At 44.9% G+C, this 144,179-nt stretch overlaps 2 protein-coding genes across 3 annotated transcripts; both read right to left on the reverse strand.

Annotated features, from left to right (window-relative positions):
* Positions 1-33,133: 33,133 nt before the first annotated feature.
* Positions 33,134-67,814, reverse strand: LOC117002484 (monocarboxylate transporter 2-like). Of its 2 annotated transcripts, none has more exons than XM_033071646.1 (5): positions 67,435-67,814; positions 66,956-67,213; positions 43,532-43,675; positions 37,028-37,876; positions 33,134-34,589 (listed from the first exon to the last, which is right to left on the reverse strand). In XM_033071646.1, exons 2-5 carry the CDS (start codon positions 67,170-67,172, stop codon positions 34,297-34,299), a joined length of 1,503 nt encoding a protein of 500 aa, XP_032927537.1. In that variant the 5' UTR covers positions 67,173-67,213; positions 67,435-67,814; the 3' UTR covers positions 33,134-34,296. The 2 variants fall into 2 exon arrangements, with proteins under 2 accessions (XP_032927537.1, XP_032927538.1); XM_033071647.1 differs by lacking the exons at positions 66,956-67,213; positions 67,435-67,814 and adding exons at positions 56,409-56,647; positions 57,987-58,053.
* Positions 67,815-75,680: 7,866 nt separating this feature from the next.
* KBTBD8 (kelch repeat and BTB domain containing 8) lies at positions 75,681-84,797 on the reverse strand. Its single transcript, XM_033071964.1, has 4 exons — positions 84,716-84,797; positions 83,255-83,465; positions 81,527-82,641; positions 75,681-79,330 (listed from the first exon to the last, which is right to left on the reverse strand). The coding sequence occupies exons 1-4, from the start codon at positions 84,729-84,731 to the stop codon at positions 78,867-78,869; spliced, it is 1,806 nt and encodes a 601-aa protein (XP_032927855.1). The 5' UTR covers positions 84,732-84,797; the 3' UTR covers positions 75,681-78,866.
* Positions 84,798-144,179: the final 59,382 nt, after the last annotated feature.

The following is a 144,179-nucleotide window of genomic DNA, read 5'->3' on the forward strand; positions in this document are numbered from 1 at the left end:
AATAGTGGCTGACCTGAATGAAATTATTTTTACCAGGTGAGAATTCTTTAGATGAAGGAGAAATCTGTACTTGAAATAGTCTTCCCACCAGACTTCATTTATTCCTCTCAGGGTGCACCACACCCATTTTTAGATGCATTGAGCTGATTCTTTTTTTTTTTTTTTAATTGCATCAGTAATATTTTATTAAATAATTTTAATAATTTAAAATTTAAATTATTTCAACAAGCTAGTAATTTATTTTCTACCTGGCAGACAGACAGTCTCTCATGCATAAGAGTAGACAGAAGAGTGAGAGATGCTGTGCTGGATGTACTTTGAGACTAAAGCACCTTCTGCAGTCCTGGAGGGTGAAGAACAGACACTTCGATGTAGTCATTGTGGTTTATTGATCCTATTAACATTATCTTGTGGTAAAATCAATGCTGGAGTTTGTCTTGCAGGAGACATGTAAATGAGAAGATGAAAAAACATGCCAAGGCAAATGGTTTCCTGATGGAAGAAGAGATATGAAAAGAAATGATGGGAGGAAAGGGTGTGTTAAGCAAAGATAGGACTTGGGGACAGGGGAGTGACAGGACCTTGTCCTCAGGGATGGGATGTGCACCCTGCAACTGAAATGTGCTGTGCCTCCCTGTGCTGTGTCTGGTGAATCCCTCAGTCACACAGAGCGTTGAGAAAAGCCAAAGATCTTGGAAAGGAGAGACAAAAACGTGACAGGAAAATGTTGCCAATACCTTGCACTCCTTTTGAAGGGTTTTAAAGGATTTTTAGAATCAGATTTTCAAGTAACTGAAATCACAGCATTAACTTGCACTGAAATAATTTTTTTTCTCCCCATGGCAATTATTGAATCTTTCTTAATGTGACAACTCTTTGCAATCACCATAAATTCGTGCAGCCATTTAGCTGCAGGATGCTGCATTTTTAAAGGGAGCTTTAAGAACTTTGAAGGAACACAGGATGTACCCAGGAAATGAGATCTGGAGCAGCTCTAACAGCATCTTTACCTCTGTGTGTGGCTGCAGTGGGGCAGCATCACTCACAGGCAGCACTGAGGGCTCAGGGATGCACCCAAGCTGACAGGGCCAAAATAAATCTGTGTTCTGTGATGAGACTGAGCACAGTGAAACATCAATGTCCTCTGCATTCATTTGGAGTGAATGGTGGCTTCTTTCTTTCAGAAGTTTGGGAGTTTTGTTCTTCACACACTGAGAATCCCACCTCTATAACAATGTGTTCTTAATGGCCAATTAGTGAGTTTCCAAGCCACAATCCATATTACAGAATGACAAATTAGAAGTTTGGTGTGAGATCATTTTCCTTCTGCAGTACATTTAAATTAGTGTGGCTTCATTTGCTGGGCAGCTTGGTCAGATGAGCTGTCTTTGCATGAGTGAATGTATAACTATGTTGCTTTTTTTAAAGTTCATTTGATCTGTAAAATATGAACTTATCCAATTCTCTGCTCTACCGGTTCAGGTTATTAATGAAAGGTAAAATAATATTTCTGGTAGAAATTTCAGTGATGACACACAAGCTATACATGAAATCCTCACCCCTCCAAGCTCCTCTCATCAATATGTACCAAACCATCACCTAAAAAAGAATAAAACAGCTGTACTGTGTGAAAAGTGCCCTGTCCCTGACAGCAACCACAAGCAAATGGTTAAGAACACAAGGATGGACGGGTCCAGGTGTTCTCTGATGTCTTTGGGCCTTATCTTTGTTACGGCTTCACCAAACTGGAATTTCTTTAGGAGAAAACCTGCCTATTAGTTAGTTCCTTCTTCCCCTTTTGAATTCAATTTAATTTAAAATCTATTTTTGTCAGAACCTTTTGTTTCTTGGGGTTATATTTCTTTTGGTTATTTTCATACCTTCTCCCTGGTACATCCATCAGGTTCTCTAGAGCTCCTGCTTCTGTGGGAAACAGGGAATAAACTTTCCTGCCTATCTTTGATTCACCATTCCCTGTAGAATTATATTGTGTCCTCACCTGGTTATTTTATGTTTAATTTTAGCACATAAAGGGCCATTTAAGTACAAGGGAACCCTTGTGCAGACGTGCTGATGGTGTCCAGGGTGTGCATTTAGGACCTGGAGCTGCAATCAGTTGATCCTGGAGCAAACCCTGCTCTCCCCTGCTCTGAACCTGAACCCAGGCAGGATGAGACATGAGCACATCTGTGTTGCAGCACCTTTCCAATAAAAGACCCACAAAACCCCATAGTTCAAACACCCCACAATGACTAAACAAATAGATCAAGACTCATTAGTAAGCACAGACTCCATTGCCAGTTTAACATGAGGAGCAATTTAATTGGGACCTAGACTGCTTTGTGTAGCTTTGTTAATGTAATTGAGTAATGCATATTGATTTTTCATGGGGCCCAAATCTTCTTTTCTTCATCTTGTCTAAGAAAGCCTGTTAAGGAATTATTAATCACATTATAATTGCTTTAAGATCTATGCTCTAATTAAAACCATAAATTCTTTATTACATCTTTATTTTAATTAGACATCCAGAAAGACAATAATTTTTACAAGAAAACTCATGCAATCAAATTACCCCACTTAGCAATGCTTCAAAGGGCCTGTGCTTAGGACACACAGACTCCAATAGGACTTTGTAAATGAAGACATGCATGATTCCAGTCATAATCAGAGTTAGATGTCCCCTGAATATAATTAAGTAACTTTACAAAAAGATCTTCTCTATGCAACAAAGCTGAGTTCATCCACAGGAGTCAGACTTTACTTTTTCTTCTTGTTTTTCTTTTTGTCTTTCAAAAATGTAGGCTCCAAGAAGCATGTTCTGAAATTTTAAGAGCCTAATGAAAGGTTTAAAATATAATCCTACTGTAATGAAAATTAGCTTATTATCGTAACCTCCTTCTGGTATTTTCTTTTGGGTGTCTTTGTTCCAGCTGTGATAGGTATTCTTTAGTTGCCAGAAGGAATTTAAAATAAGCATATTTCCTCATCTGCGTGGAAGGACTTGGTATTTCTGTAATTTATGTTGGGAAACTAAATCCTGGAGATGAGAATTGCTGTGGTTGATGGTTCAGTTTTTGAACTGCAGATCCAAGTGTCTTTTTACTAAAATTTGAAGATTCTTTAAAAGCACACTTTTTAACTTTTTTTTTTCAATTTTTTAATCTTTAAAGTTATCTCTGTAATGTGAAATAGTATTGTGGTTTGAAATACTTGCTAGCCCACAATTTACTTGGTTTGGAGTACAAAACTATCAGAAAGGTTAAAGACACAGACTGAAACATTTCTTACTATCCAAGCATGACTGGGAGTTCACCTTATCCCAACCAGGGATAAAATGCATCAGAGTGTTCAAAAGATTCACAGAGAAAATCTTTTGGATCCCCTGCTTGAAGGTGAGCTTTGTGCCAGAAATCTTTATCACAATTTTTCAATCTCTACCTGCCATGGGTGATTTGGTCATGTCCAAATTCTCACTGCAGCCAGAAGAGCCTGCATCAAACAAAACATGCTTTTATCCATATTTGTGGAGAAATGTGCAGGTTCATTCCTTATTTCAAGGCAGGTTTTAAACTGTGGCTGTGAGCAAAGCAGCAGGTGTAAACTGCAGTGATGTGCTTGTAACAGCAAGGAATGGCCTTAACCCATTTCCTTGAAGGATCTGGAGTGTCTCCTTTCAAATCCCAGAGCAGCACTTGAGAGTGTGTTGCTATTTAGGCTGACAAGACCTGACTGAAAAGCCAGCTCACAGCCTAGCAGTTGGTAAATGGTAAAAAGATAGTTTTATTTGCCACTAACTCCCCCACTCATCACCAGAGGAAGTCGAAGTGCACAGACAGTGCACTTTAAAACACAGACACATCACTTGTCTGCTGAGCTCTTAATGGTCACTCCAGGCTCCTTCAGAATAGATGCAGAAAGGTGTTGCTGCAGGTTTTGTGACAGTGGAAATTCGATGTGCAGCTCTGGCTCAGCTCTGCCCCTCAGCTGTGCTGGCACTGCCCATCTCAGTGTGCCACACACAAATTTGAGGGCTGCAGCCCCAAGCTGCTCTGATGTCAGACACAGAAAGAGGGGCTTGCAAATGTTCTGGTACTGCCTCTCCTCCTTTCTGCTTTCCTTTTTGAACACCTATCACAGTTTCCCAGCAATTTTATGGTTCTCTGTGGTTACAGCTTTAATTTAACCTCTGCTTATTTGTGGACTAAGCTGCTGATGGCTTTCTCATCTCTAAGGCATGGCAGATGCTGACAGGGTAAATGAGCTCAGGCTTTAGGTGCCTCATCCTCAAAGCATTGCTCCACCTGGAACCTGGCACCAAAGCCACTGTCATGGGGACCTTTCCCTTTGTTTTAGTGCATTTTGAATCAGGAAAGCTTGATACAGTGCAGGAAAAAAAATGTGAATAGAAATATTTGAAAAATGTGTATATATTCCTTAGAAACAGCTGAGCTGGCAATGCAGAGCAGTCCCTCAGAAGGATGATAGTACCAGCTTCCAAGTGAGTGAAAATGAAATGATGGGGGTGGGAGGATGCAGGAAAGGCTCTGTTGAGATGCAGAGGGCTGTCTGGCACAGGAAAATTAGCAAATAGATCTAACAACCTTTCCAGGAGAGTGCTCCTCTGCCTCAAACCTTTGCTGTGAAGTTTGCAGGATGGATCTGCCCTGGCTCCTGATTTAGAGAGTGGGAACTTGATGGGATTTCTTTTTTTAGACTTGAATTCTGAGGCTTTGCTTTCCTGATCTGTCTTTTCTTAGGCTGAAAACAGCTCAGCAAGTGTTCAGTGGGAACTAAGCAGGCTGACTGCAAGGCTGGGAGGATGTTTTAAATACTTGAGTTGGGCTGCTGTAATAGGGAATGAAGGGATGTGCTTTACCCAGAACCCAATTTCAGCTCCATGTCCTCTGTGAGGGAAGGTTTGCTGAATAATTGTTTTTATTGTGGCTCCAGAGAATAGAATATGCCATTGTCTGTAGGATGTATTCCCCTCAAACATCCTCTAGCTTCAGTTATACAAGTTGGGGTATTGTAATTTATGAACTTAGGTTTAATGAGATTTCCCCCCTAAAAAAGGACTAAGAAAGACAAGGTTTATCTTAGAGGCTGCTAACAAGCAGAGCCAAAAGGCTGAGGATGGAAAGTATTAAATATCCTTAATTTATGAATAAATTAAAAGTTATTAAATTAATAGTAGTTAATTTTTAGCGACCAAAACACAGTGTGAGACACTTTGGATTTAATGTGGCCAGTGTCTCTAAAAAGCATCCTTAAATATTGCCACTGTAGATGCCTCTATCATGAGAGCAGATCCTTTTTTTATCACATGCTGCCCAAACAGAAATCAAAGCAATAAATAGGCTTCCTGTCATGTAGGAAATTATTTAGCCTGTAAATACATTTCAGCAATGAATCAAAAGAGGTTTTTGACATGTCTGGATTTTGAGCTCCACTTAATGCTAAAGAGTGCTTCTAATTTCCTGGGAGTCCCTGGGTGGATATCCCTCTCAGAGATTCAATATCTGTTCCTTTAACAATCAAAGAACATACATTAAGCATCTCTTTATTCAGATCATTTGTATGTATTCAGTATCCCTGAGTCACTGATCTTGTGAGTGAAATGTTTCTCCTCTTTGAGAAGCAAATAGCCTTTTTTACTACTACAAATGTCAGGGAACTTTATTCTCAGTTTTTCATGAATGTGACAAAGGGAAGGAGATACCACATGACACTAATGAGCAGAAATGTAAAAAAAGGAAATGCCTAAAGAAATTGTGGAACTCATGGCTGCAAGATGCTGCAGGATCAAGAGAATAAAAAAAAAAAATGAGATATTAATTGACAAAAAAAAGTGCACTGAAGGCCATTTAATAGATCTCTAGGTTCTAGATTTCTAGGAACTGGGGGCACTGATAGCTCAAGACCATGTCATTGTTGTAAGAAATAGGGCATCAGATATTGGACATTTTGAAAGAGGACATTAGGCTAGAAATTCCTGTAAATGATCAACAAAGCAAGAAATGTCCAGAAAAATAACTTATTTAAGCATGACTAGCAGACTGGGACCATCAAACCTGGCCAAGTGTCTGTGTCCTGTTCAGACTGATGAAGAACATGTTTTTTTTCTCCTTCCTCTCCTGGCTCTGCACGTGTGATGGGAGTAGAGATTTTTTTAAGAAAATGGATGATCTTGAGGTCATTTTGTAGTTCTATTCATTTGTAATTGTTCATAACCCCAAATTCCTTGTTCTTAAGTAGTTTCTCTGCTCTGGATCCATGTGTCCCAGATCTACCCTGGTTGCACCCAGCCTTGTGGGATCTGTAGAAATAATCTTTGTGCAGCTGCATCCACCTGTCCTCCTTCAAAGTGGTGACTTCAGACACTCCTCCCCAGCCTTGGGGGCAGATTTTAGAGAGATATAAAATGCACATTTCCACTCCCACAGGGTTACACTGGCTTCCAGACTCCTGGTCTGGAGAAACAGCCAAAACATCTCCTGTTCCCTCCAGTTTGCTTCAACAGGAGCCAAATTCCTTTCCCATTAGGGCTGGGTGAGCCTGCAGGGCCACGAGGCTGTTTCTGTATTTCTTGGGAACTGTGACAGGGCTGCAGAAGAAATGGACTGGGACATTTTCCCCCCATTATCACAGTTCCTGGCTGCACTATGGATCTTTATTGCACAGTCCCTGCTTGTTCTGTATGCAGAATGTCTCCATGGATGTGGATGCAAATCCCACACATTAGAGCCCTGACAGGTATTTAACAAGAACAGAGAAAGCCAAGTGAAGATTGAAATCTTGAGTCCTTCAGGCACCCATTCCAGCAGTGAAACTGCTGCCTGTTGAGAGTGCAGCTGAATTCCTGGTTTATTCCAGTAAAGAAGCAGGAATTTTATTGCTTCTATGGTCTGAGAACACCCCAAAGGTTGTTTGTGGTGGCATAACTTGATTAATATGGATCAGAAAAAAAAACTGAGAAGCCTGTGCTCCACCCAGCAGTTGGCAGCTTTGGCTCAGGCTCACTGCTCTGGGTTTGGGGGGCACAGAGATCGTGGTGCCAACTGCTCACACAAGGTCATTTTTCCTGCCCACTGGTTGTCCTCAGCACTGACAGTGGGACAGTCAGTGTGGCACTCAGGGATTAATTATGTTCTATGGGAAGTTGTTTTAAGTTGTTGTGTGTTTCTTACCTCCATGCAAATAGGAGCCACATTTATGCCAGGGAGCTTTGCCCACGCCCTCCTCACCACTGACATCTCTCCTCCCTTCCCAAACTCTGCCTGGCTGTGTGATTTTCTCCTGACCTGCCCCCTGGTCAGAGACAGAATCTGTCCCTTCCTTTCTGAGTTTGGCCCTTGTGAGACAGCAGAGGAGATGGAGAATGTTGCCCTGGTGGTGCCTGAGGCTGCCCAGGCTCTCAGCCCCAGCCCAGGAGCTGCTGTGCTGATGCTCAGGGCACTCAGCTCTGCAGGGAAAGCTGTTTGCCAGTGGGACAGTCTGTGCAGCCTGCTGCCTCCTGCTCTGGAAGAGCTGTGAAACCCCAGAACTGAGAGCTGTGTGTGAGAACAAACCCTCAGCTGTCAGTTTTGGGGTGCTTGAGATCCACAACTACCCTAGAACTTTATCACCACTGCTGAGGATGTGTGGAGGCTGTGCTGCAGCTGAATGAATAACACCCAGCAAAGGCAATGAGAGGAAGAGGCAGCTAGAGTGCAGCGTTTTGCCCATCAATTACCCCCAATTCTTCATCCAGAAAGATTAAAGGCTGTTTGTTTGCAGTTATGTGTAATGTCATGCTCTGTTTGTCATCTTATCAGCTCTCCTGGGATCACAAGACAGGCCTAAATGCTACAGTGCCACCTTTCAGAGAACAGCCCACTAAAACTAATTAATAGTGCACCCTAGTTAACACATGCAAACTTGGCATTATTAGTCTAATTAAAAGGATTTTAACAATCCAAGTTTCCTTCTCTCTCCCCCTCATAAATTCCAACATATGCAAGTCAAGTAAATTAAACCCATTAATCACCATTGGTGCAAATGATATAGGTGCTTGTAATGCAGGCTCCTCTCTGAAGAGAGGCACTAACAGACCTCGTTATGTTTAATTTCACTCCTCAGCAAAGGATAATAAATACAAATTGTAACATCACAATAAAATATTTAATTATTCACGAGTTTGGTAAGGAACATAATTAGCTCACTGGTATGTGTCTTCATTTGGGTGATAATGGATCCAATTTAGGAGTTAACCATTTCTAGGTAAAGGCTGGAAATGCGAGGTATGCCTGGACATTATTGCTTAAACACAGAGAGAACAAGCCCATTTCCACAATCTCCATTACCTGAGAGAGCTGGGATATCCCAGCTCAGAGGTCTGGAAATATGCCCCAGGAACCTGGAACTCTCCTGCCAGCAGGTTTGGGTTGATCTCTTCAGCCTTGTACAGATAAGGAAAACTGAGGGCTAATAGTGTTTCCACAGATGACACTGGACTAATCCCAAAGAATAATATGTCAATATTTTAGGTTTATCATGGTGTAGTTTTAATGTGCTGCAGGAAGACTCTGTGTTTTGCAGCTGGTTTGAAATGTGGGTGTTTTCATTCAGCTGCTTGAAAGGTGAGGCACAGCTGTCACAAGGGGTTTAGGTCATGCCCTGTTTGAAAGGGGAATGGGCTGGATGGAGAGCGTGCTTGTCCTTCCCACCTCCACCCCTGGACACAAGCCTGGCCATGATGAAAATACCCCAGGAGCTGCCGTGCATGGCCTGTGGCTTGCAGGGCTGCTGCAGTTGGGGTGCAGGAGTTAATGTAGGAGGCACCAAGCTGGCAATTCAGCTGCTGCTGTTTGCTTTTATGGCATCCTAATTTTATTTATTTTATGTTCTCCTTATTGCACACATTTAGGTGACAGATGTGTGCGTTCCTTAATCTCTTTCTCATTACCCTATGAAATTGTAGCAGCGTTTTGACAGCTTTCAGACAAAGATAAAAGAGGAGAGGAGAACTTCAAACATATGGAAATTTGCAGATACCCTGGACTGACTCCTGGTGAGGAGAGCACTGAGCACAGTGAGAGGAATTAGTTGAGAGTGGTGGTCCTTGGGTTGCTGTGCCTGCCTGCAGATGTGAGGGGCAGAATTGCCCCAGCAGCCACGATTGTGATTTTGATTGTGTATCCTGCAGGAGCAAAGGGAGCTTAGGAGTGGATTAGTGCTCTGAACAGATTAGTTCAAAATTGTGTTTTCAGTGCATTTGCCGCACACCCCCGCGCTGTAACCTTTGCTTAAGAAAAGCAAAAACCACCAGGAAGCCCAGGGTGTCTGAGCACCTGTGTGATGCAGCCAGTGGCATTCAGATTTCCTTTGCAAGGTAATTAACAGTGGATTGCTGGGTTTGGCAGAATATAGTGTCTTACCACAAAGGGTTTGGGAGCTTTACACCAAAATAAATAGGAACCAGGCTCTGTATTTTTGCTTCATCTGAATTATTTTGCATTATTTGCCATATCCATTTACCCTATCACCTTTACCCTATCTTTACCCCTTCACCATTTCCAATCTAAACAGATTTTCAAAGAAACCCTTAAACCATAAATTTTATTATCTCTCTAAAGAAGACATTCAAATTAGTGCAAGAGAGTGTGAATATAATCTTGCAAGCAATGTAATAAATGTGGTGTGTTATTTCTTTCTCCACTAATTCTTCTGAGCAAGATTTACTACCTTGGCGAGGTTTTTTTAAATAAATTAAATATAACATGAACTAGATAGTTGTTCACATGGAGCTGGAGAGGCTCATTAATCACTGGTTTAAATCCCAGAGTATCCAGTCATCCTAATTAATGATTCAGTGCTGAACTTTACTCTGGCAGTGGCAGCAGCACCAGGCTGTTACCCAGCTCAGCTGAGAGGGGCTGAGTGAGCCAGAGGAAATGGAGAGGCTGAGCTGTACCTGGGCAGCTCTGCACCCCGTACCAGGCAGTGCTGGCCACTGGTGGTGCCAAAATCAGCTGTCCCTGTCACCAAATAGCAGCTGGCTGGTGCAGGTTTGAGGTTTGGGGCTGAGCTCTCACCTGCACACTCCTGTCCCCAAACAGGATATGTAGTAGGGAGGATCCTGCAGTCTAAGTGGGGATATCTGTCCCCAGCAGGTGCTCCAGGGATTATTGAAGTGGAATGGGGCATAATTATTTATTTATTTATTTATTTATTTATTTATTTATTTATTTATTTATTTATTTATTTATCCAGGGTTTCCAGCCCCCTGGATTGCTGGGAAGCTGCTGGCCATGCATCCATGGTGCCTGAGGTGTCCCTGGATCCTGTCTGGTCCTGGTGCTCCATGCAGGGGAGCAGAGCAGCTTTTGTGCAACCAGAGCATCATTAAAGGCTGTGCAATTGAAGCTCGCTCCTGCAATAGGAAAATCATAAATCATAATCCCATTATTCAAATGAATTTACCTGCTCTTTAGGGTTCCATTTGTTCTGTATTTCATTTATCTGTGTTTCTAAGATGAATAACTCTCACTGTTCCAGTGCCTTTTTTTTTTTAATGAAATGTTTTAGCATGTAAATTTTTTGCATTCCACACAAATTCCAGGGAAAAGACATTGTCTTTTGGTTTTGTTGTAGGAGTTTATTATATATTAGCAAGAAACTCCACTAGGAAAGTGTTTCATCCTGCCTTGGAGAATGAGGGACCCACTCAGGCCCTAGATTAGCAAAGCAACAAATTACCAACTCCTTTGCTTTTCTGCAGCCTTGCTGTCTGGAAGTTAATTAATTAGGTGGTCTTGAAGGGCTGAACTTTGCTGACTTTGGGGATAGCAGAGGTTTTGTTCCTCTTTTGTTTTGTTACAGGCAAATTCTTCCAGGAGAAAGTGAGCCTGAATTTAGCCTCAGTACATGGAAAATCTGCATAAAATGAGTTTTGCAGTTGCATCATTGTTTTAGACTTTAAGTTTTTCTCAACTGTAACTGTTATTATAATTAATTTAACCACAAGAGCTCTTAAGACTCTACTTACCTAATTCTTAACATAGAATCAGCAGTTTGCAGCAGCAAATAATTTTTATTCTTGTTGATTTTTAGCCTGGCTAGTGGGAGCTGGGAAATTTTAGCATATGTAATTTGAATTATTTCATGAAACATTTAACAAGAGGCTATTTCATTCTTCACTAAGGCAAGTTGATATAAGAAGGATGATGTTATGGTTAATGTAAATCATAATTATTACCAGGTGCATCACTGAACTGGGAAATTGTGCTAAAAATGTAAGTTTTGCTCCATTTCATATTGAAAAATTACTTTGCAGCCTGACAGCCATTAATCTTTGTTACAGGAATATTATTCTTTATTTTGGTAAATTACAGAGCTAAAGCATAACAAGGCATAAATTACCAGGCCACCAGAGTCCACTTTGCTGAGCTGAGCTGGGCTCAAGCAGCCCCTGGTGATGAGAAGAACCAAACCAGCCAGAGCCCATGGCCCAGCCCAGTGCTGCCCACCCTGGGGCACCTCAGCCCCACACAGAGCCCAGCCTCCAGCAGCTCTGCTCCCCAAAACTTTGCTGTTGGATGTACTAAAATGCTTTGCCAGACCAGCATTCCATCTTCATAGCCCCCTGGAGAGATTTGTGCACTGGGTGCTCTTCTTCTGTTTGCTAAATCCTCGCTAAAAATATAATTTTGTTGTAAAAGAGGGCTCCAGGAAGGATTTAATCCAACACTCTAGAGCAGGATGGGATGTCTGTGTTTGGTACTGAGCTCTGAAGGGGGGATGCAAAACTCTGCTGCTTTATTTCTTCCCAGGGGGTGAATTTGCTATTCCATGGTAGAAGTTTGAGGTACAGCCTAACTTGTAATAAAGATGCTTTTCCAGAGGTAATTATCTCTCTGTTGGGCTTGGTGGATGGGGAGGCAGCATGGGAAGTAGGGCTGGCTCTAATAGTACTGAGTGTAGTGAGATCTGTTCCACTCACAGGGAGAGTGCTTGTACAAAGGAATTTTTATCAGAAAATACCTAAACTTCCTCAGAGCAAAGTGCTGCTCACCTCAGTTTATGCCATAACATCAGAAATATAGAGCCCTAGTATTCTGTGCTTTATAAGCAGAAGAAACAACTGAACATGAGTTTCCAAGCACTGAATTATTCAATAGGTGTGTGCAGGTTTTTGAGATGATTCTCCACAAGGCTTTTCATCTGCCTGCACTGAAGTAGTTTGGGTTGACCCTGCTCTATTTACTGTGAGGTAAGATTCCAGGCTACTGATTCCATGAATGGTATGAAATTCAGAATACCCTTCACTTTTTGATAGCTATGTCTTTCTGCATACAATGGTAACTCTTCCTCTCACTTTTGGCAGCCATTGCAAATCAGTGTAATCATTGTCACTCTCACAGCAGTGTTTTAAAAAACAGCACAGGACTGTCCATCAGCACATCATCACCTGCCACACAACACTTAAAACCTGAGGTGAATCTCAGTGCCCCATCTGAAGTGCCTGTACTCCCATTTGGTTGAAGCTCCTTATATCCAAATCACTGCCCAAAGCCCTGAGAGTCCCTCCAAAGCTTTGTATTGATTGTGCAAACAATATTTCTCAGAAGAATCTTTATTAAATCCACCCTCACATTTGTTCTGCATACTTCATCTTTGACAACTTCCCAGGACAGGATGAGCAGTTTTGATAACATAACTGAGGGACAGACCAGAGCAAAGCCTGGTGACCATTTGTAATTTTGGTTGTCATCCTCAGGCTGCCAGGGAAAGGAGCTGGGCTGGACACATCAGCATCTCTGGTCTCCTCACTTGCAGAATGCAATATTGAAAGTGTTAGAAGTGCACAGCAAAGCTGAAGTGCAGCCTGTGAAAATGATGATAGCAGCAAATGGGAAACCATTTAATACAAGAGGTGTTGGTCAGGTTGACAGCACTGTGAGAGTCTTGGCAAGCCTGAAATGTGTGCCCTGACAGCACAGAGTCAGCAGGAAAGTCCTGAGGCAGCTGATGATTCTGTTCAAAGAAATGGCTCAACAGATGCAACTCCTGTTGCATTCAGGGTTTGCTGCAAGCAGGTGACAGCAATGTGGAGCTGCCCTTTACCTCAACAAGGCAGGAAATGGAATTCAATATGCTTCCCTAAAATTGGTGCTCAGCCCAAGTAGTGCTCACAGGCTCATTAGGAACCAACCTGATGAAATTTGGTTTGCCTAGGAATGTAATCCTGGGCAGCTAGCTGCAAATGATTGCTGAAAAAATGTTGGCATTTTCCATGCCTTAGCATCTGGTATGTTGTTCTATAGAAAGGTTATTTCTCCTGGAAAATATTGAAGTGAAAGTGGTTTTAGTAGGACCATTGCCTGCACCACAAACATTTCTCTATGTGCCATTTTCTGGGCTCTTAAAAGAAATGTAGTGTCTCAGCCAGAAAGAACAGATGTGAGGAAATTGCAAAATGGATGCCAAGCATCATGAATTAACTCTGCTGGTCAGATGTTCAACACCCCTGGATGATTGTGTGCTAATCTAAGAGTAGAGTAAATCAATCATTATCCAGGCTTGGGATAGCTAGGTAGACCATGGGAAGCCTCTTGATTGATATGCACATCCTCACCTAGATGATGGTTAGCTCTGCAATTCATGGTTAAACTGAAGGCAGAAAGAATTGCTTTTTAATAACCTTGATAATAACCCTTCTGATAGCTCCATTTAGGCATCATTATTGAATAATAGCCTGTGCATGTCATCGAGTCACTCTGACATTAGAACAGAAAATACACAAATATCCTGGTCATGCCACTGATCAAAACAAGAGACAAATCCTCTTCTGGGGCAAATTAACATAGTTCCCCTGGTATTAACAGAATGGAGTAGAATTTCTAAACAGACACTGAGGCAAAATGATGCTTAAAATTTTGATGCAGTATGTAAAAATTTTTATGGGTTCTTAAAAAAACCCTGATTGCTTCTCTGCTGTTGTTCTGGTGCTGCAGCATTAAAACTTGTGCTCAGTGGGTTTGGGATAGACTCAAAGGTCCAGATGGATGGGCACCAGAGCTGGGGGAAGCTGAGCCACTGCAGACCATAGGCTGTGAGGAGATAATCAGGGATATTACAGGGTGGTGAACCAAAGTTGCACTCATGAGTCCCCAGATTCACTTATCACAGCTGCTCTTGTGGCAAAGGCAAGCAAGTCTGGGGAGATGTGGTGTAAACACACAGAGCAAAACAGAAGTTGGGATATTCCTGCACCACTTGGAACACCTCACAGAGGAGATGTGCTCATTACTGGAATGTGCTGCCATCAGCTCACAAGTGCCAGCATCAGTGAATTACAGCAACTGCTCGTTATCTGCTCCATGACATCCTGCATCTGAGCCTGCTCCACCCTGCACATCCCTGCTGACTGCACTGGGAACAAGGCTGTGTCCAGCACAAAGCACTGGCACTCTGCACAGTTAGCACAACTTCAGCCATGCATGGCATGTGAAATGCTCATTTCATTGAGGCTTTTGGTTTTTTCTTCCATTAAACCAATTACTAGCTAATCATTTTTGTGTAAAATAACACAGTTTGACACTAAAAGATCTGATCCATGCAAGCTCTTCATGTATAACAGCTTTAGTTTAATTTCATTTGTAGGATTAACAAACAAACAAACCAACCTAACAGCAAAACCGGGATTAATGAAATTACAAATGAAGGCAAATCATTGTCACCCACATTCAAGAAGTGTTAAATTATGTAAGTTTTGTTTAAATTTTCAGCTCTGGTGGCATGAGCCCAAGAGGAAGCTTCATGTCAGATAGACAGCAAAGAGAACTAAAATGATACAATCATATTATTGGCTGTTTCTGTCAAGCTAACACTCCATGATCCCTGTCAAGCTCCTTTCCCTTTTTTTTTTTTTTCTGGTATAATACATTTGTTATGGTACCAGCCCTCTGTGTGTGCACCCTTTCCCCTGAATGGCTCCAGCTTGAAGCATTTATTGGCTGGGCAGAGAGGTGAGACCTGGGTGAACAGTAAAAATCAGGAGAACAAAAAGTGGATGTGACTCTAGAGGTACAGGGATGTGACAGCATCCCCACTGCCTTATAATTTGTGGACCCTAAATATTACTGCCAAGGAGCTTGTAAACCACATTTCACTGCTTTGAAATTCGTGTCAGCCACTCATAGCAGCTCTCCAAGGAGATCAGGATTGTCCTCCAGCTCCAAATGGGCAAGATGAGGGAGGAGAGGAGAGTCAGTGTGTTGAGGTTGCTCAGCCTCTGCTCAGCATCCCTTCTTTTGGATTTCTTGTGCACCAAGGGGCTGCCCTGTCCTGCTGCAAACAGTGAGCAAGAGGTGGCAAACAAAGCCAAGGAGTGGTGATGGAAAGGAGCAATCTTCAAATCACTTGACCTCTTCCAGATGTATTAATCAGGAAGACAAATGAGATACTTTTCCTGATTTAGGAAATGAAGGACATAGCTCAAGGTTCTGTCCTGAGTGCCTCCTTACAGGCTCAGATGGCAAAGAAAGGCTGCAGAAAAACCAGGTTTTTTTGAAGGAGGGTTTGAAAGAGCTTTTGCAGGGTAAACATTTCTTACTGCCCTTGTTCAGAGCACTCTGGCTCTGTGAGGTACAGCAACTATTGCTCCTGAGCTGCCAAGTCTTTCATGACTTGCTGTGGTCTGGTGCTTTGCAAATGCCACTGCAAAACTCCCTAAGGAAGCAAATCCCACTCAAAGTAAATCAAAGATGTAAACTGAAAGGTGACATAAATCACAGCACACCTTCATAACTCCACTCATATGTGAACAATATCTGAGGGCCCCTATATTGACAAGCTGAGGTGAACAGCTCTGTGGACAAATCTGTATTAGCTGCCAAGAAAATATGATTTATCCAAAAACTCTGCAACACAGGAAACTGATGCTCTCTCCCAAGTGGCTTTTTTCCTCCATCCCTACTACTTATGGCAGAAAGGAATATTTAGAACTGCCTGACAAGCCAATTAACTGTCAATTAACTGGTTGATGTGGCCAGCACTGAGCACTGTGCAGCTGGACAGACTGTCACAGCCTGGAACCAGGGGCTCACTGGAGCAGGTGCCTTCCTGCCCTGCTGCCTTCTGAGTGGGTGTCAGGCTTCATCCAGGAGTAGAAACAAATTTTAGTGAAGAAGGAAGGTCCCCCCCTGGGTTTTGCACTTGCACTGCCCCCTCAGCCTTGAGTTTGGGTGGATTTAGAAGGATTTTTGTTTCTCTAAGTTTTACTTTGCCAGACTTCAGAACCCATGGTAGCAAGAGTGAGGAGGATCTCAGCATGAACCCATCACTGCTTCCTGGGTTGGGGGATTTTGTTCTATTACCTCTAGTAATGCTCAGTTACATTTATTCCCAGCAGTGCTGAGGCAAAATAGCACAGTGTGCTGTGAAAAAACCCCAAGAATTTGGATGTTTTAAAATAGAGTACCTCCAGTTCTTTGTTTTTCTTCTCCCATTGGTTATGCATTACAGATTTCTTATTCCCTATATCAGTGGCTGTTTATTCAGTTACCCTGAAGAAGGAAAAGGGATACAAACCTGCTAATATTAGCATCACAGGACCTAAATATACTCCTTTCTTGCTCTCTCTCTCTCTCTATGGAGACTGACTTGTAATTTCTGAGCTTCATGCCTTCAAAAAGCCAGATGATACCCATTTGTCTGCATGTTGGCATTGTTCAATAGCTAAAATAATTTTTCTCCTTCTCTAGGACTTGTTCCCTTTATATAACGAACTTTAAAATTTTCCAGCAGTTTAAACCAGTATTTGCTGCATTAATTTTTTCCCCCATCTCCTAAAGCTTCTCTTTAAAGATGAAGATAAAAATGAATCCTTCTCAACAGTGAATGGGTCTTTTCTCACTTATCAGTGTGATGATTTTGAGGTGCTGACAGAGGGCAGTTAATCCTTATGGAATAGGAGAGGGAGGTTCCCTCTGCATGTGCCTGGGTCTAGCTGAGTTTCCCCTCCCTTTCTGCAGTGTCTGATGGGGCTGTTCTGCAAAGCAGTTGTGTAGTGCCCACTGTAACTGCAAAATGCAGCTAAGTCAACACTTGAAGCTGTGTCTGGGCATCGTTTTGAGAGCAATATTGGATTTTAAACTCTTATCTCCAGATGTTAATCCTTAATGGGAGCAAAGATGGAGCTTGGCTTCCACAACTCAATTTGCAAAATAGCAGCCACGTGTTCCCTTCATCCCCTCATTGCTTTTATTAAATAAAATGCAAAATTTCAATTCCTCTGCTTATTTTTTTCTCCTATACAGTCTTCCCATTTAAGAGCTCTCATCCAAAAACCCATTAAACTTACATAAAGTTTTACTGCAAAGGGTTACAGCTTTCAGAGGGTTGAGTTGAGGTTCATTACAAGTTTAAATTTTTGGTTCATTTTGACTTCTAAAGACCAGATTCTTACCTAGCAGGGACTGGACAACCTTTCAGTACACCCTGAGGCTGCTGTGGAATGTGCTGACCATCCACACCTTCTGCCCTGCTGGTTTGGGCAACTTGTACTCCTTCTTGTAGTCATTACATTCTGTGTGATTTTGCACATAGCTGCAGAAAGACAAAATCCCTTTTTATTTCCATGCTTTCATTTTAGAGGATTTTCACATTTCAATTAGTCTGTGCAGTGAGAAATGAGCACCAGTGAATATGCAGGTGTCTAGTTTAGCCCTACAAAGAGGAGCACCTGAAGTTCAGCCCCTCATTTGTTTGTGTGTACCTGGGAAAAAAACTGCTTTTCTGCCACAGTGGAAGCTGTTGAATTGGAGAGAAAAAAACTTTTATTAAAGGTGGTAAGCAAGAAATTTGGAGAGGATGGAGAAAACTACACAGCACTCAATGGGAAATGATTCATCAATCCAGTCTGCAGCTTTTGGGGTTACAGGGAAGAGCAGCTGGATGAAGATGGTGGATGTTTAATCCATTTTCCCTCTGTGGGGCTGACAGTCCCCGTGCCAGGGTGACAGCAGTGACAGGAGCAGCTCAGCACACCCCTCACCATGTGCCAGGCAGGACATCTGCTCTGGCTGGACAGGAGGCAGAAACCTCTCACTGCCATTCTTCCTGCACTGGTTTCCTTTAGGTGAGATCTGAATTTCCCCCAGTTTCTCCAGGGCCTGGGGAAACTACAGGGAAGGCAGAATGAGGCACATCTGGAGTGGTGCAGCAGCTGGGAAGTGCCTGATGCTGGTATCATGTGAATGGCTGTGACCTTTTCAGTATTCCACATTTTGATTGAGTGGCCATTTCCCCTCTTTCCCATGCTGTAAACAGGGGACCTGTGAAATAGGTGGCCAAAATAAACACAGACTTACATAGGCTAAGACAAATTTGTATTGAATTTATGAGAGAGAAAATTTTGCTAACTCATTCTACCCATACAAATTATAAAGAGGAAAGAAAGTGACATAAAATCAATCCATTTCCATGACAAAGCTCATTATCAGAAGAGAAAATATAGTCCCATACTAACTTGTTCTCATTGCTGTTCTAAGATTTATCATGTCAGGTGCAATGTGCAAGGGATGAAAGGAAAACCTTCCTTGCCCTCACCTTAAAAAAAATTAAAAATAAACCAAACTATCCTCATCATGTCCAGTGAGCATGTATTTTGTCAATCCTCACAAGGAGCATGATTAACTCAAAGGTGTGACTTTGAGGAGCCCTTCCAGGCTGGATGTCCAGGGCAGGGCAGGTCACCCTGACCTGGCTGTCACTACCAAACCAGTTCTTCCCTTGGTGTCAGACAAAACTGGCACTCTGGAAAGAAAATGCTGCTTGAGGGCTTGACCAGATGAAGGAAACCCCAGTTAACACCCCCTTAGCTGGTGGGAACAGGATTTGGAGTGAGAAAGAGCTGATGGAAAAAAAAAAAAAAAAAAAAAAAAAAAAAAACAACCAGACCTGAGTTGCTCAAGGCTGGGATGGGGAATTTCCATGTTCAGGCCAACCCAAGGTCAGTCTGAGTGCTGCATTTTACCTGCAGTTCTCATCTCAGCTTAAGCACAGCAACAAGTCTAGGACAGAAGCCCAAAGCTGCCTTTGCAGATGGACTCATTGCTGCATTTACCATGCAAGCCCACAGCCCTGGCTCTGAGGGGCCATTCCAGAGTCTGCTCTCATCCTCTCATGCATTGCTCCTTGTGTACTGCTGAACAGATGCAGCTCATTTTGGAGCTGACATCTGGTGCTGTCAGAGTACATAACTGGTGCTGATTTGCAATGCCAGCTGAATACTCTGACCTTTTTGGTGCATTCATAAGAGATGATGGGCTGTGTGTGCTCTGTGGATGCACCAGCAGTGTGTGGTGTGTGTGTTTGTTTGCAGGGATGACAAGGAAAAAGCAAGTACACAAAACAATGCCAGATCTGGCCAGAGTAAAATCTCACTGGTCAGCTGGAGAAGGGAAGAGATGACAGATGAGTGGAGGGTGTAATGCCCTGATAAACACAGGCATCTCCTCAAGTCAGGATTACAAATGTTGCTTCTCAATTCAATCAGTCTTCTCCTTATCCATGCAAGTAACATTCCCAGCCATCTCCTCTTACCTGTGGAAGATGGCACAGAAATACTGTGATGCTTTAATAGGATGTTGCCTTCATTATCCCAAAATCTGGGAGAACACTGTGAGGTATCACTGAGGCTGGAAAAAAAATTGAGGGATAACCATACTTCACATCATGAAATGAATCCTGAGCTATCCTTGAAACCTAACCTAGCATGACTTGAGTGGGAATTTTATTGGGGCAATGCTGCACCTTGTAGCAAGAACAGCTCCAGTCTGGAAGCAGGGGCTCTCAGGACAGGTTAGGCTTGCTTTCCTATACATTTTTCTGGGATTTATACTGTTGTATGGCTGTAGTTGATTAAGGTTTTTGGTTTGCTTATTTTGTCTCAGTTTTGTGGTGTGGCCAGATTGGGACCTGGGGAATGGAGACAGAGGCTCTTTAGGGATGTGTGGATGTGTTACTTTACCTGGCTGTTAACATCCAACTCTCACCCACCCCAAAGCCTGTTGGCACAGGGAAATGTAGAATCTAACAGTGCAGACCCTCAGCTCTCAGCTGAGAGGGACTCCTGGTGTGCTTGTGAAATGTGAAATGAAGAGGCAGAGGGATGGGGGAGAGGCCAGGACCTCTCCTCTTCAAATCCTCAGTGTCACACCGTGCTGGGAAGGAGCTGTGCATCCTCAGCTCTGCTTTGAACTCACCCTGTGTGTTGAATTGCATCAAGTGGAGGAAAGCTGAGTGATCACAGGGCTGGGGTGGAACAGCAGAGCTTCCACAGTGTCAGTGCAGATAGGAGTGAGGTGCAAATGTTAACTGCCAAGGGGTGTGAGCACCAAGAGATGGTTAAGGGAGAATTGTCCAAAGCCACAAGTTGGAGCATCCTTCCTCCATAAAGAATCAGGGTCTCATACCTGTCTAAAAACCAGCACATGCCCACTGAGGGGCAAAACTTTATTCTTGGGTCCTTCAGATGCTTGGATCCTTGGGCCTAAAAGAGACACAGTGTGTTTCTTGCATTGGCCTAGAGATCTGTGTCCAAAAGTCAGAAGTAAAAAGCTCTCTCCTTACAAAACTTGCTCAGAAAAGTTGAATTTTAAATGAGGCATTTCTTCAGCACTGGGACTCATAGAAGCTGATTTCTTCCAGTTGTAGTCTGCAGTTTGATTTTCTGGTGCCAGGAAGGAGCAGGCTCCAGGTGAACATTTTCCTGGGTTTGGGTGCTGATAACATCTTTTCTTGTGTGGATTCCTCCATATCTGAGTAAGGATGAGGTCTGGCTGCAGCCGTTCCATCAGTGGGAATATCAGTGCCTGTTTTCATGACAGCCAGGGGATCTCAGTTGCCTTTAAAACTCTTGTTCTCTTTCAAACTTTGTGCAGAAGGCCCCATGGATTAAAAAATTACCCATGAGGAACAGACATGGAGGCATAGAGGTATGTGGAGTACAAGTGTGTGAACCTCCTTTGCTTTGGAAAATAGGCTAAAAAATAATAAAATGCAGAAGCCTTGTTATTACCCAGTTGAAAGTCCTCCCTGGCATATTCTATTAAGTCACTTCTGGTTTTTCACTTAGGTTTTGCATTACTGGCTCTCCTTTCCACAAATGACCAGTTTCATACCAGCCTCTGTAAAACTCTTGCCATTCTTCATTTAGAAATTCACTAAAGTGTGTTTGCTGAAGCCCTAGACTCTTTTTCTGATGAATCTTCCCTTTTTGGGAAAAGGAGTAAAAAATTATGTTACTGACCTTTTTTTAGATTTAACAGGATCTTTTTGCAAGTTGAATATCATGCCATCAACTCTAGATAGGAATAAGCCTTCCTGTCCTGTGTCAGTGTTTATTCAGCCATTTCTCAGGCACATCTGTAATGGTATTTATAGCACATGTTTTGTGGGAAAACCTCACTTTATCATTCCACATAAAACATAACTGAGAAAATGAAAGAATATTATTAAAGCATTTAAGAGGACAAGGATAAGTTAATAGAGTGAAGCCCTTGGTGTCCTATATTTTAATGAGAGAGAGTAAAATCCATCCTTTATTCAGCTATATTGCAGTTGTGATGAATTAATTGTCTCACTGTTCTACACCACCATGGCCATAGGAAGAAAAAAGGATTTAGCTTGACCACTCTGGTTTTATAAAATGTGGGTTTAATGTACACAAAACACTTGCTATGTGCAGTTGTTATTCCCTGCCCCAGTAGTGTTGCCTATTAGGTCATAAGGACTTTTTGGTGTAGGATTTTAACTGCAAGGAGTTCATCCAGCACCTTCTGTTCAACCTTCTTTGTGCCTGTCAATTCTGCAAGAGAAAAGCTATAGCTGATGATTTCCATCTTTCTGAGGTGGCACATTATAGACTTAGGAGCTCATGTCCAATTTCAACTTGCTTCCTTCTATTAAAACCTGGAAGTCAGCCCAGTTACATCTTGTGCTGGGATCATGCCAGACATCTCGTGGGTTCCCTGCTCCCCATGGCTGTGCAGAGTTTGGAAACACTGCTGGTTGTCCCCATAAATCACCGTTGAGTGTGTCCATAGTGGGACTTTGTTCTCTCAGCATCTGGCTGGTGCCCCACAGCACTGAGCACACACCTGAGCCAGGGGACCCTGAGGCACCACATGCAGCTATTCCATCTAATGCTCCACTGCTGCATGTGGGTAAAACCTCTCAAAAGGAAGGTCTTGCCAAACCTTGGCTCAGGCCTGCTACTTTGGCTACGTAGAAGAGGACTATGGGAAAGGGACTCACTGAATCAGAGGTAGAAAAACAAGTTCTATAACCATCATGTGTTCACATCATGGTGGTTGGTGGAATTGTGTTTATTATGATTTAAAGCTATGTAACTCATAATAGGCTAACTGCTTAAAAGGCCTGGTTTTTGCAATAAAGCAGCTCTCCTTTGGCCCTGCCTGGGGACCCTCACCTCAAATATGTCCAGGCAAGAAAACCTCATGCTGCAACCCTTTCCCATGCCACAATTCCCACCCAGGGCTGACTTCCAAAGCTGCCACTGTTGGTGCTGAAGCTGAGGAGCCCAGCCCAGGAGCAGGGAGGTGGCACCAAGAAGCCCTGCTCAGTTCAGCAACACGTGGGTGTGCAGAAGGACCGGTTCAGCCTGGGCTGCCAAAAGCCACAGCTGACTCAAATCTCTTTCATTCTCCCTCCTTGCTTCATGCAGTAAATAAAAATAAATCCTCCAAGGAGCAGAGCATTTAGGCTTAGCATGTTCCTGTTTGCTCAGAGCATATCAGTCTGTTGTTCTTCCTGGCTAATCAGATAGAGCGGAAACTAAAACAATCGAAAATTGTTGTTCCGTTTTATTCCATACATAATCACTGCTTCTAAATAGCTGCATAAATACACATTAAATGCAGTGACATCTCTTTTGGGACTCAGTCCAGTGTTTCCTGGTTATTTTCTCACTTTGAAAGAGATTGGGTTCTCAGATATTGTCACATTTCTTGTAAAATCCTCTGTACTGTGTACAATGGATATTATAATGCTGGGCTCATTCTTGTCCTCTGCAGGCACAAGGGAGTTGGTGACACTAAATGAATGTGGAGGAGTAGCATGGGCCCACATACCATGTGTGACAGCAGAAAAGAGCTCTCACTCTGGGCAGACATGAAGGTTATTTGGGACTGACACTCCTTGCAGTGCTCCCCCTTCACCCAGCCCTCATCCCTTTGACTCTCAAGCTCCCACCCCAGTTTGCAGAGATCACTTTGGGTTAGTGGTTCATGGCTCCTGCAGAACTGCTGGCTCCTCTTTTGGTCTGGTTTCCATCACCCAGGACAGGTGCTGTCACTTCTGGCTTTCCAAAGAGCCTTCCTGCACAGCACAAGCCCAATGGCACTTCAGGCTTTCAAGATGAGGTAGATACAGGTCTCAGAATCTGAATTTTTGTCTGGCCAATAACTCTCCCTTCAGTTCAAAAAGAGATATTTGATGCTGTATACACTGACTGCCACCTCTAGAAAACTAAGCACTGCAATCTCTGCAGAATTCATAAACTAGTTTTGTCCACCTTCCATGCTTTCTGAGTTTGTTTCCCAGAGGTGGGCATGAGGAGGAATATTCTCAGCCCCTGAGGACTTTGGCTTTCAAATTCACCCATTCAGGCAGTTGCACAATTCCCAGAGCAGCAGTGACCTCAGGCAGGCACATCCCCGTGGGGATGACACATCTGGCCAGCTCAGAGCTGGAGGAGACTGAGCCCACATCTGTCCTCAGTCTGCCACTCAGTCACATTCGTTTTTTAACTATTTTTTTCATTTTAGTGAAGAATCACAAGAGCAGTCTCATCAGTTTAAGCAAACCCACGGGTAGGTTTTTGAAGCATGGCACAATGAAAATTAATGTACATAATCCCAGAAAAGGCTGTTAATAGTGAAAAATACTCATTTCAGTTTAACCGTTTCAGTTTAACATAATAGTGAGGCATGCATCCAAAATACATGCACATCCTGTGAGATGCACATACGAACATAAACAGTGATCTGGTGAAGAACTGGGACAAACCCTGAGGGTGAACACAGCTCTGCCTGACACAAACACACCACTGAGGTGCTGTTTCACAGATGAAGCTGAAGCCCAGGCCATGGCATTTCACATCCTTTGGTATGCCAGGTGCTCCTCACATCTCTCCCACAATTTGTCACAGCTGGTTACATCCGCACATCATGTTCAATACATTTCCCAGGCGCAAAATGAAAGATGATCAGAGGAGTTCTGAAATGCCTGACACGGGGAAAGTGGGAGATTAATTGCAGCATTAAGGCTGAGTGTGGCACAGAGTGGGAGCTGGAAGAGCTCTGCTCCAGGGGGAAACATCTGCAGAGCTGCTCCTGGTGGAGGACCACGGAGCACCACTTTGACATTTTGATTATTGAGCAGTGCAATATCACTGTCCCCAGCATCCCCAGTGTAAAAATGAACTGGGCTGGGCATGGGATGGAGGATGGACGCCCACCAGCCCTGCCCTGAGCCCACACAGAAATGCTGGGCTTGTCCTGCTGCCTCCAATCTCAGAGACCATGTAGCAGTTTGGGATGGGAGAACCCTTGTAGAAAAGCAAAATATCCTTCTCCTTTGTCTGTTCTTATCCCCCCCACCTCCCAGATCCTTGTGTATCTTAGGATGGAAAATGTCAGGCATAGCATTAAGACATCCATCCCTCAGCAGATGGGAGTCGTGGGGCAAACAAAACTCTAAAAGTTTATGGCAGAGGATAGTATAAAAAAGCAGCTAAACCAAAGCAAACGGCCTCGGGGACAGAGGGAACTTGGCAGCTCTGCTGCAGAGAGATGCACACGCTCTCCCCGCAGGAAAACGAACCTCTCGTGGGGACAAAGTTTGGGACAGCCAAAGTTTAGGAGGAAAGCACGTGGGGATGTGGAAAGGCACGGGGAAGAGCAGGCACACTGCAAAGCGAAACCAGCGGGACGTGCGGGCATCCTGAAGGACCTGCGGGCATCCTGCGGGATATGAGAGCATCCTGTGGGACCTGCGGGCATCCTGCGGGATGTGAGAGCATCCTGCGGGACCTGCGGGCATCCTGCGGGACCTGCGGGCATCCTGCGGGATGTGAGAGCATCCTGTGGGACCTGCGAGCATCCTGCGGGATGTGAGAGCATCCTGTGGGACCTGTGGGCATCCTGCGGGACCTGCGGGCATCCTGCGGGATGTGCGGGCATCCTGCGGGATGTGAGAGCATCCTGCGGGACCTGCGGGCATCCTGCGGGACCTGTGAGCATCCTGCTGGACCTGCGAGATGTGCGGGCATCCTGCAGGACCTGCGAGGATCCTGCGGGACGTGCGAGCATCCTGCGGGACCTGCGGGCATCCTGCGGGATGTGCGGACATCCTGTGGGACCTGCAGGACCTGCGAGCACCCTGCGGGACGTGCGAATATCCTGCGGGAGCAGCGCACCGAGCGCCGCAAGCGCGGGGCAAGGCTGATCTCTAGCGGTGCGCTGCCGCTCCCGCGCCTCCAGACTTTGATTTTTATTTTATTTCTCTTTCAGCAGCACGTCAGAGTGTGTTTTCTCCCGCCAAAGCCGTTTTTGTTGCAGTGGGATGTGCGTCTCTTGGAGCAGCACTCCTCTGGGTTACTGGGGCTTCTTGACAAAGTTCGTTTGGATTAAAAAAAGGGAAAATAGTGATTTTCGATCTTTCTAGAATATTTAAAATTGTTACTCAAAGCGATTGTTTCTCTTTATTCTCTGCTGAATACTTGTTATTTATTTCCTTCCCTGTCATGTCCACTCTAGTTCCTCCTATGACTGATGGAAGGAGAAAGGGTGGAGAAAAGAGAAGTAAATGCCAGACTTGACATTTTTTTCATTTGTTTTAAATTGCTTTCTTCCTAGTCCCAACAAGAATAAGTGATGGCCCTTCATGCATAATATTTGCAGGGCAATTAACAAGAAGAACAAAAAGAGGGATCATGTAGAGATTAATATAAAAGTTCATGCCATGAGTTGGTCGGGGCTGGGCTGGGCAGGAGCCTCTGGAGGTTTGAGGCCATGGTTTTAAGTAATTTTCCTGCCAGCACAAGCTGGGAACACAAACACATGTAGAGGCAGCTCTCCAATTCTGTCACCTTTCCTGGACCTCCTTGGTTTGGGTTTTTGTGGGGTACACACTTCTCCAAACTCCTGCCATGGGGGCACTGTGAAAAGCAAGTGCTCAGGGCTCACACCCCAGGATTTCAAAGCAATCCTGAGAACTTTCAGCTGGCTTCAGACCTGGTATTCACCTATTGCCACTGGCTGTCCCTCTCACAGCCCCAGCAGCCGTTCCTGACAGCCTTTGCTGCCCTGTGATGAGGAACTGTGTGACAGCCAGCAGGTAATAACAGTCCTGCAGCAAGCTGCTGTCACCTGTATGGATCCTTAGGCTGATTCATGCCTCTCTCTCTGGCAGCACGGGCCTGACACATCCTGCTCTGCCTGCCATTAAGGAGAAGCCAGGGAACAGATTTGCAGCTGGAGGAAGCCACATGTAGAAAATGCCTCTTGCTGGGGAATCCTCCTCATCCAGTTGTGTTCACAGCTCCAGAGGCCAAGGGTCCATTTGGTGGCTTCTCATGCACAGGCAGGCACAGGAGAGGGAAAGAATTGCCCTATTTCCATGCTCCTTTGGGCTCTTCCATGGCATGAGTGATGTTTCCCATGCAGGTTTTGCTCTTCCCCCTGCAGTGCAGGCAGGACAGGCTGTGCCTCACCTCAAAGGGGGCACCAAAGTGGCTCTTTCTCCTCTCTCCCCCATCCAGGTAAAGCTCTGTACTCCCTCATTTGGAGGCCATAGTGGTGGAAGACACTATTAAAAACCTTCCTGCTTATTTATGTACATATTTACATAGCTGCTGCAGGGCATTGAAGTATCACTTGTTACAGGCTCCTGCTTTTCTACATTTTCCCTCCCATATTGAAGTCATAATGTCATGGCCTGCATAATAAAGTAGGATGTCTGGGAAGTGCAAATCACAGCCTGTAGATAAGTGTATAAATGTCCCAAGCGTTGCTCTGAAGCCAAGAGATCACAGAGGGTATGAGACACCAGCCCAGCAGAGTGGGGGGTTCATGGATGTGCAGAAAAGCCACAGCTGAAGTGAAAATGGATCGTAAACAAGGATCTAGTGATGTCTCAGCAGCAACAGGATGCTGTTAAAGCCACTAGAAAGCTCTAGAAACAGTGTGAACAGGTAGGACTGTCTGTCACACACACACACATTATACATATATATATATATGGTATCTGTTGTCTGCATGCTGCACATGCACAGGTGTGTGCAATGTTCAGACACATCTGCACATCTGGATGTTCTGCACACTGGATTTCTGGGGCCTGGGCTCATGGTTTAAAATGGCACTGGAGCAAGAGCTGGTGCAGGCTGTGTCCCTGGTGCTGCCTCCAGCAGCTTTGTCCCCTCCTGCAGAGCCTCTTGGAGCCCACATTCACATTTCTGTTCCCATTATGCAAAGCAGGAGCAAAGGCTGCTGCTCTCAGCAGTGCTCACAAACTGAGGGTGTTGAGGGCAAAGCCCTGCTCTGCTCATGTGCTCACTGTCATTTCTCACAGGTAATGGCTGCTGCTAAATCAGCCCCAAATGGTTCTCCAAACAGTGTTTAACTGCTTACATGCTTAGAAGTAAACCATGTTTAGCTGCCTTTGACGCTTTTCCATCTTTATTTTTATGCGTTAAGATCAATTTCATGAACTTTCCTAGGTAAGATGATTGCCATCGGCAGGAAGAATGTAGTAAATTAATTATAGATGTGTGTTAAATTACTTTCATTACCACTCCGAGTTCTGGGAGGGAGTTGTGTGAGCAGGATGACTGATGAAACAGTGTTTTTGCATATTCCCCTGGTAATGGATATTTTTACTTGGCTGCCAGTGTTGTTTCTCAGCTCAGAGAAGCTGGAATTACACATTCCAGAAAATGGACGTTCACTCTAAAATTGATCTCCAAAGATTGCCAGAAAACTGTGGCTAAGACAGACTGGCTGGAACACAAGCTGTCTGTTCAGGGCCCTGGTGATGCACAAAGGTGAGCTGAGGGAGGATTCATCCTGCTTACATCAGACACACCCAAATCCAAGGGTGGATTGCATTTGGGGTGTTGTTCCTAACACTGACGAAGGCATAACAGCCAAGACAAAAGTCAACATGAGTGGAAAGTTATTTTCCATATTCACCTTATAACAACCTTGGTGCAGGGTATTTTCCAGGGATTAATGGGCAGGCCAGTTTAATAGCTCTCTGCTGAACTTCAGGCTATCAACTTTTCACAGCGTGTCATTAATCCCTGGAAAACATCTAGGTTTGTAGCAGATATGAGTGAAAAATAATACACGTGTGAAGGTAAGTATAGTGTTATATATACTGGGATTGGTGAAGGTAAGTGTTTAATCATGTCCTAGCCCTAATTGCTACCTCCAGATGCACTTCAGAATACAAGTAAATGAGGTACAGCTTAGTTACCCTGTAATTACAAAGCAGCTTCACTGCACTTCTATTTATGTGGTGTATAATTACTATCTTCTCTGGCTGAAAGCTGAAATCGTAATATCATTGTTCCTTGTGTTTCATACTGAAATGTGCTACAGAATACTGTGTTTTGAAGGATTTCTGTAACAGCAAGTCAGAGAACAAATACCTACTCAGTAAGTTAATTCAATTTGTTTCTAGCCACTGCACTCACAGCGTTTTTTGATTAAAAAACCAAAAAGTCTAAAAAAATAAGAAATACAAATCAACATACATCATGTCCCAGGTCACGAGCTGTGAACAAACTTTACTACATGGTTTGTCCTGCCTGGAAGAGTGGAAAGTGGAGCCCAGACATGAGAGCAGCCTGTGTTCCCTCTCCAGTCCCTGGCTGTGGTCTGGGGGTGGTGATGAAAAGAGCTCCCTTCTCCCTTCCTATTGCAACTGGCACCTCTGGGATCAAAATGCACCTTCAAAGATGCTTTGAGGATCCCTTCTGATACCAGATTTGAGTGACTCAGTCTTTTAACACATCAATCCAGACATCCCAGAGGAATGTAGCCCCTGCATCCCAGCCTTCAGCAGGTGGATTTTCCCTTCGATCAGCAATGCTGGCTGGGCTGTGTGCACGTGCACACAAGGCAGGGCTGTCTCAGAAGTCTGAAGCACACCACAGAGATTTCCCTGCCCACACTGCCTCTGCAGGAGCAGGACTGTGGAGGTTTCCATTAGATTTGTAGAAGTGCCAAAAAAAACCTCCACAGTCTGCTGGGAGAATAATTAGAGTTGGCAAGTTTGCTCAACAAGCACTTCTTATACACAGTATTAATGGGTGATAGGTAGAGTCTGTGGCTTTTTCACTTAATAATGCATGGAACCTCCTAGATATTCTAAGGATCTCTCTCTGGAGCTGTGCTTTGTGATCACAGGCATAACTAATGGTCAGGACTGATTACATACTGATTAAAACTACTTTAGAATCTCATGTGTCCAGGAAGGGAATGCCAGGCTCTGCAGCAGGAGGCTTGTCCCTATTTCATTTCCATCATACCCATCCATCTGAAAGGCTCTGCTTTGCACATCAAACAGGATCCAGGATTCATAAGGAATCTCATGTCTCAGAATTAGACCTTGAAGCTGACATCTTGGATGAATTAATATCTTCCCCTTCAATGGATACAGGAAAATGTAGAAGCACATTCTTGTTTGGTGCCTGTCCTGAACAGCAGTGTTCCCACAGGAGTGGGAGTTTCTTCATGTGACACATTTTGTTGGGATACCTTTGCACCCAGCAGACAAAAGTTCAAAAAACTCCAGAGATATTGTGGGAAGCCTGTGTTTCTCTGTGTCTCTCTTTCCATGGATTTAGTCTGACATGAAAAATGACAAATTCATGAGTGATACAGACTTTGACTCCTCAGGCAAAGTGCAGGATCTGCAGCTCTTAAATGGCATTGTAGTGCTTCAGAAATTTAGGAATAGGGGGGAAATATACTGTTAGAAAGTATACAAATGGGATTTTATCACAGCCAAGAGCTGTGTAAAGTTAGTATGGCTGAATAAGAGAGTTTAAAAAGAGCAAAGAAAGGGAAGAATTTGCAATCCAAAATCATCAGTAATGCTATAGTTGAAGAGATGTAGAGTACATTTCAGAAAGTAGGAACACATAAACAAATAAATGCTGAAAAAACCCCAGATCACACTTAAATATTGTCCAAATTTATGCCTTTTTGGAGGGAGGATACATACAATTTTTTCCTTATACAGACAGGGTGTGGATATCTCAAGCCATGTGGGACTGTGTTTGTTTGAGCCTTTGGACACCTTCACTGTCGAACATGGGGAGCTTCATCCTCTGCAGAAGGGCAGCACAAATGTCACCACAGGGTCACACCTTGACCAGTGCAGGGCTCTGCAGGACAAAGGGTTGGGAAGTGTATAAAAAGGGAATTTTGTGATGCTGTTTCTGGTGATAGCAGGGTCTCAACCACAGTGACACAGAACAGCCCATTTACTCATGGATGTTCTTATTTTTGGTGTCAGGATGTAAATGAGCCTTTTTTCAAACCCCAACTAAAGCCCAGCAATACTTTAGTGAGTGCTGGAGCAGACAGCAAATCAAATCTGTGTTTCTGAGCCACGCTGCCACTGTGGGAAGCTCTGCTGACAGTTATGAATGTCACTCATCAAAACACCCTCACACAGTTCTGATAAGTCTAAATAATACAATTTTATAGACAATGTCACTGTCACTGCAGAGGGCACGAAAGCCATCTTTTAAATTCATTCCAGATGCAATCTGAATGCACCTGTATTGTCTACAAGGTGTTTTCTGAAACACAACCAAATAAATTTGGTGTCAGCTGCCATGGGAACTGTCCTTCTGAATAATCCCTCGTGTCGTCTAAAATGATTGCATATTTCAAACATATAAGTTGGCACTTCATTTGTTTGTTTGCTTGCTTACTAATTTTTGACACAGTTACTACCAAGTTGCCTCTATTCATTTGTGGTTCTCAGACTTCTCCTTGTGTGTTTTGTACTTTCTAGACGTGGTTCATTTTTTCTGTTTAAATGATGTTTATGTGTGGGGCAAAGCAGCACCTGGCCCAAGGTGTGGTGGCAGAAACTGTCCCCTTCCAGCAGCAGGACACTCCACCATGTGGCAGAGTCACTGCTCTAACATCCTTTTAGAAAGGGAGGAAGCTGTATAAATTTTGCTACACCAAAGCAGTGAAATATTTGAATTCTACCTCCATACCTTTGAGTTTGGAAAGCAAAATATAGGGAAGCTGCAAACAAAAAACAAGTAGATGGGATAAATCTAAATCCAATCCGTGGTACTTGTCACACCTCCCCATCAAACATCACTCTGTTGGCTTCTTTTGTGGTTGCTGGGAGTGATGGTTCAGCATCCAAATCAGGCTCTTGATGAAGCCCTGGAAACAATGGCAATTGCTTCTAATAAGGTCACAAGCTAATGAAATATGAAAAAAAATGTCTCATGACTGCACTCCAAGGAAAGTGTTTGCAATCATCCCTGCACATCTGATATCCCAAATATCCCCCATGTGCCTAGCACGCATATTTATGGCACAACACTCACACCTCTTGACTTGCTTACACAGGTGCTTTCTAAACCTAAGTAAATATGAATATTGTGTTCAATTTGCCACTCAAATCACTAAATTAGATGCACAGGCAGCTTCTGCTGCGTCACAAGAGCTTTTTTGCAATGGTTATTTCATATTGCACTAGTCATTTTTAATAACTGAAAATGTTCTGAGGAAAGTTTGAGAGCTTTCCAAGAAAGGATTACAGCTTGAGTCTGCAAGGTGTTGAATTCATAGGATTTGAGTCAAGGAAGCATTTCTAGGGCTTCTAAACACAGAGTTATTTGGGATTGCTTTGCTGCAGTGATGAGTGGGATGTCATGGTCAGAGGTTTGAGTGTGGGGTGGCAGCAGGAGCAGGTAGCAGGGAAGAGTCAGGCCACCCACTACTGGAAACCAGCCATAATCACCAAAATTGTCTCAAAATAGTCTGGCTTCCTACCTGACAGAAATAGTGCCATACTCTTAAAGGCAGTGTAAGTTTCTTTACAGGACAGTGAGTAGTTAAATGAAGTAGCTGCTTCATGTTAGAAGAATTCTGAAGCCTTACAGATCTACTTATCCAGTGAAACATTTTTTGCCCTCAGGGGCAGTTTAACAAAGACAGCTTTTCCAAAGGATTTTCACAGATAGCTGAACAGAACACCTTTTTATTAAAAATCTTACCTGTATTAACAAGGTTTTATGACCTAAAAAGCTTGCTTGGGGTTTCTGAGAGATGAGGAGCCTGAGTGTCAGCTCCTGCTGTAAGGACAGCTGGGCATCTGGGTCATGGCACTGAGGATTAATTGATACAACCTGGTGGAAAGGTATGAAAACCATCATTCTGTTTTCAGGCTGCCCCAGACCACCAAGGATGTCAAAGGAATCCAAATCAACAAGAACATGAGGCTGTGACCAAGAGTAATGTGACCATCCTCTGAGGATAAACTCCTTACTGAATCCAGAGGCTGCATTACACACACAGGAAAATGCAAACTAATGTAATTTTTAAAAATATTTTTATTAGGTATATGACAGTATATGACAAAAGGCATATTGGAAAATATTCACAATCTTCTGCTAATGCCTTTTTAAATGAAATATCACAAATACATTTGACAGAAATAAAGGTATTAAAAACAAGAACTGAAGGGCTAATTAATTAATATGTATTTTGGTTTTTTTAAGAGGAAATACAAATTATGACATAAGGCTAAAATTTAAGTCCTACTGAAGCCAAAGACCACTATTCTTCAAAGAAACAAAAGAATTCACAGAAAATGTTTTGTACAAGAAGACAAGAATGACCTAATTTTAAGAGAACAATTATTTATGAAAGTATTTTTACAAGCCTTTCTTCATATTGTGTACACAAGTGACAAGAAAATAGAGTTCTTCAAAGAAAAAAACGTGAAAAAATATGATCTGAACACATTTGGGTACCATTGAAACAAAAAAAAGGGAGAAGTAACTTTTGCACTTGTTTTAGCTTTGGATTTGGGCAATCTGCCTGAAAAATGCTTGTTTTTTATCTAATCCATGAAATTCCACAGAAGTCTGATGGTTCAACTGCATGATGCCATGCTCAGCATTAATGGTTCTTGGGCAACAGCTGCTTGGTATAAAATATATATAATATATAAAATTCCCAGATCAGATTTATCACCACAGGATGAGAGCCTCCTGAGCGGTCTCAGCTCCACCTCTGCATCACTGACCTGGGCAAACTTAATGAATGCAGCAGGATGGGGTGAGGCCAGCAGGTACTGCAGTGCCAGCACCAGGGAGCTGCCCACTCCAGCCCCAACAAGGGGAGGCAGCTGGGTTTGGATCCCCTCCAGGATGGATGCAACTGAAGCAGGTTAAAAAAAAAAAAAATCCACAAGGTCCCACTGTGAGACAGGGTTCAAAATCTCTAATCTGAGTAGTGTGAGGCACACAGTGAGCAGAGGGGGCTGTGGTTTAAAGCACCACTGTCCTTTGTATTCCCTATTTTCTAGCAAAGGGATACCTGTGCTCAGCAGGGTTTGTAGGAAAATAACTCAGGGCATGGATTCCATTTCAGCTCTGGCACGCCTAAGCTTTATTCACTGATGCAATGATGCCCAGAGCTCCTCTGTGCTTCACTTCTTCATTTGTGCAATTAATTAATAGTGGCAACACTTACTGTCTCGCCAGGGTGTTGTAAAGAAAAAGCTCACTAGAAATGGTAAGGCACTCAGAAATTGGATAATAAGGACTTTGTAACCTCCTAGGGAAAAATTAAATTTGCGCTGTTCGAATGTAGGTCAAGGGTTAAGCTTAAGACTAAAATTCTGCCCTGCACGGACAAAGCACCTGAAGAAGGACTCCTGTCTCATGTCAGCATCATCCTGGCCCCCTGCAAAACATCACCCTTCCCTTTTCTCTGAGAAATGGGGAATATCTAATAGAAAATCTTGCAGGATGTTTGGTATGCAAGTGGATACTGCAGTGTCCCAGCAGTTTATAGAATCAGGGCTTGTTTCTGTTCTAGTCTTCTCCTACAACAAAGAACAGGATGCACATGGCAGAGAATATAGAGTAAAATTTTAAAACCTAGTGTGATTTCACAGCTGATGCTCACTTGAGCAACCCAGAAGTCATTTCCCATTCAGCCCACAAGAACAAGTTTAAACTTCATTTGTGCCGTTCATTTCCTTCTTTACTCCTTCTCCATTCTCTCTCAAAGGCTCCAGCTCAGGCCCATCCTCTGTGGAGTCTTTGTTCCAGTTTTTTTTGCCTTCATTTTCTGTCCTTAGAGATTTAAGATCCTCTTCTTTTGTCTTTCTTTCCTTCTCCTCCTTGGCAAGCATACGATAATTATAATAATTCATGATGAACAGAAAGGTTCCTGCCAGGACCATCACAGCTCCACATTTAATGAACATATATTTATAGTCCCCAAAGGTATCAATAAGAATTCCTGCAAAATACATATTAAAGGGAAAAAAAGGAAATTTAGAGATGAAGGCAAGGGTATTGTGTTTTCAGATCCTATGTATCAAGGAACATCCTTGTGGCTTTAGGATAAAACATTCTCTGAACTTCTGATCTCTTCCACAAACACCTTGAGCTTGAAAATATTGGGCATGTGTTGCACTGTACAGCCTGTGGGTAGCTGACATTGGTACAGGTAATGCTCTGATAATTTGCACAGTTCAATAGAAGGGGACAGAACCAACACTGCAAAGTCTGGACTTTTCCAGCACACATTTTTTCCATGCTAAACTACTCCTCTGATCACAGAGCCTGCAGACAGCCTTCCCACTGACTCCAGTGATCAGCTACAAGGATATCCATTTGGCTTGGCAGTCAAAAAGCAGCAGCAGGGAAGATTTCATGAGAAGGCACCTGCCCACTGGGTCTCATCTCAGACTCTTGGCAAAGGCTCTGTGATTTATGCCACCATGGGTCACCCACCAGCATTAGAGGGGACTCAGCTTTTGGTCACAGCTGCCCTTCCTGCAGTTACACTCATGATCTAAAGAGGAGAGGGCACAGCGTGAAACTGGAAAACATTAGTTCCAGGGAAAGCAAAGATGATGCTGTCAATGTCAAATAATTTCAATGCCAAGACAAATGTGACAGGTTCCTCTCAAAGGTTAATGCCTCTGCTACGGAGTTACAGAGTAATTGAAGGGAGACAGCTTAATTGAAATGTCACTGTTCTCCATTATGTCAAAATGTGATGCAAATCTTATTGGGATTATGATCCTGAGCATTAATTCCCATTTACTGGGCAACACAGAGCATTCTTAACATCCCAAATCCTAATTAAAGTAAGACCCACTCCTAACCTGGCCTTCACAGTACAGACAATCTTCCCTGAAACTGGCCCATCATCCATTAGCTCGCTGACGTTTTGGAATATGTTCTCCTCCTCAAAAAGAGGGACCTTTAATTACTTCCCAATTGACCCTTAATGTTGAAAAGCTGATGATTAATTATTCCCACTGCATTGCACTAACAAGGGTTTTTATAGTCACCAAATAGATTTCCTGATCACAAAAATAATAATTTTTAACTGGTTTTGGTCAGTGGTTTTTCCTGAATCATCCCTAGCTGACTTGGTACAGCCTTTTCAATGCACTGTGTTTTTCATGCTACTGGTGAAACATCAACCAAATGCTAATTGCAACAATTTTTCCTTTTCTGCTCATCAGGATGACCTAGAGGTCTCCTAAATAGGTTTCAATGAGAGTTTTAATGAGTAGAGTATTGGAAAATTCAACAGTAGGATAGTCTTGCCTCTTTTCCTTTGAGAATAAGATAAAGTCATAAAACACATTGGGAACAATTTACTTAGTTCATTAAAGCAGAACCCTGCAGTAGGTTATTAAAATGCCAAAGAACCAATAAATTTGCTGCTTATTAAAATGGTGGGGAAAACCATACAAAACTAATATTACTGATTATTACACAGAACTGTTTTAGCCTCATTAGCAGTCTCTAGTCATTAACTTAATCTCCCACACAGAAAATTACATAATTCAGAAAACGACCATTTAAAAATGGTATTTTCTTTTGTTTGTCATTAATTAAATAATGAATCTCTGAGACAGCAAGAGGATACAGCTGCTTCTGTCACACTGTATGAGTTACCCAGTAATATGAAGACTTAAACAGCTCTGCAGGATGTGTCATATGAAGCATTAGCCAGATCTCAGTTTTGAATCCAGGAAAAGGGTTCAAACTGCAGAAGGAGCACATGCTATAGAGGGAATATTAACGCTGTTAAATCACAGGAGATCACTGCCCTAACTTATCTTTAGATGACTGAAACTCCTGGAGATTCAGTATTGTCTACATGGACTTTTGTGGGCTTTGCCTTTTGATATTTCAAACCATGCCATCCAAAATAAATCTTTCTTAAAATTATTTTTAGAACAGCTTTATATCTTTTGGTTGCACTAAGATGACTGAAATTCCTAAGCAGCTTACTCAGAGCCTTAGAGAAAAACAACAAGGTTTGAGTCAACAAGAGGCTTTCATAGAACTGTTGTGTTTTTCTTAAACTGGTGCACCCCAGTCTTTTGCAAAAGGAGGAATCTCCAAGAGGAGCTGTCTGAAGTGCAAGGCTCTTGGTGTTGTAGGAAGCCCCACTCTGCAAGTTTAGTTCAAGTGTTTGAAGGGATCCAGGATTAAAAGATGACTCTCCAAGACTCACTCCAGCTGGAGGAGTCACAGAAAGGAGGAAAGAGAAAATTCTGGAGGAGACATCAAGAACATCCTTTCCCATCCAGTTACTAGTGAATAAACGGTGATTGTGAGGCAGAGAAAACACATTTAGAATAATTTCCCACCAACTGTGCTTGCAAAAGCCTAAACCCAAGTGGCAGCAGAGAAGGAAAACCCACTCACCTCCGATGGGTGGTCCCAGCAGGATGGTGCAGCACTCGGCGATGGTGACGAGGCCGACGGCGCTGGTGAACCTGGCAGCTCCCACCAGGTCCATCAGCGTCTCGAAGAGCATGGCACACACCATGCCAAAGGCCAAGCCAAAGAAGCTGGAGTACACAATGAGCCCTGTGTAGCTGGAGGCCAGCGGGCACAGCAGGTGGCAGGCGCCGTTGAAGGCGATGGCGAAGCTGAAGAAGTACTGGATCCTCGGCCTCACCCACCTGCTGTTGGCAATGATGCCGGTGGCAGGGCGAGCAACCATGTCCACAATAGCCAGGATGGAAAGCAGGAAAGCAGCTGAATATTCATCAATGCCAGTGTGCTTTGCATAGGGTGCCAGGAAAACGATGGGGGCAAAGAAGCCCAGGAACATGAGCACGTTTCCGATCAGGTAAATCAAGAACCCTCTGTGTTTAAAGAGGGAGAAATCAAGGTACTGATTGACTTTTTCAAAGCAGTCCTTTTCTTCTTCCTCTTCTATTTTTTTCTCCATGGGGCCATCTTCAGTGATCTTTCCTTTCAGAGCATCCTTCCCTTCCTCATTCACCTGGGTTTTGACTGGCGCTGTCCCTGGTCCAATGGGTCTGAAGAGAGCTCCTGCCACACAGCAGTTTAATAAAATTGCCCCAAGGATTAAAAAGCTGCCCCTCCAGCCAAAATTGTCAAAAAGGAATTGGTTGAGAGGTGCCAGGGTACAAAGCATGACAGGGCTCCCTGCCATAGCAAGGCCATTGGCAATGGGTCTTCTCTTCAAGAAGTATTTGCCTACGATGATCACTGATGGCTGAAGGTTGAGAGCAAGGCCAAATCCTGGAAAACAGTTCAGATAAACAAAGAAAGATTTGAGACCCATTTCTCCTCAGCTCATTGTTAAGGAAATTCACAGTCAGTTGGTTCACTGGTGGCTCTTCAATGCAATAATCTGGATGGAAATGTTGCTCGGGGTGTCTCTGAGTTCTGGTTGCCCCATTTGGGTAACCAGACGCCAGAAGCAGACTTTCAGTCAGAGAACCCCCCTTCCTTCTGCCCTGCAAATCTCTTGGGTGGCAAAACCAGCACCAAGAGTTTGCTCCAGAGTGAACCACAACTACTCCCTCCTGTAATGCTGGTGGGTTCTGTCCAGACACAGCAGCCTTGCCATGGGAGAGGATGGATCTGTTTTTTAAAAATGGCAACTCCCACTTTGAGGAAAGTTATTTTGGCTTGGACAGTGCCAGCCACCAAAGTGCATTTATCAAGGGCTGGCTTCCCCTTCCATGGGCACCCAACTCTGCTGCCAGGCAGCCAGACCTGCACAGAAAATAACATCACCCTCCTCAGCACTGACTGACTTGGTGCTGTGAGCAATTCAGTCTGATGCAAAAGATTAAGAGGTCTGCAAGCACACAGCAAAACAGCCACTGAGGATGCTGCTGACACAGGACCCTAGAGTGTTTCTTTTAATTAGAATTTATTCTTATTGCATTCAGATATATAAATGCCAATATAAATCTGCATTGCTAATTCAGTTGGCCAGCTTCTCCTGCACAGGTGGAATGTGCAGGCAGAGATACCAAATGCTGTGATGGTTTCAGTTTTCTGTGGTTCTGTTTGAGAGTACTGCCATATAGAGTCATAGAATCACACAATCAGTGAGGCTGGAAAGACCCCCAAGACCCAAACTTTGACCACTCATCACCTTATGAACTAGACCAGAGCACAACATCCAGCTTTTTCTTGAGCACTTCCAAGGATGGTGAATCTACCACCTCCCTGGGCAGCCCATTCCAGTTCTTAATCACCTTTTCAGTGAAAAAATTCTTCCTGATGTCCCTCAGTTCTTCCTGATGCCCAACATCAATAATCAATAATTAAACATCAATAATATTTTCAAGCATTTCTTTGATATGCAGTATTTTCACAAAAAGTTCATTTTTCCAAACTCCATCAAAATGGCATTTAAAAATCATGCCACATATTTTCCACTCCATCATCCAGGAAAGAATGAGCCCCATTAGAACAAAGCAGAAATGTAATACTTGAAGTGATTATATCAGAGAACACGAATCCTGAAAATAGGGTCATGCAGATTTTTTCTTGTTCATTAGTCGATATAATTAGTTTGTTTAACTGTGCAGTACATAATTAGGCATATTGCTTTACAGAAGAGAATTTACAAAGGTCAAGGTCCTCAAAATTAATTAAGGAACACTATCATTAGTCACTGATAGAGTAGAATCCAACTGATGCAGCAGAATCCAGCCAATGCTGGATAGCTTCAGTTTAAATGGGTTTACAAAATTATGATTTTTGCCAAGTCTAAAGTTCTTTTTTTTAATTACTTTGAAGTTTACCACATTAAAAATAAATTGAAATGGCAACACATTAAAATAATTCTGGATAAAAAAAAACATTCTCAGCATGATCATTTTTGGATAGTCCATATATTAGGCAGAGCACATCTTTGGGAAGTGCAGCCTGCTTGTAATGCATATAGGCCAAATTCAGGGTGACCTGGGAACCACAGAGGAAAATCATAGCCCTGCTTAGAGAACACCTTTGGACAGTGCTGAAATATAAAAATATATCTTTTTCCACCTGAGAAGATGCAGCACAGCAGGTGAGAGTTTGCAATAACTCTCCATTTCCCAGGCTGGTCAGTAAGGGCAGAAATTGAACCATCATTTCCACAGAGTCATTTTTGGTAGGGACACACCACATGTCTTCCAAAGGAGGAAAATCAGACTGGATGCCAGCTATCCACTTAAACAATAATCATCTCAATTTTTTTTATTATGTGAACATTAATTTGCCAGTCAGACAAATCTGATTTAACATTACCTCATGCTCTTCCCATTAATTAAATTTGGAGAGTTTCAAATTGAATAACTGGAATTTCAATTTACTTTAAGCTTTTGGCTGACTTTAGTAGGAAATATTTACATCCATTTTATTGCAGTTTTCAGAAACTACAGCAGCTTTTCCATAGCTGGAATTGTTACTCAATAACCACATTTGCTCCCCAGGGATGTGACAGAGAGGTCTGTCAGTGGTATTGCAAGAACAGAAACAAACCTGTGCCAGAGGGAGGGTTCTTTGCTGGATTAAATACATCTCACTCATATTAGAAGGAAATAAGTGGTGCTACAGGACTCAGCTGTGTAGTTATTGATCTTATTCTTACTTTATTAGCAAGGAACAATCTGAGCAGGAATTTCAGTGCTCAACATTTACAGCCATGGCAAAGACTCTCCTCTCGTTAGTCTACATGCCTCACCCAAGATCCCACTTTATTTCATGGCATTCTAATTGGTGCAGATTGAACTAAACTCTGACCAGTCATTACTGCCTTGCAATTAGCTTTGAAATTTGCTGCTTCTCCCTCAGACTTGAGAAGAGGTTGCATGCTGAAACACCTATTTAATGCATGCAGGCTGGCATCTGTCCAGGTGGACAGCTTGCAAACCCCATTTCTTTTTCTAAGCGCTGTAGGGAAACAAATGGGAAGAGGCTGTGGGGTTTCCAGTGCATGCAAAGTGCCTGGTGCAGCCCAGAGTGCCATCAAGGACAGAGCTGCCTCCACCAGCAGAGCCTGGCTCCTGCTCTGCATGCAAATGGGAACAGCCATAATCAAGTCAGCAACTGAGATTGCCGTGTCTAATCCCTCCACTGCAAACAGACACTTCCTGCTCTGCTCCTCTGAAGAGATTTTATTAATATGCCATAGGCACAGAGACCTCCTCAAACCAAGACCTTGTTTTTACCTCCATCCATGATTTACATGAGCACAGGCTTTTACATCAGTCTGTTTTCTTCCCAGGCTGTTAGGAAGGAGGCTAGAAAGAGTGTGATGTTTACAGGTTGCTTTACAGTTTCTGCAAATCCCCTTTACAACAGCCTCTCGTGCAGCAGTGTGATGGGCAGGCAGCCTTGTAATTGCCCTTGAATGCTCCACGTTAGGCCTGACCAGCAAAGATACTTCAAGCTTAATTAGAGGCATCAAGCATGTTAGCAGGCTTACAAGCATCTTCCCTTCTCTGTCAAATTAATATTCCTTCCCCAGCACAGAGCCCGTGCGTGGAGATGATGGGTGATCAGCCAGCACCTCATGCACACAGCTGCCTTGTTCAGCAAGCAGGAGGAGAGGATGCACACAAAAGCTGAGCTCTGCTCAGAGGAACAGCCAGCACTGCAGAGCAGGGGATGTGGGTGTTTTAGCCCTGCACCCTGGGGTTTCCCTGTGTGCACTGAGCACTGCCCACACCATCAGCTCTCTGTGCTGGGGGATGGACCAGACTTGCAGACACATTCAGGCATCAAGCATGAGCAAGGTCTGTATCAGTCCTTTGGGGTTATGCACAGAATCCCCTCCTGTCACCTGTTTTGCCAAGTGCTTTAGAATGTAGAAGCTGGTGCCTTCCTACAGCTCTGTTCCTTCTCTGGGTCCTTCTGCTCACCAAAATGCATGGAAGATTTTTAGCAGAGGATTTATGGTTTCCATATGCTAATCCAGCATTAGTCAGCTTAGAATCACAGAATGGTTTAGGTTGGAAGGGACCTTAAAACCCATCCCATTCCCTTGCCATGGGCAGGGACACCTTCCACTAACCCAGGCTGTCCCAAGCCCCATCCTTGGACACTTCCAGGGATGGGGCACCCACAGCTTCTCTCTCTGCAGCGTGCCAGGGCTTCACCACCCTCACATCTTGATCTAAATTGCCCTCTGTCTGCTGAAAGTCACTCCCCCCATCCTGTCATTTCCCCCTTTGCCTTCCTAGAGGACATTTGTTTAGCTGGAAATGATGCAAGCTCATGCATTAAGAAATATTGGGAGACATTGGTTATTTTTATTTCCTTTCACTTTGTTCCTGGAGTGTCTTTCAAGGAATCTGCAAGATTTATTAATCCAATAATTACACAGTTTCACTTAATTACAATGACAGTCCTTAGGAAGAGTAAGGTTTAAGAGAGGGAATCCTACACCAGGATTTATTCACTATTGTACAGATTTAATAAAGGAATATTGATATAGAAGAACAGGGTGACAAACTTTCTGTCCCAATTTACTTTGCTAGTGGCTGGTTTTATTGATTTTAAATGTTGAGCTCACATTTTCACATTCAGAAAGCAGCTTCACTTAATGCATCTACAGAGAGATTGGGAACATTCATTAAACCATACACCTGGCAACCTCAAAAGCCAATTTTGAACTCATTGTGTCATGTTTTCAAGCAGATGTCCTAGCTGCACTGGAATAAACTTTGGCTGTACCTTATCCAAAATAATAAAACAAAAAAATACTTACAATTAAGCATCTATATTCACACAGGTGGTGAGCTCTAATCCATCTGCCTTTAAAAGCAATAACCTGGCACCTGCAGGCTTTAAAGATGCTGGACTGAGCCTATGCCTTATTCTGCTTGAGTTTCCAATATTGAATTTCATATTTCAATACAGGCAATTCAAATTGGAACTTCAAGAAGGAAATACAGGGCTGTTTTATTTCACTATAGGGAGATTTTTGCCTATTTTCAGTCAAGTCCAGCAGTTCTATTTTCATATAAAGGACTTCCTCACCTCACAGGCTGGCAAAGGGCAAGTAAACTGAAGCAAACCCCTGGAACCTCATCTCAGGTATCTCCCAGAGGGAAGATAACACACAGTAACACAGGAGCAAGGGTGCTTTCTTTATAGTCACACTGGTACCCAGAAGGACTTGCCTTGCCCAGGGCAGAGCACAGTCACCCTGGGTTTGCTTCAGGGGCCACTGATGGCCACCATCGCCAGCAGGCTGGCCCAGAGCACTCAGCTGCAGAGAGCACAGCCCTGCCTGGATCCCACACCTGGATCCCACACCTGGATCCCACACCTGGATCCCACACCTGGATCTCACACCTGGATCCCACACCTGGATCCCAGCCCTGCCTGGATCCCACACCTGGATCCCACACCTGGATCTCACACCTGGATCCCACACCTGGATCCCAGCCCTGCCTGGATCCCAGCCCTGGATCCCACACCTGGATCCCTCACCTGGATCCCACACTTGGATCCCACACCTGGATCCCACATCTGGATCCCACACCTGGATCCCACACCTGGATTGAGCCCTGGACCCCAGCCCTGGATCCCAGCCCTGGATCCCAGCCCTGCATGGATCCCACACCTGGATCCCAGCCCTGGACCCCAGCCCTGGATCCCACACCTGGATCCCAGCCCTGGATCCCACACCTGGATCCCACACCTGGATCCCACACACGATGCCCAGCCAGGAGCAGCACTGAGCAGGGAACGTGCTCTTTGCTGAACTCCATCTAGAACATTGATAAGCAGGGCTTTTGTCCCACCAGATTTTTATCTCACACGTTTTTACCTCCCCAGCCTCCCCCTGTGTTTGTGCTGGGGCACACATTGCCCAGGTGGGGAAGCCCCAGGCCAGCAGAGGGGAGCTCACAGGCAGAGGGGAAGGAGCTGCTTTGTTCTCACCTGTGATGAAGCCCACGCAGATGTAGAGCTGCAGGATGCTGGTGCAGAAGGCAGCTGAGATCATGCCCACACCACACAGGAGGCCCCCAAACATGACCACGGGCCGGCTGCCATAGCGGTTCACTAAAATGCTGCTGATGGGACCTGGGGAAAGAGGGAAAAAGGGACCCTGAGGTCACATCTTCTGGCAGAAGTCATGTTTGACACAAAGCAGGTAAAGCTCTGCAGCATCAATGGCCCTGAGTGCTGCTGGCAGCTCCTAGGGTGAGTTCAGGAAGGAAATGGAACAGCAGAGATGATCCACATGGAGATGGCAGCATGTCCAATGCCATGGGTGGGTAGGCAGTGACAGCTCCTGCCCCCAGGACTTCCAAGTGTCACCAGAGAAAGCAAAGAGCAACAACAAATTATGTGAACACAGGATCCCAGCACGGGAGCTTCTTGATTTATGATGATGTTAAACTATACACACAAAGCAGTGGCTCATATTGTGAGGCTCATACCACAAGTGCTGTTGCATTTTTAATGCCTCTATTTAATGCAATTCCAATACTGCTGACCAGGACCAAAGCTTCAGCAGAACAGTTGTTAATTAAATCTTAATAGCAGTCCATGTAGGTAGAAGGTTTGGGATGATTGATTAGCCAGAGCTTGAAAGAACCAGTTTGGACTTGCATTTATGCAAAGAGGAGGTTCAGGGCAATGCAAAATTATGAAAGAGGGAAATGGCTTGACAGAAACTGTGCACACTGAAACAAAACATTGAAATCTGAGGAAGGGAGACCAGTAAAAATCAGAATCACAGTATGATATATACTGGAGGGACTATGACAGTACCTCAGGACTAACCTCCTGCTCAAAGAAAAGCCAGCTCTGAAGTTAGAACTGACTGAGAAGTCAGAACTAGAGAAGGCAAACTACACAGGAAAGAGCAGTCCAGAAGTCCAAGCCATGAGATGTAAGGAAAAGATTCCGTATTACTCAAAAATCCTGAATCAAAATGCTTCAAAAGTGACACTGGAAATGAGGAAGGGGAATACAGGCAGATTTAATAGTTGAACTTGCCTGGCTGTTTGTGGTGCTACTCATCATGCAGTAATGGTGTTTCAGAGCCCAGTGTGCCTGTCTGCCTCCATTCCTGCCACTTCCCACCCACACATACAATACTGCAAACAGGTATTTTAAACTCAGGGGCATCTCTGAAGACTTTGTCTGTGGGATCTACCTCACCACAGAGCCATGGCAGAATATTTACCTTTGCTTAAATAATCTCAGCAGGAAATAGCTCCAGAGCCCTCTCCAGACCCTGCAAACCACAGCACTCCTGATCACAGGAATGAAACTCAGAAAGCCCAACACTCCCTGAGCATGGCTGACAGCATCCAAACAAGTTCTCAGCTGTTATAATGTGCAAGAATAGAAAACAGTAGGTATGGCTGGTTTAATGTGGGGAATGAAGCCCATAGAAATACTTTCTACTTGTCTTCTGAGGTCAAAACACTCATAAATTAAATGCACACAAGCACAATCTCAACAGCATCCCTGTAACTGTGATCTGTGATCTAGTCCCATCAAATGCACCATTCAATTAAAATGTCTATTTGTGTATAATTACATGGAGAGTTTTTCTGCTAATCCTGTACCTGGATTCACACACGTGCATCCTTTTGCTGCACAGACCACTCCAGAATTCAATGAGAAGGTTTGGGGAGAGGGATACACATTTCAGATCAGCACAGTGCAAAAGAGACCCCCTTCTGTCTGAGCTTCCCCTGGTCAGGGCCTGAACTGGCATCGTGCTGAGCTGGTCTCAGCACGTCCTATAATTCAATAGATCGAGCCAGTGCTCCTCAGAAAGGCACCAACACATTCATCTGCAGCCTGAGGGCATGCAACTCTTCCATTTTTCAATTTTCCACATGTCCGCATTTCTGCAGAATCAATCTAATTACTCAGCTAAGAAAATGTGGTTTCAATTACCTTTGCCCACTGGCAGAGGGTTTTCACCCTATAGGATGTTGTGCCATGGAGCAAAGCATTTACACCCCACAATATTCCTGCTGAGGCTCCTCTCCTGCTCTGACCTGGGACAGCTGCCCTGGAGAGAAGCTCTGCTATGAGAGGGAAAACAGAACTGCTCACATATGTCCTGCTCTTGCAGCCTCCAGCTCAGGAGAAGGGAAATCAGGATTAATGTATTGGCTTCACCCATCAGGAAGGATGGGCTTGGACCATGACAGCAGATAATGAACTGGAAAGGGCTGAGGGTAGGATGCATTCTGCCCAGCTATGGGGACAGCCCAGGGCAGAGGCTGCAAAAGAGGAAAATAAATGTTTGTATCACAAGTACTGGCTTTACAAACATCAGCAGCCTTTCTGTGTCCCTGGGGGCACTCCATGTGTGCTGTGTCCTCAGCCACATCCCAGCTTCACAGCAAGCACTTATTAAGCCATGAGACTGAAACTTTTCCCCATTCTTGTCGTGTGTGATCTCTCAGCAATGTTTTACAGGAGATCTGCATGACATTCAGCATGCAGCCTTCATCTGCTGCAACCAGAACCATCAGTTTTACAACAGGAAAATCAGACCCATGTGGGGTGGGAGAGTTGTGCTCTCAAGGGTGTCACCTGCCTGGGCTGGGCTGTGACAAAATTCAGAAGCACAGGAACTTTTCTTTTTCACAGCCTGAAAGTGTCCAGGCCCTGTGAGCCTGCTTTGGAAAAGAGCCACAGCCTAGAGCATCACAGCACCTGACCAGCCTCACCCACACACAACTGGGGATCAGACACCTGACTGCATCCAGTTAGTGGAGAAAACAGGAACAGAACATCTGGACTGAACCTTCTGAGCCACAGAGAATCCACAGCAAAAGCCATGACGAGCACTCAACCTGCAGGAAAAGCCAGACCTAGCAGGAAAAGCTAGACTTACACAAGACACCAAAAGATCCAACCCAGAGCCTCAAACAGTTGGGAAATCAAACTTCCTTGAGCTGTTGCTCAAAGGCTGAAGGGTTTTTAACAGTCCTGAGCAGACCTTTCAAATGCATTGAAGCAAATGCAAAATCACATCCCCAAAATTACTTCCACTTAAGTCATTTGAACCTACAGAAACATGCACAGGCTTTAGCAGAGCAGCCTTTCACAATCTGTCCCATCTCTGGTGGAAAGTGGCACGCACAGTCTGTCACATTTGGGAGCTGGGCACGCTTCAGCTCCCAACCCTGGGCAGGTGACAGAGCACTCACAGACCCCTCAGCCTGCCCCTTCAGCCATCAGCATCACACCCAGCAGATCTGAGTGCAAACTCCTGCCCTGCTCTGCCCCTGCCTCCTGCAGTGCATTTCTGGAGAGGGAAGTTGATTAAACATCAAACATTAGGTGAGTTTAACAGCAGCATTGTGGGGTAGCTTCAGAAAACATGAAATAGCTCAATTTGGGGCAGAGGACTGAAGAAGAGGGAACACAAAGCCAGCACTGCAGTTGTGGGAAATGTGAAACACAATTACTGCTATGCTTGCAGCTATTGCACAAATTAAAAGCGTGACAGGCCCTGGCAGCACGGTGGAATTGAAAAGCAGGACCTGTCATTTACCAGTTATTCAGCTGGCATGGAAAGAATAAAGATATTGTATATTACCACAGAGAAAGCATTTACAGTAACAGTGTGTGCAGCTTGGATCCCAAGGCTCCTTTAGCTGCTAATACCTGCCTGGCCAAATGTGCAGGAGCCACAGGCTCCCTGTCCTGGCATCCAAATGAAGCCATTGCTCCCTCCTGCAAGCCTGAGGAGCTGAGGAGTCAGGGTGATTTTTGCTTCTTAATTTACAGCAGGTGAGAACAGGGCAGGAGGAACAGCTGGCAAAGCTCTCAGAAAGCTGCACTGTACCTGGCTCGACCTTGCAAGAGCAGCCACACAAAGTCTGAAAAGCCAGAGTGAGGAGCAGAAGCCATCCCAGCTGCTGGGAATGTCCCCTGTGACTGAGGCTTCTCAGGGAGCAGAGCAGTCAGGGCTGTCCCCACAGCACCAGCACCAGTACAGCACTGCAACTCCTAATGATAAAACTAGAAACATCATTTAATTAACCCCTTGCAGCCCCTTCCATGAGCCAGTGATTTCCTCCCTTCCTTCCAGCCATGGCCATCTTTTGTCACCCATTGCAGGGGGACAGCAGAGGACACAGTGGGGACACTGAGCCTCATCCTGCTGCTGGCTTCACCCAGAGCTGTGCCTGTGGCTCTGCACCTCCCCTGGCTCACAGGGACACACTCTCCATCATCTCCATCACTCCATGGTGAGAGCCAGGAATGCCTGCTCACAGCTGCTTCACTGTACACCTCAAGCCTTGCAGAGCAGGGTGCACACCATGAGGCTTCCACTTCTGCCTGCAGTAAAACTCTGCAGCCTGGAGAGCAACAGTTTGCACCAAATATCCCCAAAAGATGCAGCTGGGGTCATGGAGCCCCTGGAAGACTGATAGAATGTAAAGCACTATCCTCAGCCCATATAAATCAGGCTGGTTTAGTGCCTGTCCTGTTTAAAGCCTCTCTTTTCTCACACCTGTGGCAGATTTCCATTCTTTGTTAGCTGGTACATGAAAGGCTGTGTCAGAGAGGCTGCTCTTGGTGGCAAGAGAAACACAGAGACTCACCAGTGGGGATTGCAGTAAGCCTGAACTCATTTGTTAGCTTGTCCAATTACTTTTCACCTTGAGTTTTGTGTTTGCAGAAGTGAAAAGGACCCTGAAGAGGAGACTGTAAAACCATAAAGAAAAAGCAAAATACCCTGGACTCTCTTCTCTTCACCTCCAGAAAGTCAGGCCACCTTGTCATTCCTTCTTTTTGAGTCACTGAACTATGATCTAGAGAGGATCATAATGCAGAGCTGGCATATAACAAGAAATATCAATCCAGACTGGCTTAAACTCTTGCAAGTATGACAGTGCTCAAAAAATAGACACCTGAATTGCCTTCCTGTTTTCCTCAGCAAGCCTTATGAATTTTTTATGAGCTGCAAAACTTCCAGTGCTGGTGTGAAACACTGATGTATTTCTAATAGGGACTAAAACATTCTTCTCTCCCATACCTCTGACCCTGTGTGTATATATATCCTTTATTTGTAAGGTTTGGTTTTTTATTTTTATTTTTAACTTAAAATGGTACTAATAGTAACAGGGTTCCTCCTTTCTGGTGGAACTAGTCCTGGATGAATTTCTGCTGCAGTATTTCTGTGTAGGGCTTTCAGATAAGCAGCTAAGAGCTGAGGCCATGAAAATCTGTAACCCAGAGGCTTCCAGCAATGTGGGTTTTTTCCCAGGTTTCACAACAGTGACCTTCTGACAGTGTAAAGTGGCACAGAGCCAGTGCAAATATTCTAGGTCTGCAGTTCAGACCGTTTGATGACCACACAGGTATAAAACAACAACATTTTAAAATACTCAACTGCACAGACCACAGGGCTGGAAGATTTGGGACCACCAGAGCCCCCATGGCTGGGGCTGTAACATGCAGCTCAGCCTTTCCTGAATTTCCACAGTGATGAGTGGCTCTAAAGGGCTGTTCCTGCACAGGGACATTGGTCAGCACCAAAAGAACTGCCCAGACAGTAAATATTTTCCTAACTATTGTGAAAATACAAATAGGAGCTCAGCATGCCGTGATTGCCATTGACTGTGGGGAGTCACTGGGGACATAAGAAGGAGTGCAACATGCTCAGCAGAGAGGGAAAGGGGGAAAATCGTTTATACTAATGGAACAAAGTCTGTTATTACACCAGTAGTAAAACAACGGCAGGAGCAGGCCTGCAATTTCCTCAGTAATAATCTCACTCCCTCTGTGGAATAACAACACTGCCTTTGGCTTTGTAATTTATCCACCAGGGTACCAGCCCATGGTAACAGAGCAACCTCCTCATTGCCCCCCAGATGGAAGCAAGTGCCCCCACGTTATTGATGTGCTGCCAGAGCCCAGCAGCCTCTGGAGATGGGGGGATCCAGCTCCTGGACACAGTGCACAGCCTGCAAGGGAGCCAGCCAGAGAAAACACAGCTGTAACGTGGGGGAAAGGGAGGAGAGGGTTAAAGCTGCAGCCTTCACTCTTTGTCACACCAGAAAAGGCTTGGCTGGCTCATGCTTTTACGTTTTTGTGCCAGCAGGGTGTGGAGAACTGCTCACCCTTGGTAACTGAGCCCTTGCTCCAGATCACTGGAGAATAACTGGTGATACCTGCTAATCATGAAGCCTAATAATTATTAGTCTGCCTGGTTCAGATGGTTTGGTTGGCACCTGGAGCCCACAGAGCAGCAGCCCTTCCTCAGGCAGCGCTGCTGGACACAGCATGGCCACACACTGAGGACAAGTGGCAGCGAGCACACACCCCAGGTGACAACCACAGTCTCAAATACTCCTCTGCCAGGCCTGACAGAGCAGCTTCCAAGACCTGTCCTCACCTGAATCACCCTGATGCCTTCTATTAGTGTTACTTTACACTGCAAATAATCGATTTTAAATAAGGGGGCTGAAATCCAGCACATGCCACAGCAGCTCTAACAGCTAACCTGGCCCCAGAGATGCTTCATTTGCTTCCTCACAGGTGAGGAAAACAGCCAGGTCATTCAAGGGGGGATGGCTGCAGCTCCAGCACAATCCCTGTGAGGTGATGCATGAGCCAAGCGTGGGAGAAGTTGTCTGGACGTGCATAATTGTCATCAAACTGGTCAGTGCTGGGTCTCCTGGGCAGGACTGGCACTGTATTCAGCTGGGAAAGTAGAGAGGGCAGTGATCCACTGCAGCAACAGCCTGCAGCAATCCTCCCTCCCTGCACCCACCAGGCATGCCCTTGGGAGCACAGGGACACTGACCTCCCATCAGAAATACTGAAATACTTACATTTGCCACAGCAGCAACCTGATGGGAAAAAAAAAAAAAAAAAAAAAAAAAAAAAAAGAAGAAAAACAAAGCAGACAAGGCCCAACCTTCAGAAAGACAAAGTGTTCTCTTCCCTATTCAGTAGTCTTCTCTGATCAGTGCTCTGGCATCTCAATTTCCAGATTACCAAGTTTAGATGCTGCTCCTGCAGAGCATGGAGGAGCCACAGGCCAGCAGCTCCCAAACTGGGGCTGGGGACAAGGTCCTTCATGTCACTTTGTATTTAGGCAATTAAATAACCTCTCCTGCAAAGGGACAGCACTCAGAGGTTTTGGTTTCCCCAGCTGCAGGTTTGGATCTCACCATGCAGCACATCACAGCTGCTCACCTTCACAAGGTCACAACATCAGAGTGTTTGAGCTGCTCTCCTGTGATTTCTTTTCCTTTTGCCTTGGCAGGAGCACTGGCTTTGATCCCTTCCATCACTGGAAGCCCAGCTGGGACATCCATTCCTGGAGGTCCCCAGCCCTCTGTTACCACTCCTAACATGCTGCTCCAGAAGCAATTTGGCCCCTGCCTGCTTGTGATCTCCAAAGGGCTTTGCCCACCCTGGGAACCCTGCAGGACTTGGCCAAGAGATCAGTGCAGAGCCCATCCAGGAGCAGAAGAGCTGCAGTGCCCTGGGCCAGGTTGGCATCTGGGAGAAGAAGCTTCCACATGTTTGAATTCCACTTGGGGGGAATGGATTATAACTTACTCCTTGGCTTAAGACCATTAACAACCCCCCAGCCAAAACTCTTTGCTTCCTTCTCCCTAGTTCTTATTAATCTTGGTTTTTATTAAGTCTATCACATCTCTATTACTGCTGACCTTGTTAGCTCCAATGAAGGACAAAATGATAAAGCTTTGTGACCAAGTCCACGAACACAGAAATATTTCACCTGAACCTATAGTGCTATTATGGCTCTTAAGTAGAACAGAGCTATTTAAAAAAATAAAAAATATAAGCCCATATGTGGTGACCTTGCAGAGCTGGAGTGCTCTCAGAGAGTCAGGAGAAGTATATGAATCTGAAGCACCATCCATTACAGAAATCAAACCATTCCTCATCCAGCTTTCTTATCAAAATCTAGGATTCTAATGGTGCTGCTACCTTGGGGATTGCCCTGCACGGGAGGATGTCTTGTTTCCACAGCATGGGGAGGCTGATTGAGTGGGACTCCAGGAGGAGGGAAGGTAAGGAAAAGGTGAAGTCCAGCATCAAGCAGCTCCAGGGATCACCTGGCAGGGCTTGGGCCAGGAGAGCAGGATGCTGGATGTCCCCAGCACTATGAATAAACACAATAATCTTCCTTCTTTTGCTTCAGCCTCCACAAAATACCCAGGTGGAAAAGCACATGCCTAGGGAAATCCTAGTAATAGCTCCACTCAAGAATGAAAGTTTGCTAAACCAGTGCTGTAAGTACAGCAGTAGAGAGAGCTGACACAGGTAAAAAAAAAACAACAAACTTTCCCTCCTGTGCCTCAGTTTCCCCCTGTAGTGCTGTGGTCCTTCACAGCATTTTGCAGGCAACTGAGATGGGTGGAGAGCCCTGGTGGGATCTTCTGCAGGCAGAGAGGGTTTTCACAGAGCCTGGACCAGAGCAGGAGAGAGCATTGGCAGTTTTGATTAAGTTAAAAACTGCAGAATCAAACTCATTATTAATATACCTTTATGCCACTGTGTGTTGTAAGGTGCTTTCTAAACCTGTCACTGCAATTTATCATACTAGCAGTGTAATAAAATACAGCTATAAAATTTTGGATTAAATGTTCAAGGTCAATGGTGTACTTTCAGCTTCTCTTCCTTGCTGCTTTAGAAGATGCTCTATTAAGCACTTACAAGCTCTGGGAGAAAGTTTTTTTGGACAAAAGATTTAGTTGTGGAGCATTTCCAGAATTAAATCATCAGGTAATTTGATCTTCACCAAATTACAAACCAATAAACAACAAGACTAATGGTTGGTTGGACTAACTGGTTTCAGGTGGAGGCTTTTTCACCAGAAACATTCTTCTTTATTTTGTGTTTGCAAAACGTGGCTCTCTGATGTTGCCTTTGTAAAATAGGCAGACAGTGATTCCTTCATTTTAGTGGAATTCTGGATGTGTTACAGCAGCACCCTGGAGGTTTTGGGAGAAGTTTTACAGCAGGATATAGCAAGACTGAGACAAGACTCCACTGCAGTACATTGTGAATAAAAGCAATTCATGGTGCTGATGCCACGAGCCTGAGCTTTTTAGGTATTAAAGGGCAACAGAAGCAGCACATATTTACACCTACAAGCTGTATACAAACATGCACAGCAACCACAAAAGAGGGAAATTCTTCAACATTACTAAAATAAAGCTCTAATGTTCCCTGGTGTAGCCCCAGCTATTCAGGCTGAGCAGCTGAAATGGCTCTGCAGGAGGATCTGCACTCTGAGCTCCCCTTGGATGATTCTTGTTACTCCATTATAAAGATGAAGGAAGCATTTGGCCACATAGTCACCATTTAAAAATTTTTTTAAAAAGAAAATGCAGATCCTATCCTAGTATTAAATTATTCTCTCTATTCTGGCACATGTGCCAGGAGGCTGGCTCGTTGTTCAAGCTCTAACAGTTGGCCATAATAAAATATATTACTTATTCCCACATAAAAGATATTACTTCTTCCCACAATCCTTGCCTCTCTTACAGCCTTACAGGAGATCACAAGAGCTACAAGAACATTACTGCTATTAAATTAGTGGCATCACTATTTTTTGTTTTTAGAATGTTTGGCTGTTTCCCCTGATGCTGAATAGGGCAACTAATTTATTAGCAAATTAATACTGCTTGTCTTTTATTTCCTGAGAGCTGCTCTTTTCCTTTCCCTGGGTAGTGGCTACCCCCAGGGACACATCTGTGACCTGGCTTGAAATGTGTCACCCTTAAAAGTGGGAAAAGGGCAGCTGAGTTCAGTGAACCTGGCACCAAAACACAGCCCAAATCAGGAGATGCAAATGCCAAAGGCTTTTAGCTTTGCAATGAAATTGTTTCCTAAACAAAACTCATCCCTGTAGGTGAGGCAAAGCCTTGGGAACCTTGGTCTCGTGCTGGCACAGCAAACAGTGCCCAAGAAGGCAGTTTGCAGAAAGAAGCCCTGCCCAGGGTCTGGCAGCACAATGGGTACCCTGTGGGGCTCCACATTTTGGGACATTTGCTGTGTCCTCCTCACCTGTTACCTGGGTCTGAGCTGCACCTGAAAGCACCTTAGGGAAGGATGATGCCATGGCCCTTGGCCCCTACAGAATCAGAGCATCATTAAGGTTTGAAAATACCTCTAAGATCATTGATCAGATCCTTTTTCCTTTTTTTTCCCATATATCAAAGACTCTGCTCTGTGATACCTTTCTCATTTAGGGTAAGGAATGAGCTCTTCATCCATGACAAGAAAAAGAAGAAAAGTAGAAACACTGTAAAACAAATCCTTCTTTATCAGATTGATAGGGCTTCAGCCTGTGGGATTTGGTCAGAGAAAAGCAATGTTCCCTCATGTTCCTCACTCTCAAACCTCCCAGTCTGCCTTCTGCAATTGGAAATGTGGAATTGCTGAACAGGAGCTCTGGCAAGGGCTACAAGCACCCCATCATAAAGTCTAGGCTATCCACTTTACTGCACAGTAATCTGTTTTACTACTTGCATTATAGTGACAGAATTGTTTTCTGCAACCTAGTTCAGATTAAGAAACTGGGGGATAAGACACATTAACTTCTGTAATATATATTGCCAGAGCTTTGGCTGGTATAAAACAGCTTCCTGGGGGAATTCAGCAGAAAGTGAAGGGCAGAAACAGTCCTGCTGCTGATTTTCAGTTTTAGTCTGAAAAACTGGAACTCCTTCAGTGCTACAAGCAAAGCCTCAGGTGGTCACTGTAAATCTGCATCCATGCTGTCAGAATCAACACAGCAACGCAGCTTCTCCAGTGGAGATTTGGGTTAGTTCATGTATTTTCAGAAAATAAGCTTCATTTGCATTATTTATGAAATGCAAACACAAGCTCTGTCACAGTGCAAGAAACACAGCCTCAAAACAAGTCCTTAGACCAATAGGGATGGATGTGCTATGGCAATAATCAGCTGGTTTAGTTACTGAGGAGTATGTTGAAACCTTGGCGGTTTCTGTTTTTTTTTTTTGAAGATTAGCAAAAATCCAGTGTTAAACTGTTTTCTAGTTTTTCAGCAGAGTAAATCAAGCCTTGTGTCCTCACAGCTCTAACAGGCACTGCTGCAGAGCAAAACCTGGGCAGCTCAGAGGAGCTGTCCTTCAATGAGAATTTCCAAACCACTGGAGTCATTCATAAGCTACACCTGTTCTGGTGTTAAATGCCCAGTCAATCAAAGCAGACATGTTAAATACACTCTTGGGCAGCCCTGTTTCATTGACTCCGTGTTCCATCAGCTCCCCCCACGCCCTGTCTGCAGCCTCTGAGCCACCCAGCAGCTCAGCCAGGGTCACAGGGAGCATCCAACAAGCATCAGTCTCCCTCCAGAGGAGGGGAGCACTGGTAACTGGGCATAACTCTGAGCAGCTGCAAGGCAAGGGATTGTACAAAGGTACAATCAACTGCAATTCAGTTGTATCATCCCCCACATCACCCTGTGATAGCATCAGGGAGGGTAAAGTTAAAGCCCCTGCAAAAAGGCAGGAGATGCTCAGATAATCAGGGTAAAAGTCCACTACAACATCCCAGGTACAGAGCACACAGCACTGACTTGGGACACGTGGGGAGACAGAGAAGAGGGTGGGTTGGAAAAGGAGCAGCTGGGAGGAGGCAGAAGCACCTGCACCAGCATTTCACCTGCTCCAGCACCAGCTTGTGCTGAACCCCAAGGGACTCAAGCTCCCCCTCTAAATCCCTGGGAGCAACCTGAGGTGATCCAGTGCAGGGTTAATCTGCAGAGCATGTTCTTCACTTGGTCATGGTTAGGGACAAAGCATCTCCTCCATACCAGGGGAGGGGACAACATTTTCTTATTGGAAGACGAAGCAGAGCTGCCAACAACTCAGAGAGACACCCAGGGAGCCCCCAGCCCACAGGCAGATACTTTGGCACATTGATTGCAGTGTAATGGGACAACAGCACTGGAACAAGCAGGGGATTTCTCTTTCTAAATCACTGCTTGGGTTCTGCCCTCCAGGTGCTCCATTTGTGGGTTCTTGTGTAGGAAATCAGCCTTTGCAGAGCTCATCTCTGTAGGACCCAGTCTGGGTTACAGCAGAGTGGATTGCAATAGCTCTGACTCAAACCTCGCTTCCACCTTACAAACTTATACAAAGCAACTTTATTTTCATTAAAATGTTAGCAACTGTGCTCCTCAAAAACCACTAACAGTGCATTATTAAGAGGGAAAAAAAAACTTTGTAAAAACAAAGGTTCGTTTCAGAATTTCTTTAATAGACAGGATAAATATTAATGAAGCTTCCTGCAATTGCAGGGTGTTTCCTGTCCACCTCCAACGGAAGATTTAATCAAGAGCAGCCCATGTATCTCATTCAGTCATGAAAGTGATATTGAAATAATAAAAAAGATCAAAGCTACATGTACTGCTTTACAACTGATAAGAGCAACTGGCAATTTTATTGCTGTGATTATCAGCACAATAAACAAGCAGCTACTTCATTTATTATTCTACTCCACACTCAGCTCTGGCTGAAACCCAGATCTAGTTATTTCCACCAGCCTATTCTCAGGGCTTTTTCTCTGATGCCCATAGAAAGTTTTCATAGGTAATCTTGTGATTTCTGGGTAGGAGCCCCTCAGGCTCCACATATGACTTGTCTGCCTAAACAAATGTTTGGAAACATGATCAGAAAGTAAAGCTGTGGATGGTGCCCGTATAGATGGACACTGGTTGGTCTCCCTCTACTCTCCAAAATGGCAATTTCTGGATTATTCCTGCCCTTACACCTTTTATTCCTGCTCCATGTGCTGGTGCAGGATCACTCACCTGCCCCGTACGTCGTGGCCAGCATGATGGAGGAGACCCACGCGATCTCGCTATAGGACGTGCCAAAGAAATCCTGGATTTCTTTGAAGAAGATGGCCAAGCCTTTGGGGAAGGCGTAGGCAAAGCCGATGGAAACGAAGGCTCCGAACAGCACCACCCATCCCCAGCCACCATCCGGCGGCTCGGGGGCTCGCCCTGCCTCAGCAGCCATGGCCAGGGGGGCACGGTCCCCGGGAGCCCTGCAATAAAAACGGGGGGTTGTGGGGTCAGGCCCGGGGTGCTGCTCCTTTGGACCCTTAGTCCCGGGATGATGCTCCCCTGGACCCCCAGTCCCGGGATGATGCTCCTCCAGATCCCTGTCCTGGGGTCCTACACCCTTGGACACCCAGTCCTGAGATTCTGCTCCCCTGGACCCCCAGTCCCGGGATGATGCTCCTCCAGACCGCTGTCCTGAGATTCTTCTCCCCTGGACCTCCAGTCACAGAATGCTGCTCCTCCAGACCCCAATCCTGAGATTCTGCTCCTCTGGACCCACAGTCCCGGGATGATGCTCCTCCAGTTCCCTGTCCTGGGGTCCTACACCCCTGGACACCCAGTCCTGAGATTCTGCTCCCCTGGATCCCAAATCCCAGGACGCTGCTCCTCCAGACCCCAATCCCGAGAATCTGCTTTCCTGGACCCCCAGTTACAGAATGCTGCTCCTCCAGACCCCAGTCCTGAGAATCTGCTCCTCCAGATCCCAATCCTGAGATTCTGCACCTCTGGACCCCCCGTCCCGGGATGATGCTCTTCCAGACCCCTGTTCTGGGGTCCTACTCCCCCGGACCCCCAGTCCTGAGAATCCGCTCGCCTGGACCCCCAGTCACAGAATGCTGCTCCTCCAGACCCCAATCCTGAGATCCTGCACCCCTGGACTCCCAGTCCTGGGATGATGCTCCTCCAGACCCCCAGTCCCAGGACGCTGCTCCTCCAGACCCCAATCCTGAGAAACTGCTTCCTGTCCTGGGGTCCTACATGCCTGGACCCCCATTCCTGAGGTTCTGCTCCTCCAGACCCCCAGTCCCAGGACGCTGCTCCTCCAGACCCCAATCCTGAGAATCTGCTTCCCTGGACCCCCGATTACAGAATGCTGCTCCTCCAGACCCCAGTCCTGAGAATCTGCTCCTCCAGACCCCATTCCTGAGATTCTGCACCCCTGGACCCCCAGTCCCGGGATGATGCTCCTCCAGACCTCTGTCCTGGGGTCCTACACCCCTGGACCCCCAGTCCTGAGAATCTGCTTCCCTGGACCCCCAGTCACAGAATGCTGCTCCTCCAGACCCCAATCCTTACGTTTTGCACCCCTGGACCCCTAGTCCCGGGATGATGCTCCTCCAGACCCCAATCCTGAGATTCTGCACCCCTGTACCTCCAGTTACAGAATGTTGCTCCTCCAGACCCCAATCCTTAGATTTTGCACCCCTGGACCCCCAGTCCCGGGACGCTGCTCCTCCAGACCCCAGTCCCGGGGTGTTGCCCCCCAGCCCCCCACTCCCGGGATGCTGCTCGCACCCTGCAGCCCTGCCCTGTCCCGCACACCTGGCTCAGGTGAGTCCCGTGCGGTGCGGCTCCCCGCGAGCGCTCCAGCTGCTCCAGCTGTGCCGGCAGCGGGACGGGGCAGGAATGCCACGTGTAACCGGGGCAAAGCTGAAACCGCGGCTCCAGCCCGCTGCTCCGCCCTCCCCTGGGCCTGCCGAGCCCCCGGGACACGCGTGGACACCGGGGGACACTGGTGGGGACTGGTGGGCACTGGTGGGACCCGGGACCGCAGCTGCGGAGCGCGGCTCTGCCCCGGGGAGCGGCACCGCCCCGGCCCGGGGACAGCTCCAACCCCCCCGGGGGTCACATCCCTTATCCAGCACCCTGACCCCTCGTGTTTCCCAGCCGAAACAGCGCCACTCATCCCGCGGACATTAATTAAACCACTCTTAAATGCAAATTATTATTCTTTACTCCCCTGTGTTTTCACCTGCATCCCTCCACTTTTCCATACTAAATCGCAGCTCTTTCCTCCTCCATACCTGCTCTCCTGCCCTTGGACCACATCATCATTATTTTTAAAAAAGGAGAGTGATTTTTTACACTGGTAGATTCTGGTTGGACAAGAGGGAGCCGTTTTAAACTGCAAGAGGGAGATTTAGATTTGATGTTGGGAGAAAATTCTTCATTTGTGAGACAGGGCATTGGCACAGGTTGCCCAGAGAACTTGTGGATGCCCCATCCCTGGGAGTGTTTAAGGACAGGTTGGATGGGGCTTGGAGCACCCTGGGATAGGGGAAGGTATCAGGGGGTTAGAACAGGATGGGCTCTAAGGTCCCTTCCAGCCCCATTGAGAATTCTGTGATTCTGTGATCATTGCAGACTTCTGCCCTCTGTTCACATTCACCAGTGTGCTGTGTATTCTGGTTTTCACATTGAGCTCTGTTTGGGAAAACATTAAGCAGTGTTTGCTCTGGCTGGAAAGGTTTTCAGCACAGACCTTGTATCTTACTCAACCTTGCCTCCCCCTGGCTTAGCAAACAGCCCCATCCATGTGTGTCTCATTTCTCTACTTGCACCATGAGAGGGGGAAAATCAGGGCCTTGCTCTGCAGTTCACCTGGCACAGAATCTGGAGCTTTAAAATCTCCTCACAACACAACTCTAAGATGTTTTATCACTGCCATTTCTGTGTGCCTATAAAACTGAGCAAACTCAAAATGATCAGAAACCTTTCCTCTCAGCTGTAGGGTCACAGCATGATGACTTGGAGAGTTTTATTTTGGGACAGCCCTGACCCACTTTATGGGCTCTGAGGATACCTGCATTCAGGTGTTTCAGCAGCTGCTTTCTGTGTTCTGTTAAAAATAAAAAATACCAAAACAGAATAAACACACCTAAGATTGAACTTGGCACATCCTTAGCAGCAGCTAAGGTGGGAGGACAGATGGAAAGCCCAGAGAGCAGAGGGACAAAGAAGCAGGTACAACTCCAGACAGCTCTCAGCTGCAAGATGAGAATTCCTCCTCCAGAACTACTAAATTGTGTCATGCTAAAGAATGGCCCCAGCAGGACACCTCTGGGTAAACTTTCACACAAACTCTTGGCAAACTCAGAACTGGAGCAGGAAAGCAGTTGCAGCAGGTGATACTGGGGGGTAAACAAATGATTCCTGAAGATGTCTGAATGGTGTTTGTGCTGCTGCTGCTGCTCTGAAGAGTCACCAGCAAAGCAGAACAGCCCCAGGGCAGAGGGTGGGACTGGCACTGGAAATCCTGGGCTCACTAGGTCAAAAAGGGCTTGCTAGCAATTTGGGAGGCCTGGGCTCATGTCACAGCAGCTGCCTGTGCCAGTGCTCCCCCTCCATGTGGGGAGCACAGACTGTCCCCTGGGACCAGGCTCTGCTTTCTCATCCACTGACAGCAGACACTTCCTGGAGGGCAGGTTTTTTAATTTGCTGGCAAGCAGCAACAAAATTGATTAAACTTGCAAAACACCTTTTCAAATGACTCATTTCCCTATCACAGTATTCCATGTAAATAAGTGACTGCTGTGGTAATTCCCAGTGCTCTGCTCCAGAGCTGTTCAAAGAAGAGAGGCACACTGGGAAAAGGGGCCAGGAGCAAAGCAGAATCTGAAACTCTTCCTCTCGCCCTGTTTTCTAACCTTCACAAAGCTTTAAGTGACAGTTCCCAGGTCATGATTTTTTAATCAAATGAACTAACACCCTTTACTTATTGAAGCCCAAGTTTTGATGAGCAATATTTAAAATTATAGAAGCACAGAATGGCTTGAGAGGACAGGGACCATCCCTTCCACCTTCCACCAGACCAGGGTGTTCCAAGCCCCATGCAACCTGGCCTGGAACATTTCCAGAGATGGGGCAGACACAGCTTCCCTAAGCAATCTGTGCCAGGGCCTCACTTCACTTCATCCATATAGTGGAGCACTTAAATTCCCCCAAAAAGTGACTAGTGAGGACAACTTGAGTGTTTTTTCTTGTCTTGGAAAAAGAAAAAAAAAAAAAACAAACAGGGTGAGGGGAAAACCCCTGGGTTCCCTCAAGAATTAAAAAAAATTCTATTTCTTTTCAGTGAATGACTTTGGTATTTGGAAATAATTTTATTCAATGCCTTTTATGCAAAGCATTTTGTAGCAGTCAAAGGTAAGAGCTACAACTCTGTAACTCCAACAGTTTTTCCTTCATTGAGTCTTTGCAAGTCAATTAAAGTCTTTAGAAATTGCTTTCAAATTAAAGAAAAAAATCTATGCCTAGCTCTGCTGCTTGAAAACAGCAATTGGCAAATGCCTAAAGAGGAATCTCTGCACTTCTTTAAAGGGCCTTTAATGGTACACCCCACATCTTAAAACTGCTCTGCTGTCATGTTCCATGTGCTCATAAAATGCAGCAGCAGTGAAATCCAATCCATAACCACAGTTAAAATGGAGCTCCTGAATTAAGGAATGAGAATATTACAGAAATTTTCTGCAAAACCAAAGAGCTGGACCCATGTGATACCATCACTGGAAGATGAGAATTCCCTTCTCCAGAAATACTCAAGTGGGTGCCATTCTAAAGAACATCCCCTGCAGTTGCCTTGTGTGATCTGTCTTAGGAGGGAGACATCCCAGTCCTCAAAAAAGGCCCATATATTTATTTTCCTAATAAAATTCTTAACTTTTTCAAAGGATCAATCGATACAGAGTAATACTTGAGAGCAGATTTCAAGCCACCAAAATTCTTGGCTCTGGACTCCAACCAGATGCCACCACAAAATGCCAGCTGAGGGACAAAGCATCACTGCCCTTCCCAGTGAGTGCAGAATTACCCTTATACCTCCTGTTCTCCCCACCACTGAGCATGAGCAGGCTGATAAAACACATTCCTCTGTGTTTAGCCACAGGACTCCAGCATTCAGGGATTTACCACTAATATTTTCATGCCTGAGTTTTTAATTAAAGGGAACCTGACTCTGGCTGGTGGCTCCTGGGGCACTGAGCAGCAGGAGGGGGGCAGGCAGCACCCAACCAAAATGTTCCAAGTGGCTTGTGTGGGTCAAACATGGCCAATCCACATCCCCTGGGCTATTTGGGAGTGGGGGGACCTTTAATTTCCATGCAGCCTCTGTGCTGTGTGAGAGGTTCTGCTGCAGGCAGAGCCACCAGCCTCTCACCCCTGCACCTGGTGATGGAGTGACACAGCACAGAGCCAGGTGACATCAGTGCTGGCACCAAAGCCACCTGGGACACTGGCAGAGCCTCCTGGCTTTGCTTTTCACTGAGTAATAAGTTTTACAAAGGAGGCAAGGAGAGGTCAGAATAGAAAGCTATTAAATGCCAAACTTGCTTTTTGCTAAAGCCTGGTATTAATAGTTTGAAGTGCAGACAGGCAGAGGGATTCATGACATGAAATAAGTTCCTCCAGAGCCAGGAAACCTCTCAGACAGCCCCAGCCCTGTGTCTGTGCCATCAAACTAGCTAGGTGCATGAAGCATCACTGCAGGATGTGCTGATGGCCTGGAGAAAACAGAATAAACCAAGCAGTAACATCACTTCTTCTGTTTTTCCCTATTTGCAGGAGTTTAATCAGCAGCTCAAACCAAAACATTCTTGTTGGTAAAAAGATGGTGACAATGAATCTAGATCTAATAACTGGAATGTTTTCACTGGGGAATTAAAACAAATTATTCCTCTGCTATTGCATCTTTGTCTCATTTACATTTCAATCCCAGAAGGATGTTCCTCTGTTATATTTGGAAAATGACTGCACAGAAAGGAAAAAACAACATGGTTGAAGTACTCAGAGATGCATCAAGAATTTAGCTATTAACTTTTATGGCAGAAGTCTGGTTGTGCCAAGACCTAAATGGCTGAAAATGAGGAGAAATACTGTTTTTTTTTCCAAACCCTGCTGAATGCAGAGCCTGAAGGCATTTAAGACTGTGCACACAAAGACAGGCAAACAAACAGCTGGGGCAGGAGGTTGTGTTGAAGGTGTAATTACACATTAGCCAGGTCATTCTTTCATTTATACTGAGAGTAAAGAGGACTCCATGGGTGACACTGTGTGCAGAGGGAAACCTCTGCCTTCCCCACCCTGTGGCTCTCCAGCTCCAGACTCAAGCCTTGTCCTTGCTGTGAGGTTTTACCACAGGATAATGAGTCCATACATTTTTGCTCCAGGTAAGCACATAATGAATAAAGACTCCTTAGTGTTGCCCAAGTAAAATCAGTGTGGTTTCCCACCTTCTCCAAGTCTGTCTTACCCACTTAGCCTGCCTGTGATTTCTGGTGGAAATTCTTGTGAAGGTTTCCTTACTCCCTTCAATGAAAAGGACCCAGGATGGCAAAGATCTGCACCTTAGACTGCCAAAACTAAAAGGATGAATTGTGACACAGCCTGCCCCTCCACAAGCACCATCTCATGGCCCTCAGCAGCTGAGGCACATCTGGGTCCAGAAAACCACTGCAATCTCCAGCTCACTTCTAAGTAAACTCTCAGGCAGCTGTCAACAGGGCAGAAAAAGGATCAGCTGCCTGAATAACACCACCAAGCTGGAGAGCTTTAAATCTCATTAAACCCTCATGATGTTTGAGAGAAAAGTTGCAGGATCACTATGAAGAGTGATTCCCACTCCACAGCAAGAAAAACAGAAACTGCACAATGTTGACTGAGCATGAATTAAGGGTCAGTGACCCAGGGACTGGGGGATGTCACAGCAGTTTCTAGGTAGTCTCTGGAACACCACTGTTTGCAGATCATAGTACTCCTAGCCATTACATAATGCAGGTGTTTTCCACAAAATTAACCCCACCTCACCCAAGTTTTAGGATGATGGAGGGATATTCAACTATAAGTACAGAAAAATATCATAAAGAGGCACCTAGGGCTTTGGAATAGGCTTTGGTTCCCCACCAAATAAAATTGTGACAAGTGATGGTAACTCCACAAGGGTGTCTCCCCTTGACATCTGATTTTCCCCAAGAAATCTCCCTCTAGGACTGCAGTGCTCTGGGAGCAGGTACTGCTGTTTGCTGCATGTGTGTAGGACACTTTGATCTGCCTCAAGGACAAGGATGGTCTGAGCAGGAGCCAGGCTCAGCTGGCACCACGCCGTGCTTGTCACCAGCGAGGCTCTGTGCACTGAGAGAGCAGGTGGGAAGCAGGGCAGCAGGATCGAGTCTGCAGCTCCTTGGAGCACAACCAGCTGCTCCTGGTGGGGTGGAGGAAAGCCAGGAAGTTCCTCATTACCCTTCAAATTCAGTAAAATGCTGGGATATGGAAAAGAGAGACAGAAACAAAGCTGGGAGGAGCTGGGTGCACACATGATGGGGTGCAGAGAGCTGTGTGTAACATCCCTGTGCCATTAACACAGGCTGATGCAGCACACAGCATTGCTGGGGTAAACTCAGCCAGGCTCCTGGGCCTCAATTCTCTGAGTTGCTTTGCCCTCCTGGCTGACCATTGTCCAGCAGATCAAGCACAATGCTTTAGCATTAACTTTCAAGGACTTACACAGAGTGTTCTCAAGGAACTTGCTGAACTTCTGACATTGTACATCCCTGTTACCCCACAGGCTTTTTGGTCCAAGTGTGGTATTTACTCAAGCCTGCTGTAATCCCAGGCTTACAGGATGACCTTCCCAGGAGGCCCCTAAGTTGCACAGAAATGACTCCTTGTCAGACAGGCTTCACAGAGGCACCCATTACCTAGGCAGGGTTTACAGGGCACTCCATTGCTTCCCATTCCTGAAGACCTTTGGAGAAGCCTCCTTTCCCAAAATGCTTGAGGCTGAGATTTGCCAGGCTTCTAGTGCTACAGTTCAGCAGGTCAAACTCAGCAGCTGAAAGATGAAATCCTGGCTCCAATAAAGGTGGTGTAAAGATGCCTGATGACTTCAGCGCAGCTCAGGCTTTACCCAAAAATTATATTCAATTTAAGCTTTTCTTTTATTATTTATTTACTCTAGTGCAGGCTGTCCTAAACAACTGTTTTATATACAGATAGTTGCAGCTTTTCTGAATACTATAAAACAAAAGCTGGGGTTTGAAGGGATACCCTACATTCCTTCAACCACTGTGCAGGCTTTTTTGGTGCTTTTTTGGTGCTTTTTTGGTGCTTTCCTCCTTCCCCAAACACAGCATGCAGCTACAGAATTGCTGTAGACCGATTCTGCTATAGCTGAAAGGAAGATCAAACTGAGTATTCAATTACTTATGCACTCAAAGGTATTTATTCCCCAAGATTAAGCTCCTAAATCTGTTATTATTGCCATTCCCTCTTCTATTACTATTAGCATGCTGCTGCTTTCAGATCTATGGAGATGTCAACACCAGTTACTGGCAGCAAAACTGAAAGATGAGAACATGACAGGGAAATGTTTAGAATTATGAATCATGTGCAAAAACAGATGAGACACTTGATCTTCCTTAATTCTAGAAGAGTACACAGGGATTTTTCCTCAGATTTATGTTTTCCCAAGACCTATTTCAGAGGCTGCAGGGATTTAAAAGCTGAGTGAGGTGAAAGCAGCAGGTACTGTCTGGGGGACAGACCCCCAGAGAGGAAAGGTGCTCTTGGAGCAATGAACACAGAAGTTTGGGAAAGGGACAGGACCCCCCTACCAGCACTGAGTTCTTGGTGAATATAAATGCAATGCTGAAGAGGAAAAACCAACTTGCTTCACAGCATCTCGTATTTTCCTGCTTGTGCTGCACCCTCCCGTTGTTACAAGGTGGCATCTGGAAAAGTCAGGCACTGGCACACACAGCTGCAGTTTATAATAACAGCTCTGCAGCAAGATGGTGTCATAAAAGTCTGCATTTAAAGATGGGAAGATAGTGATGAAAACCACAATTCTGATACTGAAATGGCTTCTTCCCCCATCAATACCACACCCAGCAGCTCCCTTGCTGTCCTTGTCTCTGTTTCCATCCAGATGTCAAGGGCCCTCGCTCAGGGAATGGGGAGAATAAAAAGCCAGAAATCCCAACCACTCTGAGATGTGCAATGTCTGGTGCTCATTTTCAGACACCCAGCTTGCAGAGGGCCCTGCACAGCCACCCTAAGGAAATGAACCCTCTGAAACAATCTCTGTTCAGTCTCTTGCTCTGACTCTGTCAGCCCTTCTCAGCTCCTGACACAAAACCACCAGAGCCAAACAGCAGCCAGAGCATACACAGCCATTGTTTTTAGGGGAAATCAGTGTTCAGTAGAGCTGCTGATTTATTCCCCCTGGAAGTGAACCCTTCTGTCCATCTGCAGCAGAGAGCACAGCCCAAAGAGCCCAGGGAATCTGCCTCCCTGGCAGTCTGAGCCACTCCAGCCAGACCTGAAAAGCTCTTTGTGTAAGCAGCTCATCCCTCACACCTCTCTGCTCACGTACATCTCCTTTCACCTTAATCCATCCCCACACCAGCTCTTGTTTTAATTGCTATGTCAAACCAGTTCCTAAAGTACACGAGTGTGTGAGCCTTCTGTGCACAGGGAGCACCCCTGATCTTTGCAATGAGTGACCCAGGAACCTCCAAACCACCTGTCCTGAAGGGAGAGGCCACCAAGAAGATCCCTCCATCTATAAAATTGTTTGTAATAACAAATAGTGACTTGTTTTAGGAAGAATACAGGTTTGGGTAGGTGTGAGGCTACTCACACTTGGGTGGATATTCTTGTGGAGTTAAGTGTTAATCCTTTTACCTTTCACCCCTGCAAAACCAGCTAAGAACCGCCAGGATCTGCTAAGAGCCCAGGAATTACTGCCAGCAGCTGCACCTCACAGGCATCAGCAGCCTAAACCAGATGATCTTTACTAACCATTAACAGCAAGATTAACCAGCTGGGCGGATTTATAACCTGGAAACATCCCTTGGGAACATCCAGTTGGTGATTTCATGATGAGAGCAGTAGATACATTCCCACAACAGCAAGTTTTGCAGCCAAGGTACAGATACCCAGTGAACATTTTAATTAGAAGAAACCAGTGAATATATTTTTTTCTTTTAAAAAGATTGTGCAGAGAAAAGTCTAAAACATCATCCCTTACTTATTTGAAGCAAGATTTTAGCAACAGATTTAAGGAAAAACATATTTCAATGCTGTTTCAATATATTTGTGCACATATTCCATGTCTGTACATCAGCAAAACTTGGGGTTTGAGTTTCAGTGTCTTCTCTGCAATCATGAGAACAAGTCACACATTTTTGTTTCAAAAGGAAAGACAGGAAGAAGAACAGAACAAAAGACAATGTATACTGAAATAACTGCCCAGACCCAAATAATTCCAAGCCTCCACTCACCCACACATAGCAAGATTTCTGATGAAATAATAACAGATTACTTCATGTATGTTGGCAATAAAAAACTCAGCACTACTGGTTTTCTCAGTTTTGCCAATATATATCACCAGAAAACACAGGGCCAGGCTTAGAGTTAGCACTTTCCAGGAACTTTCTCAAATAAATACATTCTGCCTTTTTTGGTGTAGAGATCAGATCTCTTTCCAGAGGAAGACAGAGCCTTGCTTCACTTACCCCCTCCATAGGTGGTAGCACACATGATGGATGTTGTCCAGGCAAGCTGGCTGTAGGAGATGCCAAAAACACCCTGGATCTCTTTGAAGTAGATTGTGAAAGCTTTGGGAAAGGTGAATGCAAAGCCAATAGAGATGGAGGCTCCAAACACCACTGCCCAGCCCCATCCACCATCAGGGGGGACATAGCCCAGGTCTGACAGGAGTGGAGGAGCCATGGTCAGGGCAGATTCCAGAGCCAACCCTGCTTCCTGGTGTCCTGCAGAGCAGAGGAGATGTGTGTTGTACAGAATTTTCACAACCTGTGGTCAGGCATCATTTTCAAGCAAATTAAAATAATTTAAATATACAGAGAATCACCCACTTTTGAAGCCTTAATCCTTTTGCTGCCTTTTAACAGTTCTGTTGTTCAATTCTAACACAACCCAGATCGCCCTTCCCTCTCCAACAACCCTGTCCAGCTCTGTTTCAAATACATACCCTCAAAATTCTCCTGTGGCCTCCATGTCCAGGAACAGACCTCAGTCCCAGATGAATTCAGTGCCTCCACTTTCTGCTCTCTGCCACATCCAGCTTGTGTCCCACCTTGGGAGATGCCTTCTGGAGATTGTTCCTGTCACAGTCCCTCTGAAGATAACCCAGTGCTGTGGCTGTACCTGTTCTGGGGTTAATCCTTCATTGAGTAGATTTTCAGATGTGGGTAGAAGTCCTCATGATTCCAGGTTATTCCTGCTTAAAAGAATGATCCCCATGATGTAGGCAGCAGGTGAACAGCCCCACAGAGGGCCCAGCTCCCCTGTTCTGCAGGGGGACAGGGCTCTTTTGGCTGTTGCTTCCCTCAAACCAACAACCAAACTGAGAAACTGCTTGCAAAGGGGCTGAAGTTCCTTCCTACTTATGGGCAGCAATTCCACTCGTGCCTGCTGCCTGCCAGGTTACCAGATTATGCTCAGGAACAACACAGATCAAAGAGGGCATTCACTCATTTGCATTCTTCCCATTTTCCCAGGTCATTAAAATAAGAGGAGGATAAAAAGAAAAATAAGTAAAACATAAATGTCTTTTCTGTGAATCTTTCAGATATAGAGTGGGGATGAGTTTTGGAATAGTCAGACCTCCACTGAAAACTTTCAGTGCTGTCCTGAAAGATAATCACTGATTTGTTTTTGTTGTTCTTCTTCACTGTCTTTTTCTTTCATCTTCATTTATTTTTACTTGGAGGAAATGTATGTAAGTTAAAGAAATTTCTGTAATATATGTTCAGAGCTCTAGAGGCATCACTGCTGGTTCTGGGGGTCCTCAAAGGGTGAGAGGTTACACTGGAGGAGATTCACCACACTCCTGCTCCATCCTCACCCTCATCCCTGGGCATCCACTCACACCCTCTGAGGTGAGGAGTCTTGGCCAGACCCAATCTGCCAGGGCAAAGATTTCCCCACAAGCTCCCAGCTTTGATCCCCTGAGAGGGCTCACTGCCATTTACACACGATCACAGAATGGTTTGCTTGGAAAGGACCTTAAGGATCATCCAGCTCCAACCCTTTCCGAGGATTTCACTGGAACACGAGATGAACTTGACTGTAACCGGAAAAATTATCAGCCCAAAATGCTAATAATTAATAAATCCAGTCTTTAAGAACTCTAATTTGTATCTGGATAATATCCAGGATAGCAGGTTGTTGGGTTTCCTGAGATTTCCTTGTTATATCAAGGGATGACCAACTAAGTCTTTTACAAAAAAAGATAAATAACAAGGAAAATGCCCTGTTACTCTATGTTTTAATTTCAGGATCAAGGAAGATTGTACTTGCAAAGTTGCTCTTGCTCTGATATTAGGTAATAAAGTGGTCTGATAGATATTCATGAAATGTTTTTTTCCCCCTACAGGTATCTACAGTATACTGAACAGTCTGATGCAGAGTCTGTTCTATCCCATCATCGAAACCTTTCCATAAACAGAAATAATTTTCTTTTAGAATTGCATTAACTCTACTTCATTACTGTAGCATGAGATTTTAAAAGGAAAACCCAAGTTAAAAAGTAATAGTGGTGATGTTGGAATGCCTGTCTGTTGATGTTTAAGAGATCTTATAACTCATCAAATTGCATTTCATTGCACTGCTTCTTTCATTTATGGCTATTCTACCCAGTTTAGGCCATTCAAATATTGTGGAGAATACCAAGCTCCCAGAAATATTGACATATACAAGGGGTTCTGAAATTAGGCAAAATAAAACTGATCAAGGGGTGGTTAGAGTGAGCACACATTTCCTTATTTAACATTATGTTTGGTATTCACAATCTACCAAAATTTAGGATATGCAAAATTTTCAGGGCTCTCAAATTCAAAATTTTTTGGTAGTTTGAAAAGTTTAAAAAGATTGAGCCTGACCTTTATATATGGGATTTAAAAGAAAGGATATATTTTATTATCACCAATTCTAAAACTATGACCAATTATACACCAACTTTAGCAGTCTTATGTGATGAATACATTTGTACATTGAATTAGATTTTTTGTTTAATGAGATATATTGAGAAGACATTAGCATAAAATCAGATTATGGTATCAGATCATTGTCCAGCTTTTCTATATCAAAGCAAATTAATACAGAAAACCAAAGAGAGGAAGCAAAGTTAAATGAAAATTTACTGTACAGTCAAAAATAAAAATCACACCTGACTCCATACTTCCCCAAGTGTAAAACAAGGCTTTCAGAGGAAGATTTAGGGGAAGTCAACTTCAGGATTATAAAATTTGGGATTATTTTTAGAGAGTTGGATAGCCTGAGCAATCAGCAGACAGTGATGTGATGCAGTCCCAGCTCCCCTCATTTCCCTGGGCACTAAGGAGAGCCCAGGACCATTCTCAGGGCATTGCCCCTCCTGTTAGCACCCTCTTAACCAGAGCTTCGTCATTTTAAAGTGAGAGTTGTCTTTATCTGGTGCAGATTCACTTGTGAGCTCTCTCATTTCACCCTATTTCCTTTCTGTGATGTTAAAAAAGTCTGGATGTCCCATTTCTCCACTTATCACTCCTGTAACCTTCCTGATTAATTTCTGTTTACTTATTGAGACTTATTCTTTAGACAGGTGTTCTGGATCTTTTCTCCACTATTCTTCAATCCCACCCAGGAATCTCTCTGTGGCTATTAATGCCAACATGGAAATAAAGGAATTCCAGCTCTCTTGCACCATCAAGGCCCTTCCATCTCAGTCCAGCTGACATTTACCATCTTCTTTCCTTGATTTACTGAACTGCTGTCTTTAGGAACCAACCCATATAATCACAATTTTCATTCTGTAACTGGGGACTATTCTTGGGTTGTACAATTATTTTTCTACACCACTTGCTTATTTTGGTTAGGGCTGGTTTTTTGTTTTTTTTGCAAAATGAGAGCACCATGAAAAATCAAACCAGAGTTTAACAAAGCTTCACCTGCTGACCCAAGGGCTCTGTGGGGCCAAGATTCCCTGAAGCCAAGCATCCACCACCCCCAAACACTCACTGAGCAGTGTCTGATGGCTGCTCCCTGTCCGGCCGAGGCAGGCACTGCTCACACTCCCGTCCCTTGGCAATGCTGCTGCCTCCACCAGGAGCAACCTGCTCGCTTTTAAACCCCTCTGCTGACCTTGTCCCCCACCCCAGATGGAGCTGGGATTAAAGGTTGACATCAGAGGCTCTATTCTCACTTGGAACACCCAGTTAGACCCAAAGGCTACCACGTCTCATGGATTGCTGGCATGTCTCAGCTCCCTGGGGATGTTGATAAATTATTTGTCAGATGTGGCTTTTCCTTGTACATATTAACTGATTCTTTCTTTACAATGTATTTTTGCAGGCTCTGCTCCCATTCTTGTCCAGGGAAATTTGCATATGGAGGTGGTTGCCCATCCTGCTCAAAGCAATTTTACCCTTCTGCCTGAAGTTCCCCTAGGTCACCCAAAATCCTGCATCACATTGCTTTTGATCACCCAAGAAATGAAGGAGTTGATAAGCAACACTTATCAAGGGGCAAATGACACCCTGGAGTGAGGGGAGAAGATACAGAAAATTCCTGAATTTTTTACCAGTAACCACACGGTTGACTTGAACTATTAAATGAGCAATGTCCACAGTGTGAGTCCATGCTTTGTAAAGGTTAATGTAACCCAATTTCAGTAGGAATTTTTCCACCAGGCTAATGTTGCAAATCCCCATTTGGGGGATTTAAAACATTCCCCTGCCGTGTTTATAATCCCAACGCTGCAATGCACTACTGAAGCACAAAAACCATAGGGGAAAAAACAGATTGTGGGCGGGCCAGGGAAATGTTTTCATCCAATCTGAGTAGAAAATTCACCAGAAAGGTAAATGAAGACAGAAAAATTATACACACAAGTTAACTTTGCCAGTCAGCATCTCCTGTAGCAAATAATTCCTGCCTTGCAGCCACATGCAGTTATCCACACTCTTCCACATGGCCCCAGTAGAAATATCTTCCTTGCAAGGACACAATAAATGCCCAAACCCACACACAAGTTCCCAGTTTGCATTATCACAAAAGGCTGCAAATGCTGCTCTCCCAGCCAGCTCAGATGTTCTTCTCACAACACAGAACCCACAATACCCATCTCCCATTTAAAAAGATTTTCTACCAGGCCGTTGTAACAGTTTGATAAAAAAGTCCCCAGGGGTCAAAAGACAGCAAGATAAATTCTGGGAGGAAATCCATGGAGGGCTATTAAACACAGAGATGTCACCTCTGGCATTGCAGATGGCAAATTGCTGGAGCTTGGGGAGTATTGACAGGCAGCTCCATGCTTGTCTCCCCAGGCACCCACCATTAGTTCAGAGTCAGGGAGAGAATTCCAATTCTCTCTCCCACGTTCCTTGGGCTCATTGATCCTGTGGTCCAGCTCTTTCTGCATCACCAGTCATGGCTCCTACCAGTTATTCTCTCTAAAAATGTTTTACAGCCAGAAATATAACAAGCTTATCTGCTGCTTTTCCTTCTAAAATGAGTGAATCCTTAAAGGCAGTTACAGATGCTGTGGGGATTCATTTCAGAGTGTTGGAGGTGCATGTGGCCCTCTGTGCTGCACCCCATGGGAGGGCAGCAGGAGAATGCAACCACACCAGACCTAGAGACCATGGCAGACATTTATTCCTAAAGGTGTAGTGTTGGAAGAATGCTACTGTGAAAAAGGATGGCATTGCAAGAGGTGAAACTCCTTTAGCATTTCAGAAGAAATTAGCTTCTACACTTCCAAAGTTGTACTTTCTGTTTTGCTTGTGGATACTTCACAGCTCCCTTGGCACTGAGCCACATTAGACTGGTGCTTGACCAAATCGAAACATGGATTAGCCTTTGTTAGATATTGGCCCCCCTTCCATCTCTGGGTTAACAGCAATTACCTAATTTATAAAGGTTTTTGCTGATAGTTACTGGGCTGTGACCATTTCTAGTGCCCTTCAGACACAAAAGCAATTCATGCTATTGAGACTGCTCTTCAAAATCACTTTGGAAAATCTTGGACACCTCCCTTGTGGCTGAGACAGACAAAAGCAGCAGAAACTCTCCTTTACTATTTCACTGGCCTATGAAAAATTGAAATTTGAATGACTAATCCAATGGGTCTTTCTTCTTAACACTGGCTCTCCATATACCAATTTTGATATAAAATGTGGTATAACTTTTACTTAAGAAAAATAAAATGTAAATTTGCAGAGTAAAGACAATTTCAGTACTTAATTTATTGGCTGTTGGAGAAAGTTAATTTGCTATTCATCAAATATTCCTGGCCCTGAACTCTTCAGAATCTATAAAGAAATCTGTTACTGAAGGAATATGAACTGAATCAAACGAGAAGGTTTAAGGTAATTCAGAATTTATCTGCAAATCTCTTTCTGCAATTGATGTGCCACATACCATCTTGACTTCAAAATAATTAATCTAATGAAATTTAGAACTGAGTTTATATATAATAAAAAGTTAGATATGCATCATTAAATAAAAGGATCAAATCTGGCACAAAGTGAGCATACAGTTCTTACACTTGGACTGGACATTGATAGTTTTGTGTGACAGTGAGGACTGCAGAGCAGAGGTCACATGCAGATCTAAGGAGACATGGGAACACAGAGAGCATTCCTTAAAATAGGTACCTTTGGTACCATTTTGGTTGATGTTTTACAGGTATGTTATCACTGCCAGCACTCAGTGACACTTAAAGGTCTAAATAAGCACATACCATGTGTAAATTGTGGAGCTGACCTGTTAAAAGACAGCAGCTTGAGGTTATTTTGGGCACAACCTCCAGTCCTGTTAGCCTGGGGTGGCTTTGGGACCAGGCTCACAGCCAGAGAAAGGAGGGCAGAGGGGAAAGGGTGACACACTTGTGTGAATTACACAGAGGCCGTTCCATGCCGGGAAGGTCTCCCCATCACCCACAAAGAGTGGGGCATGATGCTTTATCTGTTTCCCTTTTGTTCCTCTTCAGGCAGATCTAGGCCTTCTTCACTCAAAGCTTGTGACATGCAGCAATTCACCTAGTCCTTCAAAAACAGCCAAACCCAGCCAAATTTCTCCAAGTGAGGATTTTTAGCATTTTTTCCATGAGGTTTTGTGTATGTGCTCGATCACTCTCACTGTCTGCTCACCACCCCCCAACTCCTCAGGTGGGGGCTGCTTTAAACTGTATTTGTTAGAGAGCAAAAGCTTTCAAAGATACAGGTATTTGTGTCCTACTGATTGGTTAAAATCCAAGCGACCCCCCCCATCAGCACCTTCTAAAAAGGAAAGCTGACAAACACCTTTGTTGCAATTCAAAAATTCCTCTTGGAGGGATGTTAGAAATCAGTTGGTTTTGCTGCTCTTACTTGTTAAGCAACTTGATCACATAATCTTTGTAAAAGTTAATAAATACCTGCTTCTTGCAGTGGAAATTTGCATTATTATTTTGTAAAACACAAAAACCAGCAGTGAGGCATGGAGACCTTAGTGAGATATTAAGAAATGGGGGAGGTTCCAGCTTTGTTGGTCCCACTCTTCCATCTTGGAGGCCCAGAGGAGAGAACATGTGCAAAGAGATAAGGAGAAAGCAGCAGCTGGATGGTTGTTTCCCCACCTATTGGCTGCACACGAGTGCCAAGCTGTGAGATACTCCCCCACCTGCAGCATGCACTGTACAGCTCTGGGGCACAAGCACAGTGCAAAACTTCATTTAAGTGATGCTGCTTTGTTTTAGGAGCTATGGAGGGGTTTGTGTGTTCCTGTCCTTCAGCAGACACTTCCAAAATAACATGACTCATTTTCAAAATGATGTCTGAAAGGAAAAGCATGCACAGCAAATAATTCCATCCACAACCTGTAGAGGGAAAGACTCTCTCGAGGGCTCAGCTACTTCTCTCTTCAAAAAAATACATTGGAATTTATTTCAGTATCCAAAGAAGGAAAATCCTTAGACACTTAAAAGAGTATAATCACTTGCAAACCTGTAGCTCCCCAGCTCCCTCAGTTAGCTGCGCACCCTCCTTGCACCTGAGCAGGTTAACCTGACCTTGCAAAATGATCTCATCCTCTTCTGTTATAGCACTGGCATTGTAACACAAGCCAGCATTGAAAGGATTTCACAAGAGCTGCACAGGAACTTGGGGCACTGGGGGACAATCCATGTTCTTGGCCATGACAGCAGAAATTAGGGAATCAAAGAGCACGGTTGAAACACTGCTGTCCCTTTCTTGTTCTGACCCTGCTTCCATCTCCTGCTTATGCAGGAACTGAAATCCTTTTTGAATCTTTTACCCAATTTCTTGTTCATCAAGTCACATCATTTTAGACCCTGAAGGAAGTGATCCTTTAATATCAACCTGCTCTCTTGGAGCCCTGTTCCCTGCAGGGCCTGTTTCAAGATCTCTCAAGAGGCTGCCTGGGGAAACCCTCATCCTCTGGTGCTCAGGTGGCTGCAGCAAACACCCACAGCAGGGCACAGCCAGACTGCCCTGTGAACAGAGCCCCTAAGTCTGGGCTCACTCATCACCCACCCCAATTCAGACTTTGATACATTCCAAGTGTTGCCTTCCCGGTCTCTTTCCCAAAAAGCACAGCTCTCCACAGCAGCACCCCAGCACAGCTCTGCAGCCACAGCGAGATCAGAGCCCTGGCACTGTGCACAGACACTGCCTGCAGAGCCTGCAACCTCAGCACTGTTCCAAACAAGAGAATTCCATGGTGCTTTCCCAGGCTGCCATGACAATCTCTGGAAGGGAACAAAAGCTCTCAAACAACTGGAATGTTCAAGCAGCTCTGCTAAGCACCATCGCTGCAGCAGAAGCCACAAGTAGTGCTGGAGCTTTGCTCTAAAAGGCAGGGGCCTCTAGTGCTGAGCTCTGCAGCAAGGGTGCTGGGGAATTCAGTGTGAAGGGGGCTGGGGCTTTCCCATAGAGAGTTCTCAGGCTGGAAAACCCCACTGGACACTCCTGCTGGGATGCCAGCTGCAGAAAAAGGCAAGGAGAAAGGGAAGGGAAAGACCACGTCACCTGGGTGTAAACAAATGAGAAGTGACACCTGAACAGGAATGAGACAAAAGAACAAAGCACCTTCCACCTTAAAAAAAAAAAAGACATTACACACAGGTGAGGAAAAAGTGCAGAAATAAAAGAACTGAACAAAAATACATCAGATTAATTTTCAGAAATTTACTAAAACACACACAGATTTGTCACAAAAACAGTTGAACTCCACTGTATTTCAACAATAGGTTTATTTTAAGAAACATAACATGACATTAAGTAAAAATGCAAAATTGTGCAATTATGGCAAAATGTTTAAAAATCCACACATTTGCCCTCATAGGACTACAGTACTTCTTACTAACATACCTGAGCACTGAATGTTGGATGCCACTTCTCAACAGCCTCGCAACCAGGGAGCTCTTGGATCTCTTGTAGAACATACACACACTGCATGTCTGGTGCACCAAAACTGCTTTGAGTTATTCTAAATTTCATTGATGGAAGCAAGTGGAAATTACAAAATGTTTCCTTCTACAGTAACTAATAATTTTGGAAGAGATTTACACTCACCTAAGTTCTTACAACACTAGAAATTCATTTCATAAAGGGAAATAAACGAATGAAAAACAATTCCAAATGAGCAAAATGTACAGATTACTGTTCAAATATTATCAGTACCTTTGGTGCAATTATTTTTTTTTTGTGCTGTGCAAGTTTACTTAAGCCTGACTCTAAAGCAAAACATTACCAGGAATCTGACTTTCAGCATAACGTAGAAGCATTTAAGAATTGGCAAAATGTCACAGCTACATTTACTGTCTCAACAAACTCCTCATGCAAAAGATTTAGTATATTCTACTCCCACAGCAAGTTCCAGGATTTAGCTTTCAACACATGACAGACTTGGATCACACCCTCAGTTTGAATGGTTAAACAGAATGGAGATCTTCGTACTTTAGTGCAGATAAACAAAATTAACAAACCTACTGCAGAATGAACCACAGCATATTGTACTTCTATACATCACATGACCAGTCAACTGCTAACTCAATCCTATTTCATAGTTTCAAGTAATATATTGAAATTTGTTCTACTAAATAAATATAGATTGTCAAAAAGCAGCAAGAAATCTTGTAAATATTCAACCAAGCTCAAAAAAAAAAAAAGAAACAAAGAAACAAGGGAAAAGTTACATAACACTTTGCAAAAAAAAAAAAAAAAAGAAAGGGTCTTACACACAAATGCAACACTGTTAGGGAGGGTGCTTCAGAAAGCTTGCAGCTAGAGGCCTACAACAGCACAAAGAGAGCTAGCCAAGGACTAAGGATCATTAATTAATTTAATTAGTTGTACTTTTCAGAAAACCCCTTCTTCTTGGCTATGCACATAGATCAAACGAAACAAAGAAGCAATACACCTCAACACTGTAGGAAAATGCAGTCTCAGCGAGAATTGCCAAATTCAGGAAGAAAAACAAAATGCAGGTGCTCGCATTGGAAGAAGAGTTTGGTGAATCTCTGGAAGATGAGGTATGTAATGCAAAGAGGCATTTTTATTTTGCTTTTCATTTCACAGTTTTTTTTTTTTTATTTGTTTTTGCCTCTCAAACATTTTGTGCAAGAATTAATAAATAGAACCAGGCAAGTATTTTCATGTATTAGGAAGATTCCATTTGGGATCAGGAAGACCACATAGTAAACAAACATCATCCAAATCCTCAGCCATGCCAGGGGGATAAACAATGAGCTAAATATTTGGCTGACTGAAGTATCAGCTGTTAAGCCAGATAATGGTAAGCACTTTCAGGCAGTGATGGCCAGGGCCATGTCAAGTTAACTGGTTTACTTAGGTCAACAGGAAAAGAACAGGAAAGAGTAAGATAACTTAAAACCCTGCAAAATTAGAGTAGTAAGAAACCTGGTAAATTACAGCTGATGCAAGTTTTAGGAGTCCTCTTTTCCCTTTTAAATCCAATTTTCACTACTGAAGTAGAGGCTGAACTTTGAATTTACTTTTTAAAAATAAGTTAAATGTTAAATATATAAAGAAAAGTGTTTCAGTATATTCCTATTCTGTATTTTCCCAAAGATTATTTAAGCCATGGATGCTTATTGTCAATTTTGCTTTCATACACACTGGATAATGCTGACAGCTCAGTAGTGCAATTTTTCACATTATGGATCAGAAGGAAATAGAAGATAGTTGGGGGCTTGACTGCAAAGAGAAAAGAAAAACAACTTGCAAAAAACCACACTTTTCCAAATCACCAGAGCACATGCCAACTCTGCACATAGCACTACTGTAGTGGAGACAGAATGAACACTCCACACAAAGAGAAAAAAAAAGAGAATCAGTATTATTAAGGCCATATCCTGTCACCATTCTGTGCAAGAACACCACTGCAGTAAAAATGTTATGTTAGAAAAGACAATCTGATGACAGGACAGGGCCTGAAGACAGACACACACTCCATGGAAAATAACAGGCTGTCTCAAACAGTAGCACAAGGCTGGCCCAGTTCAGACAAACAAGTATTAAAAATGTACTAGCACCATCAAATTTTGGGTTAAAGCCCTTTACGGGTGAAAAAAAAGGTTTTAATCAGTGTTTAAAAAAAAAAAAAAAGTTTTTACAGCACTATACCTATGTGGCAAAAAACAGGTGTTGGGTTTTTTTCCCCACTATCATTAAGCTCAATCTCAACAAAAATCCACAGACAGGAACTGGTACAACAAAATGAACAGGCCTCCATCCGGGGCAAAGGTACTCCACAATCCAATTCTGACTTGAGTTTTTCTCCCAAATTGCAGTGCACAAACAACATCACAAACATATTAGCAGACTTCAAAAACAGTACAAAAAAGAAGAGCTCATTATGAATCAAGATTTACCATTCCTCTATGTACTCTCAATCTATATTAGAAAAAAAAAAAAAAGCAACAAAACTTAGTGATATTGCCTCAAATTTTACCCGTATTAAAAAAAAAAACAAAAAAAGAAAAAGAAGAAAAGTCACTTCAACACATCTTGGACATCCTCAACAATTAATGCTAGATTTCCTTTCACTGTAGTGCATAGTTATCCTGGCTCTTCCACTTAATTTGCTTTTACCACAAAAAAAACCTTTAGTATGACATGATTAAGTGTTTACCAGAAAAAAAATGCTGATAATTGCACTTTGTAACCTCCTTCTCATTTCCCAGGAAAATATCAGTAAATATGAAACTGAACCAACAATTCCCTCCCCGGACTGCAACCTTTAAAGAGCACCCATCCCCATATACAAAAAACTGTCTGTTTCATCTTACAATAAATACTGACAGAATTTCTTTGTTTTCTTTTAAGACATGTTTTCTCTAGCATCAAATTACCACTGAAATCACTAAGGCCTGTTACTGAGAAAAAAAAAAAAAAATTAAATAACTTTCTGAAGACACTGTGGATACAATTTAGCAACAACACATTCAAAATGCCGGCCTAAATCCCAGAGCCTGTCTGGAGTCTCGTAGACTTTCTGCCATTGGTCGGTGACCTCGTCGTACTGGTAGAGTGAATTCTTCCTGCTGGTTCTGAAAACGTGCTCTTCAACAGTGACTTGAGTAGCTCTGACAAAGAGATGGAGTTTGTTTTTGAGGAGAACGAGTTTTATGTATGGGTTGATGGACTGGTCGCAGGGGAAGTCTTTTTTTCGAGTCCACTTGTTCTGCTCGATGTCGTAGGCCTCGACGGTGAACATGCGCTGATGGTTGCCGCACGTGCCAGCTATGTAATAGATGGAGTCGTTGTACACTGTGGCCAGGCCTTGGATCCTAGGCACAGTCATGGGCGTCAGGAACCCCCAGTAATCCTTCTGAGGGTCGTAGCAAAGGAAAAACTCCCCTGAAAAGAGAGAGGGAAAGGTAAAATGGAGCTCATGCTTTGTTTCCAGGCCAACAGTTCTGTGGCAATGAAGCTCTCGGGTTGTTCCACAGACAGAAACACCACATTTTCTAGAGCCTGGATCCCAAAACAAACACCCCAGCACCATCAACTGCTTTCCCTTTGCTGCTTTACAAAAATAATAGCACAACTAAAACCTACATTGAGTTTCTGTTTCAGCTGAAGCGTATCAGAAACACATTTCACACAGTTTCTAGGTATCCTTTATTACTTCTAAACCATGTTTATTAATTTGTGACAAAACCTTTCAAGATTTCAGTCTTGAAATGTCTGAAGTACATTTGTTTCACTCTTTAACATCTTCACAATGTGTCATCTGCAGGTGGGGAGTCTCACAATTATTTGCTCAGGTTTAGCAGCTTTCAAACCCTGAATTCTCTTGTACTACACACAGATGTGGAAGCTACTGGTATCAGGTGGTTACACATTTAGGCTGATTTGCTTTAAAGGAGGCCAGGTGAGAAGCTGCATGATGCTACTGATCCACAGTTAGGTCTGTGGTTAGGTTTTAGAACACCTCTCTCTGTGCTCAGTGCACAGAGCAGCAGCTACAGACTGCAGAGACAGGAAGTTCAGATGACCAAAAACTCATGCTCTTACATTTCATGAGAAGAACATGGATAAAGACCACCTTGACTTTTGTAAAGTCCAGTGGGAGAAAGGCCTGACATCTGCCAAATACTAGCATAATTCGAAACCTATATGATTTAACATGGATATCTTAGGAATTTTAACCAAGCTGTTGTGTGACCAAGCACCTCAAGTAAAACAAAGAATACAGAAGTGTGACAATGAAATTGGTGGAACAGAGTTTAAGAGATTAAGTCTTACAGATATTAATTTTAATTATTTAATATTAATTTGGATTATTAAGTTTTGTTCCACAGTGCAATCTCCTGTGACTAACACTTCCATTCCATAGGGATTTCACACTTTCATTGATTCTTATTGACTACTTCTGAGTTTTAGCTAGAAAAATTACTGAAAGTCAAGCTCTTTGTACTACAGCACAACTCAGTCAAGGTTTGTTCTAGCCACCCATAATACTACTCTTTAGAATTTGCTGGTTAGCACAGAAGTAGCTTTTTTATATGAGCAGTCAGTGGTCACTTAAAGCACCAAAGCACAGAATCAGTGTAGCTAAAAACAAAGTGCACTCTTATTCTATAGGTTACAATAACATCATTCAGCTTTCATCAGTTCTAAGAAATGTTAAAAGAACAAATGTTAAGTTCAGTATTCTTCCAGCATTCCTTTCTAACCACCTAAAGCAGACATCTGACTCAAGAGAGAGAGATTTAGAGAACTTTTTAGCACAGTAGAACTATTTAAGGCCACAACCAACCAGAGTCAAACATGATACAGAAACAATGGAAGAAAACTTCAAATCACATGGAAGATCACAAATGCAAAGTCAAGAAATGATGTTAATTTCTTCTGGTAAATAATAAGGATCTCTCTATCCTTTCTGTTCCCCATGGTCCAGCTTTGTATGGGAGTGACCCAAGAAGCAGCTGGTGTGCATCCAAGTCCCCAACTTGTGCAGGTGTTTAATGAGGTGGCCCTCAGCAAAACAAAACTGGGACACCTCCCCCCTTTCTTCTTTCTAATTTGGGCCTCTTACCCCAGTCTCAGCATTTTTCAGTGTGCACTGAATGTAAAGGCAGTACTGTAATTACTGACTAAAGAAACAGAGGTAACTAGTTCCTCAGAAACTTTCTAGTTTCTGAGATGACTTCAGAAAGCAGGGTAGGGCAGGAAATGAAGACTTAGAAGTTGTTAATCAACATTTACAAGTCACCAAGAATAAAGAATTTTCACAGCTTTAGCCAAGCAGAATGCAAAGTGCTTTTTCACAGGACAGTATCTTTTCCTCAACGTTGGTACATTTCACCCAGGTAAACATTTAATGAAGAATTTTCAGAGTTAAATTTAATACTGTATTGCTGACTCAGAATACCACCAAAATGTCATCTCTGCAATAACTCAGTACTACAACTTAGCGACACATTCCCAGGGCATGAGAATTCAAGCAGCAACTTCCCACCCTCCACCCAAAGGGTTTTCCCAAACAGCTTAAGAAAACACAGTCAGGATGCACAGCAGAACACCATAGAGGCAGCCAAACCACCTTACCCTGCAGAACATAGATGTTATCCTTATACTCCACAGCACTGTGGAACTCCATAGCTACCGGCATGGGACACACAGCAGTCCAGCAGTTCTCCCGGCTGTCATAGCACTCCACAGACTTGAGGGAGTTCCGCCCGTCTCCTTCATAAACTCTGCCCCCGATGGCATAGAGCTTCCCACAGCAGTGAACCAACTTGCAGCCTATCCTGGCCCGCAGCAGAGGAGCCTTGGGAATCCACCTATTGCCGGAGTGATCGTACATCCAAAAATCACTCTCCGCTCGGTGGTCGATGGAGACCTCGCTGCTGCTCGGCCTGTAACCACCCGCAATGTAAATATCATTGTCAGGGGACACGAGAATTCCCACCTCCCTCAAGTCATTTGGCGGCTTGCATAGTTTAAACACTCTCCCTGTGACCGAATCTAAACAAGGCACTGTTTGCTTCTTTCCTGAGTGTTTGTGGGCAGCATCAAAGCATATGATCATTTCGGAAGCGGTCATTCCAAGCCGTTGTGTGTAGCCGTTGGCACTGGGCTGTCCCTTTTGTACACAGCTTTTGGCCATCGCCTGTGCAAACACGGGAGGGATTTTCTCTAAAAACGTCTCATCCAGCAGAGGCATACGGATGCATTTGGCAAATATTTCTGGAAGGTGCACTTCTCTCTTATTTTGTTCATGCTCAAACCACCTTATAATGCTCTCATAAACGTGTTCTTCTTTATCCACATTTAAATCATCGCTGTTGAGGATACTTATCAGTTGGTCTTTTCTCAACTGAAGAAACTCTTGCTCTTTGGTGACACTCAGAAACTTCTTGCGAATGTAGTCTTGTGACCTGTCTTTGAGTTCCTGATGGCCATAGTGATCAGCAAAGATGAACACCCCGATGGAGTTCTGTGGGTCCAAATGACTGATCATGTATTTAGCACACTGGTCTTGTATGGAAGGGATCTGGAAGATACTGGCTGCAGTGAACAAAGCTTGAACGTTGGCCTCTGTCAGCACTACTCTGGAGGTATATGCATAGTTCAACACTAAATGCATCGACTCTGCTTCCACACCAACGATCCGAACTTCCTTCTGGGTGCTCTCGGTAAGGCCGCTCGTGAACATCGATCTGCAAAGCAAAAACACCCAGTAGTTTGTCTGCAATTAACCCCAGGCACAAAATTAAATACATTGTACAGCTAGTCCCAGTGTGTCTGAACCTCCATCAGCACAAACACATTCATCACAGGTGTTAAACTTTCCTGGTGGGGTACCTAAATTTGAGATAATTTCTGCATTTACTGAAAGAAAAGTGGAACTTCTTGCCTAATTGTCTCACTAACCCCAGGTTAAAATTCAATGAGTTTACAAGGAAAGCTCTTAATATATCCAAGTCTTTGCATTCAACTTCCAACAAGGTATTTCATATGCATACTCTAGCATGCTAAAATATGTAACTTGAAAAGAAAACAAGTCGTTTCAATGTGCTCTTATTGTATCTCATACCCTCAGAACCAGAGGCAGTTCTGCTTGGTTTAAAGTTGTGTGACATGAAACTTTCCTTTGAGAAACAGACACTGATAATTCATTGACTTTAAGAGAACAATAATCTTTACTTGGTAGTGCACTGTATTATCTATAAATACACAGAACTTATTTTCATTAAAAGAATTTTTTAAAAATCATACCTATACCAATATTCTATCTGCTTTGATCATCACTAGAACAATGCACAGTTGTACCTGAAATAAGGACTGATTGCAGCAAGAACATTCCTATGACAGGAGAATGTTTTCCCATGATCCACTTCCACCACAATGTCTGTCAGCTGTCCTTCATCATACATGGTCTTCAGCTGCTGGAGAATACTACAAGCATGGAAGGGGTCCATTCCACTGGTGACTTGGTTTGAGGGAGGAACTCCGTTCAGTGTTTGTGAAAACTGACTTGGTTCTACAAAGCAAAATTGAAACTTTTAACAGAAAACAACCAACAACAAAAAAAAAACCTCCAAAAAATTCATACATGTGCCAAAACCCCATGCATGACCAAGAATTATCACAAATTGATATTCCATACTTCCTCAGCATCATCCATCGACAGCAAGCCAAATATTGTCAAGGGAAAGCAAATATACGTCAATACTTTTTTCTCCCCTTTTCACAATGCACATGTCAGTTACCATTCAACTATAAAGTTTATACCCCTACAAACCATAAAGTTTATAGCCATTAAGGAAAACAATACAAATACTTCATACAACTGGGGAAAGAGGAAAGCACGTCAAGAAAAACAACACTTACTGGCCTGTAAACGAAAAGGGACAGAGAAATAAAATAAATCCCCAACCCACCCCACCATTACACAAGTCTGTATGTAAATATTTAACTTCACATTGAAACAGGAACTGGCTCCTGCCTTTCACAAGTAATGGTTGGGGCAGTGGCTCATAAAGAAACAGCCCTACAGTAAGTCTGCTGGACAACAAACTTAAACTCACATGAATTTGTACATACAGTTATGTGCTTTCTCTACAAATAATGCTGGATTATAATTTGAAATTTCTCAGGTGCAAAGGAGCTCATCTATCACCGTGGAAACGTATCTAGTAGAGCATATGCTGCTAAATAACATGTGATAAGCCTAATGAAGTAAATCCCAAAGTGAAAATTGAGCAATAGCCCAAGCACAAAAATCTGTTTCGCAATAGCACCAAAATTTTTACGCAACAACGACAACAAAGGAGAACTCAAAAGAAAAACATTAGGTGGCAAGGGCTGCAAATCAGGTAAAGCTGCTGACTGCAACAGAGTGCTTCCAACAAAATTTAGGCAACACAAAGGGGCAAAGAGGAGAGGGAGCACACCCATTTTTACAGAAGCCTTTCATCAACCCCGCTCCCCTCTCCCGGCTGCGCCCCCCTCCCACAGCAGGGGGGTCCCTCATGGGACAGCTCCTTCCACCCTAACACAGCACACTGCCACTGTGCCACACAGCCCCGCTCAGAGCCCTCCTGAGCCATCACCTCCCACACCCGAGCACCGCTGCCCCTCCCAGGAACCCCGAGCACCCCGAGCTCCCTCACACGGTGCTCCCCCCCGGCACAGGCCCGAACTCCCTCATCGCCACTCCCCCCCAGACACCCCTCAACACCCAGGCCCCGATACCCTTCACCAGGACCCCCCCTCTCGCCCCGCACCGACCTCCCAGCGCTGCCATCCTGGGCCCCGCTCGGGCAGCGGCTCCGGGGGCGGCCCGGCAGGAAATGTCACCGCGCCGCTTCCCTCGCTCACCGCCGGCCGCGCACCCCGCAGTACCAACAGCGCCGATTGGCCCCCGCCCCCGCCGCCCGCCGGGATATGTAGTGCGGGCTGGCCGCCTCCGGCGCGTGGGAGCCGCCGGGAGTTGTAGTCCCTGCGGAGCGGGGTGCTTGGGAGTTGTAGTTCTCCAGGGGAGGCGGGCCCTGCCGGTCGCGTAGCAACGAGGCGGCGGCACCGGCGGGCGAGCCGCCATTTTGGGGCCTCAGGCAGGGCCTTGTCCCAGCGGTTTGGAAGTTGTCCCCTCCTCTCAGGGACACCCTGCAGAAATGGCCTCTCCAGAGGAATAAATTACCCCCTCCACCCCCAATCCCTGCAGTTCTCCTGTCCACGCTGAGCTGTGGCTCCTGAGGAGAAGCCTCGCTCAGTGAGCGGAGGTGTCGCCCAGAGATGGCTGCCCAGTGAAATAAAAGGGCACTTGTTCATATAACACCCAGCAGAACTGCCACCAGTGTCACTGCTGAAAACCTGCAGGAGAGGGGCACAGGAATGCCTGTCTGCTTCCTAACGCTGCAAGGATGTGCTGAGGGGCAGGGAGGCCTCAGGATGTCAGGCCCATAGCTGTGCGAGGTTGAATTAACCTTTAATAGAAACCAGTAATCAGCCACTTGGTCTGAAGCTTGTTACACCAGGAATATTCTTAATTTTTCCAGGTTTTGGTAACCCCAGCACGCTGTGGGCAGTCAGATCAGCCCTGTCTGTCCTGCTGGATGACTGCAGCATGCAAGGGACCATTTTGTTGGCCCTGACCCTTAATATCACAAAGCACATTTCTCTATCCCAGAGCTCAAGTGCATGGTAATCACCAGGTTTTCCAGTTTTCTGCAGTAATCAGCCACTGGTTTCATTCTTGGGAACTGTGTCATTATCAGGTGTTTGCTGTGGAAGAGGTTTTGAGGTCTTTTGTTTGTGAAACGCCATTAACAAATAATTAAATAATGGAAGCATTGCAAAATTGCATGTATTTTTCCTGTTTTACACAAAATAGATTTAATATAGCTTCTACCTTGGAAATTTTGTTCAGGCAAAAAAAAATCAAAACCAATTTGAATAATATTTCTTAATTAATTTCCCATTAACTCTCAGAAATTAGTAGCCTGAGTACATGACCGCTTCTCTAAAGAAGGTGAATTTAAAGGCAGTGCCACCCCACTGGTTTTACTTTTGCTTGCAAGGCACAGCCTTCCCCTCACTCAGCAATTATCAGTGGTGTCCAGGCTGCTCCGATGATAATGCTGCACAACGCAGGAGTGATGGAGACTCTGATGAGGGAGGTGTAAAAGAAAATAGAACTTCACGTCTGCAAATCGATTCTGCAGTTTTCCAATTTCCCCATTCAGCAATGTGAAATTGTCCCTAGAAATCTAAAATGAAGGGATGGAGGATTCCTCTACTCTTACCCTTTAGCAAATGACATTGCCTGATACAGTTCATTTCCTTCAGTGTGGGTGTGTAGGCTGGGCTGGATTAGTGTTAAAATGCAGAAGCTAAAATGTAAAATGTTTTCTAATACAGATCCCACATTGAACTGGCACTTTGGAGCGTGAGCCTTTCTTGAAATAGCTTTCCTTTTGTATGGCTTTTGGTGAAGCAAGTGAATTGCCATACAAACAGGTTTAGATGTGCTTTAAGAGGCATCAGTAGCAGCACTTTTGCTAAGGCTGAAGCCTTTCTCAAGTGGAATAACACCATCACCCTGTACCCACCCTGGAAACCTCCATTAGCACTCCTGGGATGTAGCACTCCCAGAGAAGTCAGGGGATCTGGATTTTTCACCCAGTTCTGCATACTATTCCCTGGAACTCTGAAGAATGAGATGTGTTGCCTGTGCAAGCTGCTCTGAAATCCATGACAGTCACACACCACGTTAGAGCTTCATATAAATGGCTTTTGCATTACACACAAATATTTGAGCCTGTCCTTTCAGAAATTACAAGATGCTTAAAGAATTCCTTCTCCCTTCTGCTGCATCATTGGCTTTCTCCTGTCATTGTTTTGTCTGTGAAGTGATGAAGGCTCATATTTAAGTGTAGAAGTGAAAAATTGAGGTTTTAGCTTGATGCTGCCACAAATTTCTTCATGCTGCTGATCACATAATTTGATTTCATGAAATCAGGCTTCCCAGGAGACAATGGGGAGCTGTGAATAGATATATTTATGCAAATCTTTTTATCCTATAATAGTTTTTGATATGTATTTTAATATTTTTGGTGCCTTTTTTTGTGGTTCTGGCAGCAATGCACTGTAACCTCTTTTAGGATTTTGAAATAATTCAAAGTCCTTGTTATGAAGGGACTGGGATGCTGTCACCTGTGCTTTATTTTCACACCTAATTTATCATTCCTGGAGATTGAGCTTGAAAACACACTTAGTGGTGAAATTTTCCCATTTGATATTCTGAAGGTTCAGAATAAAAATGAAATTATGTCAACTGATAAGGAACACACAGTCTATGTCTGTCTTTTACAAGTGATTAGAGAGATTTGACTCCTTATAAACTCACAATTGGCACTGTGTTCTGGGATTCTTTCCTTCAGAATAAAAATGTCTTTGTCATGAGTTCAAGAGAGAAAAGAGGAAAGAGGAAAAGGAAAAAGTTTCAGGAGACAAAATAAAAACTTTTTCAGATATTTGAGAGCTTAGAAGATACCTATAAAAAGAGTTTGAGCAAACAATGAAGTTATTGAAAAGGTTTTCCTTTGTCATTGCACCTGCAGAAAAACTGGTTCATCTGGTTTCCTTCAGCACAGGGACAGAGAGAACATCACAGGTATGGAGTGGTTGGTTTGGGTGACCTGGAAGGAACCTGCCCCAGTGTTCTTGCTGCACAAGGGAGGGTGCACAGAGCACTTTTTGAACAAGCAGCTCTTACCACACAGTATTAGGTATGTAAGAAACTTCCTGTGTTTTCTCCCATCAGCAAAATGAAGATAAGAAATGCAACTGGATCAAAATTCAAAGAAAATGTGAACTGGAGTTTCAGGTTCAAAAGGGAACAGATTTTAATCCACATGAATATTTCCATTTTCATTTTGGCTATCATGTTTACTTTAAAGTTGTAGGAAGAGGTCACAGCATCCTGTTTTCCTTTTTTTCTTTGCCCTTTCTCTGTTTTTTTCACTGAAAAGAGGGAATTGTGAAAGGGAGGCCCAGCCTATCCCCACATGTGCCATATAGCCTGAAAAGAGAAAACCAAGGGCTACAGAAGCTCTCTGGTTTTTCATGACATTATGAATGGTGGCGTATTTCATGACTCTTGAGTTTAAACAAGCAAACAAAAATCCCACCAAAATAACCCCACAGTGATTTCCAGCAAAATTGTTTACCTATAAAATTTAAATACAAACTAGTAAAACCCCCCAGTATTACTTGCTAACTCCCAAATATGTCTCAATTACTATTTACAGTTCTTCAGTTATTTGCACCTGTTAATTTGCACTGTGACACTGTGAGAAGCAATAGAGCTGATGCAGCTCCAAAAACCCCTCATATTTTAATTGGAAAAATCATGGTATTCACTGTGGAACAATCTAACCTTGAAAAACAATCTTTTACTAGGCTGTCTTTAATGCATAAAACACTGCTCATTTTCTGCAATTCTGTCACCAAGGGGCACATTAATTTAGTTGCACAATAATTTAATACATCGATCCATTGATCGGAGCAGAGAGGTTTTTGTTTAGCGGCTCCAAGAAATCACACATTTCTTGCAGAATCCCTAAAAAGCCAGTTCTGGCTGCAGTTTAAGTAGGGGGAATTGCAGATCATGAGGGAAAGTTGCCCTTCAAAGCCGATCGATCCCGCCACACTGAGCACAGTGGGCGTTACATCAGCAGAGAGGGCAGGCTGGCAGGGGGCAATTAATGGGGCAGATCTGGGAGTGCTTCCCTGATTACCCCATGCCGGACACTGGGTTCAGCCCTGCTGAGCCAGCCTGGTAGAAACAAGAACCCTGATGAGATATGGCTCTGCTAATGTCAAGAAGTGCCACTTCCTAGCAGCAGGAGCAACTTTATTGAAACCATCTGTTGTTTTGGAAGACACATGTGCACTCACACACGTATTTCCTCCTCCCAAAGTCTTTAACCTTTCTCTTAAGACCGACTGAAATTGCAGAGCTAATCCCTTCTTAATCTCAGAATGACAGGCTCTGCTGTGGTCAGCAAGTCCCAGCAGCTGCTGCAAACCAGGGTGACTGGTGCCATTTAGGTGAGGTGACAGTGATGTATCCTGGAGCAGTCATTGCAGAACAAAACAGCCGTTCTTCCACTGTCAAAATAAAGTTTGGCAGGAGTGGTGTGTGAAAAAGAGAAGGCTGGGGTACCTGCACCAAGGCACGAACTTGGCACTCAGCTGGATCTCACTGCTCTATAAAACACAGGGAACAGGAAGAGGCTGAGTGAGTTTGGTTCCTCCTGAAAACCTCACCTGAAAGGGCACAGCCCTGTTCCAGCTTGCCAAGTCTCTAATCATCAGTTTTACACTGATCCTTCCTTAAGACACCAGAACCTTTAAGCTTTTCCTGGCTGTGTTAGAGGTGAGCATCACAGCCCAGTTTGCCAGCAGAAAATGTGGCACTACCAGAGCATCCTCTGACACTGAATTACCTCCAGCCTCTTTGCAAGTAAAGTACTTTTGTTGGTGTTTCATGCATATCTGCATGCTTCTTATTTCTTATTTCTTATTCCTAAAAATGGTGTTTAAAAGCACCATTTAAAAATAACCAGCTCCCAGTTCTTTGGAACAAACACTGCATATCAGACCTGGAATCTCCAAAATCCCTTTTGCCAGCAAACATGACCCATATCCCCCAGGCTTCTGGTCACTCTGTAAAACAAACCACACACAGATGTCAAATAATGCCCCATGCAGATCAGGAAAAGGTGTGTTTCTGTCCTTGTCTCCAGGATTTGAACAAGTAGTTCCATCTCATCTCCAAGCCCTTCTGGCTTCTCTCTACCTCCAGACAGCCCAGATCAAACAGACCCTTACAATGATGGAAGAGGTAAGAACAGAGAAGAGCAATGATGTCTTGCTGCCCCTTCCTTCCTCCATCCATTTGTGTTTCTGCCTGCATGTGTGTCACTGAAACTCTGCAGCTTGCATGGACAAACCCAGAGCAGCCTCCACAGAAATGTGTCACTGCTGGCCTGACCGGTGACAGCAAAGAGCTGGGACTTTAATGCACTTCTGGAGATGCAAACTCATCTTGCTGTGGTCAGAATGTGATTCAACTGTGGAAAAGGTGCAGCCCCTTCCTGAAGGGCACAGATGGACAGAAGAAGGTGAGAGCAAAAATGAAATGCCATTTCTGCCTGGAACAAGCCAAGAAAAGCAAGAGCAAACTAGTTTTCCTTCTTAATTGTGGGAGGCAGTGAAGCCAGAGGGATCTTTTAACGGAAAGTAAACTTGAATTAGTCAACACCATCCTGTACCCCTGGGCTATTCTGAAGTCATCACTCAGAGCTGGTGTGTTTTTGAGTTATTCCTCTCCTCAGTAACTTTTTTTCTTTTGCATTTTGAAGAATTTGAATATAAAACATACAATCCCCAGAGCTGCAATAGGAATGAATGTAGCATTCCCCTTCATCCTTTCAGCCTAAAGAAAACTGGAAGCTTAATACACTGGAGTTCTTTTTGTATCTCAGAAGTCCTGTAGCTTAAAAACAAACATCTCAGACCTCTAACTTTTAATGGCTATTTTTGAGTCAGTACTATCTGAAAATATGGGGCAGTGTGGTGTTACTCAGAATGCAGAAGGGTAACAACCAGAAACAATCTTAACATCCTGGAGAAGGTAATGGGTAGTGTGGCCATTTTGATCACAGAGGAAAGCCCCACATGGGGAAATAATTTTTCCCCACATAAGGGAATAATTTTAATATGGGGTATTCGTTTATTTGTTTGTAAATAATGAAATAATGGGTGTGTTACAGATACCCCAATAGTTTCCCTTATTTACTTTCCCCATCCAAATTCAGTTGCATAATTTATATTCTATGGAATATGATTGTATTCAATTTGGAATATTTGACTGTAAAACTTCAGTGCACATATTTCTGTTTATTGACAATTTTTACTTTCTCCTATGGTCAGTATCTTTATTACTGAATGGAGGGACATTGAGTTGAGGTCCAGAATGAATATGATAACTGGAAGTCAGACAGTAACTGGATTCCTAGAAATTATGTGCAAATACTGCATTAGAATATGCAAAAAGGAAGATGACTCTTCTGAAATCTAAAGCAGGAAGATGGATAGTGGGGTTTCCATCATTTGATCCTCATCACCCACAAATAAGGTCACACAGGTTTTGGTCACTCATTTTTTCCCAGGTGAGGCTGTGTGTGACTGCAGTCACCCAGCTTCAGCCTGACCCAGGGAGATCCCAGCAGCAGCAGAGCTGTGGTGATGCCAGCTGGGATCTGCCTCGGTGGCTTTAGGGTCCCTGGGCTTGTCACAGCACACCTGGCTACACTTCCCCACGTCCTGCCACTGCACCTCTCCAGCAGAGGAGCCCTTCCAAACTGAATTCTTTTCATTTCTCCTCCACAAGTCTGTCTTAATGATCCATGGGAGATAATCGCCAGTTTAAAAGGCCATTTGGAAAACTGCCTTTTTGAAAGTCCTGACACAGCACAGCTCTAAAGCCTGGAACTGTGTTCCACATACAGGAGGCCTTGAACTCTCTCGGGGCAGCCCACTTTCATATCCTCTTGGATGGAACACTTTCATATCCTCTGAGCTTATGTATTTCATGGTAATAAGCTGTGGGATTTAACTGTGCTGAGACAACATGCCTGCTCCCAACCTAGTAGAATAAAGAAGAGCTTTCCAAATAAAAATAGTTAAGATGAAATGGTTTATATTATACTTATTCCTGGCAGAGCATTCACTTTTTGCTGTTGGGTAGCAATGGGAAAGCTGTCCAAGGTTTCAATTCTGATGTTTTAAAAATTACACTGAATACCACTGTGTTGACTACTGAACATCCCTAGGGTATTTTAATAAACTGACATATAAATAAAAGTAGAAATTCATATATAAATATCTGTATTATCCTGCTGTAACATCCATTCATATTTAAACTTAATTATTTTGGTCTGCTACACAAGTTTAAGAGCAAACACTGAAGGCCACATTGGAATTGAAAATCAGGATTCTCATTTATTCATTTGCCCCAAGTCACATGCCAGGCAAGCACAGGCCATACAATTCCCGTAGGAAATCTGAGACAGTCACACTAAGGATCAGGAAGGCACCACCCTGGAGGATCCATCACAGCAACACCTGCACTTCTTTAAAGATTGTGCCTCCAGAGCTAAACCTGCTGATCAGCCAGAGAGCCAGGGCACAAACTGGTCTGGCTGGGCCAGCCTGTGTTCCCATGGGCTCCTTGTGAAATCTTCAGGGCTCTGCAGGCTCAGCCTTCCCTGCCCACACCTGGCTTGGGAAGGGCTCCTCCCTGGCTGGGAAATGACCTTTGTCTGCTGCTGCCACAAACAAACAGGAAGGGAAAGCCACATGAGGAGTCCTGGAACTGAAGGGCAGGGAAAAGGGAAAGAATGTCTTAATTCATTTTCAGATTTGTCATGCTTGCTTGTCATAGGCATGAAAAACTCTGAGTTTGGTTCTTTTTACTAATAGTAGCAATAGTAAGGGAAAGTAATTTTATTACTTCCTTCTTGCAGAGACTGTTCTCATTTCAAGATCTCAGGACAGTCCCTCTTAGTCACCACTCTTTTTACATTTCAAATCAGGGGAAATTAAAATTTTCATCAATTTGCCAAGGATGGCAATTGCACCTTGGGGACCTGGTAATAGGATGGTTAAGTGCCATTTTTTGCAGCCAGCATAACCACTCATCTAAAAGATTCTAATCTTTATAAATAAGGATTTTATAAATTCAGATCTGAATAAGGGTTCATCTTTTTATCATCAAAAAAAAATTAAACTTGGTTCTGTCATAGTCGATATAAATGTCCCTTGGAGGCAAAGGAAATGCTGGGAGAAAATTCCCTATAAGCCAGACATTTCTCCACAGAGTAGTGGAAATGAAACCTGGGACAGAATTTAATTCTTTCAGTGACTGAAATATCAACAGTTGGGAAAGCAAAAGCATTTACTTGTTGAGAGGGGCTCCTGTGTGCTAATGGTGGAAGTCTTTTATGTCTTCCTGAATTTATATGCAGACTATTGATCCTGGCATTGCAGCTTTTATGTCAGGAGTAATGGACCAGAGCATACACATATTAAACATAATATACATAATTTGGGCATATATGGAATCCATTATGTATTGGATCTATTTTCCATGAAATATATAGGCCTGTCATTCACCTAAACAGAGATAGACCTGGAATTAGATACAACACACATTCTTAAGTGTAAAGCATCTGTTTCAACTAATATATTAAAGCCTTTACCTTGGAGCCAGGGGCCAGGCTCAGCTCCTGCCTCATTGTTCTCCTCTCGAGCTGAAATGTGGGATTAGTTCCACTCCCTGAATTCAATGCATAGCTAAGCTTACCTGATGTGACTTGAGGACAGCTCCTCAGCAGGGAGGTTTGAAACCTGATAGTGGAGCAGGAGCAGAGGAACTCCCCAGCGTGTGAAAGCAGAGCTGCCACCCAGCCTGGGCTCGGCTGGGAGCTGAGCCCTGCTCCTGGCAGCCACACACACCAGAGCAGGAGCAGCTCCAGGAGAAGAGGCTGGAACAGAATCACTGAGGGAAGGAGGAGAAACTCAGTGTCAGCCTTTTGGAAAATTAGCTGGGTTGGAAAGTTCAAATCGCGAAGTTTGGGATTTAACACAGAAGTCTCTTCCAAAAGCTCTTTGTTTTTTTCAAGAGCATCCCGGTTTTCTTTCTTAAATGTTACAGCATAGAGAGGAAAACAAAGGAATTAGCAGTGGCAAAAAGGAGATGAGCCAACTCTGAGTGCCAGAGGAAGGTGTGAATGTCACACCACAGCGCTCCACACTCAACAGCTGTGCCCATGTCCTGATTTCTGCCACCTCATCCCTGCCAGACCTTACCTGGTGTGGCAGATGAAAATTCTGAGTGAAAGGAAGAGCACAGGAAATAAAGAGAACACACACACACCAGTGGGGAGCAGAGATGCCTTGCAGAGACAGGGAAGTTGTGTCCTTAGCAGTGATCTCACTCCAATCTCTGCTTCCCCAAATCTGCCCACAGAGCGCTGCACATATCAGCATTTCTCTGTGAAATCTGCCAGCACCACAGCCCCAACACTCTCCTCTCAGTGACACTCCTGCCAGCAGGACTTGGCTGCTGCTGCATGCCAGTGATTTCAGTTTGCTCAGACACAAAGGGCTGATCCACAGACAAAGGGGCTGTTGTCACCAGTTTAGTGGCGTCTGGGTCAGGAGCAGCTCCCAGACAAGAGGCCAGGACAGTGGGTGCCTGCTGTCATCACCCAGCAGGCAGTGTATGGCACTGGGTTACCTGTGCTAGGCTCTTTCCATGAGGAATACAGGGTGGATGCTTATTGGCATCACTAATTCAAATTTTCACTTTTAATTTACACAAAAAACCAAAACCAACAAAACTAAAAAACCAAAGACTGCTCTGCATGACCCTAAGGTGGAAAAAAAGAAAACACACCCCAACCCTGTATTTGCCTGGCATTTCCCCCTCACTTTGCTCTGAGCCAGACCCTTGACTTTTAGCTCCCTTTTGTTGATTTTGAGGCTGAGTATTTCTGAGCTGCAACTGTGCAGCTCAGCATCACTTCAGAACCTAACAGAGCTTTGCTGGTTTACAGCAGTGGAGCATCTTTAATCGAGGAAAAAGCTCAGGAGAACAGCAGCATGTAATGAATGCAGTCCAATTTCCAACCAGCAATATTCATTTCAAGGCCAGGATCTTTCAGCCTCCCTGCACTGCCACACATTACCTGCCAAACCTTCCCACACTTGTGGACTGGAACAATACCAGAAATGTTGATTAGAGTTAGTCAGTAAATAACATAGGATGAAAACAAATTAGGTCGTAAAAGGACCCTTGAGAAATTAGGAAAAAAGCTCTCTGGCTTTTCAGCTTATTCATGATTTACCAGAAAGTTGTATAATGTAGCAGGCCTAAGAGCTAGCTAAAATACTTCTAAGACCAAAATATCCCAATTTGAATTGGTATGGTACCTACTGAAAGCCTGGGGAAGTGTTTAAAGTAAGTTAAAAAGAAAACTGACACTCTCCCTTCCCCCCACCCCAAACCTTTGATTAAAAAAAAAAAAAGGCAACAAAAATGCTAATCTTCTGTGGTTAAGCAGAAAGGCTTAAGAAGTGGCTGACAAACAACATGAATTATTCAGGGACAGGGTTACTGCTATTCCATACACATTGCTCCAGGATGCCAGTGCAAAGCCACACAAGCACAATAATTTCTACGAGTGTTACAGTGATAAAATAGTTTAGAGTAACCTCCTGTAATTGCATCAACATAATATAGCCTTTAATGCTCCATAAAAGAGTCTCTAAAAATGAAGGGCCTGATCCCAGCCTAAATTGAACAAGTTTTATGTATTATGGGACTTCAGGAGGGCAAATACTCCACTGTGCTGGATGGGTACAGTCAGAGCAGTCCCATTCTTCCATCTGTTACCACGACTCAAATTTAGAGTTTCCATGTTCATAATCATTGCCATCTTCCCTAAGCCCACAAGAAACCTTGTCCTGCTGCAGGCTGCAGCCACCACATCTCTGTGTGCACAGGTACAATTCTTCAGCAAGAAAAGGGGAGGAGGAGCAGGCAGTGCAGTTTTAGAGATGAATGACCAGAGCAGTGCCCAGACCCCAAAGCACAGGAGGGACCCTGTGTGAGACACTCCCTGCAGGGTTTGGAGGAGGCATTAAGAGCCTCCACAGCCTCTGTTGGCCCAGCTCAGCAGCTGGGGGTCCTGCTGAGAAGCACTGGGACACCTTTGTCCCCATTGTCTCTTACTTTGTGCCTCACCTGCAGCTCTGCAAACCCTTTGCCCTGCTGCCCCCAGAGCTCATTAAGGAAACGAGTTGAGGAGAATCAGAATAAGGGACTTACTCATGAGCTGTTCTGAAGGGGACTGTACATGACCCAGCATCTCCAAAGCACAAAGCAGGGCCAAGTCTGTGAATATATCTCTGACCAAACACCTACAGAACCAAAGGCCAGTCAGAACCATACCTGCAGTCCTGCTAAGGAGCCCCTCAGCCCAGAAAGAGCCTTTATTGCCACTCATATCTGTGACTGGACTGTCAGCTTGGTGCTGGTGTCACAAGGAAAATCATCTGATGCTGCAGCACATCAGGTTGGTGAGGAAGCCAATGTGGTTGCAAGCAGTGCTGTTGACTGCACAGCTGTATGCAATGATTTGTCTTCTGTCAGTGGGTTTTGGAAGAGGTTGGAAAGCAGAAAAACAGTCACAGAGAAGCTCAGTTACAAGAAAACCAAAGGTAAAGCTTCCAATTAAACACATAGCAGTCAAGTTAAAATTATAGGTGACAATTACTGTAACTTGATTAGGCACAATAGCAAATTCACTTCCCTAAATCACTTTCACAACTCTCCTAGGAGGTCTGAAAGATGTAGTATATGAGGTTCATTTAATTTCTAATGTAGTAATTATCACTACTGAAAAAAAAATAGCGGTGACAGACCCAGGAAATAAATTTAGCACTTGAGGTTTTAATAAAATTTTTATGTGCAACCCCGTTGCTTAGAAATTGTTTAATCAATCTTATCTGGTTCACAGACTTTCTGCTGAGCTTTTGCTTCATGTTATTACAAGGCAATATGCTGCAGCACCTTCTCAGCATCCCAAGTTACAAAGCCACAACGCTGTTGTATCCAAAGCCAGTGCAAGCTCCTCTTCCAGTTGTGGGCACCCACAGTTTTGTTCATGTGCCACCAGTTTTTTTTTCAGGTTGTAGAGCTGGTTTAAGAGCTGGGAACTCCGGAGTAGGGTCCAGTCCACTCTGCCTGGTGCTGGAAGGGGTCTCTGCTCTGGATGATCAGAGGTATCTAGTGAGCTAAATCAGGTTTTCAAGTGTGTAGAGACACTGCCAGGCCTGTCTGGAGGGGCTTTTTGTTCCATACTGTGATGCAGCACCTGGAGAGGAATCCATCCCAGCCTCTGTGGCCCCTCCAGGCTCATCCTATGGGCACACCTGTGGTGTGGTTTTCTCAGGAGTGGTGGAAACAGATGAAAGAAACTAAACCTGCAATCCAGGCTGAGTGGATTTTCTGTGGTTTTCCTGACTCCAGATGTTTTTCCTTTAAATTCTAATTTTTCCAAGCTCCTGGGCACAGGTAAAGAGAATGCTGAGCCCAGGTCTCCTATCCTGCTACTTGCAGGGTCGATGCCCTGCATAAATTAAGCTGTAATGGTTTGTTTCTGTTTACAGACCAGGTCAGTGGGAGTAGCAGAGAAGTTAAAATGCAGTATTTAGTATCTAGAAGGAAAAACCCAGCAGGATTCCTGGACTATATCAATATTTCTCTTATTTAACCTAAAAAAGTCCAGTTCCTCTGTTGAACAAAGTGGTTCTCACTGCTGAGCAGCTTAAAACTGTTTTAAAGTGTGCCAGTGTGAATTAGTTAGCAGCACTTTAGTTGGTTTTGGTACCAACCTGAAATCCAAGGAACAAGCATGGCACTTAGTTTCTCCATTTTGTCCATCACTAAAAGGTCTTCCCTGGGATTTAGCTCTGTTCTGTGCTGGAACTCTCTGCCCCAACACACAGAACAATCAATCATCCAAGCTGGCTATTCTCTTTTCCTGTTTGCAGTTATTCCAGTAATAAATTCTGGAGTGGCTAACAGGTAAACTGATAGCCTCCAGGTCAATTAAAAGAAATTCAATACATATTTGGGCATCATCATAAACAAAATGCATTCAGGACCCCATATTCCACTCCTGAAAAGGAAGTTTGTTAGGGGAGAGCATCTTAAAAAGACACAGCCTGTGGGCTCCTGGCCCAGCTTTTGGTCCTGGCCACAGTGTCAGTGCTGAGCGCCTTGCAGGCGGGAGTGGCAGTGCAGGATTGGTACCAGGGCACAGGAGGCTCTAAAGTGATGAAGCCAGAGCCCTCCAGCATCTTCCAAAGCCTCATGAGACCAAGGACCAAAGATACAGGATGCCACAAATCCCCCCTTACCCCTAGGGAGCTCCTCAGATGGGCAGTTAAATCACTTTAACCAGACACCCAAAATCCCCACGACCTGCAAAACCCCTGGTCTTGGCTTTCACTTGTCAGTGCAGCATCAAAGCCACAAAATGATTAATTAAAGCATGCCTGAAGGGAGGAATTCTCTTCCTTGACTTTCTAAGCTGGCCTCTGTGTGTCATTTTGGCACACTGAATAACTACATCATGTAGATCCTCGGTGCAATTTCATTTTTGATGGCCCGTGTGGGATCTGATGGAGCTGAAGGGAGGTACCAAGGGAAGCTGTCCTGGAAAAAGCTGGGATGCAGAGAAACGTTTGCCAGCATCTTCACCCAGAGCTGGATCCAAAGGCCACTGCTGCCATCTGGTGTCACTGTCACCTATGAGGAGAGCTGGGATAACCCAGGCAGGAGTTGCTGCTGGATAAATAGAAGTGATTTGATCCCAGACAAAGTCTTCCCTACCAAAGGAGGGCTCTGCACATCCGAGCTGCCTCTCATCCATCTCCATCTCAAAGGAACCAGTTTGTGTATTGGGAGGTAACAGCAGGAGACACAAAGAGAAGGGAAATTTTGGTTTTTGCTGACAGGAGACACAGCCTGGCAGTGTGAGTTATGGATCAGCAGCTCTGGACATCCTGCTCCATAAAAACCATGGGAAATGCTCATGAAAGGGAGAGGTTTGCAAAACTACAGAGCAAGAAGTTCAAGTCTTTGGGAGCTCAAACTGGAGCTGTGTGTGGAGGGGGAGGCAGTGTCTCTGTCATGAGTCCAGGATCTTCATCTTAAGTAGTTTTACATGAGAAGGCAACATTCTCTGGAGGCTAAAATGCATCTCACATCTCCCAGAGAGTGGGATCTAATTCTGCCCCCACCTCATTAGATGGGGTTATGGCCCCAGTGGTTTTTTAAGTGACAGTCATGGTGCAATCAGTAAAAACCCCAAGGGAGAAGGGGTTCAGAACTCATCAGCAGGCAAGGCCCCCCAAAATGGCTCTAGGTTTGGGCAGCTGAACACTGATCATAACCTGGGCTTTGGTCCTCAAATCTCACCAGGGATTGTCAGCCCCACAGACATGTCTCTGCACTTGCATAGGGAAAAATAAAGGGATGCAGCAGTGGTTTTCTGCTGTAAATCCTACCAGGCTGTAAATCTCACAAGGATTTAGATGTGGACTTGATTTTATATCCTGTGAAGAGCTCCAAAAAAGTTGCAGGAGGGTGATAAATGGGGATTGGGGTGTTGGCCACAGGAGGAGCTGTGTTCAATTCCCTGCTGTGGCAGAAATCTGCTGTGCTGTTTTAAGCAAATCATGTAGGTTCAGCACCTCAGAGCCTCATGGGAGTCATCCTTTTACATCCCTGGAGACTTAGCCCAAGAGCCACAGCTCTAAAATGAAATTCCCCTGCCTTCCAAAGGTGCCCTGATGCTAAATGTCATCATGGGACTGGGGTGCAAACCTAATGGGGAAAGAGGGACTGTTAGTGAAGAGGCCTTGGGGAAGACTGGGAAGGCAAACAGACCTGTACAGCCTGGTTAAACCATGAAACTGCTTCAGAAAAGAAGAAAATATCTCTTAGGAGAGTCTGTATGGATAGAAATGTGATTTGGGGATCATTCCCTAGCTAGTTTCTGCATCCTCCCCAAGCCTGGTGTGGGCAGTTCCCTGCAGGATCTCCCACTCAGAGCCCAGGATGCCAGTGCTGGGGCAGGATGGGGCCAGGAGCGCTCACCCCTCTGCTGTGCTGAGTCAGCTCCAGGCTCTCTTGGATACAGCAGAGCCAGAGAACCCCCAGAAATACATACAAAAATTTCCAAAATCCTTCCTTTTGTGGCAATTCCTCTTCTTCAGGCACTGTCCCATAAAAAAGGAAAAAAAGATCCACAAGTTAAGCATGAAATAAAGGCAGCAGTAAGGGAACAGTAATTATTTGATCAGCTCCCAGGGTATCAAATGGCAGTAAATTGAGCTTCAGTTTAAAAAGCAGACAATTTTCAGTGTCAAACCACGACATTTTTCAAAGCTAATTTAACTATTCCATTAAAAAATGAAAACATATTCAAATTAAAACACCCATAAGATCTGAAAGGAAGGAAAAAAGCCTTGTTGGAGAGAGGACATGAAATGCATCAGTAATTTCCCATCAGCCAACAGTTCCCTTAACTGACCATGACAGTCAAAGATGAAATAGAAATTTCTATATCAAACAGGAACACAAAGGAGAGCTGACCTTTGATCAAATGTCTGTTTGTAGTTTTGACAAGAAAATTTGCATTAAAATAATTTATGCTGGACACTTACAGGAGAAGTTAACTCCCAGCATGTAAAGGAAGAGAGAGGTCAAACCATCCTTAAACAGCCTGTCAGATGAAAGCCACACTCTCCCAGCTGCAGAGCTATGTGAAGTTTGCAGCCATTCAGGCTCTTTTTCTAAATTCCCAATGCTGCAGGTTTTGTGATGCAATTTTTCAAAGTGCTGTTTTTGCAGGGCTGGGAAAAGCCTGTTTCAGGCAAACAAAGCCTTTCTCACACAAAGAAAACTCACTTTTAGCATAGCAGCAAAAGGCATATTTAAAAAAAAAAATCAAAAAGCACCAATTAATTATAATATATAAGCTATAGGCTTAGCTAATCCTCCTTGTCTTCCAGCAGGAAAAAGAAATTTTTAAAAAAGGAAGCAAGCTGAGAAGGGAGATGTGGATCTCTTTGGACTCAGAGCACTGCCAGGGAGCTGCAGAGGGGTGAGTGCTGCTCCTTCCTGAAAGCAAATGTGAGTTCCCAGCTTACAGCTCAGCTCTGCTGTGAGGTGCAGGTGTTGAAATATGCAGCTGGGAAATATCAGCTGAATGAGGTATTTTGAGATGGTTACATAAATAAGAGGAATTTGTAGAAATCCATAAGAATAGGGAGATGTTTGGCTTATCTTGTCAGGAAAATTACTGCTGCTTATTGGAATTCTTACTGCACAATAACAACATTTTTCATACAGGTTTTTACAGATGGTCCTACTAAGAGATTTACCAGATTCCTTCAGGGAATGATGCCCTCTCAAATACATGTGATAACCTCTTGGATTTTCTCCTTTCTTCCTAATACCTATTTAATATTTCCCAGGTTACCCAATTTCCTCACAGGCATCATTTTACAGCCCTCAGTTTTACCCCTAATTTCCCCCCCAGTAAGGACTGAGATGGATTTTAGATGCTTCCAGGTCTCCTTTGTCCCTATAATGTGATTTATTTCTGCAATAACAACTCAAAATAATAGATGCTTTTAGTTTGTTAAAGATACCCAGGAAGATCTGCATGTCCCCAGAGGGTTGGTTCTGCCTCTTTTGCTGCCTTTTAACTCTAAGTTGTGTCCCATCGCTGCTTCCCAGCAGGAATATTTTCGCAGGGAAGGTGTTGAGGGGCAGCTGGTTCCCAGCTGGCTGAGAGCTGCCTGGGTCTGGCCAGGAGAGGTCAGTGAACACCCACACACAGAGCCCAGAGCCTGCAAACCTGCCCTGAAACTCTGCATTCCATGGAAAGGAGCATTTGGCTGGGGCTGCCAGGAGGGGAGGGGAAATCTCATCCCGTGGAAAGAAAGCTCTCAGCATTTTGGGAATGCAGCAGGGACATCTCCAGCTGATGTTTTCCATGGCTCAGTGTCTCTGCTTCCCTCTGCACCTCCCAGCTGATTCAGCTGCAGGCAGTGATGGGAGCACTGGCCTCTGTGCCAAGGTGAGCCCAGGGGATTCCCTCCAGAGAGGGAAGAGAAACCAAGCTGGAATTTTACAGAATTTTACAGAATTTTACAGAATTTTACAGCAACAGCCAAGTAACCAACGTGGCTCTGCTCCATCTGTTCCTTGGGAGTCACTGCTTTCATTCCTGTTCAATTAATTGTATAGATTTTCAGAACTCTCCATGAAAATATCTATTTCCTGAACCTATTATGGTTGTTTCAACTTATTTCAAATGTTCACACTCTTGGTGTTTCCTCACATTGTGCTTCGAGACTTAATTAAAGATTTCTTCTGTTTCTTGGTAAAAAAGTCCTTCAAAACTATGGTACTTTTAAAACAAACTTCAATTTGAATCAAACATCTGCAGCACTGTCGACACTTCCATCACCAGGCCTTTTAAAGGACAGGGTTACAAACATCCTGTTGACCCTTTAACATATTTTGGTAATAGATAGTAGATACATGCTGATAACAGGCACACACTCCTGTCCTGGGGACTGCCAGGATATTAAATTAGTGTTTGGGAAGTGAAATGCTTCTGCTGGCAACAGGTGCACAGCTCAAATGCTACCATGGCATTTAGGCCAGGAGAGGAAATCTCCTGGTGAAGCTTACAGACAATTTACAGCACCCACAAAGAGGGAGGCTCATGACTGAATTAAAATGAATTAAATCTCAGAGGGTGGGGTCAGGGCTGTGATCCCCAAGAGCAGCACAAGAGAATTGCCTTCAGCACTCTCTTTCTGCTACTTGCTTAGTGCTCACAAGGAAAGACTTCAGCTGAGCAACTTGAGCTGCTTTTCCTGCTGCTTGGAAATTCCAGCATCTCATTTCAAGCAGATATTATCTGACTTCATTTGAGCTATACCATTTCATACCAGCAATGGATCTTGTTCTCTAAATCAGAGCTGCCATACAGGAAGGAGATTCTTGCCCTAGTCCACCTGCTTCTTTACCCCAGGGCAGGGATTCTCATTCTGTGGCATCTCCACAGGGACCCCAGGGATGGTGTGAAGCAAGACAGAACCTTCCAGAAACACCAGGATTAAATCTGTGGCCACTGGAAATCACCTTCTATGAGTGTGGAAGTCTCCACCTGCTCCCTAAGTATGCACAAGGGTGAAGGAAGGCACATCCCAAAGTTCCTAAATTGCTGCAGCTGATTTCCTACCATAAATAATGAGTGAAACTTATGGGTGAGAAATTACCACAGTGCTTGGAAGGCAAAGTCCAAGTTTGGTGGCTGCTGCTTGCCACAGTAAATGTTTTCCACCCAAGCTCCTGACTGTGAGCTAAAAGAAGCCAGAAATGGTTTATATGAGTTATTGCTTGCTGGCCTCTGTGGCACCAGATCTTGGTGTTGCAGGAAAGCAAAACCCCCTGGAGCAGGAGGCTGGGAAGGGTGAGGCTCCCTAAGGCTAGGGCAGCTCTCTGCAGCAAACCATATCAAGCCATGGGAGAAGAACAATGTGTTCTGCTTAAAAAAAAACACCAAGCAAAGAAAATAAAAATAAAAAGTAAACCCACAGCAAAAGCAGCAGCAGTGCACTGAAGAAGCAATGCACCCAGCTATGCTCAGGACAGCCAGCCTGTCTCTGTTAGCAGCTCAGAGCAGTTTGTGTAGAGGCTGAGCTGATCTGGCTGTCAATACCCAAATATTTCACTCCAGGGAGGTGCTGTCTGCTCTTCCCCTGTGCCCTCTGTGTTCTTGGTGGTTTGATTTGCAGCCCAAAGCCACAGAAGCTCTGAGTGAGGACAGAGGGGTTTGTCCCTCTTATTTCAAGTGTAACCTTCCAGCCCTGCAAAGGCACATCATAAATCCCTCCAGCTCTGGGAGAAAGCAGAGGAAGGTCACAGGAGGTGGAAGGAAGCAGGTGGCCTTCTGTCCCTCCTTCACCACCACGACAGGGACAGCAAAGCCAGGGCAGTGTCAGAGCTGCTTTCATGTCCTGCCAGCACAGTCCCCCATTCCCAGCTCCCTCCAGGGCAGGGGTGGGGGGTCCAGGAGCCCTTTCCCACTCTGGCACCATTCCTGGAGGCAGGACTGGGGCTCAGCACCCCTTGGCAGGGCTGTGAGCCTACTGGTGTGACTTGTCCCCACTTTGTCCCCCCTTGTGACCACTGAAAGCATTTTATTCTCCTCCCCTGGATAGTCCTTGGCTATATCAGCTCCTTTCCTTGCATGTTTAGGAGGGTGGCCAGAGTCTATTATAACATGGAAAAGGTTCCAAATAACCTCAAAAATAAAAGACTTCCAGCACATGCTCTCATGAGCACTGGTTGGGAAGAGCCTCATTAAAGCAGAGAAGATTCAAGGACACCCTCAAGCCCCACTGACACCTGTGTTCTGCAGAGAGGCCAGGATCCCATGGCAAAGGTGGAAAGCAATCCCCTGGTCCCTGGATGGTGTCTCCAGCAGGGTTTTTTGGTTCCATTTCACTGTTACCTCATTGCTACCAAACCAAACTGAGCTCAAACAACCCTCAGTCTGTCACCCTGCTGGTGTTCCTGCAAGTGTCCTGTGCAGAGCCTGGTGAGCAGTGACAGGTCAGCTGCAACAGAGGGACAGCATCCAAAACCAAAGCAGAAGGATTTGGGAAGGAAAACTGGCACGTTCCTTGTGCTGTGTGTGAAGTGTGTTCACCTGGAGGAGTGCAGAAAGCTGAACCCCTGCCAGAGGAATAATCTGGTAAACTTCCTAATGAATATTTCTGCAACACAAAGTCTCTTTGTGGATTTAAATTAATCTAAAGCACATTCATTAATTCATAGCTAGGAATTGAATTATATTTTGTTGTTGACCTCCATGTTGTTTGTCTGTAACTAGATTTCCCCTTAAAGGCAGCAGCACTATTTAATCATAATGCCAACCTTTGGATCTACTTCAGCAGCAATTACCCTGAGGTTTGACTTTGATATAATTTATATTTCAGAACACATCATAAATAACTCTTTCTTCTCCTTTCAGTAGGGCTGTGTGAATGTGCACAAACCCATGGAAATGTGAATCACAGCCTATTTATCTCATTCAGGCTGTGTGGGGAAATGCTGCTGCCCTGGCCACGTGTCCCTGTCTGCCCCATGGTGACATTTTCATGTTCTTGAAATGCAGATGAGAGCTGTGTGTGCTCATCATGGAGATCCACCAGCAAAAACAACAGGCAGTGCCATAAGATGGACCAAAACCCCTTCCTTGGATACAGAAGAAAGACAAACTCAGTGCAGGTGTCAGGAGGAGCCTAAGAACAAAATTTGAAAGGCAGCAGTGTGAGATTCCCAACAACCCTAATAAAATTAACCCCCAAATCATCAAAAATCCCATGAAATTCTGCTGGTTTGGATCTGGCAGCTCCAGAGCTGCAATTAGCAGGAGAGGTAACTCATGCTAGAGCAAACCTGGTGACAATGGGCACACTGAGATGCTGTGTGTTTGCACCCACAGGGGAGAGTTAATTCTGATCCTGCTGGCTAACACTCCCTCTGAATGCTCAGGAGGGTTTGCAGGCCTGTGTCCATGAGAGAACATAGCAGTGAAGGTGCAGCACGAGCTCTGGCACTCTGCTTTTCCAGCTGCTGTCAATAAAGTGCAGGATTTTAAATGTGTCTGTCAAAACTGGCAGGAAGAGGGGGAAAATCTGCAGAAATCTTCAGTGTGTAATGAGCAGAGTTGGGTCTTCACAGAAAAAGTGGGTTTTTACTGTTCTTTAGTTTGTTCTGGATGAGTTTCACCCAAGAGGATGACAGATTGTGAAAATCATTATGCATTGATTTTTTTTTTTTTCATTTTTATCCTAATGTGAAAATAAGACTACAAAGTGCTTCTGCAGGAGTCCAACGTAGCCTTGCAATTAAATTCAAGTTGCTTTCATGAAGAATGACAGCCCAGTGGTGGGAAGAAACCTGCAAAAACAATGCCTAACACTGTCAAAGCAATCAAATAACATCTGTTAACTTCTGCTCAGGAACAGAACTTCTGGCGTCTCTCAAAACCTCCTTAATCTCAGCAAACACACAATAAACCTGCATGATGGAGGCACAGCTTTCATCAATCCAGTAAAAACCCGTGGCTTACCAAATCCTAAGTGTTGTTTCACAGGAATGTTTGTCACATCCCAGTGGTTGGGTACAAACCCTGCTTTGGCTACCCTGGGGCTGCTGCATCCCAGGTGAGGCAGCCCCAAGGAGAACCTGAAACCCCAAACATCTAAGCCATAAATTTAGCTTTTTTTAAAGGATGAGAAATTCCCATAAGTCTTTCCTGTTGCTCAGCCAGCACAAGGGAGGACCTGAAACGTGGGGGCTTTGGAACATCACGATGCCCCTTGGCTTCACAGTGATTTTTCAAGGCAGTTTTTGTCCATTATCTGTTTCCCACATTGACCAGGTGGGCCCAAAACCAACCTCCCTGGCAGCAGCTGTGCTTGTGACCAGCTTGTGCTGCAAAGGAGCTCCTGCCATCACTGCCTGACCTCTCCCATCCCTGGGACAGCCCAACCAGTGGCTCCTGGATCAAGTTTAGCTTTGTGCATCAGGCTGGTGGGTCAGGAACCCACCCTGAAGGCTCCAGGTAGGAGAGACATTACTGATGCTCGTCCTTTCAAAGTAAAATTCCTGTTCAAGTTAAGTTTCTGCTTCTCAGCCTGGACAAGGCTCCATCTCCTGCCAGAGGTGCCTTTCCTGGCCACCAGTCACAAGTGGCTGAGCCAGCTGCACAATCCTCTGCCACTCTTCACTGTGTCTCAATAAAAAGCCTTTCAGGTAACAACCTGTGGTTTTTCTATCTGATTATTCTTCATTGGGATGCTTATAAGTGAAGTGCCATCCAGAGACAGTGGCCATGGCCCATAAATTTAATTACTAACCTTTAATTCATGGGTGGCAGGAACAGTTCTTCAAGCATCTGAGTTAATCAGGCTTTGCTGACAGTGGCAATCAATTGTTCAGCAGCCTGCTTTTTGCTTAATTACTGTTGGACTACATTGCATTTTCAAAATGTCAAGAATCCTCTTTTAGAAATGCAATAAATCATTTCTATGTGGTGTGCCAGGCTGGGGTAGGAGACTATTATTCTCTCACACCTGACCTTGGTTACAAGGAACAGAAATTGATCATTTACTGTACCAGTGAAATATCATTTAAGGAAAAATGAGTATTAACTAAAGAAATGCAACTCACTGAAAGGAATGAGAGGAAGGAGATGCTGGCAGGGGGATGTGGCTCCATTAAAACTCATCTGTGCCCAGGTTTTCAGTATGTCCCAGGCAGAGACATCCTGATTCCTGTTCCTGTACAAGGCCAGGACATTCACCTGTCCACCAAAGAGCCATCCAGTCCTCCAAGTTTCCCAAAGGATGCTCCAATGAAGGCAATTCAGCCAGTTTGAACTCGTTGAAGACCAAAAACTTGCCTGTTGGGAGTGCATTAAGTAGAAATTTAAGGCACTTCTCAGAACACCTCTGGGTCTCACCAGCCTCACCTGGAACATCTCACAGCTGGCAGCCAGGCTGATGAGCTCTGTGGTGGATGGAGCCTTCCTGGCTCAGAAATGGGAGGGGTTTTCAGCAGCAAGACTGTGCTCAAGAGTGCTGAGAGCAGTACATGGGTTGTGGCTGGTGTCAGCCAAGATGATGTGAAGATAAAAGACATCCTCTGAGAATGCTGCCAGAAATAAGAAGGAAGAGGCTGTGTGGAATCATATGGATCAAATTTCCTTTCTCATTGTGTTTAACAGAAAAGTTTTTCACCTCCCAAGGGTACCAATGAAAATTTTCTTCAAACCAGAGGTAGAATTAGTTTTTTTGCTTTCTTTTTTCATTAAACATACATGCATTCAGGAAAGAAAAGCCTTCTTCCCCTTCTAAAAAGCAGAGCTGATTAGACCCAGGAGCCAACAGCAAACAAAGTGTGATCAAGAAATGAAATAAAGCAATAAAATGTTCAACACTCGCAGTGTCTAAGGGGCTTTCCTCTGTGTCTCTTTGGTGTCCCAATCTCTCCTCACCACTGGCCACCTTGGCCACCACCCATGCAGCTCCTCCAGAGGGGCAGCTATGACCACCCCATGCCCAGGGTGCTGGCAGAACTGAGGGATCTGTCTGTGCTGTCAGCTCTGCTCTCTGTTTTTTCTCTTTATTTCACTTTCACAGCTGTGTCCAAAAGGCAGCAGCACTAGAGGGCACTGCCTGCCCGTGTGAGAAAAGGGGACACATCTCCAGCCACCTCCCAGGACACCCAATTTTGGCTTTTGCTGCCACCTTCCCTTCTCACATTTCTCTAGGGAAAAGCATGGAGCCAGCTGGGGTTATTAATTTTCTGCAGATGAGGTTGCCAGCACAAGGTGATGTACAAGAGCACTCCCAACAAACAGATTTGGGAAAGCCAAAGTGAGACATTGTCAGGAAGGTTTGTCCCAGGCCAAAGCAGGCAATGGAACAGCTGCACACACGTTTAGGCCAAAAGATCAAGTCCTGCTGGGGGTGTCCAGGGGCACAGGGAGGACAGAGCCTCACAGAGCCCCTTGCTGGGGGAATCTCACTGCTGCATCTCTGCTCCAAACCCCTCCTGTGGGCACAAATTCCCTTCTGGATCCAGCCACAAGGGTGAAAAAGCCAATCAGCTGATCCAGCCCATCCTCCTGCTGCAAATACTCATGTCTGGGGAAAACGAATTCAGATTGACCCAAGGTGTGTGAGCAGAGTCAAACTGCAGGGCTGGCCTGGGTACAGGGAGCTTCTAGCCAGGTGACAGGGGAACTGAGCCCCTTGTGCTGCCAGAAGCATCTCACTGAGCCCAGAGGGAGCCAGGCTCTGCTGCCAGCTCATGTTCCAGTTCAGCTTTGGTCCCTCTTTCTCTGTGCCATGTCCAGCCTCACCTTACCCTCAGATCCTCACAGGCTCCCTGGATGTCCCTTCCACACCAAAAAGCCATCAGGCTTGGACACTCTGCTGTGTTAGATGAAGTCCAGACAGAGCCAAACTCCTCCAATCTTTCCTCTGGGGCCCTGTGCAGCTGAATTGACACTCCCGTGACTGATTTCTTCCAGCCTGAACTATTTCCCTTGATGATCTGCCCTAATGGAAAAACAGCTTTTCCACCTTTCAAATGAAAGCAAGATAAAAAATGCCTTCCTGGTTCCAACAGCACGTGGAAATGCTGCCAAAGAATATGCATGTTAATAACATATCCTTTGTATGAGAAGACAGTGCTGAAATTTCAAGTGATGTCCCCAGAATACAAACAATACCCAGAGAATGGCAAGGAGATTAAAATAATCCTTGGGATGCTTTTCAGTTTTCATGGCTTTTGTCAAATAAGTACAAATTAGCAGTGTATTACAGTCTTCCAAAAGCTGGTGTTTCCACCCCAAAGGATTCCTCTGCAGTTAATAAAAACTACTTGCATAGATAGCAGGTCCCCAAGGCTGAGGTGTTATTTCTGAAATAAATTACTTATTTGAAAAATCACAGGGAAATCATTGTGTTTGGGATGTTTGAAGACTTTTCTAATTAATCCAGGAGCATGAGGGGAGGGCACAGATTCCCTTGTCAGAGCAGGGTTTCTCCAAGTGCTCAGTGTAAAACTGAGCCTGCAGCCCCAAGGAGTTCCAGAGGAGAATGACTTGGTGGTGCTGTTAAAACACTTTTTTTTCACCAACCAACTATTTGTTTTGCAGGAATCAGGGAATGCAGCACCACAGCCACCTCCACAACAGATTTTTCTGCAGAGAGAGACAAACCTTCCTTTTCTGGGGGAATACCTGGTCTGTGCTGCAGGGGAATGTGTGTCCTCTTCCCACACAGGGAAATGATGCTGCCTTGACACCCCCTGAGCACGCCTTGGCTGGGAGCTGCAGGGCCAGAGCTTCATGGTGATTTTTCCTTTCTCCTGGTTAGACAAAATTAAAACAGACACTGGCATTCCCAAGACAGGGAGGTGGCATCCTCCCTCAGCAAAGCCACCTCCTGTGCTTTGTGGGAGTCCTTTCCACATGCTGCACTTCCCTGTGGAGCTCCCCATGGAATGTGCAGCCCAGTGCCCAGCTCAGCCCTGTAGGAAATCCCTGTGGCATTTTCACAGGGCACCACACCCCACACCCAGAAATGAGTCCTGCAGCCCCTCCAGTTCAGGGCTGTCCTTTAAAGACACAATGCACAGGCCCAGGATGTCTTTTGGGCTTTGATTTGTTAAAAGGGGAATATTCTGTCTTAATTAAAAATAAAAGTGGTAATCCATGATGAACTGCCATGAGATATTCCTTGCTGCTGGAGGAAGTTATGAGCAGATTTGGAGATCAGAGGAATCCACACAGGAAGATAACACCCTCCTTTGGGCTTGGAAATGCCCAAGTTCTTGTGAGTGACCAAACATCCAGCCCTAGAGTGCTGGGCTGAGGCTGCCTCGGGGATTTTGGCCCCAGGGAGATGGGAGATGAGCTCACTGGGACACAGGGACACCAAGGAGCAAACACAGCCCTGCAGCACGAGGTACATGGGCTGCACCTGGAGGTGCTCTGTGTTCCCACACAGCTCCTGCAGGTACAGCTCATTCTTGGCAGGACCCACTCCTCCAGCCCCTCCACCGCTTCCTGCCACCTGTGAGCTCAGCCTTCTGGAAAAGAACATAAAACTAAATGGGAACACTTGAACATTTCTATAGGACGGAGCAATTTCAGGATACTGATGTGTGGAAATGACTGTGAACCTACTGTATTTACTTTAGAAAAAAACCAAAATCCCCTGCCCCAAAAAAAACCCCAAAACCAAAATAACAAAAGTTCCCATTTTTAAACTGATTTAATTAAAATATAAAAAAATATGGGGCCTTGCTTTGTAAATGTGTGCTTATAGAGACCACCCTCTCACCCTTCCTCTCTGCCAGGATAAATGAGCTGGTTTAGCTGCTTCTCTGACAGATTCCCCACTGCTTCCCCATCCCCAGCCTTTCCATGCCCCTCTCTGTGAGTCTTGGATGGTGCCTCACCCACAGCTTGATCCATCCATCCCTGCTCCTCCTGGAATATTCCCAGAGAATATTTTGTGCGTCACGGATACACTGCAGAACTTTTTCTCTAAGGACCTTCCAGCATTTTTGCAGTTGTGAAGGGCATTGAGGGATTTGGTTTCCATCTTTTCCATCCCCTTGGTGTCCTTGTGGAGCCCAGTCCCTTTTCACACCAGTGACAGCTGAGGGGCAGAGCTCATCACAGGCGTGGGGGAAGCAGTGGATGCACTTGGGTCTGTTCTTCTCCCAGTTCCTGAAATCCTTGCCCATGATGTGTTGGTCTGCCATGAACACAGTCATGACAGAAGTGCAGGTGGACAGGATGTCCTCAGATTCCTTTTTATTAGATAGAAATCACACTGCTTTGCCCACTCATGTCTTATCCCAGAGTCCAGACCTTGCCCCTTTCCTGGCTGGACCCATCCATGGACAGGACTGAGAACTTGAACCACCAACCCCAATCCATCCCATTCCCCTGGCTGTGCTGGGGCTTCCCAAAATGTGCAGAAGTGTGTGCACAGAGACAGAGAAGGGACAGTGTGTGCAGCACTGAGGAAGCCGTGGCCTCCTTTGGTTAATGGCCCTTGCAGTGGGCAGCACAGTGTATTTTTACTCATTAAATCAAAGTGGCTGCTCCTTGCCCTTCAAGTCCCCAGAGAGCAACTATTCCTGATAACAGCCAGTCCCCACAGACTCATTAAGCTTTCTGGAAGCTGTTTGCAGAGGCAGGGTGCTAATCTATGAAGATAAGAAGTCAAACCTTTCACTATGAGGACGTTTTTTACTACTTGTCTCCTGCTCTGCCTCGTAATTTCATCAAAGGCCAAACCTAAAAACCTATCTAATCTGTCAGAAAGGCCAATCTAATCTATCATTATTAAACACTTTTATGGAGAAAAATGGATTGCAACATTAGAGAACTTGTGATTTAGCACATGAAAGGGATGGAAAAAATGTCTCTGAAATGACAAACAATACAAAATCTGCTTTCCCAAAAGAACAGATTAGCTGGTGACACAAATAAATAAGTAAATGCAGTTAAAACTGCTTAGGTTTATGGCAAGAGGTGTAGAAAATGCCTGAGACTTGCCACTGATAGCCTTTTATGGCAGAAGTAGATTTTATTGGACTTACATGAAAATGAACCTTCACCTACTCTTGGGGCTCTGGGAGCCAAGTGCCTTGGGAGCAAACCATGCAAGGTCTGTTCTGGCTTGGAAAAACCATTGAAAGGTGGTGGGTGAAGAGAGGGGTGGTGTTTAATGTAGGAAGCATGATGGGAAGAAGATTAGTACTCATATAATCTGGAGAGAAAAATGGGCTTTTCCAGAAGATAATCAAAGGCAGGGACAACACCCAGCTCAAATGTCCTTGTGCAGCAATTGTCAGCACTTCCCTCTCCAGCCAAAGACTTTTCCCTGTAGGCACAGAAGAATTGTTTGCTCCATCATTTCCACCTGAACTGGGAGAGCACAGACCTGGCCACAGGAGTTTTGGACACTGGAAAATTCAAAGTTTGGGCCCTCCTTGCAGCACAGCTGAGGTGCTCAGTGAGGTTCAGAGCTGCCCACAGCTGGCAGCAGGGCTCTGGCACTCTGGGTGCCACGCTGAGCCCAGGGCTTTCTGCTAGAATAAAGAGTCTGATTTCAACAAGGGCAAACTTGTCATCATCACAGACAGATTAATTAGACTTGGCAGGGTTCTCACTAGCTGGAAATGAGATCTGTTGCCATGAAAATGAGGGGGTAAGAAGAGGTGATTTGTACAGGGGATGTATTTGCCTGGGCACTGGCTGGAAGAACTCCCTGGAAATCAGGGTTCAAAGCTCAGTCTGTGCCCAACCAGGGCTGAAGATGGCATTGGGACTGGGGCTGGGGGTGACTGGGGTGTTCAGCCATTCCTTGCACTGCTCCAGTGTGTGCTCATCCAGGGATTAACTCAAGCTTGGCCACACATGAGCTACCAGGCCACCAAACTGCAGCCTGAGCCATGGATGGCATCATCTCCCTGCAGAGCAAATGCCCCACAGCAGGGGAGGGATGCTGAGCCTGGCTGTGATGCCTTAAGCTTTAGCTTTCGTATTTTCCAGACTCTGTTCTGCATTAGCATATAACTCTGAACTTCATATAAAGTGCTAGCAAGTTCTCCTCACAACTCAGGCACACACAACAATCCTTTCCCAGCCCCAGAACCAAGGACACCACTGCAGCTCCAGCCCCAAAAAGTACAAACAGGGAGTTGAGGAGAGAATCTGGGAGGGTGGGACTGCAGAACCTGGAGCTGGAATTTCACAATTAAATGCACCAGAATTTATAAAAGTGTGAAAGCTCATGACTGTCCATCCAGCTTGGGCCCATCTTGGGCAGAGCCACAGCCAGGCTCTTGCACTGCCCAAGGTGAATCCTTTGAATGCCTTTTAATAAATCCCTGCTTTATTCCTTTAGCACTGTCCTGCCTCTGTTCTGAGCAGCCCTCAAGGCATCAGCTGTGCCTGCAGAAGGCTGGGAACACAACAATCCCACCTGCAAAGCAGGATGTGTGCCCCGACCCCTCCACTGACATTTAGGTTGGAAATCTGCTCTTTAACTGCGCTGAACACTTCCAGATTTCCAGCATTTCAAGGGAGATTTGGCAGGGCTCGCTTGTGCTTGATTTTATTTCGGATGCCATAACATTTGGGCCTTTTTATGCAGCTTTTGGCTGGTGTTGAAGCAATTTCTGTCTGTTTCTTCTTTCTCTTCCTCCTCTGCCTTGCCATCCATGGTGGGAGGCTGACAAAAGTCAGTGACTCAGCCCCAGAAGAGAATGGAAAACTCCAACAGGGCTTTGAATTGAAATGCAGGCAAGGAAGGAGAGACCCAAGGGGAGGTTGGAGAAAGAGAAGGAAAGGGATTGTAATGAGAAAAAACATGAAGAGAGCAAATAAACGCTCTATTTGAATAAGCAAGCAAGAACAAATTTTTACAGGAAAGTCACTTGTACTTCACATGCTGGGGAAAGAGAAATTTGCACACAAAAAAATCCCAAATTATTTTAACAAACAAGGAATTTCAGAAGCTGCAGAACTATAGCCTGATTAAGCACAAATTTGTGTCTTCTGTGCCCTTACCAGCACCTCCCTTCTCTGTGGCTCTTACCAAGCAAGAAAGAGAGTGTCTTAGGGCTTAAAATGTGAGGGACAAGCAGGGAGCCCCTAAACTTCATGGGGTGTGGGAGAGATCATATTAAAATCCAGCAGTGGGTTTGAATGCCAGCCCTTCTATCAAATTCCCATTTATCACACAGGGGCTGTGCAAGTTTTTCAGTTCCTCAGGACAGCCAGCTTCTCTGCTACCCCAGGCATTTGTGATCTCTGTGATGGGTGTGAGGCTATCCACGTCCTCCCAGGCCATCCCAACACCAAATTACTCAGCTCTGGGTCCTTGACACGTCTGTGCAACGCACCATGGAAAAATTTCAAAGTCCAAACGTGCCATTTTGGGCTGTGGGTCTCCCTCAATGCCTCATTGTGCCGAGGAAGGGCGACAACCAACGCATTGTCCTGGCAAGCATTTCTCTGTTCTGGGTGAGCCTGGCCCACTCTGAAGAGCTGTTGTCTTTTGCTTGCCACCACACCACCATAACACATCTCACACATCCATGGCAGCCTACTCGTTTCCCATTCACAAATTCCTGCCCTGAATAACACCAAAGAGTTAAGGCTTTGTCAAAAGGTTGCTCTCTGGGAAGGGAAACTGGAGGAAAAATGGCTTTCAATGCAACGCGAGCATAGACAATGCTGTTTTGTAACCGCGCCGTTTGATGTGCAGTGACAGGAATTAATCATTTTACTTAACAGAATTACTCTTTGTTATGTAAACTTTGTAAAGTCAGTCTCATGTGACCTCTTTCAATTAGGAACAAATTGTTTAAAACTGTCGTCTTTCTGAAGGCACAGTATTCCTAAGAGCGACCTCGGGGATGGGTTGTCATTTCACCCTGGAGTACTCACAGCTGTGCAGTTCCACACCAAATGGAGACCAAAATGTGCAGAATTACTCTCCTTTTTTTCTTTTTTCTTTTTTTTTTTCCAACAGAGCAAGCAATCCCTCTGCGCTTATTCTAATATGGGTTGAACATTTGTTTACCATTTCATTTTCAGTTCTGACGGAGCTGGATGTGTTTTTATAGGTTTCTCATCACCTCGACCTGCAAGCACCTCAGTGGTGAGAACAGACATGCATCCTGAGAGCCCCTTGGAGAAAAGGAAGCATTTTCCATCTACCAAGAGAGAGCCCAGACCAGAAAAGATGAAGGACCCCACCATCAGCAAATGAAAATCATTTCTTCACAGGGAAAAAAAAGTAGAGCTAATGTCATGCAGAAAGTCTGTAGCAGGGCCAAGAAGAGTCTCCAGAGGTCCATGATTTCACCCCAACATCTCAGCCTCCTCTCCTGGTTCCCATAACCTTGAGAGCTGCTGCAGCTCCCTTTGCTGCCAGTTTCACACAAACTGTTGGGATGGCTGGAAGTGTCCTCTGTTACACACGGGGGTGCTCAGACTTTGCTGTATTGGCCATGTTAAGGCTCAAGGTGAGACTGCCAGGCTGCTGTGGGCACCACAGGTTTGCTTTCAGAGCTGCTTGCAGAAGTGAGGCAGCAGCAGCCTCAGGATGTGCCTGCCCTGCCAATACTGGGGATAACTGAGCCACACCTGATGGGCTGTGAGCTCAGCCCTCTTTGGAGATCCCATTTCACCTCTGCTACCCATGGAGGTGGCTGCCCATGTTCCCACTCCAAATTCATTGCACCTCATGTCCTCTCTCAGCAGCATCAACAGGCTCAGTTTTTGTCCTCTTAATGCTGTGTTGGGCTACTAACCAGCCCTGATTGCTCTGGCTGATAAAAGCATTTGCTCTGGGTGTTTCCCATGCATAATGCAAGGTTTATGCCGGGTCCAGGCACTTTCAAAGGGTGGCTGTGCAGCTTTAGTTAAGAGCCCAATCACAAGTTGCTCTGCTGCTTCACCTTGAAAGGCTCCGGCTGAACTTTGATCTCATTCCCCCGCCTGCCCTGCCCAGCAGCATTGGCTGCATTAAGAAAAACCAACCTGCCTTGTCCAGACAAGGAGAAGGATCACATCCAAGGCCTTTCAAGTTGAGTTGAGCCATTAAATACATCCCCCTGAAATCAAACATGGCCAGAGATTGCAGAAGGAGCAGTGACAGCGGTGCCTGGCAGCTGAGCTTGTCCCTCGTGTGGCACTGCCCTACAACTCCCTGAAAGGAGGCTGTAGCAGGTGAGGGTCAGTCTTTTCTTCCAGGTAACAAGAGATAGGGCAAGAAGGAACAGCCTGAAGTTGCACCAGCAGAGGTTTAGATTGGATATTAGGAAATATTTCTTCACTGGAAGGGTGGTCAGGCATTGGAACAGGCTGCCCAGGGAAGTGGTGGAATCACCATCCTGGATGTGTTCAAATAGCAGGCAGATGTCATGCTTAGGGACATGGTTTAGTGGTGGGTTTGGCAGTGTTAGGTTAATGATTGAACTCAATAACCTGAGAGTTCTTCTCCAACTTTAATTATTCTGCAGTTCTGTACTGGCCCATATGGACTTCCCCAGAATGAGTGGTATGGACTAGCACTCACTGCTTATCCCAATGTAAAGTGAGCAATCTGTGGAGTCTACAAGGCTGGATTAAAGCTGCAGATGTTCAACAGCAGCCCAGGAATTCAACCACTGCAGCAAGTTTTTCTGAACACCTTCCCATGGGAGTAGCTGAACAGAACCCCCATCCCCTCCAGGTGAAAGGTGCAGAAGGATGGAGCCCCAGGAGATTAAGCAGGTGCATGGAGGGGTCTGGGGAGACTGCAGTACAGCTCATATCACAGCTGACATCCCCAGGGACACCAGCCTGGACTTTGCAGGATGCTGTCAAGGATGGAAACCACGTGGGCTCATGCTCTGCAATAAACCATGCTGCAAACCAAAGCCCACGAGCAGCAGTTTATTGAACAGGCAGGCTGCAAGGATCTGCAGGAGCTAATAATAGTGTGTTCCCCTAACAAGCTCATTAGCTTCTGGAACAGTGAAATCATCTCTGGCATATCCCTCTTGATCACTGTGGTTGTATCTTGTGTTTCTATCGAGACATTACTAATAGCTAATATTCATTGTGGTATTTCAATATGGGATTTACTCCCACTCTGCAAAATAGCCCTGGTTCAGCCCCAGGGAATAAAAACAACAGCAGCTATCGGAAGTGTTAAGTAGTTGAGAATTTTCCTCCTCTGTTTTTGCCAGTCTTTTACATCATTTCATCAGTTCTTTGTGAAGAAGAGCCCTTCCTCCCTGGGACAGAGGCTGTGTGTGCTGGGCAGAACCTGTCCCAGGGGAGCAGCTGGGCTCTGCTCAGTGCCCCAGCATCGAGGGGGGAAAGTGCCTTGGCTGCACCATGGGTGGAAACAGGCTTTTATCTTGTCACTGCCAGGAACACATCCCTGCAAACAGCAACCAGGGCTAGTGACCCCCTTGAGCCAACTAATGGTGGGGAACCAAGCACTGATCCCATGAAGGAATAATGCTTCAGCCCACGAGACCAAACTACCTCACAACTGAAACACCAGACAACAGGATGCCCACTCTGCAAAACCATTCCTCAGCCTTTAGTGTCTTCCTCAGTCCTCTCCTGGTCTCTTTATGTGATACTGCATCTACATTCCCAACTGCAGCCCTCATCTCCAGCAATGTTCAGGTACTTCTGCAGACCCAGGCCATGCACACTGGAAGCCACCAGCCATCTCACAGGGCTCCTTCACCTGCAGCATGGTTTTTGGTGGCATTAACAGAATGTGTGGATGCTCTCCAGCTCCAGCTTGGATCCTGTGGATGGAGCCAATGGTTATCAGCACAGTCTGCCATCGTCCCAGCCTCCTGCCTTGTTTTCAGTCACAGGCTCCATTCCTCCGGGTTTTATTTTCACTAAGAATTCTTCATAACTTGTATTTATTTACTCAGTGTCAGTTAGATGTCTGCTTTTCTGCCTGTGCTATCTTTAGCTTCCAAAATATTTTGCATTTCAGGGAAGTATTTCAGCAACTTTTCTGAGAAGAAATAAGGCAGAGCATCAGCACACAGAAACTGTCCTGTTTACTTTTTCTCTTTTCTGTCCCAAAATGACTGAGCAAGGCTTGTACCCAAGGTAAGATTAGTGGGACTCATGGAAATAGGATGGGCATGGCAGCACACAACCTTGCACAGCTGTGCTCACAGTTTTTCACTAAAGGATTTCCATCTAATGTCCAGGGAGGGAATGTGAATAAAACTGAACTCCCAGAAAACTTGCAGGAGTAATTTCTCTTTTTGTTGTCACTGAGACAGTTGTTTGCCTGTAATACTTGCCATGTGGTTTGGGTGCTGGTTTCTTTTTAAGCATTTTCTTTTAAGAATCAGTGCCTGCACTATTTGCAGGCAATCAATCATGAGCATGTTAACTTCTGTTTTGCATATGCAAATCAGCTATTTGCCTTTTCTATTTTAATTTTAGCACATAAAAATAACAGGCAAAGAAAACAACAGAAATATGCTATGCTATAAATATGTTGTGTTATAATGTATTATCATATATATGGGATGTTTTGGAAAGTGTTCTGCACACAGAACATTAATCAGGCATTAATGGTAGGAAGGCCCCTTTGAGATAAGTGAACAGGAGAGGTGTGGCAGTGTCTGACTAGGACTGGCACAGTCCCCAGTGACCCATCCTTCCCATGCAGGCTGTCCCACTGCAGAGCAGCTCCTCTGGATGCAGTCTGGGGTCTCTTTGGACCATAAGCATCACTCAGGGTGGGGGTTAACCCATCCCAGTGACCTTCAGAGGCCTCTGCCACTTATGAGGACAGCTCACTGAGATTTGGAACAGATCTGGCTCTTCTCAGCCATCCCAGCACACACGGGCAGACCTCACCATGGGATTTTGCTGATGCCCAGCTCCATCCATCCAGGACCATTACCTCTGCTGCAGCTGTTCATCAAAGCCCTGCCTCTGTGTGTGTGTGTGTGTGAGGGGGGCACACAGCAGGCTGCAGAGTGGCCCAGTGGAGCTTGTCATCGTTAATGAGATTACACTGCCCTAATCTCACAGCAAATCCAATTGTCATGGTGTGCACCCTGATGGCTCCGGGAGCGGCAGCTCGGCTCTGCAGCGCAGGGCAGGGCTCTGCAGCACAGGGCATCCACTCCTTTGCTGTCTCCTGAAACCAGACAGGAGGGGCTGGTGCATTTTCCTTGGGCTGGGAGCGAGTGTGACCATGCAGGGGAGGGGAAGGAGGCACATCTGAGCACACACCTCTGGCGGGGAGCAGAGCGCAGCTCTTGGCACGCTGTCCGGCACAAACAGCTGCGCTGTTTTCTGCAGGGTTATGCAACTGCTTTGTTCCCAAATAATATAACCAGTGTTATGTTTAAATTCATACCAAATCTTGTTTATCTTGCTGCAGTTTCACAGAGAAATCATGTGTGAAATTTTAGCAGGGCCTGAGGATGGCTGGCCGCGACCGCAGCGCTTGCTGCCCCGTGCGGATCCTTCGGGCAGGCTGGGGGCTCTTCCAGCCCCTGGCTGGGGACTGAGTTCTGCCCCTGCTTGGGGACACAGCCTCTGGGCTGATCACAGCTTGTCCTGGCTCAATCAGGGCTGCAATCCCAGAGCAGCACCCCCGTGGTGAAACCCCGCTGCCTGATCCATGGGGACGTGGAGCAGCAGATGAGATGGGGCCCCAGGGAGAGGCATCCCCAAAAAGCCCCAGTAGGAAGAGCAAGTGCCCAAACCACAGAACATCCCTCAACCTAAAGGAGATCTTTCATCTCCTGGTAAGCCCAAAGCAACAATTACATCTACCACTGGCTGATCTGACAAAACAGCCACATTTCTTTTCATGCACTCATCAGAAACGTGGTGAAGTGCCAAGGTCCTGCTCTGAGTGAGGAAAAGAGGTTCCTGTAACTCTCTGGGCTCCTGCTGCAGCCAAACCCACACTCCTGTGAAATGCAAGTACAAACTCAGTGTCTGTGGCATTGCTGGAGGTGGGAGCAGCATCCCTGCATGTGCTGGGCACAAACTGCACGGGAAGTCATGTGTGTGCAACTGAATTTTAGGAGTCCCAGCCCAACTGTTCAGCTACATATTTAGGACAAAGCTGCAATAACCAGAAGGGCTTTTGAACTTGGGAACAATAGGAGCTATTTTCAATGGGTGAATAATGTTGAAAATCTGTCCCTTAATGTCAGCTCGCAGAGTCATCATTTTTCCCAACAAATAATATAAAAGTTTCATTTTTTCTCAATGGATTTCAATGCAACATTTACTCTGAGACTGTTTATTCCTCCTCCAAGAATAACAGGGAGACCCACTGAAAAGGGACAGGATGATCTTTATCATTTTAAATAGAGCAATTCCAATTTTTTGGAATCATCTCACTGTAGTTCTGCATGCTTAAATGCATGCCATAAAAACAATTTTACGAAATAATTTCTTTTCATGTTTTGCATCACATGCCTTTGATGAAGAGAAATAAAGCTGAAACTCACAGATACTGCTACTGTTGGTGTAAATAAAATAAAATAATTCATTTTCTATGCAAAAATGAAGCATGTCCAAAGTAATGTACTTCAGGAGGCTGTTTTGATGTTTAAAGGAAAAGAAACATTATTCAACTGGATTATTTTTCATGGTAATAATTTACAAATGTTCACTGAAGGCTTAAATATTGTAGGAGACATATTTTGACTGGCATAATATTTTGACACTACTAAAAAAACTTTCTGAATAGACACATTTCAGAAATCCAACTTGGAATGGAAACTAATTTTTAAACACTGGAATCTCTCTGATTTCAAAGTAGGTCTCCTCATTACTCAGTGGAAGTATCTCTTCTTAATTAAAAGAATACTTAGAAGCATTTTTCATAGCCTGGCAGCAGTGTGCTGGGCAAATAATGAATCTTGCATTGTCTTTTTGGCAGTGTAGCCCTTTTCTGCAGCACCACTTGGACAGAAGTTTATCCCTGCATGAACTAGGAGCAGGCTCTGCTAAAATAAATTTCTGATGCAGATATATTACAAGGACTGAAATTTTATTGTCACAAAAGCAGCTTTGCACAACAATTAGAAAATAGCAGCTTATTTAATCCTGTGTTTCATGAACATGGGTCTCATTTTGTCAATTCAGAGATACCATCCTGTTCATGTCAGACTGTGCTTGCTGTATTTTCTTTTTTGCTTCTTGTTGTACACATTTAAACATCTGGTTTCCATTACTGACCCCCAAAAATGCAACTTGCCACTGTAGCACAGGCAAAAGTGTTGAGGATGGCCATGAAACCCTAGCTTTTGTTTAGAACAGAGTTGCCAGATTAGATTATTTAAACTGATAAAACTCCACACAATCTCAGGGTCACCGATGTTGCTGTTCTGGAAACTTCTCTCTATGAGATGGTTTTGGCCAAGGGGCTCCTGTTGATCTTGTGGCTGTTGTTTGTAACCTCCTGCCCAGTGATGATTGCAGCTGCTTCTTGACACCAATCTGCTGTGGTTAGAAATGATCATCTGATACCAGGTCTGAAACAGAGGGATGGGCAGAGCTTTTGTCTCAAACAGATGTGGGCAGGGTTCTCTGATGCAATTCCATGACTGATCAGCTGTGGCTTCCATTTCTGTGCTGCATCCTCTGACACCAGCTTGGTACAGCAGGAGTGTCCCCAAGCCAGTGTCCCACCCTGCATCACCTTCACCTCACTGCTGGCCACAGCTTGTTGCTGATACAAGAGGGATTAAGGTGGCAGTAAGGGAACCAGCAGTGTCCTTTGGTGAGGTTCTGCAGGTGGAGGAGGCTGGAAATCCTTTGAGTTAAAGCAAAAGGATGGGGATGTTGGCTCCCTGCAATGTTCATCCCTTTTGGCAACAGCAAAGCAGAGCTGGAGCAAACTGCATTTCCCCATGTGACAACAGCAGCTGCTTCCCAAAGTTTCTGGGTGGCTGCTGTCCTTACAAACCACCTGCTGTAGCACAGCCCCAGGCTGGGCTCAGGGCACATCTGACAGCCACACACCCAGCAATTTCCTGCCAGAGTTCCACTGCCATGAGAGAAGGTTGTAAATGCCTGGGTAGCTGCTCCCCTGCACTAATTAATGCTGTAACTCTACACAGTCCTTTTTCAGGCCAGCAGTTCCTGGTGCTTTTTAGCCCAAACGCTTTCCCTCCCTGTTCCAGAACTTGCTTCTCCTCTGGCAGGACAGGGCAGAGTCCAGTGAGCAGTTTCCACCTCCTCTCAAGGCACTGACACACTGGCAAGCAGACAGAAGATCCCTTGAGTTTAAACTTGAACAGAACTGACTGAATGTGGCTGACTTTTGCCCCAAGTTCAAGAACATGGAAATTTTTAATGCATGTTTTGATATGTCCTGGGATAATCTATGGCCTTTTGAGTCATTTTATACCCAAAGCAAACTTCAGAACACAATCCTGGCAGATCTCTTGGAATTGTGACGCTGAGTGATTCTACAGATATTCCAAGTGATGCTCTGAGAGGAATGAAAATATTTTCTAATGATGTCCCATTTACCCAGGGATGAAAGTGAACAGTAAATACTGAGTGCTCATTGCATGGGAAGCTGTCAGAGCAGTCTGTTTGGATGTCTGTATTGTGTATCCTAGTCCCAAAGGAATTCCTTGCATGTTTCTGCAAAATTTAAATAATGCCCACTCTTTAGAAAACAATTTGTTTCACAGCCTTCATATGCTTTTCAGAGCATTTGGGGGTAGGGAGTTCTGCTCTTTCTCAGGGTTGCAGTTTGTTTGAATTTGCCCATTTTGCCTCATCCAGAGTGTCCCAAGGCAGAGTTGCCTGGGCACAGCACAGCCAGGTGTCCCTGCATGACTGTCCCCATGGCCAGAGCAATGTCTGCATCGTGTCCTTCACCCAGAGCAAAGCAAACTGCCCCAAAAACGGGATGGGACTTGCTGGAGACAGCTGTGGCTGGGCAGGCTTTACTCAAGGACACCGGACAGCAAGTTATGTTTTCAAAGCTGAGTTGTTCCCTGTGCATGCAGGGCATGAGGAGCTCCTCATTACTGTCTCATTGTAAAAGTCAAGAGTTATTTTCCCTAACCCTAACCTGTCTAAACTCCTTGAGGAATTCCTCATTACCATGGAGCAGGGCAGACTTGGTAAAGAGCCTCCAAATAAAGATTTTAGCCCAGGTAATCACTTCTCCCCTGCACCAGGAACAGAACTCTTGTATCTAACCCTTCTGACAGCCAAGAGAAGATCATTCAGTGTTCCTCTAATGCCAAGTACCCATTTTACATGTTCCATTTTCAATGCAACCCTTCAGAAGCTCTGCAAGCACCAGCCAAATATGTCACAGCTGAAACTCTGTCTCAGAGATTTTAAACAAATGCATGACTATGTGTAGGCACAGCTCAGCACCTTTCTCATTGATCACTGGATTCTGGAGTGTTTAAAAGGTTATCTTAGATACCTGCTAGTCAATAATTTGGGTTTGATGAGCCTTTCTTCAGCTGCTCCCTTCATCATTGCTAAAGGAAGTCCAAGGGTATTTGCCACAAAGAGGAAGAAGAGAGGACAATGATCCAAAATGACATAATGAAGACATAAATGCAGTGGCATCTGTCAGGAGATGTTGTTGTAGGAAACACAGTGTTTGTGTGTTTGTTTACTTGAAAATCACTTTGTTTAGCTGCCAGAAGGACATTGCATGAGGAACTTTCCAAACATCATGTAGAGCTCCCACTCCTTCCTAGTCCAGATGAGTTTGTTGCATGTGATTCCCAAGCAGAACGAGTGGATGATCCTCTCTATTCAACTTGTTCTCTTTCTATGGGAAAGAGAACAAGAAAAACACACGGTCCTCCTTCTGGAGAGGACAGCAGCACATGTGAAAGTCCATCTTTGTTCATCAAAGCACTTAAACTCATGCTTAAAGCTAAGAAAACACTTAAGTGCTTTGATAAAAAGGGGAGATCCGATGAATTGGGACTAAAGAGATGCTACAGTTAATTGATTTCCTTTGAGAGCAGCCTGTATTTTCCTCAAAGGGCTAATACTGTAGTTCTTCTATTCAACTCTAAAGCTGTTCCAAAGCTGCAGCAAGTTTGATAGAGTTGGCATTTCTTAGAAGCTATTTATTCACCCATGACCAAAGTATTAAGACTCTCTCTCTGCAGTAAATATGCACAAGTGGACACACACTGGGAAATTCTTTGTCTTGTCCTGTTCTGCTGCTGAAGGAAGACACATGGTTTCAATGATGTCTTTGTTATCTGATCAAGCATTCAGTCCAATTTGCAATTTTAATGAAAATCAGACACCTGCACTGCAACTGATCTCCACTCCCAGGATTAACAGCAAGAAGGAAAAGAAGCAATCCCCCTTATCGGCACAACTGAAGCCACCAGTATCCTGTTACCAGAGCTCAGGCTGTGATTTCAGATGTTACCCAGAAGAAAGGAACCCTTTATCCCTCTTTGGACAGTGATCTCCTCAGCTGGAGAACCAGCCTGAAAGGACCAGCTATGGGTAACATTAGCCTGAGTGCAGAGAGCCTGAGTTTTGGCTGCACCAAACCTCTGCAAGCTCCAGAGACAGGCGGTGCTGGCTGGCCCTGGAAGCACAAACATTGCACTGACCACAGAGACAGCTCTCCTTTAAACATCATCTTCCCAGAATTATTACCAGGACACGCAGCTTTTGGTGTTGATTCAAGTTTTTCTTCTCTTTTTAAGTCTGTTCATTTTAAGCCTGTCTTAGATAGGAAGATGCCAAGCACAGTAGCCTGAGAAAACCCCCAAAATGAAATTGGAAGGGGATTTGGAAATGGAACAGGTGTCCTGCTCCAATGCCACCCAGGAGAGGTCCCCCAGCACATCACCTTGTCACAGCTGAGCCTGAGAAATGCCCAGGAGGGAGAATGGGCAGAGGCTGCACAAGGGACATGCAAACATCAGAGGCAAAAGAGCAGCTCAGCACATGCCTGCTACCTGTTTGCAAAGCCACAGCTCCAAATGTGTGCTCCAAAAATCTCCACAGTTCTCTAAAATGGGAGAAGGATATGTGTGTGCAAGAAATGGGAAATCATGTAACAGGCTGCATCAGAGTGTATCCTCCACTCCAAGACATGAAGAAATCCACTTCCTCAGAGTTGTAGCCAATGTTTACTGAAGTGCTTTCCAAAATGTTTCCTGGTTTCTCCTCTTGCCTGAAGCCCACTGCTTCCCGGCATCTGGGTTGTTTGTGTTTGTTGGTGTTTTTCACATAGGGAGAGAAGGATAAGGGAAGGAAAGGAGGAAGTAACAACACTAGTGAGCATCTTCAATGAGTTCATAAACTTCAAAGACTACCCCAAATCAATTACTTCTACTAAAATAGGCATTTTTTTCACACAGCCTTTGGTGTTAAAACTTGTTTCAATCGAACCCTTTCTTTGCTGTGATGATGCTCAGGTAGATCTGATGAGCTCAGGGGAGTTTTACATGTCAGAATTCTTGGGATCATCCTTGTCCTGGGAAGAAAGTTTTATCTGCAATAGGACAAGAAGAAATGGCCTCAAATTGCACGAGGGGGAGGTTTAGGAAAATCTTTACAGGAAGGGTTGTGTTGCAGAGCACTGGGACAGGCTGCCCAGGGAAGTGGTGGAGTCAGCATTCCTGGAAGGATTTAAGAGATGTGCCATGGTTTAGTGGTGGTGGTGGCAGTGCTGGGGGCATGCTTGGACTCCACGCTCTTGGAGGTCTTTTCCAGCCTGGAGGATTCCGTGGCTCCCTGATCTCTTGCACGGCTCATTGTCTCCTTTAACTTGAGCTCCCTCTTTTGCCCTGCTGAAGGTAAGTCAGGCAGCTCCGAAGAAAGGGATTTCAAATTGTTTCAAGCCGTGGCTCTCTTCCTGTCCTACAGCAAGGCAAACAATTTGGAGACCCCAGGTCACTTGTATTGCTGAATTGAGCTCTTTATGTGCCTGGGCTTATGTTTCAGAGAGGCAATGATGCTTTTTATAGCAAGACTATTTTCTATTCAGCTTTGAGTTGGGCTCTGCTTCCCTGATAAGGATTCTTCACCCCATTTTGCAAAGGAAATTGCACTATTTTGAAACAACATTTAGCCACTCCAGCCTCAGAAAATATTCTTGAAAACACTGTGGAATAACAGAGGGAGCTTTCTCCCCAGGCTGTTTCTCTTTCTGTGTGGTTTGGGGACAGCCACTCCACGGTACAGTGGTTTGTGTCCTGTGGTAACACACCCAAGCCCAGCAGGCTGGTGGTGCTGCTGAGAACATGCACATCCATTTCTAACGTGATCCAGGCCTCGTGTAAGTTGATGGAAAAATTCTCCTGTTGATTCCAGGAGAGCTGGACACCCCTACAACATCCCTGTGTGGCATTTGGACATTCCAGTGCAAGTGCTGCAGCAATTCTAATGCAAAAGGAGCTCCTTAAGAGCCTGTTTGATGTCCTCCTGTCCATCCAAATGACACCCACAGCACCTCTCTGTCCCATCAGAAATCTTTCTTCCTCCTGTAAGCACCAAGTCTGAAAAAGTTATTAAACAACCACAAGAAATGTTCAAACAACACCTTCAGGTCTGTGTAATGTCTCAGATCCCTTCTCCAAGTCCCACTGTCCCTGTGCATGTTGGTTAAGGAGCATTTGGGGAGGATAGTCAGGAACACAGTGGGACATTAACAGGAACCAAGAGATGGTGTTTGCAAACACCATCCACACGTGGGGTTATGTGACCTAGTGCTGAAAACTGGATGTTTGTGTCCCAAAGCTCAGGGCTGTGATTGCCCCATGGCCAGGTCTACCCTGCACAGCAGTCCTAGGAGGAGTCCTGGGGGCAGTGCAGCTGTGCTGGCTCTTGGTCCAGTGAGGAGCTGTTCTGATACAGATACACTTTCTAACAACCAAAACTGGATTTTTGACAGTTTCCAGAAGGATTTGTGCTCAAGATGAGCAGAAGTGCCTTTTTCAGTTTTTCAGTGCCCAAAGTTAACCCCTGAAATGAAGGAGTTTAGGAAAATTCTCTGCAAAGATATGCGTAAGCTGGCACGGAGGGGATGTCACAGGGCTGGGCACAGCTCCTGGGAATGTTCCCCTGCTCTGGGAAAGCAGAAGCAAAGCCTGTCCAAGAGCTGTGCACATGTCCTGGGCACATTCCTGCTCACTTGTCACTGGTTGTGCTCAGCATGTCCCCGTGGGCACAGCAGGGCCATCGAGGTTTCTTCCACCAGAGCCTCGAGGGACCATCACTGTCCAAAACCAAATCAGCAACTTCAGCTCTGCCCCAATCCAAGGTTTTTAGCAGTTGGGATGAAACTGTTGGGAGGGAAAATTTAAAGCTTTGTTTTTTCCTTCCTCTCTCTCTCTGCTCCTTTTTTCTCTCCTTTTGTTTTTGAAGCAGGCAAACATCTGCAGAGCACTTTGAGATAACCATAGCAATGACATGAGGACAGTTGGCAGGCACTCTCTGTGCTGCTCAGCTGTGATTCACTGGCCCAGCAGCCCAGCAAGGAGGGACCTCTCTGCATCGGGACCTTGCCCTGGGGTCAGAGATAGAGCAACGAGAACTTTCATTGGAGCAGAACGGGGGGAATGCAGATATCAGGGGATTTTCAATGGAAATCACAGGTGTTTCTTCCCTGCCTCCTCCCTGTGAGAGGCCCCTCTATGTTCTGTTACAATTTGTTTTTCTGGCAGCCAGCGTGCTCTATTTTTCTTGCCTGTGTTTTTATGACTTATGTTTGGTTTCTGCTAAAACAACAGAAAACAGCACAGGGCTGAGGGTGGTTTTTTTTGAGTGGGTTATTGTCTTTTTCCTTTTCCTTTCAGGAACTATGCAAAGGGTCATTTGGAAGCCCTGAATCCAGTGAAACTTTGCAGAAGGATTGATGGAGGTTTCGGATCAGCTGAAGGTCACAGGTCAAATGGTTTACCCCCCAGGCGGGCGAGAAGATGAGATTTGCAGCCCTGAAAGGGGACACGGCTCCACAGGACACGCTCAGCAGCAGGAGGAAGAGGAGCTTTGAACAGTGGGCTTGCAAACAACTGTTCCAAAATGTCTCACTGGAGAGCCTCCTTTCCACCCCATCTCAGCAGAGAAAGTGAACTGCAGCTGGCCAGAAGTGAGGCATTGGAAGGAAGCAGACACGAATTCACACAAGAGCAGCAGAATGAATATCTTGTTTTCTAGAGGAAGAGATTTTTTTTCATTTTGGTGGAGGACAAAGGGGTTTTTTTTTTAAATAACTGATACTGTGTTTAAAAGCAAAATCAATTGTGATTCAGTGCAGACCTGAGCCAAAAATCAAGCAGGAAGTAAGAGCACATTAAAATAAATCTTTAGAGGAGTTGCTTTCAAAGGCATCTATGCTTTGCTCTAGACATGAAGCATTGGTGTTGGTAAAATGCATTATCCACACACTTCCATCTAGCCAGTGAAGGATTTTGGCTGTTTCAAAGAAAAAAAATCAGTGGCATATGGTCTGCATAAAGCATAAACATGACTTGTTCTTTTGGCTGATTTTGGCACAGGGGAGGTCACGAAATCATCCTTCAGAAACCCCAGCTGGACTGAGACAGAGGCTTCTCCCATTTCCCTACTTCTCCTACCAAGACCCTTATTCAGAACTGTGACTGTCATTGTCATGAAACCTCTTCCCAGGACCAAAAATTTTCTGGTTTAAGTACAGAAGCATCTTGCTTTTTCACATGGAAGACAGAGATAGAGGTTTAAAAAATACCCAAACAAACCAATAGGTATTATTCCCTGAGAAATACATGTAATTCCTCTGCATCTTTCATTGTCATTATCAGCAGGGCTGGAAAAGACCCTTGGGTTCATTAGGTCCAACTGTTAACATGGCACAGCCAAGCTCACCACTCAAGATATCCCTTAAGAAGTGTCCACACATCTTTTAAATACCTGCAGGGACTTCTAACATTTCAGATTTTTTCCCCTAAAGCATTTCTGTTGTGGGCAGAGGAGTCCAGGCTCTCCAGGAGGCTCAGGACCCAGCTCGTGTTGCACATTGAATATTCACAGCAGCAACTGCTGCCAACTGTGCATCCCCAGCCCGAGGTAATGAGCATCCCTAACTTCCAGGAGTAACCCTACCTGCAAGGCAGCTTTCAGGGGGAGGAGGACAGCCTGGAAACAGAATATGGAAAGGAAAAATCCAAGGCCTCCCTGTTACATGAGCTGATGAAGGTGAACTGCACAGCTCTGTAAGCAAACCCAGCTCGTTGGCATGGACAGCATCCTTGCTCTGCCTTCACAAAAGCTTTGCAAAGCATTAAGGGTTTGGTTACTTGAGACCATGCAGAATGGACAAACCTTATTCCCTCAGTCCTTGAGATGGAAAGAAATGTGTTGTCCCCCAGCCCAGCTGAGAAATGTGCTTGCAGGATGGCCACAGCATTCACTTAGCTGGGAGGTATTGCAGAGGGTTGGTTCCTCAAAGCAGAAAAAGAGGCTAGGCTGCCTTTTTCCTCTACACAAAAGGTGATTTATTTAAAGCCAAAAAGTGTGAAGGATTATCTTTTGAACCTGCCAAACTGGCTGCAAACATCCTGAAGAGCAGATTTTATTGTTATTATTTTGCATCATACTCTTCTTAAAGAATGAAGGAAGCATTAGAGAGATGAAAAGTGGCTGTCCCTTGACATATTTACTCCCCAGATTAAGTGTGTGTAACTATGTGCTATACACACAGCACTGCAGATAACAGAGGTGTGACTGTGGGACACTGCAGCATCCAGGATGTAATTTATATCTCTCCCCACTCTTCACTCTCAAACACATGTGGCCCATCATATTTGGCATTGCTGGGCTCTGGCAGGCCCCAGCATTCCAGCAGTCACTGCTCTTGAGGGGCTGCTTTGTCAATAGCCATTTCTGCTGTGTTTACCCAGGTATTATCCAGCTTTGTATCACTGAGACAAGCTGCTTCACGCCAGCTCTGTTCCTCACATTGTTTATTCTCTGGCGTTTTTAACCTTCCAGTTTCTCTATGAAATGTGTCCAACCAACACTTCTAGAAGCTGCTGTGAGGCTGCAGAGAGGAGGAGGGATAGGATAGGATAGGATAGGATAGGATAGGATAGGATAGGATAGGATAGGATAGGATAGGATAGGATAGGATAGGATAGGATAGGATAGGAGATGATATTGGACAACGCCAGTTAGAAAAAGATTAATTGGACATTTCTATCAAACTTGATGTCTGCAAATTTAATACACAGCAGGGGCATCAATCCTGTGTCCTTAACCTCATAGCATGAAGGTCAATCACAGCTTTGGCAGACCTGTTGCCACTCCACTGAAGATAAGGCTGGGATATCTCAGGAAGGAATTTTTTCCTTGTTTTACATTTAACGATCACAGATTGTGTCTCAAGGGGAAATTCTGCCCTTTTCCCATTCCAGCCAAGTACAATTCCAAGGAAAACTAAAGCATCACAGTACACCAGGTAACATTTGGAGCCCAACCCCTCTGCCCTCATGGAGCATGACTCTGGAAAGGCATCTGAGGGTGCCAGTGATGCTCCACCAAACACAACTGCACCATGAAATTGTCTGCTCCACAGAGACCTCCAAGGACTTGGTCCAGACATTTTGCAAGCCCAATTTCAGAGGATGGATATTCAAAGCTTTCTGAAAACCAAGACCTTTGGAAGTTTCTTCAGCTGAACACCCAATAGCTGAGGTGTCCCAAGTCCCTGGCTATTTCTGATCATCTTGGCACACAGTGCTGAGCATAGGAAGTGCATGAGATTAACAACTTCAAGTCACACATCGAACAGGATATGAGGGGCTACATGTGCTATGTGCATAATATGTCCCTTTTGCCAGTGTCAATCAAATTTTAAAGCACAAAAAAGACTTTGCACCCACATGGAGACCAAACATTTCACTTCTCTGGGCCAAAATTTAGAGGAAATATCCTCTTCTCATCCTACTGCTGTAGTCTGAGCTGGAGAATACAATTATCCAATATTAAAAATAAAAGTGAGTAGACCAGCAAGTATAGAAGCTAAAAATTCAGCGTGAACTTCTCCCTCTGTCTGAACTCCGGGTGTTCTTGCTGCCTGAGAGAAGATTGAGCTTTTCCAAAGGTGTATCCAAGGATCTCGCACAAACACGCTCTGCAGCAGCAGACATTCCTTATCACAGGGGCTGTGAAAGGCCTGATAGGAAATGTGCCATTCATTCACAGCCTGCTGCTGCTGCTGGGCATCTCAGGCATATCTGGGGCGTGTTATCACACGCTTTGTATTGTCTGCTCCATCCTGAGAAAGAAACGCTGTAATCAGCCCGACATTTTCTCCTTCTGGAAATCACCAGCTTTCTTCTGTGCCTTTTGAGTTGATTAAACACCTTCCTGTTGAAACAGTAACTGGACAACCACAAAAAAAGAAAAAAAAAACTTGGAAAGTTGGTATCAGCTTCCCAGATTCCTGTTGGCTTTCACATGAGAACAGAGTTATTCTGAATGCACAGGCAGGGAATATGTGGGGATGGAAGAAGAAATTTGGGTGCTGGTATGTGGGGATGGAAGAAGAAATTTGGGTGCTTGGTTTGATGATGTTCACACCTAGTGCTACCCTGTACCTGTGTGCAAGTGGCTTGGATTTGGTTCCTTTGGGTTTGGATGATGCATGATCCCCAGGAAGGGATCTGCAGATCTGCTGCTGCTGAACCCAGGGACATTTCTTCCATGAGCAAATTTCATACCTACTTGAAATATTGAGGCCAAAAAATTGAAATCTGACACCACCCAGAAATTCTGGGAAACTTTACAGTTCACTAATTGAAACCAAGTCTGAATTTTTTTCCCAGCAGAATGTTTTTCTGTTTACTATGGATAAAAGTTTTCCCATTTTTCTATCAAAAAGGTTTTCCCTTGCATCAGCTACACTCCTCATTTAGATATGCTTATTCTAATAAATTCCAACTTTCTGAATACTTTTAACTGCACTTCCCAGCGTGGGATACATTTGCTGTGTCCTTTTACACCAGCTAAGGTGTAAAAGGATATTTTCTAATAGGAAGGAGAACTCAGTCAGTAAAAATGTACACACAAGGCTCTGAGGCGGTGCACATGTAAGAGTAACATTTATCTAATCACAACAATATCAACCTGCTGTGACACTGCCTCCCAGAAAGGGAAAAAATTACACTAAAGTTAACATTGCAGTGAGATAAAGGGGATTTTAAAAGTAATTGTGCCTTTCAATGAGCTTCTAGCACTTGTGCTTCTAGGCTGCCCTCTTTTCAATTGTCCTTTCCTTATAGGCTGTTCTTAACTTTTTACTTCATGAAAATTCAGTGCAGGAAAACCAAAACTGCTCATCTTTTTTTTAATAAACTAGCAAACATCTAGATCTCAGGCTTCTTCTGGGAATATCCAAGAAAAAAATACAAAAATGTAACATCCTGTCTATACGGGAAATTAAACATTCTGTGGATAACAAAATATTCCCTGTATTACAATTCTTATCAGCTGAAAGAAGAGAAATAATATGTTCCAGAAGTTATTTTAATTTCAGAAAGCCCATAGCAAAATTCTAACTGTGCAGGGAGAATCCTTAACCCTCTCTTGCTTATGTTTATAATAACCAAGTTGAGCACTTTCTGTCCTTCCCAGGCAAATCCTGCACTGGGTTTCAGGATGCTGCACTGATTTTGTGTCAGCTGCAGCTCTCTGACAAAGCACCCCGAGTTCAGTGGGGCACAGGGACTTTGTGAGCTTGCAAGGCAGAAAACAGGCTGGGTACAGAAATAATCCCATGAGAATGAAAAGGCAATCCCAACAGAGCTCCCCAGACATTGTTCAACTCCACGAGGTTGGTAAGGAGAGATCCCAAATTCATCTTCACCCAGACTTCATCTCAGTTTTGGTCTGGATCTCTTCTTTATTCAGTGCTCATGTTTCTTTAACCCTTATTGCTACCAGTTGAAGATTTTCCTCATGGCTACAACAGCACTTACTCTGGTATTCTTTAAATGACAATTCTGGATGAGTATATTTAGCTTGGGCACTGCCAATATATGAATTCATACACATATATGGAATTTATCAAAAAGTGAAAATGGCCCATTGCTCCACTCTGTGCATCACACACTGATGAAAAATACCAAATAACAAACTGTTTCTTGGCTAAAAACTTACCAAATTCATCTTATATCAGAGCTCAGCTGAAATTACTCATCAAATTCCACTGAAATCTGAGGCAAATAGTTCCCTCAGCTTTGTCTGGGAGGATGCTGAGCAGGAAGAGGGAGCTGACTGCTGCATGCACATACACAGAAATCCAGGGAAGATTTAAGAGCCACCTTCTGCTGCAGCTGCTTTCATAGTTTAGACCCCATGTTCTCACTCATTGCACGTAGTTGTATCAGTCAGGTTTACAGGCATGAGGAGGACCTAAAGCTGAGTTCAAATCTAAGCCCTCCTCATCCATCTTAGTCATTTTACAGGCTTACAGCAGGAGTTTGTCCTCAGAAGAGCACACACAAGGCTTTGCTCAGAGCAGAGCTGTAATTTATTGCAGTCCAGCCACTCTGGGAGGATGACAGTGTGATGACAGCAGGACTGTACCATCAGTCTTTCTGGGAGCACCATGGTGATAACATCTTTGATGTCTCATGAAATTCAAATCTTCTACAGAGCGCATTGGAGTAGCAGTTTAAAAAGGGGATGAAAGTTTAGGCCAGTGAGAATGATCCAACCTCCTGAATTAATGAGACCTTGTTATCTGTGTAATTCCTGCCATAATTCGCCTGTCCTGTGGCCAATCCTCAGCGGATTTTGCGTCAGTTCTTGCATTCTTAACCAAAGTAGACACCCACTGTACAGTGAACACTTCCCAGATTATCTGTTGTTTCTGATTTCTTTACCTCCCACAGGTGCTGAGCTCCCTCTCAGAGCAGAGCCTCTGGGTGGGGGGTCACAGCACTGACAAGAAATCTCACAGTAAAGGGATCCCTTTGATCCAATGCTTCAGATCACTCCCTAATATTGCTGATAAGCTGAGATATCATTTTGAGAGAGAAAACAAGTAATATCACAAAAAGAGATGGAGAACCACTTTGAAGAGAGCCTTAGGCATGAGACTGAAGCTATCCTTGGTCTGATCCATTTCCATTTAAAATTGCTGGGTTTTTCTGGGAAATCCTGACCCTTGAGACATCAGCATAAGAATGAATTCCTTGTTTTATTTCTACACAAAGCTCCCACCTCTTGATCTTTTTTCATAAACTGTGACATCTTCTATTGCAGTTGCTTCCAAGTGCAATCTTTATTGTTTGGGAATTTTTGTATTTAGGTTTCTTTCTATTTGTCCACAGACCTATGCACATAGATTGAGTATAATTCAGGTTTAACCATCAGTGATAAGGGATGAGTCATTCCTAGAAAGTTTGCTTTTGTGTAGCACTCCAATTTTCTGTCAAAGAATATCTGAGGTGGCTGTAGCTGAGCACATCCTCTGTTAAATTCAGCCCTGGCTCAGGCAGGAGAGGCCAGGCCACAAGGCTGGGTCTCATTTCTTGTTTAGATCACATAGACCAAAAAGTTTCATTATTGCTGCATATCCCAATTACTTCTGCAGTTTTCCTGGGTACTACTGCCTGTAAGTCAATCTGTTGGACATGTGCAGGATGCATCAATTCACTGCAGCATCTCCTCTTCCTTCTGTAAGAGGAGGCTTTGTCCAAATGCCAAAATTCCATGGCTGGATTTGCAAAAGCACCATTTCTATGACTTTGTCTTACTGACTGCCCAGTGAGCTATTAAAACACCAACCCCCAGGTCTAGAAAACTGAATAGTGGGGAAGGAGCTGGCTTTCAGTGTGGGAAAATTCACAGGCTCAGTGTTTGGACTCTGAATGCAGCTCCTCCATTCCCATCAGACCCAGATCTGCTTCCTCCTTCACTGCCTCCCTGATTTAACAGACCAGCATTGGCTGACCATGTCCTCAGAGGGCATGGGGCATGCCATGGTGTGTGCCATGCTGCCTAGAAAACCCTCACCAAGGACAGGGTCACATCCTGCAGTTTTTACAGCTGCCAATTTTTTTCTTCCTAAAATGGAAGCGAACCTTTGCAGACAAACTCATGCCTGGTGTAAGCACGCTGAAGCCAAGTAAATCAGTAAATCAGTGCCCTCATCAGGAAAGCAATCACATGGTTGTTTTTATCTGCTATTATCTGTAAGTTTAATTGGAGTACAAAAAGTAAGTAAATTTTTAATGACAGCTGCATTCCCCATCACAGCCTGTTGTATGACCTTCAGATATTGAAAACAAATGAATAATTGAAAACAATTCGATCATGCAACTTTTAGGTGTTTTTGAAGCTTGCCTAAGAGACCTCAAAAGACTCCTTGCTCCTAGCAGAAAGCAAATACTTCAATCAATTCTGATATTAACCATTTCTCTTTTAAAAATAATTAAAATCTATTTCTGTACCTCTCTGATACAGAAAAAAAAATCTATATAGAAGCTAAGTTCTGCTGGTTTTCCTGTGGCTTAAGTCAAATAAATTGCTGCATATTTACACAAGGAATTCACTGTCTTTATGTGGGGAGATTTCAGCTTTGGTACTCATAAAGTCAATCTAAATTTCGTGTAGAAACACTGAATTTTCTTGCAGGAAGAGGAGAAATGTATTTTCCCATAAATAAATTAGGCAGGTCAGAGGTTCTGAAGCAGCTCTGGACCAGCTGAGACTGTGTGTGTCTCCCAGGGTGACTCAGGCTGCCCCAGCAATGAAGCTGCAGGAGGAGCATTGGGGCCACACAGGGAGAGCCCAGAGATGTGGTGACACTCAGGAGACATCACACACCCATTCCTAAACACTGAATGTGAAAACCAAACCAACATCCAGCTCGTAGCAGTGGGAAATGTCAGTGGGAAACAGGCAAAAAATGTTTTCTTTCTAGTGAGAACTTTGAGTGATGGGGGACCAGGAAAGCATCAGCCCTGCAGGATGACAAGAGCTTCTTCCACCACATACCAAGCCATCACACCTGCCAAAGTGCTGCCTTGTCTCATAGAAACTGGTGCAGGCTAGATTTCTGCCCAAACCCTCTCTGTTCAGGGTGTAGGAGCAACGACTCTGCCCATGAATTATTTCCTTGAAGGAAAAGGAGCACGCAACCAGGAAATTCACCTTCTATATTCATCCAAAAAACAGTCCCCCATTTATATAGAAACCTCCTTTGCTCTGGCTCTGGGTCTCACCCCAGCATGGCCCATCCCAGCTGCTGCCCAAGGGGTTGGGGCACATTTTCAGTGACAGGGCTGAGCTGCTGTGAAATGCTGCACATTGCAGCCAGGCCCAGGGCACTCACCAGTGGTTTAGAAAGAAGCCCCTGAGATTTCCTTAGTTGGAAGAAAAAACATTCTCTGAATTCCCTGCTTGGGCTTTTGCTTTGTCTTAAAGAAAAATAGCAGAGGGGCAGGGAGGGAGAGTGTCCTGCCCACACTGCTGAGAGGGAGAGAAATTACTCCTGGAAATGTAAATAATCACCTGTGCATGAAGCACAGAGTGACAGGCAAATGCTGCCTTCAGCAAAACCTGGAGCTGGTGACAGATGCCCAGGGAGAACAGGCTGCTGACAGCAGCAAGAACGAGTGCTTTAATCCCAGTGCAGTTGCTCCTTGCAGATAAACCCCCCCAGCTGATGTCCATACTCTCACTTTAGTGCTCACAGGTGTCATCACCCTGGCAGGGCATCCTGCTCACCCCACCTAGAACACCTCACTGTTCCTGGAGTTTTCTTCATTTTAGAAGAGTCTCAGAAAGTAAAATAATTTTTTTTCCTGCTGGTTAAGTCTTTCCCACAGCTGAAAGTTGCTTTGGACAAAGTGCAACTGGAAAGGTTTTTCTGGCAAAGCTGGTGCTTTATTTTCTGTTTTTTAGCTCGAGGTGTTAGAAGAAAACAGTGCATGTAATAATGAGAAATGTGTAATATATGTGTGTGTGTGTGTGCATCATTTCATATTTGATATTGGGTAAAAATTTCGTGTCATTAAGAAAATCATTCCTCAGGGCGAAACAGTAACTATTAATTTAAGTGTGGCAGGAGATACTTCTAATATCTGTAGCAGATTGGAGCACTTTTACTAGTGACAGTCTCATGTAATTTTCTTGTCCCACTTTATGCCAGCAACTGCCTATTCACCATTGGATTAATCATCATCCTTGGCAAGGAAGTGTGGGGTTATATTGGAAAAAAGCATGAAACTTTTGCAGTTATTTAAAGTTTAGTGGATTTTAAACTGACTAAAAAACTGGCATTCCAGTTATTAGGAAAGAATATATTCTCATTTTTAACTACTGGATCTCCCTAATAAAGAAAATTATCTTTGTTTGAATAGCTAAATGCAGCAGCATTTATCAAAAAAGGAAAATGCTCCATGCAGGATGTGAGTGAATAGCTTTAGAAATGAACAGGAACTGAGCATTGTATCCCTAAAACATCCTTGCAAACCTCATACTGAAACCATATTTATACACCTTGACCCCAGTCTGAATGAGGCTTCCAGCCCAGATTTCTCCCCTTATCCTGATTTTTGTTTCAAATGTACATTTTACCTTTAAGAAATTAATCTTTTAAATATGAATTGCTCTTCTGAGATGCCTGGCTATGATAAAAGGCTGCAGACACTGCCAGGAATGAGATTACGATGAATATTGCTATTTGTCATGATTTACTGCCTCTTTGCCATTTTATCTTATGCTTTGAACAGGAATAATCCAGGCCATGCAAATTAAACACCTGTGGCTTCTTCATTCTTAGGCACTCAGAGAGAAAAAAGGACAAGTTTTGTTGTAGAGGTGCTGGGCTGCACCCCCAGCTCAGAGCTATGGGAGAAGTCATTTCCAGCTGTTCAGCAGGAGCTGAACTCCTTCCTTTTGAAGAAATTTGGAATTCCTGATTTTGAGTGCAGCTGACCAGAACTCACCGTGCCCATGGTGAGGTTCCAGCCTGCCTCAGGGTCAGGGGCTCTGAGTTTCAGCTGGTGAAGGCTGATGGGGCAGCAATTGGAGGCTCCTCCTTGCCCACCCCATCCCCATGTGTCCCCCAGACCATGGGGCACCAACCTGCCCAAACCGTTGCTGCCACAACATTCAGAAATGGACAAACCAAAGCAGATTGTCTTTTGCCTGCACTAAGAGTCTCTCAAGCCTTGTTGGCAAAGATAATATCTATTTTTTTAGAAAGTAGATGTGTAAAGCCCTTTCAAATGCCCCTCTTTCCTTACTGATGCTGCCCCTTGTGAATTTGGGCAGTTGTGTTTGCACACATTTGGTCTGTTCCCCATTCACTGTGTTTTCTCTTGATTGAATAAAGCATTAGTAAGATAATCAAAACAAATGCCACTCTTTGTCCCTTAAGCATGTCTGAAGCTACATAAATCATTTGACATGATTGCTGGAAAATGGGAATGGTGTAAAGTTGTGCACACTGTGCCATATGGCTTCCATGCCATTTCACCATCAATCAGCATCAAATTAAAAACAGGAATTATTATTGAAGCTGAAATGAAGTACAGATAGAGAATGTGAGTACTTACAACTTCTGGGTCACGCTTGAGCAAGGAAATGATGTTAAGAGCTATAATTGGTTCTTTTTCAAAGGAGCCTTTAATAGGAGCTCAAACCCTTTGAGAAGGCAAAGAGTCCTGTGGGTTATCCCCAAAAAGCAGCAGAAGGCAGTGAGCTGAGGGGGTGGAAGCTGGGGCCTTTCCCCACCTGAGACACTTTTTCCTGGTGCTTCCTCAGTTCCTGAAATCTGTAAGATGGGCTGGCATTCCCAGCAGCTTTGAGTGTGGATCAAACCAAGATATTGGAAAGCACAGAGCCTGTGCACCAGAGTGAAGCATGGCTCAGCTTTGAGGACTGAGAGGAGCCTGGGGCACACTGGAGCTGACCCTGGGCCATGCAGCCTGCTCTCAGCACACCAGGGGGAGGCTGCAGGAGCTGCCACAGCAGGGATATTTCTCCTCCCCACTCTCCCAGTGAAGGGCGTTGTTCCCAGCGCAGTCCCTGCCTTGCATTGTGTTAGCAGAGTTGATTGCATTAGAGATTTTCCAGGAAATCTCCTTTCCAGCAGATTAGCAGCTCCCTCTCCCCACCCTCCATACCCTCTCTAGCCCAGGAGTGCTGGAGCAGTCAGGAGGAGTTTTGGTCTGCAGGGCAAGGTCTGGTCCTGTTGCTAATTTAACTCATTTTTTCCCTTTACACCAGAGCCCATGAAGCACCAAGGGTTTGCAGCATGCCCAGATGCCCACTCTCACTCATTTTATTAAAATTTGAGGATTTTTTCTCATCAAATCAAAATATCTGTGGTAACTCTGGGCAGTGCCATAAAATAACAGGTCTCTCTTGGAAAGCAAGAGGCAGACAAAGCCAACAGCTGGAGGTGAGGGGCTCAGAGCACATCGGGGTGTTTTGAGGGTTTGGGGTTTCTTCCAGTCTTTCAGACTGAGCTAAATGAACAGGGCAAAATGAGGATGAAAATTTTGCCAGAATAATTAGCTTTTTTATACAACTCTTTTAAAGGGACAGTTTTGCCCACAGGCTCTTGTCAGAGACCTCATCAATGCAAGGATAAGGGGAAATACATATTGACATTTTGAGAAAATGTGGAGATTTTTAATTTTATCCTAGCCCATTTAAAATTTTTTAGGTAGCTTGATTGTCTTTGCTGGTTTTCTTTAACCTCACTAATTTCTGTGGCAAAAATGACAACCTCATGTAGCCAAGCCTCCCACCAGGAGAGTGCCCAGATATAATTCCTGCCCTAAGGTTGGGGATCACTTCTACTGAACCAGTAAAAAGACTATTTATTGAAATATGAAAATATTCACATTAATTAATGAGACACATGTAGCAAGAGCTCCTGCTCCTCTGAGCACCTTAAATATCCTGTCTGTGTTCCACAAAGGCCCTTTCCAAACCCATCATAAACTCCCCTGAAACCTCAACCCTCTTTGGTTCCCTCACTTGCAGCAATCCCAGCAGACTTGAGCATTTAAGTATTACAAACTTTCTCATTTTCTGATAGTTTGTGTCCATTTGCTGTGCTGCCAAATCTCATATTGGAGTTTTTTTACATTGCTATTTTCTAAAGAAACAGGAAGTTAACTGGGAGTGCCACGTCCCTTCACCTGAACCATGATTTGACAGGAACATCACAGACCTCTTCCATGTCAAGAAAAAGCTTGTCTCACTTTTAAAGTCGTATTTCAACTAGCTCTTTAATTGTTCCATCAAACTGGAGGGTGGGAAGGAAGAAAAAAAGGCAAAGCAAACCAGGTACACTTTTGTCTTTTTTTTAAAGGAGAAATCCACCCCACACACCCACTGCTGATTCAGGTGAAATGCCAGCATGGGAATTCAGTGAATTGTCACCTGTTTTGCAGAGTTAAAAAAAAAAAAAGTGCCCCTTTTGAATGGGTAGTTCTGCAAAAAGCTCTGGAGACAGAGTCCCAGGGAAGGGACAGCCCATGCAGTGTCCCCACAGGGGCACAAAGCCACCAAGGGACCACAGCTTCTCCTGCCTCCCATCTACACCCAAATCTGGCTTGGGACTGGGGCAGGGCAGCAAGGAAGAGTGGTTTTTAAGTAGTAAATGTACAAATATGGAATAAAACAAGCATTGCCAAAGGCCCCAAGTGAAAAAAAAAAAAAACCAAAGTGAGCTGGAATGTTATGTAATCCAGGGAGCATCTGGGAGCACTTCCTTCGCTCTTTGCATTACAACCAGCACCCAAAAGAGTTCACACCTGTGCTGGGAACCTTGCCTAGAAAAAGCCCAGCCAAATATTTGAAGCAAACACATTTTCAGACTTTTCTAAGCCCAAGGCATTTTTGCAGGCATTGCCAAGGCTCCAAGTCAAAGCATGGAGAGGAGAACAAACAAAACATCCCTCAGCCAAGCCCTGCTCTCCTGCCTTGTGCAAAACCTCACCAGTGGGATGACCACAGCCAGGCTGGGAGCTGGATTGGGCTTGGTTTCCTAAAAAAAAGGTTTCTCCAGCTCCCAGTCCCACCTTGCACCATGGCATTGTAGGGAGGAGCATTACCAGCTCAGCATCTTCAGGAGGAAGGGAAGAGCACGCTGATCCAACAGTCTCTGAAGATAAGGAGGACCAGATGAAGCCACTGCACCACATTTCCATAAAAGAAAAGCAGGTTCAAAATGACAAGAGGCGAGTTCAGCAAGCGTGCTGTGCTCAGGGAGGTGTTCTGCTCGCTCTCCCAGGGAGGTTTGACAGTAGCTTAGTAACTCCATGTCACCAAAATATTGCTGGGGTTTCCAACCTGGCAGAGCCTGCGGACTGCATGGAGACCAACTGTGTCAACAAACAAAGCAACCCCTGGTGCTGCTCTCTGGTCACATCTTCCTGAGAGAAAGGGAAAGGTAATTCCTCAGCTATTTATAGGGGAATTTACAGCACAAGTGGCTTGCCCCTGCCATGTCCTGCAGATGCCTGGGCTGTGTGTTTGAGCCCACCTTGCTCCCTGTGCAGGGAGCTCCTGCCAAGCAGTACCAGACAGACGGGCAGACACAGAGATGAGCAGAGTCCCTCGGATGGCCACACTGCCTGTGTGGTCCTGCTCTTCAAAGCCCTGAGCCTCCAGTCCAGACCCAGCGTAGGAAACGCTCAGAGGAGGTTTGGGGAGAGGACAGGCTCCCCTGGGCTGTGCCTGGAGGAGCTGGGATGTGCTGGAAGCAGCTCTGTGTGGTTCCCACCCACAGGTGTGGGGTGGTATCAGGGTGAGGGTGGTCCCCCACAATACTTTTTAGGATTCTCAGATATCAGGGCAAAAGTGGCAAAAATAAAAGAAGAGTGGGTACAACGACCACGACTTAGTAACATAAAACACTTTAATAATAATGAAAGTAAATGTGGGACAAGGCCCAAAAATCCAAATACAATAACCAAGGGGACAAGGTCTCCTTAGGAGACAGAGATACAGACAGGTTCAGGGTATAAATATGGGGCAAGAGAGGGGATGGAGTTGAGGCTAGGGTGCAGTGGGTACAGGGGAAAGTGGTGCAGTGGTGGAGAAAGGGAAGGCAGGGTCCAGTGGGGTGGGCTGGGTGGGACACTGCATCAGCTGAGGGCCAATGGGGATACAAGGAAAGGAGAACATTCTAGAGACTGAGAGTGGTGATAACTAATTGGGAAATTAGGGTTTGTGCAGAAGCCAACAAAGAGCTCTTGCTCCTGGGGCACCTTGTGTCAGCCAAAGAACTTACACAAGGTCTGCAGGTGAGTAGTGAAGAAGCAAACATTCTCATCTCCTGCTATGACAGGAAAAAGCAGCAATACACAACTGCACCTCCAGCTTCCAGTTATCTGGGAGAGGATTCAAAACCCTGCTTGGATTGGTCAAACCTGTGAGTATCCAGACCCCATGTTCTCCTTTCAGCATCTAAAATACAAATTCCTGACAGGAAAGGCAGAAAAAGACAGCAAGGAAGTTAAACCCACAACAGCCCTGCAGTTTTCCAATAGAGAAGAGGACTGCAGTTTGTTCCTGAGCTTGATCCCACCAGCCTGGCCTGTCCTGTCTGGCACTGTGAGAGGCTGGCAGTGCTCTCCACTGTTGGTGGCACTGAAGTGACCTGAGCTGTGGGTCAGATGGTGCCAGCATGGATCTGACTCTGCATATGCACCCATGTCCCCATCCCAGGGCAGCTCCCTGCACGCAGCATCTGCTCTGTTTCTCTCTCTGCAGAGAGAAATGTGATGGCATGTTTGTGACTGCTGCACCCTTGCTGGAGTCTCAACAGCTCTGCTGGTGTCTGGGCTCCCAAGGGAATAAACAGAGAGGGGAGAAAGAGCCAAAGCACCAGGGGAAACGAGAAAGGAGACAGGGAGCTGCCAACAAAGGCTGCCTCCTGCCTGTTCAGACAAAGCTTGTCTCGCTGCCAAAGTGGCAGAAAAATGCTGCCCTATAAAAGCAGGCAGGGAGGAGTGAAGCAAGAGTTGCCCCTCACTGCAGGCTGGTCACTGGGGTCTGTGTGCCAAGGCTGGCCCTGCACACCAGGCTCCAGGGAATGGGCACAGCAGGCTCCAGGGAATGGGCACAGCAGGCTCCAGGGAATGGGCACAGCAGGCTATGGGAATGGGCACAGCAGGATCCAGGGAATGGGCACAGCAGGCTCCAGGGAATGGGCACAGCAGGCTATGGGAATGGGCACAGCAGGCTCCAGGGAATGGGCACAGCAGGCTCCAGGGGATGGGCACAGCAGGCTCCAGGGAATGGGCACAGCAGGCTATGGGAATAGGCACAGCAGGCTCTAGGGAATGGGCACAGCAGGCTCCAAGGAATGGGCACAGCAGGCTCCAGGGAATGGGCACAGCAGGATCCAGGGAATGGGCACACCAGGATCCAGGGAATGGGCACAGCAGGATCCAAGGAATGGGCACACCAGGATCCAGGGAATGGGCACAGCAGGATCCAAGGAATGGGCACAGTAGGCTATGGGAATGGGCACAGCAGGATCCAAGGAATGGGCACAGCAGGCTATGGGAATGGGCACAGCAGAATCCAGGGAATGGGCACAGCAGGCTATAGGGAATGGGCACAGCAGGATCCAGGGAATGGGCACAGCAGGATCCAAGGAATGGGCACAGCAGGCTATGGGAATGGGCACAGCAGGCTCCAGGGAATGGGCACAGCAGGATCCAAGGAATGGGCACAGCAGGCTCCAGGGAATGGGCACAGCAGGATCCAGGGAATGGGCACACCAGGCTATAGGGAATGGGCACAGCAGGATCCAAGGAATGGGCACAGCAGGCTATAGGGAATGGGCACAGCAGGATCCAGGAAATGGGCACACCAGGCTATAGGGAATGGGCACAGCAGGATCCAAGGAATGGGCACAGCAGGCTATAGGGAATGGGCACAGCAGGATCCAGGAAATGGGCACACCAGGCTATAGGGAATGGGCACAGCAGGATCCAAGGAATGGGCACACCAGGCTATAGGGAATGGGCACAGCGGGCTCCAGGGAATGGGCACAGCAGGATCCAGGGAATGGGCACACCAGGCTATGGGAATGGGCACAGCAGGATCCAGGGAGTGGGCACAGCAGACTCCAGGGAATGGGCTCAGCAGGCTCCAGGGAATGGGCTCAGCAGGATCCAGGGAATGGGCACAGCAGGATCCAGGGAATGGGCACAGCAGCCACTGCCCCTGTTGTAGTCACAGCCACACAGGACACATCTGCACCCTGCTGTGGAGGATGGGAGGAAGGAGCAGGGTGCAGATGTGTGTCTCCTTAAACCAACCTTGTGTCTCCCTAAGATGCCCCTCCTGGCACTGAAGCAGTAGGGAGCTCTGTAAATTGTCCATTTTAAAGAACTTCTCTCCGTCTT

This window comes from Catharus ustulatus, chromosome 13 (assembly GCF_009819885.2).
Source record: "Catharus ustulatus isolate bCatUst1 chromosome 13, bCatUst1.pri.v2, whole genome shotgun sequence".
NCBI lineage: Eukaryota > Metazoa > Chordata > Aves > Passeriformes > Turdidae > Catharus > Catharus ustulatus.

Coding starts and splice junctions, on each gene's coding strand:
- LOC117002484 (XM_033071646.1), bottom strand. CDS start 67,172: ATGGCTCCTCCACTCCTGTCAGACCTGGGCTATGTCCCCCCTGATGGT. Junction 37,877..43,531: donor CTGCGTGGGCTTCATCACAG/GTGAGAACAAAG, acceptor ACTGTTTTCCAG/GATTTGGCCTTGCTCTCAAC. Junction 34,590..37,027: donor GCTGGGACCACCCATCGGAG/GTGAGTGGGTTT, acceptor TGTATTTTGCAG/GAATTCTTATTGATACCTTT.
- KBTBD8 (XM_033071964.1), bottom strand. Junction 82,642..83,254: donor GCAATCAGTCCTTATTTCAG/GTACAACTGTGC, acceptor TTTGCTTTGCAG/ATCGATGTTCACGAGCGGCC. Junction 79,331..81,526: donor TAACATCTATGTTCTGCAGG/GTAAGGTGGTTT, acceptor CTCTCTTTTCAG/GGGAGTTTTTCCTTTGCTAC.